General features: G+C 40.4%; 7 protein-coding genes across 8 annotated transcripts; 5 read left to right on the forward strand and 2 right to left on the reverse strand.

Moving 5' to 3' along the window:
- Positions 1-1,036: 1,036 nt before the first annotated feature.
- On the reverse strand, positions 1,037-9,396 carry LOC120801796 (carboxypeptidase O-like). 2 transcript variants are annotated; one of them, XM_040149046.1, is made up of 12 exons: positions 9,280-9,396; positions 4,940-5,166; positions 4,537-4,600; positions 4,210-4,311; positions 3,529-3,639; positions 3,313-3,429; positions 2,963-3,056; positions 2,554-2,646; positions 2,033-2,142; positions 1,860-1,944; positions 1,340-1,420; positions 1,037-1,260 (listed from the first exon to the last, which is right to left on the reverse strand). In XM_040149046.1, the coding sequence occupies exons 2-12, from the start codon at positions 5,011-5,013 to the stop codon at positions 1,037-1,039; spliced, it is 1,155 nt and encodes a 384-aa protein (XP_040004980.1). In that variant the 5' UTR covers positions 5,014-5,166; positions 9,280-9,396. The 2 variants fall into 2 exon arrangements, with proteins under 2 accessions (XP_040004980.1, XP_040004981.1); XM_040149047.1 differs by lacking the exon at positions 9,280-9,396 and adding an exon at positions 5,621-5,646.
- Positions 5,854-11,458, forward strand: LOC120801797 (melanoregulin-like). The gene is made up of 5 exons (XM_040149048.1): positions 5,854-5,930; positions 6,081-6,336; positions 10,655-10,745; positions 10,877-11,043; positions 11,387-11,458. The coding sequence occupies exons 1-5, from the start codon at positions 5,854-5,856 to the stop codon at positions 11,456-11,458; spliced, it is 663 nt and encodes a 220-aa protein (XP_040004982.1).
- Positions 11,459-39,227: 27,769 nt separating this feature from the next.
- Positions 39,228-73,329, forward strand: fn1a (fibronectin 1a). Its single transcript, XM_040149051.1, has 49 exons — positions 39,228-39,549; positions 40,600-40,725; positions 40,859-40,993; positions 41,303-41,434; positions 41,702-41,839; positions 42,570-42,728; positions 43,425-43,622; positions 43,874-44,056; positions 44,606-44,782; positions 48,991-49,146; positions 49,559-49,687; positions 50,013-50,156; positions 53,753-53,874; positions 54,044-54,212; positions 54,649-54,834; positions 55,044-55,172; positions 55,369-55,458; positions 55,560-55,754; positions 57,879-58,157; positions 58,366-58,629; positions 58,876-58,970; positions 59,376-59,544; positions 59,710-59,796; positions 59,929-60,120; positions 60,722-60,994; positions 61,859-61,973; positions 62,143-62,219; positions 62,310-62,399; positions 62,533-62,799; positions 62,909-63,025; positions 63,245-63,409; positions 63,539-63,694; positions 63,849-63,962; positions 64,107-64,376; positions 64,588-64,799; positions 65,079-65,166; positions 65,349-65,534; positions 65,688-65,777; positions 66,310-66,501; positions 66,625-66,714; positions 67,970-68,078; positions 68,276-68,495; positions 69,098-69,268; positions 69,353-69,491; positions 69,778-69,945; positions 71,109-71,234; positions 71,504-71,610; positions 71,780-71,899; positions 72,024-73,329. The coding sequence occupies exons 1-49, from the start codon at positions 39,420-39,422 to the stop codon at positions 72,090-72,092; spliced, it is 7,515 nt and encodes a 2,504-aa protein (XP_040004985.1). The 5' UTR covers positions 39,228-39,419; the 3' UTR covers positions 72,093-73,329.
- Positions 73,330-74,052: 723 nt separating this feature from the next.
- umps (uridine monophosphate synthetase) lies at positions 74,053-81,357 on the forward strand. Its single transcript, XM_040149052.1, has 10 exons — positions 74,053-74,290; positions 75,164-75,317; positions 75,901-76,025; positions 76,182-76,369; positions 76,503-76,600; positions 76,706-76,866; positions 76,950-77,067; positions 77,226-77,401; positions 77,509-77,623; positions 78,448-81,357. Exons 1-10 carry the CDS (start codon positions 74,141-74,143, stop codon positions 78,624-78,626), a joined length of 1,464 nt encoding a protein of 487 aa, XP_040004986.1. The 5' UTR covers positions 74,053-74,140; the 3' UTR covers positions 78,627-81,357.
- An 11,339-nt stretch (positions 81,358-92,696) lies between these two features.
- On the forward strand, positions 92,697-95,405 carry cryba2b (crystallin, beta A2b). Its single transcript, XM_040148722.1, has 4 exons — positions 92,697-92,854; positions 93,958-94,099; positions 94,484-94,626; positions 95,041-95,405. The coding sequence occupies exons 1-4, from the start codon at positions 92,697-92,699 to the stop codon at positions 95,186-95,188; spliced, it is 591 nt and encodes a 196-aa protein (XP_040004656.1). The 3' UTR covers positions 95,189-95,405.
- Positions 95,406-100,147: 4,742 nt separating this feature from the next.
- Positions 100,148-103,576, forward strand: fev (FEV transcription factor, ETS family member). Its single transcript, XM_040148967.1, has 3 exons — positions 100,148-100,196; positions 100,913-100,984; positions 102,204-103,576. The coding sequence occupies exons 1-3, from the start codon at positions 100,148-100,150 to the stop codon at positions 102,743-102,745; spliced, it is 663 nt and encodes a 220-aa protein (XP_040004901.1). The 3' UTR covers positions 102,746-103,576.
- A 9,354-nt stretch (positions 103,577-112,930) lies between these two features.
- On the reverse strand, positions 112,931-113,818 carry cdk5r2b (cyclin-dependent kinase 5, regulatory subunit 2b (p39)). Its single transcript, XM_040149074.1, has one exon. It carries the CDS (start codon positions 113,816-113,818, stop codon positions 112,931-112,933), a length of 888 nt encoding a protein of 295 aa, XP_040005008.1.
- Between the last annotated feature and the right edge of the window lie 30,361 nt (positions 113,819-144,179).

Raw genomic sequence — 144,179 nt, forward strand, 5'->3', positions numbered from 1 at the left:
ACAGAAAGAGAGGGAGCGAGAGGACACTGAGGGAAAAACAGTAAATCTAAAGTCCCAAACACAAACCTTCACAAAAAACATTCTTGCAAGTAAAATTAACCACGAAGAAAGGACTTTAGTTTTTTCCCAAATAGACCTAAAAAAAATTCAGATCCAGTGAAACTATGCCGGAGAAAAGCTAATGCCCTCCACTGTAGAAAATAAGAAATGTGGGAAATGTATGGAGACCCTAAACCTTGAGTGGAAGAAGCTCGGGTTCTAACAATGACATGAAGGTATTCAACTGTCTGAGCTGTGGCTGATTTCTGTGGGTTGCAGTGTAAACCTTACAACACTAGAGGACACTAACATGAAACAAATCTTTCTCAGACACGACTGGAATAGCGTTTTGAGGGCATGGACACGTTCTTTCTGCCACCCGAAATTGAATTTCAGACCACACTTGGAATAAAGAGGCTGCCTCCAAACATCCAGTCCTTTGCCAGAAAAAACTGGGTGATCAAGATTTTGAAATTCCAAGTGGACAACAAGTGAGGCATTTATACAAAAGAGGCATTTAGAAGTGTATGTCAACTTCATCAGCCACGTGACACAGCTAAAGAAAATGAAGTTAACCAAATAAAAGGTTTGGGGTTGAGAGAAGCTCCACGTGGATTAGGAACAGTGTGGCGTGTAAAATAAAGCGATGCTGCCCCCTGTTGTGCAAAGCATGTAGAACATCACCATCACTATTGTCAATTTTTTCCAGTCTGCTTCCTCTTATTAATATCAACATGTTATGAATAGTGTAATAATATAGTTGTCTTAGGATAAAGGATGTTAGGCTTTGATCATCAAGTTTATTTGCTATATACGTCATTAATAAACACTAATGATTATAAGATTGGGCACATGTCTTTGACAGAAAGACTATACAATGGATTAAAGACGGCATAAGTGCAATATTAAATATTTCCATTGAAAGCTCAGTCACAGCTTCTGGCCTTTTTGAGAGCCTACAGTCTCTCCCCTCTACCCACAAATCGGTGGCCAGACCTTACACAGAGACCCCTGCAGTGAACAACCCAGCCATGACAGAGCTCCAAATCGTCATAGCAACCCCAGAAACTGTGGTGAAGCCCATCACTGTGGTGACAGCAGCATTAGGGAGGTTGGTGAAAGTCTTATCATGAACAAATGTGATGATGGAGAGAGCTCCTGTGTACGCCTCCTCGCAGGCCGGCTGTATCTGCTCTTCTGGCAGCAAGTGGCTGAACTGACCTGGAGGACGATTAGGCCATGTCACAATATCACTTAGTTAAAGTCAGTGCTTTATGTTTGGCAGATGGCCGTACCTCACCTTTGTCTCTCAGCTCAAAGGTATATGAGAATGGGATACCGATGAGACGAGCCCAGTCACGACTTGAACCGGAGTTTGGATCTGATGGCGACGGAGGAAGATGCAGAGGAAGAGGAGGAGGTGGGATAGAAGCAAAAAGTGTGACCATTTTACAGTAAGAGACAGCAGTTCATTTCCCTTTATAGAAAATGCACGTAGGTATTTTACGTCAATTTGAACTGTATGCTGAATGAGAAGGGAGGACATTTAAAAAGCATTTGAGACAAACCCACAACATCTAAGGCAGATAATGCTGTATCCCACTCACTCAGTGATACAAAAGGCAAAATGAATTTCAAATTGTGGCCTAAGTTGCCTTACTGGTCATTCTTTTTATTTAGTGTGACTTATCAAAGTGAGTGCATATCAGACCATGTGCTAATAACAGCTATTTAGAACAAGCGAGGACATGAAAGAACAGCTCAGGTCAGTGTGTGTGTGTGTGTGTGTGTGTGTGTGTGTGTGTGTGTGTGAGTCTTACAAAGGACTTGGGGAGATGTTCCTACAGTGTACTTCATTCCATGTACCTTCTCCATTTCTGCTGCTGCTGCCTCGCCGACTGTAACCTGCACGGTTCACACACAATGCATGCATCTTTCACTTAAAGGTCTACTACTGGACTAAATATTCACGGGAGCACACACACACACTCACCAGTTCATTGTAGTTGGGTGCAGAGGCCTCGGGGTGGCCATATGGCAGGAGTATGAGTTGCCCAGCAGAGTGGATGGTGAGGAAGCACAGAGTCTGGTTGACCAGCCTACCTAGATACAGGTAGAACAAGAAAGGGATTAGTATCAACGTCTGTGAGGTACAACCCCTAAGGGACTGTAAACAAAAGCATAGCAGCATCTAAGACTTAGATGCTGCTATGCTTTTGACGTCATTACTTAGATTCTAAGTAATGACGTCAGTGATGTTTTTAAACAGGGGCCTTTATATTTCATGATTTGTATACATTTACGTTTTCATGACATTTTTTTTAATGAGCTCAGAGGCACATTCTGTCTATCATTTTTTATATTTAATCTGTAAGTAAAATTCTCCATTCATATACACAAACCTACTGTATCTGTACATGTAAGTTGTGACACATTAAAAAAGAAAACCCTACCATTCTCATTTTTGATAATGTATTGTTTGTAATGTAATTTTATCGATAGATAAGTAGTTACCAACGAAGTCCATCACAGCTTTAGCCTCTGGCTCTGACCCTGGTGATTTCCCACCGTAGGTGTCTGCACAATTGTCAAATGACACACCTACCGCTGAGGAAAGGAACAACAAAGTACATCAGCTCACTACTCAGAGTTCATCGATAATCTATGGCTCTTCTTTTCTGTTAAAATATGTTTGTTTTCTTATGTCAGAAATAATCATAAAATGTGAATCTATAGAGAAAGGCTATGGACCGACACTATAATATCTAATTATACTATTGTCCAAGTTAGAAATGTTTTAATCCTTTGAGCCTCCTTTCACTTTGACTACTGAATATGACGTCACGTTACACAAGAGGAATTGGTTTTTGTGGTATGTATTATTAGTCACAGTCAATTAGTGTAAGGAAAGTATGTAACTCACTCCCCCAGTTGGCATTAAAGTTTCTGTTGAGATCAACACCATAACAGTTGCTTCCTTGGGGAGGGAGGGAACGAGACTTTCTCCACCGACGCGTCTACATGAAAACAACACACAGACACAGGCACATAGGTCAGATAGTTTGCGAATTTGTACAGGATTAATGAATTCACGCATTTACAGTCACGTCTTTTACAGACTAACTGTGATGCTTTCGCTAAGAACCCACTGGATGGAGACAAGTCACTCATAAAACAATAAAGACCTAAGACATAAAGCATAAAACGGCAAATCAATATGTTCACAGTGGTGCCTCCTGAATTAACAATAATGAAATTTAAAAAGAAACTCACACTGTCATTGGCCCAGGTGAATATATATCCATCCACATTAATTACAGGAGTAACATAGATGTCAAGGTTCCGCAGCATCTGTTCCAGCTTCTTATTGGTTTTATATGAGTGGAGGATCTGAACAAAAGAGGAATTTCTAATACTCACATATCAGAGTGTACTTGTTTGAGTGTATATGCATACAGTATAACTGAAATTATGTCCGAGTGTACACACCTGTTTAACAAACCACTGGCAGAAGGCAGGAGCGATCCACTCTCGAGCGTGGATACCGCAGTCCACCCATATCACCTTCTTGTCACTGCCCTCTGAGTTTTCCAGTCCCAGCTGTGGTGAAAGAGTGTGATCGAGTGTCATTTTAGGAAATGCTGAAAACAACTAATTGATTAAGAAGCAGGTGAGGCGGGTGGAGTGAAAGTAAATATAAAAACATGTTTTAAAGTAATAGATAAATGAGACTATACAACATTGGTTTACCATCTCATGGGCCTAAGGGCTGACAGGGCCTGACTTAAGTGGTACTTTTTTGTTGCTGTAAATTTTGTCCCTGATTTACAGTAACTAGCAGTTTACAATTTGTCCTGTATTGTCTGTTGCAAAGAAAATATTCTATTTTATTGGAGCTATGTATGCATGGGTGGATCTTGTGCAGTATTTACTTCGATAATTAGCTGGCAGCAATTGGCTAAGCATACGCATAAATATTATTGACAACCGTTCACATGCAGTTGAACAAGTAGGACTACATCACGTGAAGAATTCAGCAGAGCTTCCACGTGTCCACTTCTGCATGCCACAGTGACTATAAGGAATTAACACTTGTCTTAAAATCAAAGTCTCACTTTTTCAAAGCGACAAAATAGGTAAAAGGAAGGTAAAAGGAAAGGTTTTGAATACCTTTAGCAATGTGATATTTCTTCCTTCGAAAGTGTGTCCATAGACAGCAGAGGAGACCAGCTCCGGGTTTCCTCGCTCCACATCTTCCATCCACCTGTATATCTGTATTGCAGGTTAATCAGTGTGATAATTCATTTTGGTAATACTATTTATAGTTTTCTCTGGGCAAGGTCCATCTGTAATCTACAAAGATTAAAGTTTAAATTTAAAAGGAAGGACAAGGGTTGTGAGCACGAAAAACAGACAGAACATAGAAAAATATAACTTTTCTAATAAAATTTCGCCTGAAGAAAAGTCCAGCTTGGAAACATTTAAGTATATCCTTACCTCATCCATGGGATGATATTTGGTGTAATCATAACTCCATGTTGATTGCGATCCCTCCACTAAACTGAAAATGTAAAAATGACTGGGATTACTGATACATGCTTTAATAGGATCATTAAAGAAACCTAACCTCTAATATGTTATCACTTTATTTTACCATGGATTAACAAATGTTAAAAGGAGTTAGACCTAAGGCCACAAAACAACTGCAATAAATGCAAAAAAATTAAAGCGAGATACAGTATAGAGGTATTGTTATTTTTGTCTCATAAAAGTCTCCGTACATGTGATTGGCAAACTCTTCAAGACAGGACAGAAATAAAATTGCCTGGACACTATTGTTAAGGTAGAACACTGACAATACTATAGCAAATGGATTAATAGTAAACTCGACAGAACTCACCTGTGAGAAGGCTCTGAGCCACTGTTTATCAGCAGGAACAAAGCCAGTATCCAACTTTTAAGGGTCATCTTCATTTGCCCGTTCTCACACAGACTTTTCCTATCAGTTAGATACCTTCCTCAGTCGTGTGACTGTATATTAACCTGTTGCATCTGCTCCTGCAGCACCAACGCTGCTGTCACTTCCAGTAGCAGCAGTAAATTTTGTTCAGATACGTCACCTTGGCGCTATATTGGCAGAAGAGCAGCTATCTTTACAATCCAACACGAGGGTAAATACATGTCAGCTATGAGGGATTATGAGAAAGACAACATGAATCAGTTATATATTAACATTTATGAAGTGTCAGTAAAATTATATAACTAGTTATATAACTAGGTACGCTAGTAGGCCTGCTGCTTTTTCTTTATGTGCGTTTATCTCACCCAAACACTGATGCTTCTCCTTCTACATGCATCAACACCGATCTAATTCGCAAGCAGGGAGGAGATGATAGTACCAACCCAGATTTAAAGTACAAACTGAGCAGTGAGCTTGTGTTTAGCAGCAATAGAGCTAGAGAGCTATGCCTCTGCCGCTGCATTCTGCACGATCAGGAGTTGCTGAATAGATGTGCCATTCATCCCTCAACTGTCCTGTGTGTTGTTGTTGTTGTTGTTGATGTCCCCTGTTTGGACTCACGTGGATAATGCAATTGACAGATGGCTCTCATTCAGGCCAGGACAGGCACAGGGAAAGGGGGATGGACATAACAAGTTAGGATGTCGCCTGGATTTGCACTCTTGGACATTTACAAATGAGGACTTGTTGGCCTGGAAATATTCAGCTTTCCTGAGGGTTGTGGAAGAAACCATCGGCAGGAGGTGTGACTGTAGCGGGATTATATCAGGAAGGATAGGTATCCATTGTTGAAAATGGGTGCTAAATTTACCATCTGCTGCTGCCGCTACTATCTGAAACACAGCAGAGAAGAGAAGAAGGCTATTTTGCGGTGAGTCAAACAACTGACTGCTATGATGACAGACCAACCTAGAATCCGGATTTTAATCCTAGAATCTAACACAACTTAATGAGTTTCAAGATAATCATATCCTGCTTTTGAACCGGTTATTTCCTCTCTCTCTTCTGTCTTTCTCTATAGTATGCGCACCACCACAGCTTCCAGACAACCAGATCTGTTATCCAGTGATTCCAGCGACAGTGACACAGAGGAGGAGAGCCTTTTTGGGCCACAGCCTTTGAAAAGGAGCCCATGGAGCAGCAGTCCGAGCCAAAAGAGCCCTGCTGATCTGCGGGCCAGCATAAACAGACCATGTGACTCTCCCATCAGGCGAGGATCTGACAGAGAGTTACAGGCTCTTATCAGCATGAGAGACCGGGCTGACAAGGCTACAGAGGTGAGCCAAAGTGTGTTGTTGCATATGATATGAAGTGCACAAAAGAGTTAAGTAAGAGGGAGTAAACACACATGCACATAGACAAAAACAGCAACATATTTGTTCATATCCTTTCCAAATTCCAAAAAGCAGGCATTTACATTTTTTTTAAACACTGAAAACTCCTTCTCCTTAGTCTGTAACCCATAGAATTAAATCTGGGCAGGACACAGGATACACTCTTTATAGTTTTACTCACCCCAGCTGAATGTTGAATGCTGTTGAGAATGCAGTGGCTTTATTGTGAATTTTAATTTGAATTGTGATTAAACTAACACAATGATTTACTAAAAGACTACCATTGTCACCTTCGAAGGCATTAGTTTCATTTGTTTGATGGCACATTATCTGACATGATCAGTCAGACCTGCTAATCCTATTTAGGGTTAATTTAAATGTATAAAGGTGGAGTTTTACAGTTAGTATAAATAATAGACACCACCTTATATCTATATACATACACAATGGTACCTGTACATGATATAATGACGGCATGCTGAAAATGCAGCAAAAGTCACAAATTTACACTTGAAAGTGTTTTTTTTTATATACTGAAATGCAATTTACTGTGAAAGTGCTTGAAGCTGTTCACTCTATGTAATTCATTTTTTTTACAAATTCAATTTTTACTTCAGCACATCATTCAATGACATACAGTTTTAAAGCTATTTCACACTTTAACATGTCATTTTTTTCTATATCCATGTTCAAGCTGACTGGATGTTTCTTAACTTTAAAAGAATTAGACAAAAGTCACTACACCGTCTGATGAAGTGAATCTATACATTTTGTATTATACAAATTAACCAAGAACAGAGCCGACTTTTATACTTGAACAAAGATTTACTGTATTTCGAAATGCGTACATGCTTTTAGAAAATCCACACACAGTCCATAACAGTTCCATAGCAGCTCTCTAACATATTTATCTAATAAGGGGAGAAGACACACAAACAGGTGGTTCTCAAATAGCCTTTGGCTCACTTTTATGTTGACTCACATCAGTAAATGAACTTGATCTAGATATCAGAACTATTATATTGGAAGAAATCAACTTGGTGTTGCCAGAATCGTGAAGGAAAGTGAGCCAGAAGTCAGTTTCTCTGCTTAAATTAATGATGTTTAAAGAGTGCCACAGATACACTGTGTTGTTTGTGTTCGTGCTTAATGCATCATTCAGACTAGCTCCAGGTGATGTCTGACATGTCTTCTCCATCTCATCATGACAAACACAATGTCATAGTAGGTTTGCTTAAATGTAAAAAAGGGTTTACAAGAGTCCATAGAATCGTTCACCAGCATTTACTGACAAAGGCCAGGGTAAGAGAGTTTTAAATGTCAATTTGAAAATTTAAAAAAAATTCAATTGTCTAAAAGCAGCTATTCAGCACTGATGTTAATTACCACAGGTCAGTGAAGCTTTTGTCTTGTTTGTGGTCTGTCCTCATTCTAAAAGACACACACACACACACACACACACACACACACACACACACACACACACACACACACACACACACACACACACACACACACACATATTTGTGAGGACACTCATTGAAATAGTGCATTCCCCAGACCCCAACCCTAACCCTAATCCTAACCTAAACCTAAACCTAAACCTAATTCTAACCTGAACCCTAAAACCAAGTCTTGACCCTCAAACAGCCCTTTGAAGTTATTTCAGAAAATGAGCACCGGCCAAAATGTCCTCACTCCAGTGGTGTAAAACTCAAACAGGTCCTCATAATGTATAACCATACAAGTACACACACACACACACACACACACACACACACACACACACACACACACACACACACTCACGCACACGCTGACCTCAAAAAGGCAACATACCTTATTTACTTACTCAATCAGTGAGTCAATACTTCTCACACAGTTGCTTATTAAAGAATGAGTTAGACATACTGCAGCTCCGTTGTGTATGTGTGCGTGTGCATGTGTGCCTCTTCAGTTGTCAAAGTTTTGTTTCAGGAAGTTTGTCCCGTCTCCACTCAGGATCTCTGGAGCTCAGCCAGAGGGACCATCGGATTTATGGTCACCTCTCTTACCAAGGCCACTCTCCCTTGAGTTTGGCCAGGCATCCAGCTATAGGAAGAGTCCTAGTTGTTCCAAACTTCTTCCATTGAAGAATTATGGAGGCCACTGTGCTTATGGGAACCTTCAATGCAGCAGAATTTTTTTTTTTGTAGCCTTCCCCAGATCTGTGCGTCAACACAATCGTGTTGTCTGCAGGCAGTTCCTTTGACCTCATGGCTCTGTTTTTGCTCTGATATGCATTGTCAGCTGTGTGACCTTATATATCATGTAGAATCAATTGAATTTACCACAGGTGGAGTCCAAACAAGGTGTAGAAACATCTCAAAGATCATCAAGAGAAATGGGAGGGACCTGAGCTAAATTTCAAGTGTCAAATATATATATATATATATGACACTTGAAATTTTTCAGACTTGTAGCTCAGTAAAACTCCACAGAAAAGCTGGATGATTAGATTCTCTCAGCAGAGAGTCTGAATTTGGTGAGCATGTGATAGACAGTCTTCATGTTGAGAATAGCTGGCTGCAGGACACAGTGAACACATTGTGTCAATAAATGAATTCCTTAACAGAGATGTAGGCCAACAGCCCGGCTGGAAATTCAAAGAAAATATTCACTGAACTATTCAAGTGGTGTTGTGAAAGTGTTTTTAATATTAGGCCAAACAAACTCAGAATAGGTCTGCTACATTAAAAGGCAATTAAGTACAAAAAACTAGCCCAGTGAACAAAGGATATGCCAGACTGTAAACTCTTGTAAAACTTGTATAGTTTACAGTTACAGTTCAGAGTGTCATTCTTGCTCAGTAAGAAAATCTATTCCAAACATTACCAGTTAGGTTACCTTGATTCAGTGTGAAGTTTTGAATGTCAAAGGCCTTTTTCACAGCAGATATTTTGACTTGTCATAGTAGGAAAAACAAAGGTGTTGTTAATGCCATCAACAATTGTCTCTGTTCTCCCTTAGAGTCCCACTAAGCCATGACAGTGTGACAGCACGCTCAATACCGGGACCCTGAAACTGCTGAATGAAATTCAAACATTGATTACTTTATTGTTTACACCTGTGCTTTTCCTACAGTGACATGAAAAATAATCTGCGGGAAAAAGACACAATGCTTAAGATAGTTTTCGATGTTTCATTTAGTTACAAAAGAAAGTGCCATGGTTTTTAAAGACCCTGTACGCCTATGCTGGTGTTCTCACTTATTCTAGCTGTTTAGACTGTTGCTCAGGCTGAAGTTGGGCCACATAACTAAGAGCAGGGTCATAGAGATGGTAATGATGCACGGTCTGTACACGCCCACACAGTCCTCAGAAGAGGTCTAATCATGCAAGATAAGTAAAAACCCCTGTGTGGGAGGACTGTGGGTTTTGAAGGTCTAAAAAACAGGTATATTTAACCAGTTGTTTAATTAGGTGAAATACATCAGTTGATTTCTGCCAGTTTTCTAGCCTTGCCAGTGGCGTGGCTCTAGTGATGGCAATGTCAGTCGTTCGGTCCATACTTTGTTCCAGACTGAAATATCTCAACACCTATTGGATGGATTGCCACGAAATTCCGTTCAGACATCCATGCTGCCCAGAGGATGTATCGCAACGACTGTGGTGATCCTTGACTTCTTCTTTAGCACCACCATGAGATTGACATATTAGGTTTTTAGTAAAATGTCTACACAGCTATTGAATGAATTGTCTTGAGAGTTGCGACACACATTCGCATGCTCAGTATGAAGTGTACTGATTTTGGTGAACCCACCAACTTTTCATCTAATGCCATCATCAGCAGAAAATTTTAATCATGTCCAGTTTGCCCAGTACTTTAATTTCTTTAAAAAATACCTGCAAAACTAATAGTGTAACATTTCTACCAGCATCAGTTGTACTTGTGTTTAATGATAATTAGCAAATGTTAGCATGCTAACACACTAAACTAAGATGGTGAACATGCTAAACACTACACCTGCTAAACATCAGCATGTAGCATCGTAATTACATGCTAATGTAGCATGCTGACATTAGCACTTTGTTGGAGAGAACCACTGCGTATAAGTACTGCCTCAACTGCAAGCATGGCTGTAGATGCTTAGTCTTGTGTTGCATGGTCACCCCTCCCCAAAGAAGCCTTGTCGCACACCACTATGTCCTCTAGTTTCCACATAAGTTAAAAAAGGCCTGTTGTGTATGATATATTTATATTCATGTGTTTGTGTGTATAGGAATGGGAGAAGCTGAATTATGACATACACGCTTTGCGCTATGCAAGACGAGAGGTCAGATCTCGATGGAAGAAAATCTTGTTGCACTTAGGTGAGATGCTTAGCTTCATCTCTGATTCATTCGATTTACTATACTCTGTTCAACTCTACTGTCCTTCTCTCATCTGAAATTTCTCTCAAAAGCCCCTGTTCTTTTGTCTCTCCATCTCTGTCTCTTTGCAGGTTATCAGTGTGAGGTGGATGCCTTGTTGTGTGTGAACAGACAGAGCCGGTTTGGTCGAGATCGGAAGCATCATGATAGAGCCACTGAACTGTTGAAAGAGCTGCTGGACCACACCTCTCTGTTCCCTCCTGGAGCAGGACCCCAGCACAGATACCTTGATGTCATGGTATACACACACACACACACACACACACACACACACACACACACACAAACACACATCCACTCGCTCCCACACACACACACACATCATAAGTTTATTTAGACTTCATGTTTGCTATGTATAGTGGAAATTTAATGCATCCCTTGTGTTGTGTGTTAAAACTACAGTATGTTTTCACATGTCCTCACCTTACTTTTTTAACTCTTTCTCTTCAATCTTGTCTTCTTCTATATCTCCCCTCACCACTGCTGTTATGTCTCTATTTCTCAAACTGCATTTTTCACCCTTCCGATCACAACTATTTCATTCTTTTCATGTTCCTCATCTGCCTCCATCTTCCTATCAGGACTGCCTGGTGTCATTGGACAGTGCTGAGGACTTTGTCAGACTGGCCAAAGAAAAATATCCCAAGAAATAAGGCTGTGGGACAGTGACAAGAAGAAGAAGAAGAAATAAAGGCTGAACAGGTTGAAGAAAAATGTATAAAATGTGAGAGACACTGCACTCATAAACACATAACTCATTTGACACATTCCTGCATACATTTAATTGTAAAGGCAAATTAAAATACCTGCTCTTTGATATTACAGTTGATTGAATTAATCTAATTACACCGCATATTCGTAAGTTGCACTTTGTTTAGACCATACAGTTTGTAATTCTGTGTAAAAATACTGTGTTTTTTTTATTTATTTGTTTTCTTTTAAGAGTAGAAATTCACTCTCATTTCTGTTGCACTAGCACACTGTTGTTCAACTGGCGAAATGCGGGTGTCCTTTGGAGAATTAATAAAATCAATAGACAACGTGGAGATACTGTTTTTTGTGTGCTTGTTTTAGGTGTTTTTTGTTTAGTTATTGTAGGTACATGGACAGACTCTTTGGTGTCTATATTAAATACTAGACAGTCCATTTAACACGATCGTTGTTAAATGATACTGATGATTACAAACTGTATGTTTTTCTCTGGGATATTGGGTTGTATTTTGCTCACCTTGTCACTAATAAAGTATATATCCTCAGTACAGCAAGTGGAGGTGCTCAGTCAGTTTCATTGACACTTTTTTTATTTGGCTCCTTTTTACACTCTTTTGGCAGTTTTGTCCAAAAGGTGGCAGCATATAGTCATGTTCTGGTGGCTTAAACTACAAGGGGAAAAAAAAGAAATACTGAAGCTTCTGTAACACAGATGGGTGAAACTTTTTCACTCTTTTACACTCATAAAGTCGTTTCCTCCCAAAATGTTGAAGGAAAGCAAATATTCAGCATATGCTCTTCAAACAATGATATGGAATGTTGAGTATCTCTGTAACATTTAGGATAGCTTGAAATGCGATTTTGTTTGTGGCAGAGTCAAAGTAGCTGTGCTAACAACATGTTTCAATAGGCATAAGAATGAGTTGCATAATGTAAGGAATGCAGTCTTTCATTGGGAGATTAATTTCCTTTTTGACATTTTCGGAGCAGAGATCCAGGATTTGTGCTGGATGCAGATGATAATGTGTAGTCTTGGCTTTCACTCAAAACCATTTTTTGAATAATTTTAGGGTTGTACAGTGTACACGCTGAGCAGCACACAACCATTTGTGCTACCTCAGGTCTAAAGAGTGTGAGATAGACTTCATACAGTTGATGACTGTGGTATGTCGTACGCACATTCATGCTTGCGCGCGCACATGCACACAGAAAGAGAGTTTACTCTGACCCAGATATTGTCCCAAGGCCCCTTCCCAAGTTTGGGAAACAGATGTGGACCTAAAGGAGGGGGAACGCTGGGGGAAGGGAGCAGTATAAGGAATGGGCCAGTGGTCTGGCAGCGCTGAACGGCATTGTGCTGCTTGCACCTTTTTCTCATTATACCACTGTGTGTGTATGCATGTGCATTTTAGATCGCCCAATGCTGACATCATTCTTCAGACTTCCAAGGAAGTATAATCCCACAGAGAGTGAGCAAGACAACGATCAGTGTTCTTACATTTATTGGATTTAAATGTGACCGATGAAAGAAAGGAATGATCAACAGGGTGATTCAGGGCTATTGTGTTTGACGCTGAAGTACAAATATTAGAGAAAAAAGACAAGACTGACACATTCTGCATACCTCTTACAGAACAGTGCCCCTCTACCATTGTGTGCGTGTGTGTGCGTGTGCATATGTGTGTGTGCACGTGCGCGCGCGTGTGTGTGTGTGTAAGACAAAAACTACCTAAGGCCAGTAGTGGTCAAGGCGTATAGTGCATTATGGTCACACACACTCCTGGATATGATGGTCATTCATACTGTAACTCCAGTTTATTGTCAAATATCTATATCCGGTGGGGTGTTGTCCACAGACACATAGACACACACACACACACACCCAGTGTAACTGGTAAGCGATGGTTGTAACAACTTTGGGTATTCACAGTCTGTCCATTTAGTCCGTATTCCATCTTTCCATCTTTAGTTTTTGCATATGTTTTATTATGAACTTAATCATTCTATTGTGTTTTCATTCAATTTAAAGGAATAGTTAGGAAATACGCTATTCACTTTCTTTTATACAGTATTAAATACAAAAGTGGAGCCAGGAAACGGTTAACTCAAAGATTAAAACCAGAGGGAAACAGCTACCATGGCTCTCTAAAGATAATTAATTAACAGGCTATATTTTGATTTGTTTATCCTTAAAAAGAGGTATATTATGCAAAACATGAAAGATAAGGAAATTAAGTAAGAATGTTATAAGAATCATCTGGCATGAATATGTATGAGGATTTCAAATTAGAATCAGTGATACAAGTGGAATCATTTATGGCCCTATTCTTTTTTTATGTTCGCAGACTCTTTTCCCGTGCATTTCTTTCTCAGCCTTCTTTAATCACCTCCTTTCCCTCAGGTCTCTTTGGTGTCGCTCTCTCTCCCTTGTGTGTGTGAAGACCAATAGAAACTGGTCCTAAGTGTGTGCTGTGTTTCACTGAAATCCTGCATCTCAGGCAGTTTAATGGTAACCTACTGCCCATGAGGTCAGGACTTGTATGTTTATGTCCAGATACAAAGCACTTTGCCGCATTTACAAATGTTTGACTCACAGCAGATAAATGTTAAAGTCTGTCATGATGAACTCTAGAGTGCTATCTGGATTATTCAGGCAACCAGGAGCACAAATCCACTGACTGGATTAACACACACTCAATAAACATGGGTAATAGGGACTTGATACTTATTCCTACTCATCCCTCTGTAAACATAGTTGTTATTGGTTGTATTTAAGGCTGTGTATTCCATCAACACTTCTCAACTTTGTACAAACAGGAACCTCTTGTCGTACACTGTCGAAAAACTGACACACTAGCCAGAAAATTAAGGTCCACCACTTTGGTTTCTGACTGAAATATCTTTAAAAATATTGCATAGATTTGAACAACATTTTTTAGAATCTCATGGTCATCAGACAATGATAGCTGTACTTTGTGTTTAGTGCTAATTAGCAAATGGTGGCAGGCTAACACACTGAACTAAGATTATAACTGCTAAAACCTGCTAATCATCAGAGTTTTAGAATTGTTACTGTGAGCATGTTCACATGCTATCATTAGCATCTCACTCAAAGTGCTGCGGTGCCTGGACTGAATACAGCCTCAAAGAGATGCCTGCATGGCTGGAGACTCTTCTTGTGTGTTCAGACAGAAGCTGTAAATTTTCAGCCTTAGGAGGTTTCGGCACATTAAAAAAGATTATAGATTGTCATTTTTGTTTTGTCATGGTTTGTGAGATGAGATGGGTTGTGATTTTTAGACAGTTTATTTTAGACATTTTCTGGTATGTTTAAAACGTTTTTTTAAACATACCAGAAAGATTCCATGGTAACATGATTTAAGTATAGTGTAAAGATACTTTGATATACCCATATTCAATTGGTTTGTCCATTTGGTTAGTAAAGGGATACTTGTGATAGCGTGATTGAATTTATTACCCTTAAACCAAAATGGAAATTTAAAGTTACAAATTTTTTTTAATTTTAGTTTTACTGAACCAGACAATATGCACTTACAAATTCTCAGTTTAACTCCTTTCAAACCCTGTACTGTTTATCTCAGCGTCATTTATGATAAGACAGCGTTGACAGCAGTGTTACACCCAAGCAAACTAACATTAACAGACATATACATACATACATACACACACAAACACACACACTTACACACAAACACACACAGACGCATACACACACAAGCACACACACACACACACACACACACACACACACACACACACACACACACACACACACACACTTAGTAATGTGCAACGGATGTTTAGAGAACTGAGCAAATAAACCAGTCTATGGTGTGCTGACCTCTGTGACTCCAAACATAAGGTCAGAAGTCAAGAATCTGTTCAGGAAAGGCAGCATTATTATGTTGCTTTCAAGTAAGCCGACCAACTGCAATTTTAATATTGTCTGTATGATAAAGCAGGTTTAGGTTTTTTGCCATCTATGCCATCTTAATGGCAATACCATGAGGCAAAATAAACTATATAACAAAATTTAGCAATGTATTTGCAATGGCAGATAATTTATGTTTAAATGTATAATAATAATAATAATATAATAATAATAATAAATTCTGCATTTGAATGGAAGACAAAGAAAAGACGCAAGGATGGGAGTGATATGGTCTCTTCTATTGGAGTTTATCAGCAGTCTGGCAGCTGGAGACAAGCTGGAGACAAGCGATAGATTTCATACTGAGCCCTGAGTAGAGGGAATTACAATCATCTAGATGAGAGAAATGTAGGCGTGGATAACTTTTTCAAGGGGTAACTGAGAAAGGTACATTTTAATTTTATTAATGTTCCTGAGCTTTAAAAAGACAAGACTGAACAATCTCAGTAATTTTTTTGTTTGAAGTGAAGCTTGTAGTTGAAAATGACACCCAGTTTCTCTGCGGATTGTCTAATGTTGTTCTTTAAGCACCTGAGATTTCTTTGTATGTGATTGGTCAGGTTGAGAGGGCCAAATAAAATGACCTCTGATTTGGAATAATTAAGTCACTTGAGATGTCATCATTTTTAACTGGGTCATAAAGCTGAGTATCATCAGCATAGCAGCAGAAATGAATACTGATGATCTGACCTAATAGGCACATGTAAATTGAAAACAGTAACGGATCCAGGATTGACCCCTATGGAGCACTAAATGAAAGAGGGGCTATAGATGAGGGGAATTCTCCCATTATGACAGATAAAAACCTGTCAGCAAGGTAAGAGCAGAACCAATCCAGAGAGGTTTACCTAATTCCCACCCAGTGGAAATATGAATTTAAGGTACATACCCTAAAATTAAGTATAAATGTAATTTAATAATCTATAATCTAATCTAAAACTCTTTTAAATTCTGAACTGCTTTTAGCTTTTTTGAGTTCAAATCCCAAAGAAAATTTTAAAAATGTTTTTACTAATTGTAATCAGATTACCATTTTTATTATGTTATTGCAATTTTGTGGTCAACAACCCCTGTAGACGCACTCCATTACTCACCAATTCATATTGTCTAGAAATAGATTTGAAAGATCAAAACATTACATGCAGACTAACAAATATAGATGAAGTGCTTCACTGACACCACAGTCATGGAAAGCATGTTGTTCTGGACATTACTGTCATTCTTAGTTTCTCAATTCAGGCAGAAAATAATGCATATGCACATACACTGTATACAAACACACACATAACATACACACACACCACAGATGGTCTAAGGAAGCATTTGGGCAGGGTAGGTTGTGTTCTCCAGCATGTCTGTGGTCATCAGTGATGGATCAGTCCACTGATGCTCTCAAAATATCCTGATTTATCCCCTCAAGCTGAACATGATTAAAAGAGATAAACATGATTCCCCTCAATTTAAGACCATGTATTGTTGCTGTAATTGTTATTCCTATAAGTGTATTGGTCCAAGGCCTCATGACTCTGAAGGTCACAGGAAGATCACTGCACAATGGGTCAGCATCTGATTATAGTACTTTGTAGGTACAGTATGTTTTAATAAGCCAAGAAGTGTTGTTTGAACTAACAATCAGCATTAACATGGGAGTTAAGGACATATCCAGATGCAACTGTGTGTACATGCAGTTCATGAATGCGTGTATGTGGGTTACAGCATTCACTGATGCGGTTTTGGATGTTCGAGTTGTCTCACACAGCTGTTGAGGCCATGCCCTACTCACTAACCTGCCAAAAACTCACTTCCACATGTGTGGATGTGTTCATCTTCATGTGTGTATATATTGTCCCTTGTGTCCACAGGTGCTATCACTAAATGAATAGCCCTCCCTGTTACAAAATCATTTAGAGTTAGCCGGTCTTATGGCCTCTAAAAAACATGGCAGTGTTTATGGGAACCATTTCACACATTCCTTTTTTTGATAAATTGCTCTAGCTACTCTCTTGAAGGCCCCACAGCAAAAATAAATGGTGCTCAAATCTCCAACAAAGAATTGTGGTGGACTGCGTTGATGAGGAGGTGATCACCTATACAATACTTGGTGTCCTATTGGGGTGGAGAATATAATCTATAAGAGATAAATGGGTAAAAGAAAGTAAGAAGAAGGGGAAAAAAACATCATATAGTGACTAAAGAGCTGTAACACAGATTCTTTTTGTAATGCTCATCTCCCTCTCTCTCCTCCTTCCAGGGCAAACTCAGACAATGAATCATCCCCCTTTTGGTCACCTGGCTGGGTTTTCTGTCAACACTCTTACGACGTTCACTCATACTAACCTGACTTGGAGCTGTAACCACAAAGCAGCCGAGCAGCTCATACCCACTCATGTTCATGATTCCTTTGACATGAATCAGAGGCTGGATCAGCACGTTTTACTGGTGGCATACAGACTGCATCCATACTGACAAAAGAAGAAACGAACCTCCTTTTATTTTAACAGACACTCTGACGGTGTATGAGGTCATGTAATGATGGTGCAGATGGAAGAGTGACTCTGCTTACAGGGATAGTAATGTACAAAGGCAAACAAACAGGAAACCATAGACATAAGGACACACACACATGTATACCCAATGTAGAGCTTAAACATATGGTGTTCATACCATAAAACATTCTGTCAGAGGCCAGTGTTTAAGACATCACCACCACACATGTGTGTGGGTAGAAACACTTCTGGAATACTAATAGAATTATAGTTCTGATTCCATGATTCTATCTACCACAGGACCAGTCAGACCAGAGCAGTGACATCATATTCTAAGTCTGTCTCTTTAGCTGAGTTTCCATCCTAGTATTTTTTTTCTAATTATGATCTTCTGAACTATACAACTTAAATGAACCTGAATAACGGAATAAGAATAGTAAAATATAAACAACTGGGTTCAGGCTGAACCTGCAATATTTGTCACATGTCACTGCTATCTCCGAAAGAGATTAACTATTGGCATAAAAGCTGAGCAAAATGACGATGTATGATGACTTAAATGAAAATGATGTACAGAAATGATAAAATTTAACAACGTTTCCTTAAAGGTGCTATTTGTAAGTTTTCTCTGCCTCTGAATGTGTTTTCTTGCCGGGATCAGACATCATTACGTTTACAAGAAAGGAGGTTGTGACGAGACGGGCCATCTGGGCCAGGGCTAGCTGGCTAGCATGCTAACTTCAGTAGAAGACAAGAAGTGATACAAATACAAGCAAAACAAGAGTTAACATAGGCGTTGCTTTCCACTGCTTGAGACAGCTCTTGGCCAGTAAAGGAACAAAGTTTGATGCTGAGCTCACAACTTTTCTTCTAGACTGGTAAGTAAACAGCTGTTAATGCTAACGTTGGCTATGTGGCAAAAGCAAAACTTACAAATAGCTCCTTTAAAGACTGGCATTATCCTATATTTTTCTTATTGTCAACAAATCCTATGAAAATATGTCAGGATATTGATTTTGAATATTTTGAATATTTTCTGACTGCCTTACCCTCTTTGGCACTTATGTTCATTCGTTCCTCCTGAAGTTGGAAAACTTTAAAAACAAATCACAAATACAGAGTTAAAGTTGTTTAAAGACTGAGCAATTTCCTGAAACAGCTGGGCACTGTAATTTTTATCAAACATTACTCAAACAGAAACTATTTTCAGCGGCTGATTGATACACATTTGGTGCCCTAGTGAGTATGTACTGCACCCCAAATAAGTATTTGTGGGATTGACTCAACATAAAGTCAGAATAAAGTCAGAACGGAAGAAGCCTCTTGGATGAGAGGTGAAATGTCTTCAAGTATGTACAACCAAGTCCAGTTGCCCTTGATTCAACTCTTCCTGGAAGACTCAAAATAAATTAAAGTGCTTGTGTTCATTGTAACATAGGAATATGTTGCACAGTGCAACACTGTGGCTCACTAATGGTTTTTTAATAATTGTTGAACAAGAAAGGAGGTATTAGCTAATGTATAATCAAGTCAAAAACACACACACACCTCCTTGTTCTTCTGTTTTGGCTCAGATGTTGGTCCTCATGACACACAAACACACACACAAACACACACACACACACACACACACACACACACACACACACACACACACACACACACACACACACACACACACACACACACACTTATATACACACCTAATGTCTGACATCTGGTACTGAGGTCAATCCTGGCCTGCGTCTGCGTGTGTGTGTATAGGTGGTGGGTGTGTTATTGCTCAGGGACACTGGGATATGTATCTGACTGAGTCTTCAGTCTCCAGTTTGGTAGGTCTAACCACACACACACACACACACACACACACACACACACACACACACACACACACACACACACACACACACACACACACACACACACACACACACATGCAGAATGACATGACAAATACTGGGCTTCCACCATGATGAGCTCATTGAAAAACAGCTCCCATTCACTCACAGAGGTCAAATGGGGGGGAGAGCCTTGTATATCTAACTGCCTGCCTGCCTCCTTATCTGAGTCTATACCTATATTTGTGTCCATACACCCTGTCTGCATCTGTATTTAATCAAGGAATAATTTTGTACACTTCTATCTCACTTTTGTAGCTGCAGCCATCATTTGCATTCTTTTTCTTGTTTTACAAGAAAACAATTACAAACACTCGCTTTGCCCGCATTGCTTTATATCTGGTTCAGTATTTGATTATTGTGGTGAATGTGCAAGATCAATATACTGAAATAAATCAAACTACGGTGCACATACTGCACACATATAGCTCAAGTGCCATGGCTGCCAGTAAGGAGTATAATGTTTAAATCTATAAAAAATGATTGTTGACATGCAACTTCAGCTGCTGAGTTGAATGTGGCAGCTAAATTTTCCGTTTTTCTTTTTTTTTGTTTGGGGGCTTGTGTGTGTACATGTGCTTGTATGTGTGCTTGCTTCTTTGCATGCATTTCAGTTGGCTTAGCATCCTATCTGACTCAAAAACTTTGCTCCTCCCTTCCCTCTGGGAGGAACACATTAGACACGCACACACACACACACACACACACACACACACACACACACACACACACACACACACACACACACACACACACACACACACACACACACACACTCACACATACACACACATACACACAGTAGAGCAGAGGTATACTAATCAAAAGGGAGTATTTTCCCCGTGTGGTATGGTTAAATGATAGAGCGTGAGTGCAGTAGTGATTAGGCAAAGAGGAAAGTAGAATCAGCTGCTTCACCATGTAGGCAGAGAGGGAGTCATACTAAAACCACACCTAGAAGCCCATGAGGAGAACAAGTGATGAATAGATATACATGGAAAAAAAATTCTAAAGGGCTCTTATGTAGTTCAGATTTTATTCTTTTTTTAACCAACATATCCGAAAATCCTAAGGGAACCAATGTGAAAACCTCATGACTGTGTATTTCAGTGCTCCAAATCTTCCTTGAGCTGAAAGTTCATGTCCATCCATTTTTGGAAAACTAAAAATTTTGCATGATTTCAAAATGACACATGCATTGATCTGTTTTTTAAATTTTTGTGTGCGCGTGTGCACATGCGCGTGTCTGTGTGTGGCTAGGGCAGTATAAACTGTTTGAGTCATACAAAATCCCCTTTTATCTCTCAAGTGTCTGCAAATCCTCCTTTTTTTTTCGATTACATCGCTTTCTCTCTCTCTCTCTCTCCCTTCCTCCCTTTCCTCATCTCTCTATACCTAACTCCTTCTCTCTACTTTGTGTGAACTCAAATCCATGCTGGTACAAGACTTATGTGTATGAAAACCCCCTCTAATGACCCACAGTGGGATCAGAGTTTTTAAGACAACACAGCGAGGGTTTGGTTTTGATATTTCTGGCTGTGATTCATAAAGCCTTTAGCAGCATAAATGAACCATGACTGGCTCCAGGTCCCTCAAAAGGTTCCCACATTCTCGCTGACATCATGTTGGACTGAATCTAAGAGGAGCTTTACTTTACATGTGTAACTGGAGGTAAGATTAACATACAAAATTGCTTCAAGGGTCTTGGATGCACAACTAAATGGTGAATCATTCCTCGTTCCTTGAATCTATATTATTAAAAAATGAACTGCCAACATGACAGTTCCAACAAATTTGTTTCCTTTCATCTTTCCTTTGCACCCTCTTTGATTTGTTACATGATCTAATTTGTTTGAACTCAGCCAGGATTACAGGTATCACAGGGGCCTTGAGATAGGGTTTGAAAAGAGACTTAGTTATGATTTTGCCCAGGGAGAACAGGATGTTGCCTTTCTCTTCTGGTATCCCCTAAGAAAACTCATCAGTGATAATAAAATCTTAATATTACACTCTGTGACAGAATATTCATGAATACAAGGAAAGTTGGCAGACCTTACGTAACTCCAGAATTCTGTCTGAAAGGCTGATATGGAGGAGGAGGAAGAGGAGGGGGAGAGATGGGGGCAGGCAGAAGATGAAATTAGAGAAAAGATAGAGGAGGAGGGAGAGGAGGTGAGAGGAGAGGAAGTGGCTAAGGATAAGATAAATGTCTGAAAAAGAGGGACAGAGAGGAGGAGGAGGTAAGGGATGTGAAAGATGGGTAATGGGGCAGAGGGAGGAGGAGGGAGTCTGATATACAGATTGTGGATAGAGGACTAGTCTGGCAAACTTCCTGCCCTGTGACAAGGGGAGAAAGCCAAACTTGGTCTCATGCTCTTTTCTCTTCTTTTGCCCTCTGCTTGCTTAGAAAACTCACCAGGTTCAGCTGTACTACAGAGCTCCCTCTCTATTCTTTTACTTGATAATCAGCTAGTTTCTCTTTTATATCTGTGTCATCTGAAAACGGAGTCTCAGGAGGGCTGCATGACGATTTTAGGTCCATGCAATTATGCTCATTAAGGGCAGTTACACTTCCCGAAACTGTCTGTGAATGTGTGTGCACATCTGCTTGGTTAAAACCTGGTCACTTCAATAGTAGAGTTACCTTTTTTTTTTTTTTTTACCCAAAAATAGCACTATATTACAGTAATATGACATTCAGAGACATGAAACACTGAAAATGTCTTGCAATGTGGATCCTCCGGCAACTGATAAAAGAAAAACATTGATTCTGGTTACATTAGATGACTCTTACATGCTAAGAATCATGCACCCTTTAGACATTTTCTATTCAGGTGGGAGTCCTGCAGCTCTCCTTATATAAACACAGCAAGATGTGTGCTACTTCTATACATGCTAGACTTTTTAAAGAAATTAAAAAATAAATCCTTTAATGTAATGCACTCATTAGTTTTGGTGTGATTGTATGACTGATTACAGTGGATATTACTTTCATATTAAATTTCAATTAACATAATGTCTGGCTTGCGGAAACAGTTTGTCTTTGTTTGTTTATAGATGAAAGGTTGAAGCCACAGAAAGAAGCAGGAGAGAGACAGAGAGAGAGACAGAGAGAGACAGAGAGAGAGAGAAATCAAGAGCAAAGGGGAGGAGACAAGTAGATTAAAAGGGAGAAAGAAGATAAAATGTGACAAATTAGGGCTGCATCTCTTTCTCTTTGATGTAAGGAATCTCTCAAAGGGGAAATCCGTTTTCTACCTAGCAACTCCAGTTGAAGGCTAATTAAGTGATTATCTTTACTGGCCAATGTCGAACTCGTGACGTGATGGCTTTCCTGTATGACACACACACACAAACACACACAGGCAAATAGCCAAATCATATTGTACACCGACAGAAAACTGACATGAAGAGAGTTACATAAATACATAGTAATTCACCCCAGAACACACAAACGTACACATACATACTTTCTGTCACTCCGCTAGGACGAGATCCCATCCCTCTGTTATCATGATATATTAAATGAGTGTGGCAAATCTACTTTCATACAAAGTTACAGCAGACACGTATACACAATACACAAAAGCAAACACCCAAACCCCCCTCTTTAAAAACACATATATAGACACACAGAGTATCTTTTTTTATAGTGACAGAGTGATGAGAGGTTTCAGCTAAAGGATGAATGAAAGCCCTGAGGCTCTCAGTTCAACTACGGTCATCCGGACGAGGACAAGGATGAAACTGATTAAAGACAAGAGGAGGAAGAGACAATGGTTGCGACAAAAAGAAGAATAGATAGAAAAAAGGGTGGGGGCAGTGGTTGAAAGAAGAAGAAGCGAGACAGTAAGAGGAAGTATGAAAGGGAGTAAAACTTGAAGTAACAAAAGAACAAGAAAAAGGAAAACAGATGCTTGAGAGGGTAGCAGAGAAAGAAAAACACATTTCCAGTACCTCAGTACCAGAAAGTCACAGCAATCTTCCTGTGTGGCTGCATGGCTGATCGTTGTTGGCAGTGGTGGCAGTTTCCATCAAAAACTGGACAAGTTTAAATACATGAACCAGATGCTAGATTTGCATCTCAGCTGTATCCAGACACAAAGTGAATATGTCTTTCACTATATACAGTATATTTAATAGAGGGCTAGGAAGTTTAACATTACATGTTTGTCTTGACCAAGTGAGAATAGGTTTGCCAGTTTTCCTAAAGAAGTGCATTCGGCTATAACCCTTGGCATTAAGGACTTCTAATAATACACCATGAGTATATTATACAGTTAGGTCCATAAGTATTTGGACAGTGACACAATTTTTCATAATTTTGCCTCTGTACGCTACAACAGTGGATTTGAAACAAAGCCATCAAGATGTGATTGAACTGTAGACTTTCAGCTTTAATTCAAGGGGTTTAATAAAAATATTGCATTAGCCGTTTAGGAATTACAGACATTTTTATACATAGTCCCTTATTTTCAGAGGTTCAAAAGTAATTGGACAATGGAAAATTGATGAGTTTCGTGGCCGGGTGTGGCCTTTATCCTCAATAATTAATGACATAAGCAGATAAAAGGTCCGGAGTTGGTTCCAAGGGTTGAATTTGCATTTGGTAGCTGTTCGTGGGAACTCACAATTTGCAGTCCAAATAGGTCTCCATGCAAATGAAGGGGGCCATCCTTAGGCTGAGAAAACAAAACAAACCTATCAGACAGATGGCAGAAAAGCCTTAATGAATGTAAATGCAGAGGGTTTACCACAAGGTGCAGACCACTGGTAACACTCAAGAACAGAAAGGCCAGATTAGACTTTGCCAGCTCTGGAACAAGATTCCTTAGACAGATGAAAACAAGATAAACTTGTACCTGAATGATGGGAAGAGAAGGGTATGGAGAAGGAAAGGAACGGCTCATGATCCAAAGCACCACATCATCTGTCAGACAATTTTGAGGCAGTGTCAGGCATGGCCATGTATGGCTGCCAATGGAACTGGGTCACTGGTGTTTATTGATGATGTGGGTGCTGATAAAAGTAGGAGGGGGAATTCTGAAGTGTATATGGCTATACTATCTGCTCAGATTAAGCTATATGCTGCCAAACTGATAGGATGGTGCTTCACAGTACAGTTGGATAATGACCCAAAACATACTGCGAAAGCAATTGAAGAGCTTCTCAAGGCAAAGAAATGGAATATTCTTCAATGGCCAATTCAGTCACCTGACCTCCACTAAATTGAGCATGCTTTTCACTTACTGAAAAAAATACTGAGGGCAGAAAGTTGCATAAGCAACCAACAACTGAAGGGCAGGTGCAATAAAGGCCTGGCAAAGCATCTCAAGGGAGGAAATCTAGCATTTGGTGATGTCCATGGGTTCCAGACTTCAGGCAGCCATTGGCCGCAAAGGATTTTCATGCAAGTATTAAAAATAATCCTAATATTTATAATTATGTTGGTTTACCAATTACTTTTTAGCCTCTAAAAATGGGGGACTATGTATAAAAATGGCTGTAATTCCTAAGCGGTTAATGCAATATTTTTATTAACAACTTGAATTAAAGCTGAAAGTTTACAATTCAATTCCCTATTGATGGCTTTACTTCAAATCCATTGTGGTGGTGTACAGAGGTAAAATTATGAAAAATTGTGTCACTGTCCAAATACTTATAGACCTACCTGTATATTTGCAGGCTACACTGGTTTTGGGAGTTAGAAAGTTATAAATCAATTTCAATACAAAAGCTGTGATAAAAATGATAATCATTATTTAAAAAACATGGAAAAATATTCTCTGTTTTTGTGTAAACAAGAAGGACTCATGATGTACACAGTGAATCAGATGGAGGGGATGTTTGCTAAAAAGTACATGAGCTGAAGAGGAAAAAGAAAAAAATGACAAAAAAAAAACCGTTCCTGTGAGAAAATGTATGAGGAAGCCTGGGAATATGGTCTGGAAAAGATGGAAGTGGGATGTGTGAGAGAAAGAACATTTTTTTTCCTGAAAATACCACTGAGCATTATATGATTGATAGTTGTTACAGCATGTGTTTGTCTAGTCTGAGTAAGTGTGTCTGCTGTAGTTGTTTCAGTCCTCTTGTCTTCAGCATGCACCTTCTAGTCAAAGAGGGTCTCACCCTTGTGTTTCACCTCTCGTGGTTCCCATTCCCTCCCCATGCAGGAGGGAAAAGCTAAGAGAGGACAGTCTCATTGTGAGCAGTATGTGCACTGATCTGCAGAGAGGGCTTCAACTCATGTTGTCCTCCTTTACTCTGCCACACATCAGCTATTAATGTTGTAATGTTCCAGTTGTATGACCCTTCCTGTAAGATTTAATATACTGTTTCTGTGATCGTAAGTACTTGCTGGAAAAAAGCTGCAGTTGAATTGGTGTGTTCAATTATAATGAGTAATAAACAGTCTCAGGTGTCATAAGGCAGAGTAATTTGAGGTTATGTAGGGCAACGTGGGTGATGTGATTCAGAGTAAAGCAGGCAGCAGCTCTTTGAGGTTGACTTGGTGTGTCTGGGCCTTTACCAAAATACTACATGATCTAGGGTGCCATCTGGGGCAGACCATTTCTCTCACTTGGGTCTTGGAAACTTAACAGACAGCCTGTGTGTAAATCTGTACTTGAATGATAAGCTAATGTAATCTTTATTACATATGTATGATCCTCTACAAAGATTTTCGACAGTAACTCAGTTGTAACAGCAATCTGTGTCAATACGGCAGAGAGCTCTCTGAGTTGCTTTCCCCTGTTTATAATTTTTCTTTCACTGCTGTTTTGGAAGCATTTCCAGTATCTCTGGAAAAAGAAAAGAAACCATGGGGCAGGTCACTGGGACTGTTTGTGCAGCCACTGTTGTGTTTTTATAGCCTATTTCAAGCCCATACAATTACACATTGAGGGAAATATTGTTTTGTTAGTCCCCCTAGTATTTCAAAGTTACTTGTGACAAAATAGATAGCAATGAAGTTTTGGACTATACCAATGACCAATGTGAAGCTTCTCAGTTTGTGTGGTTTTCTTTTTTTCTTGGTGAAATAATTTGAAAAAACCATAGTTGGTGGGCAAAGTCAGAGGTTTGTTTTGAATGTGTGTCTTTTTACAGTGGACATATGTTGTTTCAGAAAATAAAGCACTAATGTTGCAATGCCTAAGGCACACACACATGCCCACATACATACACACACGCGCACACATGCACACATACACACACACATCCATCCAGAGCAGCAGACTATGTCCATCTATGGTGGGGAAAGTATTCCAGAGTCTCCAGAATGTGATACCAATGTGAATCATTGTTTTTTTTCCCCCCCAGACACATAATGTAACAACTCAAGCTATTCTCTTTTTGTTGAATCCAGTCTTGTGTTGGTTGTTAAACTGCTCCAATAGTAACATACACACAGATAAAAAGAAACTATCTATATATTATATTATATGGGGTTAATCCCATATAGTCTGGAAGCTTATAAAAATCATTGATTCCCTCAATTTTAGAGTTTACAGTAAACCAACGTGGCTGAAATAAGATGCTGCGAAAAAACATACCAGGATCTGATTCAAACATAAGTTGATTGTGAACCGCCTGAAAATTCTTTTCTACATTTTACTTATTGATCTCATTATTTCTATTGTATCAATCACAGATGTGATACAGAAGGTTATGATTTTTTCATTGCATTGCATTTGGTAATTCATATATTTATATTTGGTAATTCACATATGTATTTTTAAAAATGTATAGGAAATAATGCACAAGTCAAACCAAGCCAAACGACCAAGACTGACAAGATGAGCAAATGCACAGGAAACGAACAGCAAAATGAATCAGTTTTTGTTGCTTAAGATGGGACTTTTGGGAGGTACAAAATGTCTGGAAAACAATGGCAAATATGTTTTTTTACTTTAGATTGGCTTTATATTTGAACTTGACTTAAAGTGCATGGTTACAACATACTGTATATGGATTTTAGGGAAGCACTGGGCTGCATTTTAATTCACACCCAGCGTGGGAGAATGATAAAGCTGGTTAAAACTTTTAAATGTTAAAAGCCCATGGTGGCCCCATCACTGTTGAGCCCTTTTCAGCCCAGTAGAGCATAATTTAGCAATAGACTGAAAGTGTGTATTCGCTTGTGAGGGCAAGTAAATTGCCCAAGTTGCTCAAATTTTTCCCATTTTCACCATTCATCAATAGCAAACCTTCTCGACAGTGCTGAGCAGTGTCTGAGGCAATACAAACAATAAAAATGAAACCAAAAGTGTAAAAAGGAGAGTCTTAGAATCTGTTTGAGTAATCTGAAACACAAATAGTTTTAGATGTAAATATCTTCCATTTGTATTCAGTTTGTTATACTTTTAACTTGGGCTGTCAAAGGTGGGCTGCTGCAGTGGCTCAAAATTACTATTTGTATCCGTACTTGATCCTCCCAATTGAGTCATCCATGCTGTGGCATTTGTCCCTTCTCATTTTCCTGTCTCTCTGCACCATATATCATCAGAGGGATTAATAAAGAGCTTCAGGAGAGTGAGCTGCCTGCCCTAAGTAAAACAGTCACTCTTCTGTTCTGATAGCCGAGCAGATATTTGGGGGCAGGTCACCGCACAACATCAAAAGAAAAGACCTGATTTGTCTGTCCTGGTTCAGTGGACATGTAGCTAAGGAACAGAGGCTCCTCCAATAATGAAGCCTGGCTAAAGACATGAAAGGAACCCAAACCTTCTCTTGATCTGTTCTATTTATTGTACACACATGCACATGTATATTACTTTCCTCGTGCTGTAGATTTAGATCCCCCTTCTCAAAATGGTCTAAGCATACAGGAATTCAAACTCTTAAATCCTGTTTAAGCACAACGAGGACAGGGCCTGTTATATTTGTATGCACAAATCATTGTCCATTTATTACTTGATTTATTCAGCATTTCCATCCTTCCATCACCATTTACCTCAATCCCCTTTCGTCACATTGCCATATTCATTCTTTCCATTTCTCTTTTTCAGCAAACAAAGACTTCATTAGAGTTTATGGCTTATCCAGATGTCTATTTAAGTACCTGAATACCTAACAGTTTTAACCCAATGATGTTTTTCCAAAGAGAATATGCTGTATGTGCTTTTGAACAGGTAAACATGCAAACATGTGATCACATAAATCATAGAGTAGATTCACCAAAAAGCCAAACACACCTGGATTAATACTTCAGCCTGAACACACAGCACCCCTCTCTCCCCATCATTCCCTCATTTGCTGGTGCCCCTGTCATAACAGCCCACTTGATGTATTTCCAATACTACCCGAGTGTCTAGTATAGTGCTATAGATCCATCTGGAAGTGTGTGTGTACGTGCATGTCCATGTGTATGCAATTCCCAGTCAATTTCCATTCACTGGTTTCCACTGAGACCAAACTGACTCATGCAGGTTATGATGTAACACTCAAATTCAGAAAGCAGTAGAAAGAAAACAAAGCTGCAATTTCATTTTAGACGCCCTTCACAGACAAACCTCACGGATGATATAAAGTAATGGACCAATACCATAATACCAGACCATGGGATACTGGTAACTACACTCATGTGTCCAACTTCAACATGATTAAAGGATCATTTCCCTCATAATCCTAAAATATATCCCATATCTTCTCACTTACCTCTAGTTGTGTTTATCCATGCAGACAGTTTAAACACATCCGTCTCTGAGATTTCTGCCCCTACCCAAATATAGTGAAGATGAATGAAATGAAAATGAGCTGAAAACTAGATGAAGATATAGTATATCAACAGAGAATATTTAGTTTTGATTTAAAAAGGCTGCTACATTGAGCTGTCAAACTAGTATGTCTCTAATTAAAAAATTGTGTCAAAGAATCAGTATTCACTCTCCTCACTCCATACCAAAACTGTGCAGTGTCAATTCTGTGTTCAATCCTGCTTCATTCATTCCCTCCAGCTACTCCACTGTGTATCCTCACCAGTTCTGTTGTATCATCTACTGACTGTTATAGCTCTGTTTTCCCTTGTGGCTGGAGGATGGAAAAAATGTTTTGTGAGAAAGGATACTATTCCTCAACCTTTGGTCCCACATCATAGGGTACTGAAGCACACAGCGCATCAATGATACTTAGCTCAGCTCCAGAGAATAAAAACGTACATGCAAGTATGTTCCCTGTTTCCACCATCCAGGATGCACACACACACACACACACACACACACACAGCTGTTCTCAAACATCTCCATCTGCACTTATATACCTCTAATTATAACATGACTGTGTGTGAGTCAGACGAGGGAAATCATCATTTCCCAGCTCTCCGACTTTCCATGCCCTCTGTGCTTAGTAACTGTTTTTTTAGGATTTCATAGTGACTCAACCAAACACATTTGTGCATGATGCTAATGGAGGAGACTTTCTTTCATTCTCCTCATGGCCTTTCTCTCATTCTTTCACTTTTTTCTTCCCATTCACCCATTCAGTCTGCTTCACCCCCCCTTTCCTCTTGGAGCTTTCTATTCTGCAATCAAATTATGACTCTGGAATTCCTCACAAGTGTTATGGGGTTACCATGGATAACCAAATCTGAATCTCCCTTGGTAACGAACATGAGATTTCTATCTTCGTATAGTCCTGAAAAAACCTTCAGTAGTGGCATCTGTGAAATCCCTGAATTTCACTTACTTACATTTTACAATTTTCTGTGTATCTTATTTTGATGGTCAGTAAGCATAAAAAATGTAAAAAACATATTTAAATAAATAAGTTATTTTAACGCAGGAAAGTGTCATTATTCTCTTGCTTTTTCTTATTTTCTTATTTCTTGCACAAGTCTTGTTTAGAAACTTACACGTACACATATGCAAATGAGGGTGATAAATATTTCCCGGTCAGACTGGGGACAGCAGGGTCAGACGGGCCATTGTCTGGGCTCATGTTTCTTTTAAGTTGTCCAAAGACTTTGTCCATTCAACCACAAGGTAACATTTTTCAATCTGCCAAGAAGTTCACAAACCAGTTTGTCCTTTATTTACCACAACAACAAAAGGCAGGAAAAGCATATTATTGACATCTAGTAAACACATATTTTGTGGATAAGGACACCTAGTCTGGGAACCAACGCAAAAAATAAACCAGAGGTTGATTTGTGTTCCCAGACCAGTACCCACATTTCAGACACAGGCCCCTGACTTATGAAAACAAGCTCTTTTGCCATATATAGTGATGACCCATTAGAGAAGGCTTTTAACTCCTTTTCAGCCTGTGCACATAAATTAAGACACTGTTTTTCCAGAGTCTGGGTCTGAACCAAGAACATGGTTAAGATTAAAACTGGACTCCAATTTACAGTATATCTAGGAAATGGTTTGCAGAATGGTATACGTCTTTTACCAGAGCACAGCAAGTGAAATACTTAAACATAGCTTCTTGCAGTTTCTGCAAACATATGATACTGCTCTAATGACATTGTTTGCCATGTGAAAATGTCATCAAAATGGTGTCATCTGGAATTACAACATAACTTTTCTCTGTACACATTAGCACCACCCTCAAGCAGCAGCAGAATAAAGATTGCAACATCTTTAAACTAACATTTACATTCTACTTATGCAATATATGATCATTATCTAGTCAGTGGGGTAACGTGCAGGGTGAAATGGAAAATGATTCATACTTAGCCAAACTAAACAATGTTTCACATGAATATCCAGAACATTAAAAATAATTTTAAAAATCCCTTATGTTTATAGTGCCTCATTTGGAATTTAATTTAGAGAGGAATTTTCTTCACCATTCTTAATTTACAAAAAGTTATGCAAAGCCAACAAATGTGAAACATACTGGAAAACACCACCCCGCCATTGCAATTATGCATCAGTTATGAAATTATATAGAAATGTTTGAAAAAAACAGAATTCTCCAAATGATTAAAAAAACAAAGAGACCCATGTATTATCCAATTTAATCATTTTATACCTATCAAAGTGTGTCATAGTGGTACCCCACTATATCCCAAGAGGACAAACTGTTGCTTTTAGAGGCAGTCCTGTAAATCAAGTATTTGATCACTGTAAGATACTATAGGTATGTTCAATGACCCATAGACGGCTGCTGGGAAAGTAGGGTGAAGACTATACTTTGATGGTGCTGTTAGGACACAGCACAATTCACATCTGTCTGTGAGATGGACTGGAAGTAACACACACACATACACACACACACACAGACACACACAGACACACACACACGCACACACCCACACACACGCACACACACACACAGTCCACCATATCCCCTTGTGTCATTACTAACTTCCTCCCTTCCAGTTTGCTTTCCCTGCAGGGGTTGACAGACCAGTGCATTATGTTTTGTCAGCAGGAGATAAACCAAATGCTGCATTGCTGACATCATCTGTGTGTTTGTTTATGGGGGGGGGGGGTATGTATGTGTGTGTGTGTGTGTGTGTGTGGGGGGGGGGGGTTGAAGAGATGGAATGAAGTAAGAGGTGGGGCATCAGGAACAAATGTGGAAAGTGGGGTGTTGAAAAAGATTTTGGAAAGAGAGAACAGACAGTCTGAAGCTGAGAAAGAGAGAAACAGGATGCATTCATAAACCCTGAATAAGCAAATTTAACCCACTTTGCCTGCTCAGTTTGTTTAGCCCACAGTATGTCCACTGAATAATCAAACACTCACAGTTTGTACTTACTGGTTGTTTGCTTTCTGAACACAGCTGCTTAGTCTATGGATGAGCTTTTCAATTAAGTGCAGTTTACATCTGTGTATTATTCTTTGAAGTTAACAGAAACAGACGAATCATCTTATGGTTTTTGTGTTTCACAATCGATGATTCGATTTGGGGCAACGGTCATGAAACATTTCTACATGTGGGAGACAATGTTCAACAGTAGTAAAACTGTAAGAATGAAGTTGCTATAGAAAAATCATATTTCAGTCACAGGCTGTGTATGTGTTGTTTGTCTACCAAGGGATTACAGGTACAGGGATTATAGGAACACTTTTTTAATTTGCATAATCAGAAAATGTGACATAGAAACACAACAGATAGGAGGAATATCTGACAAGCATTTAATGTAAGAATGTACAATTGAAGTTGAGGTCAAGATTGCCTTAACAGTATGTCACATGTATATTAAATATGCTCGAAACAAACTAGTTGTTGCACTTGTTTGCACATACAGAAAATGACCGTGTAGCCGTATGGAGAATGAGAAAAGAGAACTTGAGAGAGAAGCTCAAATCTTGCCTACGCTGACACCACCGTACACCTGGCCAATCCTTTCATGCATGGCGGTCAGACTGTCAGTTTCAGAAAGTTACAAAAATGGTCAGAAACAGAAGCAAATTCCCCACACTGACAGTTTTGAAACAACATGTGGCTTCTAATTTTACGAATAGAACAATTAATGAACTCTTATGTTGCCACATCAGATGAGACTCAGAAAGTTCATATGGTACCTTGACAAACAAAAGCCAAATGCTTAATGCTACACTTTCCACATATAAAAAGCACAAAACAGTGCTCATTCCCATGACAACAGCAGTGGAAGTGGTTCATGAGGTGTACATGACACACTTGGAAGTTTTCCATCTATCCATAATAAGTCAATGGTTAGAGATCTGAATCACTCATATCCGGGGTGTTCTGCAGCTAACGGTTGTGGAGGTGGTTAGTGGCCATGTTGCTCTCATGCTCATAAACAATTTTCCTGCACGTTGCCACAGCAAATGGCTGTGACTAAAGTCCCACAGAGGGGGCAGATATCAACCTAACATTTGTGATACAGAAAGACGACTGTCGACAGGAGCAGCTTCAGTGGTTACTGGATAAACGATTACGAGACGAGAATTTTGCCCCCTCTGTTGCACATTGATTTATGTTACACTTTGGTATGTGAAGATACCTAGAGCTAATCCACCCAAGAAGAGTGTGGAGCCTGAACTCCTAATCACTTCATCTGTTCTCAGACTGTGACCTCGTCTCCCTTGAGGAGAGGGAGGCTGGAGGAGGAGCAAGAAGAGAGGAAGGCAGGGGGAAGGGAAGTTAGAAATGTTTTTGTTTCATTTAGTGTAATTTAAGTTTTTTTTAATAAGACGCATGTAAGAAATCCTTTTTGTATATTGATTGCACATAGTTTAGAATGATAACAAGATCTGTGGATAAATAAGTCAAGTAAAAGCAGACTCAGGGACACAACTATCATGAAAAAAAGTGAACATCAGACTAAACATACAAAAACTTTGGGAGAATTAGGTGGGGCGCAGGTGATGTCGCATACACAGAAACTCCATTTCAAGGGCTTCCACCACCCTACAAAAGTGTAAGCATTTCAGAACTGAATGTTTAACCAGTTCCATAGCATGTGTTGATGAGTGGTGACTGAACAACTGGCAAACTGGAGCAGGTTAATTGTAAATACATTTTGGTTTAAAAAAAAAAGATATATGTGCACAAATGATGATGCTAGAAAACAAGAACAAAAAGTGTTTATGCTTGGGTTCAATTTTCCCATCATCCAGTCTGGACTTTTGCATGTCTTGATTTAATGGGATAAACTGTATGACTGTGACCAATGACCTCCCAAAGTCCTTTTATAAGATAATTATTTTTATCGGACTGTGGACTATGACAGAAAGACCACAAAATTCCAGATAACAAGGCTCAATGCTCAGATAATCTTAACAATTCCTGAAATGTAGACTTCGAATGGGGCGGCCCCTGAAATGGGACCAAGAAATACAGATCAATTGTGGTAAAGTGGCACTGTAGACTTGGTCCCTGTGTGCATTGTCAATCACTGTATGATACAAAACAATGGGAATTATTAGTTTGAGTGGACACAAAGATAAAGAAAAGCACAGACCCGAACATTAAAGGTGCATGCGGGGTTCAGACAGAGGATCACAAGACATTTTAAACATGGAAAATACTGTATTAAAAAAAGGTTTGGAAGAATAATGTTATATAATATTACTAATATAAAATAACAATGTAAGAGGAGAAGAGCAAATCAAGGGGAGACTCCTCTGGGTTGTTACAGTAATTTGTGAGGAATGGCAAATTATTCAGTGCAGGGACAAGACACACTTCATGGTGTTAAACCACAGCACGAGAGAAGAAAGAAAGGCAGAGGGTAAGACCACACAGCTCCTGAAGAAAAACCAAAAGAGTGAGGAGAAAAAAAATATGAGAGTAAAATTTTTAAAAGATTTGGGGAAGGTCTTAGACAGAAAAGGTTGGGTGAAAATGTGCAGCAGCTGTACAGAGACTTTGTAGCTGTGACCTCTTTCCCCATTCTTGTGCTCTTTCTCGGGATGATCATTCTGAGTGCGTTGTGTAAAGTTACAGTATGATTTCCACATGTCAGCATAAAACTTCCCCAACTGCCAAAATTTCTCAACTCTCCATTCACCCTCATGATCTTTCCTCACTCTCACATACTTCTCCCACTATCTGTTAGGATTATTCCTACTTCCTACAACTCCTACACTTTTCTTTTTCTTTCCACTTTCAGCTTCACGACTTTTTTTCTCTCTTCTTGCTTTCTTTAATGCACCTTGTCTGTCCGCTCACATTTGTTTCTCTTGGCTTTGCTTCTCCATTTAGGATCTTTCGAAACATCCAAAAAAAGACTGCAAGATTTTCATTAATAATCTGGGTAATCAGTAAGCAGTCTCCCTGCTAAATCCTGGTGGAAAGATTTACATGAGGGAAACATACAAATTCTTACCTTATTTCATGCAACATACACTGTGTATGCCGTACAACAAGAAGCTTTTAAAAGGCCTTTTGTTTCTGTGACTATCCTTCCTATGGTTTGGGATGTTATTGTCTATATCTGACACCCAAGTTGCTGGAAGTAACTGCTGCAATTCTCAGGGTGCCCCCAGCGTGATATGCTTTTAATGGGCAATCACCACTTAAAACCCCTCAATTTATCCATAAGAATGTTTATATAGTTATGTGTGAAGCCACAGCAGGCAGTTAGCTTGCACAATAACCAGATAATGGCTTTAAACTGCGATTTCCAGCTTCGTCATCAGTCATCAAATCACTGCAGCAACAGAAGTGGTTTAGGCATGGTAGCCACAGGGAAATGACTCCAGTTTGGGGCAATCACGAACTTTACCATGTTTTTGGACATAGTTAGATTCATAAAGTATGAAATTCTTGTAGATGAAAGAATCAAAGAGCACAGTAGGTTAGCGCTTTCAGTTAGCTTCAGTTCAGTGGATAACTGCATTTCAGTGTAACATAAGTATCTCACTACAGCACACATACAGATTGACAGGACTACAATTACCTCATTATTACAACATGAAGCCTGTTTTTTCCCTCTCCTCTGCTACAAGGCCTGAAGTTGATTGTCCCTCTGCTGTACAAACTTTGCAATTATCTGCTGTCAGGAGCTCTAACACAAAACATAACACTGTCAAGTGCCTCCATGGATAATGAGAAATGCACCCAAGGTGTAAAATTGCTCTCAGGCATATATCTGATACCCCTCTCACCTCCTCACCTCTTTGAGACATCAACATTCAACAAATATGTCCATATACAGATGTGTTCTGAAGGCGTAGGGGGAGATAAATGGATAGAAAAGACAAAAGGAAAGAAAGAAAGAAATCAAGAAAGAAAGAAAGAAAAAGAATGAAAGAAAAACCTCAAAGTGAGGATAACTATCACAGAAAGATCTGTTGTATATGCAGACAGATAGACAAGCAGATGTGTTTACACTGTAGGTCTGTAACAAGAAACATGTGTGGAGCTTCTCTGCTCAGAAACGGCCTTTCTTCAGTTATCGAGCTGGGTCCTGTTTGTAAAACACAGTCTCATAAAAGGTGAATGCAGTGCTTCATATACATCCTTTTACATATTGTAACATGACCCATACCATATAACAGGAATATAGTTGCTGAGTCTTTTGAGTTTTATCTCAGACTCCTGGCCAGTCTGTGTTACATTATGTCTGCGTGCCATCCAACACCAAGCATTGGGACAAAATGTAACAGATGAGTCCTCATGCCGGAGGGCATCAATGAAAAGATCATTGTCTACTTGTGTGGACTAAATCTGCAGTAAAATAAACTGTTCAAGCCGATGTCATGGTAGAGCCAAATGATGCCAACATAAAATCTCTCTAACACCTTGGAAAATTCGTCTACACGCCATCGATTTCCTGACACACATAGTCAATCCACTTGGGCATAGTTAGAAAGCCTGCCCTCACATTTAACCACCGTTTGACTGACTTGATTCAGCTGACTGACGATTAATCATTTTTACTACTGTGACAGATGAGTTCATGACATTGCAGAGGAAAGCATTTTTTTATTTTTCACAGATCTGAATCACTTTGTCAAGTGGCTTTAGAATGTGAACTACAGGGTCAGTGACAATCCATGCAGACGATCTCTGGTCTCTTTCTCATAGGCATTTATGCTTTGAGTTTGTCTATCTCTTCTGTCTCTCAAAAACCTTGTTTAGGCATACCCACTGATGGCATTTTCTTATGTTTAATGTTATCTTCTCATGGACAAAAAGACAAGTTGTCACAAGCTGGAACTTCAGGTGACGTCAAATGAGTTTCACTTCTCAGTCTAACTGCTCTGTAGGGCTAAGAGAGTTCGTCTTGAATTTTTTATTGTTAAAATCAATTATCCTCGAACTGTATAGAAGATTTTGTTTTTACTTTTGTTTGACTGTATTGCAGTGTCTGCATCACTATTATGGGGGACATTTATTGTAAAAGCTGATGTATCCATTGATTTAAAGATGGACTCGAGAGAGAGTACCAAGATCAATGTTTCTGTTATTGAAAAGAGACAAGGACAGGGGACTCATCATGCATGACTGTTTCAACCCCAAAATTGTCTAGTGGTGACTGAAGGTGTGGAAGGATGTTTACAACTCCTGGAGAGCAGAAACAAATGTGTTATTTGGCAAAACAGAAACATTGCTGTAGGTTTCCATCTACAAAATGGTCACTATTTATAACATTTACAGCAGAAAATGCAACCAAACTGGAGGAAAAAGGACGAAGAGACTGTGCTTAAAAAACTCACCCTAGCTACTCCAGTTGCCAAACTGAACCAAACACAAATACCTAATTGACTTTAAAGGGCTTTTCTAAAAATATATAAACCTTAAATGTATCCCAAAGCTTTTCCCACTACAGAACAGTATGAAGCACAGAAAAGGTTGCCACCAAGAGAAATAAGCAAACTCACAGATAGAGAGCACTCCTCTTTTTTTATATGGTGTTGAAGACTTAAACTGGACAGCCAGAAGACTGAAAAAAATTGACTTCTTGACTTGAAGATGACAGAAATCAGCTTGTATTACAGATGAATCATTTCAATAACCCCCCTGGACATATAAACACTTTCCAGACACTGAAACGTTAGGCTACTGGAGACTTTCCAGACACTGACGCCATTTGACCTAATTCCTGCAGATCACTACCCAAACTTCTGAACACCTATAGGCCAGTATACTGCATAGCATCAATGTCCTGTAGCAAGACTGCTGCTTAACTGCTTAACTGAACATGAACCACTAATAAGGCCACTGATGTCAAAATCACTTGGAAATAAAGACGAAGACCCCTAGATTGACGGCAGGTATGAATTTGTGCAAACATGATGTAGGAAAGGCTTGACTTCTAGTGAAAGAAACTATTTTTACACTGTATTGCACAACTGGTGAGTTGTCATGTGTGGGATATCAGGGACATCTCCCCTTATTAAAAGGATAAACAAGAATCACATTTGGCTCTACAAGCGCAAAATAATCACAACATTGATTTAGAATCAACTATCAAGTACACTTGGAACACTTCACACTCAATTTGGGTAAACTGTAAAGAAAACAGTAAAATCATAGGAGGTTTGAATTGTTTACTGATGGTGGATATTCTTGTCTCCCTGGATCAAATTTCAAGGGGGAGCAGCTGAAAACAGGGCTGCAACTCTGTGGCCACCATGGTCCTAAATCCCAAACATTTAGGCGGATGGGCTGTGGACAGGTCCCCACATTTTTAACCAAGTGGGGGAATTCCAATCTGCTAGTGGAGCTTTGCCTCAGCTTCCTGACTTTAAACTTTTTTTATTTTTTATTTGTTTGTCTCAGTGCTGCAGCCATGGCATTTTTAAGTTACCTATTTGTATTACCACATTCTAAGAAAAAGAGTTCATGACCTGAAATGTGCGTAACCATCTTCATTTCGTAAAAGTTTGTCTGCCTCACTTCTGCGTGTTGCGTGGGTAGTCTGTCTTTGTTGGACCTCCCACCTCCGGCGGAGAGCCATGCCCAGATAAATCGCTCCCCCAGACTGGTAACCTGAACACTGGGGCCGCAGACCGGAGAGGAGCGGACTAACAGGGGAGGTAGGAGCGCGGCATTGAAACAAGAGTTGCACTGGAACCGAATTCTCTCCGTCCCTGGAGACAATAAAAAAAAAGTTAAAAAAAAAAAAAAAAAAAACTTGCATAGGGAGCACCTGCAACCACATTCTGCAGTAATCGAGTGGCTCGAATTATACAGTATGTCCGGCAGCACCATAGCCAGGGTGCTTGTTGCGCTCTGTATCGGGAGCGCAGTGAACTGCATGCCCAAAGGGACGCACAGGAATCGGAGACAGGCGCAGCAGCATCAAGTCTCCTCAGTGTCTCAGGGTAAGTTTTTTGTTGTTTTTTTTGCCTCCGAGTTATTAGTCACACGAGCGATTTAATGTAGCAGTGAACGGCTCCCAAACCGCGGTCCAGAGACCACCAGAGGTCACCTGGAAAACCTCTGAGGGTATAAGCTAAATGAGAGAATTTTATCTGAACAGTTAGCGTCGATCATGTTTGACATTTTTAGGTGTTGAGATATGGAAAGCAAACAGGACACATCTTGAGTCCCTGTGGTCTCTCTTGTGTAATGTGAATCAGTCCTTGCAATTAAAACGATTGGGAATCCAATAAATTAGGTAAGGCCTCGTGTAATGGGTTGAAAAACGCCACAAAAATTAAAAAAACTTCTTAATCCCCAACAACTTTTCTAATCTCCCTGATTGTGTGGATGCTACAATGATCAAAGCTTTAGAGAAGGAAAAATAAAACAATAAAAACTCCTGTCTTCCATTTGAAAACTTGAAAAAAATTAAATAAAACAAGTTATAAGAAAGATGTTTGTGGTGTATGAAGTCATGAGATTTGAACAAAGAACATGCCTGGCGGGGGAGAGAGAGAGTAAAAGTGAATATTATCCTCCAGTCTGTGCAGCTGATTTATTACTTAGCCTAGGGGCCCTTTGAAGTCAAGTTAACACATCCACAGTCAGTTTCACAGACATGGGTGAAGTCTTATCCTACAATGAAATGTGTATTCCAAGTCAGGGATTGCTTATTTTGGTATACATTTTTCTTTTACCCATGACACTGACCATTGTGCTTTGAAAATTTGGTTATGGCTAGAGCAATTTCCAGTGGCTGCATTTGTCTTTCCATTTCGAAAAAATGGGCATGGTAAGCAGGTACAGTTTTTGTGGGTGTGTGCGGGTGGAGTGTGTGTTTTTTTTTTTCCTCTCTCTCTCACATTTTCCCTGTACTGTAAGTGTTTTGGAGTAAGAGCAAAAGAAGGGGGGGGGGGGCTTTTTTTATTAAACCTCCTGCTGCCAGAATCTAGCTTATACTAAAGTATCATCAGCTGTATTTTTTCTTTCATCTCCTTCTCTCCTGTCAGATGGTTGTATAGAGAATGGCAACTTCTATGGCATTAATGACCAGTGGGAACGGCCATATTTGGGCAGCACTCTTGTCTGTACCTGCCATGGAGTGGCTGGCATCAAGTGTAAAAGCAAACCTGAAGGTTAGTTTGTTTCTGATGCTTTTAGCAAGTCTTTTGCATCATTTCCCACATCAGTTAGTCTTCAGATCCCTCTTCCTTTAATAAAACACACATGCAGCACAAACCTTTTCCATTTGCTTTTTTTCTGTACCAGAGGAAAGGTGCTATGATAAAATCAACCAGCAGTACTACACTGTGGGAGAAACCTACGAGAGACCCAAGGATGGCATGATCTGGGACTGTACCTGCATCGGATCTGGGAGGGGCAAGATCAGCTGCACCATTGCCAGTAAGTGTGTTTCTGCCATTAACTGTGCTTACCCCAGACCACACACACAATAGCTCATGTGTTCCATGTGTATATCTTGGTCTTGCCAGACTGATGCCAGTAAAGTGGTTAATCTCCATATTCTCTACAGCTGATTAACAGCTGGTGCCAAGCAGCTGTTTGCAGTTAGCCCGGTGGTTGGATAATGGGAGAAGTGTCTGAGTCTGTGTTTCTTTTACTTTGCGTTCTTGTTGTGTAAACAGACATAAGTAGTTGTCACTCTCCCCCCCTCTCTTTCTAACATCATCTTTCTTCCTTTTGTCTACCCAGATCGCTGTCATGAGGGCGGGGCTTCATATAAGATCGGTGACACCTGGAGGAGACCCCATGAAACAGGAGGCTACATGTTGGAGTGTGTCTGTCTGGGTAATGGCAAGGGAGAGTGGACTTGCAAACCTGTCGGTGAGTCATATATTCAGTCACTGACTAACAGATGACTGTATTTACCTGGCAGATTACCGGCTGATTTACTTACTAATTTGACAGAAAATTTAGGATGATGGAATCTCATTATTATGTGTTATTCATTCTCTATGTTTTACACTCTGATAATGAATAAACATTATTTTTAGGGTATATTTTGGGTGATTTGTACACAAGAGTTAAATAGTGAAATAATAAGTTGGTTTTTAATTGATTAAGTAGTTTACGAGTGTGTGTTTCCTGCAGCTGAGCGTTGCTACGACAACTCGGCGGGAACATCCTATGTTGTTGGGGAGACGTGGGAGAAGCCGTACCAGGGGTGGATGGTGGTGGACTGCACCTGTCTGGGAGAGGGAAGTGGACGCATCACATGTACCTCCAGAAGTAAGAAACCCTTTATTTCTTCCTTTGTATCAAATCATCACCTCCCCATTTTTAATACATTTCCCTTTTCTTCATTAATCTTATCTGTCTTTTACAATTTCTTTTCTTGCTACGTTGCTTTCATTCATTTGTGTTCCAGATTACTCTTTTTGTCTATCTTGTGTACGTACACAAATGTAATCCTACTTTTCAAAAACAGACAGGGAAAACCGGGTCACTGAGAGCTACAAAAGTGGAACATTTAATTTACTGCTGCTAAATGCTGCTGTTTTTGAACAAGTCACATGTGTCCACACACATACAGCTTAATCCTTATCAAATGTCACACAAAGCTCCACTTTGTGTTTAGCTTTACTGGCAGGACTAAACACAAAGTGCAGCTTGTGATTGTGATTTGTGCTTCCAATTAGAACTGTTCCTTGCAGCTTCAATGATATTGGCTGATGCAACAGACGATAATGAATCTTACCCCCCTGTTGGCTTGTTGTTGCATGCACGACTTCGGGGTGGTCATCAAAAAATTGCTATCAGGCATGTGTTATCATGCAAGTTATCAACAGTGTCACCAAAGCACAAACATGGAAACAGCTGGTGGCCAGGAGGAATCATTCCCCACAGGACCACTGCTGACTTTTACATCCCTCTGAAGACTTCTATCAAAAAAGCCACAGCGCTGTCTCCACGTCTGTATGTCTTTCTAATTAATTCCAGTAATTCTCGCCTCTCCTAGATCGCTGTAATGACCAGGATACACTGTCCTCCTACCGTATCGGAGATACCTGGACCAAGACAGATGCCCGTGGCCACCTGCTCCAGTGTCTGTGCACAGGAAATGGCCGAGGGGAGTGGAAGTGTGAGCGACATGCCTCACTTCACACCACTGGCCTAGGTGAGAACTGATAACATCCCTGTCTCTTTTTTTCCTCTCTCGCACTCTGTGTGGAGAGAAGAACGTACACCAGAGACAGATGCTGTGAGGAGGGGATGATAAGAAGTGCCAAGTGTCCAAGTGTTGAAGTGAGAACGACGTGTCTTGTAACTCGTGATCATGACCTCATGAAAAAGAGAGACAGAAATGTCATGAGGGAACAGAGGAATGTAGAGGCAGGAATGAAGCATAGGAAAGTTAATGGGAAAAATGTGTTTGAAGTGACTTGAAGCGATTAAGGGATGTGAGATAGAAACATATGCTCATCACGTCTCAGGGAGAGTAAAAAACTTAAACTGAAAGCATCTTTTTTTGTATTTTATTGTGTGTGGTATACAGTACAAGTCACCAATTGGTGATTTTAGCTGACTTTTACCAACCTGTCTTAATAGCTAATTCCAATGTTTAAAAGTTAGGTAGGTTTTTTGTTAGTTGTAGGTAACTAACTTTTCAGGTACATGTCATAATGTCATAATAGCCGTAATTAGCTTTTTTGTTGCAGCAGTTTGAATTACTTCCTCTCAGATCACCTTTATTAAATGGAACCGACTGTGTTTGAGTCATCACTTAAAATGTTTTAATACACTCAACAAGTTAATCTTTATATGGTTTTGATATTGTTGCTATATCTGACTTAACTCCCATGTTACGTTTTAGGCACTGGCTCTCGTGTGATCACTAACATCCAGCCTGCGGTCTACCAGCCGGCCACTGTGCCTGAGACTCCACAGGAGGGGCCCTGTCGGACAGATACAGGACTGACGTACTTCGTCGGCCAGCGCTGGATTAAGAACCAGGGAACCAAGCAGATGATCTGTACCTGTCTTGGTAATGGAATCAGCTGTGAACAGTGGGGTAAGAGGTGTTCTTTTGCCTTTAAATATTCAGTGAAAGTAATTATGGGCACAGTCACCTACAACAATGAACATCATTTTAACTGAAATGCAACAAATTACCTATGGAGTTGTATGATTAGGCTGAAATAACAATAAACATACAACTCAGCGGGTGGATGCAACAGTTTCAAGTGATGAGCTCCTGCTGTCATATGCTGTCACATGATTAGTGATATTAACATATTTGTGTGTTTTCCTGTCTTCATCCAGATGGACCGGCTCCAGTATACGGTGGCAACTCTGGAGGTCTGCCCTGCGTGTTCCCTTTTGTCTACAAGGGAAAGACCTACCACTCCTGTACCTCTGATGGACGCAATGACGGACAGCTATGGTGTTCCACCTCCTCTGACTTTGAGACAGACCAGAAATATTCCTTCTGCACAGAGATGAATGGTGAGCAGATATATTTAATATTACTAAAGGCAGGAAATCTGTAGGAATTTTTGAAGTAACATTGTTAGTTAACAAGTAATGAACAATTGTTTTTATCTAAAATCCGTGATTTGGAAGGGAGCCAGGAAATTAACGCAGCTGTAATCCCAGCTAATCCGTGTTACCTCTGTGAAGTGAACGTTCAGGCATACTGTATGTAACATTATCATCAGACTGTGTTTTTTTTGCTATTCAGAAAGACAGACAATGGCATTTTTCTGAATATTATTCAGCAAAGTATATAATTAATGTGATATCAGTGTGTAAGCTAAATTAGTCAAAATCTCTATTATAAGCTAGCTAAGTTTACTGACTAGTCTGACTGACCAGTTTAAAGCAAAACCCTGGCAGTGCATCAACAAACAGCTACATCATGTCTGAAGTTTGTGATCGTGCTTGGTTTAAACCTCTCTTGTTTAATACTATGCACATAGAGCATAAATACAGGAGCTGTAATGAGGATTGGATATTGATAAGTCAAAGTGATAGCAAGATTTTTTCTTTCCACAGCGATTGTGGTAACAAGAGGTGGTAATTCTAATGGTGCTCTGTGCCAGTTCCCCTACCTCTACAATGGCCGAAACTACACCGACTGCACTGCAGATGGGCGTAGAGATGGCATGAAATGGTGTGGCACCACAACAGACTATGATGCAGAACAACATTTTGGGTTCTGTCCCATGGCTGGTAAGTAAGTGTGTGTGTGTGTGTGTGTGTGTGTGTGTGTGTGTGTGTGTGTGTGTGTGTGTGTGTGTGTGTGTGTGTGTGTGTGTATTTTGTTTGTGTGTGTGAGATGGAAAGAGAGGGATGGAGGGGGAGAGAGAGACTCCAGACGTTGGGGCTGGAGGTGTTGGTGTAATGTTGTATGTTACTGAACACAATTTTAGGCCACACTACTGAAAATGTTCTTCAAACTTCAAATTTATATATTTACAAAGGAACTTTTAATTCTCTTTTTTGGGCACATCAGTTTCAAAATATTTGTTTGCAAGCCAGTAAACTTTCTTGACAATGAGACACCTGAGGTCATACAACAATCAAATGTCACCATTGTTGAAGTGTTTCATTTTCCAATTTTTAGTGTTCACAAAATGGTACATTTTCATAGGTTAAAAATGACAATTTAACATGGATATATGGCCAAAAATATAGGGAAAACATGCCTTTAAATGCATGGGCATTACTGTTGACATGGTCTTACAGGCCTGGCAAACTGACCAACTGCAGATCAGCCCAACAGTTTGCTAGCCATAGGGTTAACTAATGTGATTAGCCCAGCTAACTGCAATGTCTCTCCCGGTCTTAAGTAAAATGTATCTCTGCCCTGTCTGATCAAGGCGTTAATATGGCCTTTGTACTCTTTGTATTCTTTCCTTCGACAATGGAAAATATTTGATCGGCAATTTTATTTAATTTGCATAAAAGCTATTGTCAGAGTGATGTAAAAAAGGAAAGGAGCTGATGGCACAGACACAATCTCATTTACAGTTCTTACACCTTTATTTTTAGCATAGCCAAATTCACACTGAAGTCATTGTTGCCTTCTAAGAAATTTGTTGTTGTGCTGTATAGGTGTTAATTAGGTCTCCATGGGTAACAAAAGAGCCTGAAGTCAGTGAAACACTAGGGGGTCATTGACACAGCACTCATGTCTGTGAAGGAGTAATGAAATGGTAATGATGATACCAACATGCTGTAAAAAGAGTATAAACCATGAAAATCTATAGGACTTCTTTAGATATTGAAGCTTATTCATGTTGATGTCTAAATATGCCTAATAGTCTAATTTAGAAACCAAATAATTATGTTCTGCTATTTACAGTAAGTCAGAGTTCATAGTAAATCCTAAAGCCACTAAATACAAACACAGCTGAGTGGTCACAACAAATATGAGTCTTTGTCACTGCTTTGAATAGCCCCTTTTAATCAGAGATCCCGCTATATCGCCGTTAAGAAGACCTCTCATTATGACAGTGTTGCTTGTTTACACTGAACCAAACAAAGCCGGTATATTGCTGTCTCCATGTGTGCTTTTACATAGCATGCTGGCACTCCGGACACACAGCAGCCATGCTGGCTCTCCCTTTTGCACGGGAACCGATCCGGCTCTGTGACTTAAAGGTGGAACAACAACACCCCCCCCCATTTTGTGTTGGTACATTTTTATACAGAACAGTGAGGCCGAATAAAGGTGCAAGATTCCTGCCTTGAACAAACTATGTAAAAGGGGTTAATGTCTTCCATGGGGGATCCAAGCTCGCAAAGGTCTTGAAACATAATTCCAGAGGAACACTCGGGTTTATCCAGGCAGTGCGTCAGTTTAGTTAATGGATGGTGTGTACACAATCACAGTGCAGTTTGATGTTGCCACACTATGAAACAATATCCATAAATAGAAGGAAGGGTTGCTCTGATGTAAAACGAAAAACGACAGAATAGTGTTCTTGGCAGCAGGCTGAAAAATGTCGATGGTACACAGTGAAAACATCTACAGGACTTATCGAGATAAAGTAGTCTTTGAATTCTAGGAAAAAAGGGAGGACTGAATTTATTATCTTATAAGACCATATCTTTTGAAGATTTTTTGCATTGTGACAAGACAGATAGGCAATCCTTTTAAGAGGTGCAAATATTTTGCACCTGTTTATCTCTGCTCCGAGGTCAGGGGACCCTGGTGTGTACAAAATTTGACACATGCAAATGTAGAGGGCATATAGAATAATAATCTTTGTGCTTTTTTTATTCACAAACTAAGCTTTAAGGTCATTTTTCTTCAGTCTTGGGATACAGATTTTAGCCACCATCCTGTCGTTAAAAACTTTTTGTCAAGATTTAACATGGACAAAAACAGCGTTCTTGCCCTTTACCCTGTCTGAGCAAGATGTCTGTGGTGAACTCAGTCCAGCAATCAAAGCAACAGGTTGTCTTTGATTTAATTGACTTTGCATGGGTTGTCAAAACAAACATTGCAGTTGAGATGTTAATGGGGAAGTTTAAATCTGGTGTCTTCCATGTGCTGTTGGGATGGTTGGGCAATGATCTCCGGCTTTAAGCCAACACCCAGGGTACTCCTCCATTATGCAAACTGAACCATTTACATGATTAGATCCCCTATTTTCTCTCTACCTCAAACACTCAAAAACCATAATCATTTGTATATCAGAATCCCTCTTCAACACTAGGAGTGGGGTACATGTTTTGCACTGAGAAAACCTTTTCTAAAATTCAACCCTATGTGTTAGCATCAGATCTTTTGGTTTCTCCCCTTCATCTTAGTTAGAGTCTCCCAACATACTATCAGGCAGTTAGAAAACAGTTTTGCCTGGGTTTAGTTTCCTTAGCTACCATAATTGTTGGACGCAAGTTTTAAATGGTTACTTTCAGAGTCATTAAACCAGTGGGTAAATTACCCTTAGAAAGTGTTGGTTCTAAAGAAATTAATGTATATTGATTGTGGGTTCTTAAAACAAAGTTGTTTTTAAACCAAATATATTCAGGTCCAAGATTCACCTTTTTAACTGGAACAGATTAAAACAAGTCTGAAAATTTTCCATGTCCAGAGAACAGAATGATTTCAAATGTTTGAAAAGGACCAGTATGCCCACCAGCTATAGACAGAGTAGCCTCCAATTAATTTAATCACAATTGGTAAAGACCATTGAACACAAGCCATACATGACACAAGAGAAGCACTGTGTCAAATCACAGGGATTACATGTAGCTCAGCAGCCGTCACTCAGATCATTCAAATTTCTAAAGTAGGTATAACCCCGGACTTCGCAACTGCATATCTCAAACCATTTCCAAGGAACCCGACTTTCCTACACAATGTCTAAACATTAGCAGCTACTGTATTTCTGCCCCAGATACAGCCTTGGTGCAAAGTCACCAAACCAAGTCTTTACTTCCAGGAACTAGATATCTGGCTCTGCTCTGGATTCTTCCTGGCATAGAAAATCCCTGGCTGGGCTCCAAGACAGCAGATCTGCCATCTATCTCCTTCTCCAACTCCCTTCCCTTTATGGGATGTTAAACAGATTTGTTCATGGGCATACATGCATATCAGTTTCCCTGCTTTTCCGCCTGCTCTACTGCTACATGACTAAGGCAATGTCAGTCCTTTAATCTGAATCTGATTCATTTCATTTTTGCTAACATTTTAAACTCGAGGACTGTAAGCTCTGCTTCAGCACTCACAGATGAAGTTAAAATCAGCACATTGTTAGTATTATTATTTTTCAAACTAGAGGTCCAGTGACAATAGATGGAGTCCTGCATATAGAAGTTGTAGAACCACATTCTTTTCCTCACACACTAACACAAGGGCAGGTCTCTGCTTGTCCCATCCACCTTTGCAAACGGACTATCTTTACCGATAAAAACTACCCACTCTTTTATAACGGGAGAACATATGGTGACCACACACATTCATTCATACACACAAGGACACTTAACAGCTGTTTCTGACTTTTAATCAAATCTTCATTCCTATGGACACAGGTGTTCCGTGATGGTTGTGTCCTCTGCAGCCCTGTGTACTAATTATAGGGTATTGATCAGTAATCTTCAAGGGCAGTCAGTCATTATGATGTGTTTATTTGTGTTTAATTTGACGCCGGTATGCACTGCTTGTGTTGCCAATGAGGTGATATGTTCAGATGTGTTGGATGCAAGCCCATGCATCTGATTATTTTGAATGGGGTATTTTGGTTTGTGTTTTCCACTAAAGTTGTGCATTAGTTTGTTCCAGTTTTCACCAAAAGTCCAAACTTTTCTGGAAAATGTATCTAGTATTTCAGGTGCATTAATAACAGAAAAAAGAGTGAAAGACTAAATCAGTGGCCTGGCCTATTACTGTGTGCTTTTCTAACTGGTTTTTGTTTTGGGTGTTCTAGCCCATGAAGAGGTGTGTACGACAAATGAAGGGGTGATGTACCGCGTGGGAGACCAGTGGGACAAACGGCACGATGTTCTAGGTCACATGATGCGGTGTACCTGTGTTGGCAATGGCCGAGGAGAATGGAGCTGCGTTGCTTACTCCCAGCTCAAAGGTGTGTATCTGTGTGTACGTAACAGCGAGAGACAAAATAGGTTACCCAGAAGAAGAATAAGTGACTGAGTCAGCTGTCGTGGCAGTGTTTCTGTCCATGTGTGTAGCGTAATAATTACAGAGTAATATTAAAATTCTCTGAGTGAAGAGGTGAAAGGTCATGTGTCATATAATCACTCACCCGCCAAAAGGTCAAAAGTGAGCCTGCACACCTGCACTTTATGGGGCTTCAGTTGCACCTGCAACGCACGCATTCAGACACACACACACAAAAACATACACACACACACACAGTGTTCAGAGGAGCAGATGAGCAAAAGCAGTTAGGTATTTAGAAAAGAAGTTTCTTTTTTCATATGCTCTGCCATGTCTTTGCATGTCTTGCTATATCTGTGTTTGTGTGTCTGTTGCAGACCAGTGTATTGTTGATGGTCTGACCTACGAGGTGAACCAGACCTTCACCAAACAACATGAAGAGGGATACATGATGAACTGCACTTGCTTTGGACAGGGGCGTGGCCGCTGGAAGTGTGACGCTATTGGTGGGTTTTCCACATCACAGGTTTAAATCCTAAGGGCAGCAAAGCATTAATTTGATTTAATGGTCTAAACTGTACTCCTAAACCTTTCAGTGGTCTAAACTCTTAATCCTAAACTTCTACCTTTTTTTTCTATCTACTTGGCCCTTACTTTATGTATAGAAGGTTATGGAATGGAAATTCCTCTCTGTAAGCTGCACAATTGCTAATTGGACTGAAATTTCTGTGTTTGTTTTACTTCCGCACATATAAGAATGATACTTTAAGGGAACAGCATTTCTGCCAGCTCCCCGTTGCATTACCTGGTTTCATGTGACTCTGCCCTCAGACCAGTGTCAGGAGCCAGAGACGAGAGCTTTCTATCAGATTGGAGAGTCTTGGGATAAAGTCATCCATGGAATCATGTACAAGTGCTATTGCTATGGCAATGGCGTTGGAGAGCTTAGCTGCGAGCCTCAGCAGTCATACCCTGGTAAGATTTTAAATTTACATTCAGAGTGGGAATACTGTAAGACAGATCAGTCTTTCTACCCGTCTGTCACAGTCTTGAGTTTGTTCCTCTTTTTCCTGCATGCCACCCTTTTTCAGCAAATCTTTTCCCGTCCTGGTCTTGTGACTGTGACACTCGATCCTGTTTCAGTCCCTGGTAATATTGTATTATGCTTACTGCTGTTTGACTGTTAGGTAGTCATTCAATTTTAGTGATAGTAAGCTGTTGAAAGATTTGCGTCTTTGTAAAGCCAGGTAGATGACTGGTGTTTTACATGATAAAAAAATGATTAGATGTTCATAGTAGCTGTGAAATAGACATTCAGATCTCAGCAAGAATGTGTTCACAACTACTGATACTACTGATGGTAAAATGAGTTAACTTTACAAATTGTGCGTCATTCTTGCAGTGAAAAATGTTTGCTTAAGTCACCTCAAAAATGAGGCCCTTAACTTTGATGTGGAACAGACAGAGATGGGAGGGGGTGTGATTTCCTCTGTTACAAATACACCCCCCACTCTGAGCCTTTGTTCTTGCCAGCATGTGGTACACCCCCTGTGCTGTTGCCACAGCTGTACAAAACACAATAGTGCATGTGTGTGTGTACCTCTCCCCAACACACACACCTACTACCTTTTAACACTCATTGAGCAACAGTTTTCAGTTTTTTGGATTTTAGCATCACTTTAAATTTAACCTAAGCCTTAAAGTTTAAGGCTTTAGCCCTATCATTCAGAACAGGGCCATGTTTCATGCACAACATGATGTAGCCATGATGATTAATTTACCCCCTTCCTAATGCACTTGAAACCAAGCTTGGCTAGATCGCATCACTAAGCACCAACAACATTCCCTCCTGATACGTCTGTGTTCCTTTGTTGTTCCTCTGTTGTTTACTTGTCAGCATTCTTCCGACATTGTCATTACAACTGACCATGTTGTGCTACTCACTGTGAAATTTGTTCAAATTTTCAGGCTTTTCTCTCAATGGACTTTTCCATTGGTTCGGGGTAGATACCCCTATTAAGATTTTGCTTTCCTTGGTCTCTTGTGTTGTATTGTGTTCTAATGGCATCCCTGACTAAAATAGCACGTAATGTTGTTCCCATTCCTTTTCCCCTTCCCATTTCCCCTAATTCATGGTAAAAATACTGATGTGAATGTATGATGTGTGTTTGCGGTATACATTTGCTATTTTGAGGAATTCAACATACCCCACAGCATACAAAAATATGTCAGTAAAGCTAGAAGAGAGGCTGTGATGTGATGGAACATTTTAACTGTTACTTGTTTGCTCTGTGTCTGAAGCAGGTTGACAATACAAAATGATACAAAATGTAGGGCATTGTTCTGCTGTAAGTGGCCATAATGGCAACCAGCTGTGAACTTGCCGTGTGTGTGTGTGTGTGTGTGTGTGTGTGTGTGTGAGTGTGTTTGTGTGTGCCTAGGCACACAAAATACAGCATACTAAGATTTAAGGGCAGCAAGGAGCAGATCCAGACTCAAAGTCAGTTGGCTTACAGGGTAAAACACCATAAAAGGTAAAAATGGCAACCCAAAGTAAAGGATTTTTTTTAAAGCTTTTCACAAGTCTCACATTTAGCACTACATTGATAAGATCTCCTAAAAAAATGTTTACTTTTCTGCCTCCACTCGTCTGCGGTGTAATTTAATCTTTTGTGGCATTTCTAATTGTTTGGATGACTCTCAATATTACTTCCCTTTACTGTGGTCCTTATCACCGTCTTGCCATGCATCTGCCTGTATCAAGAATGAATGTTGTGTCTATGTTTGCAAAGTCAAAGGGGATGTGTGCATGCATGTGTGTGCTTGTAAGTTACGCAGATGTGTATATGTGCATATAATGCTGGGAGAATGTGTGTGTGTGTGTGTGTGTGTACATGCATCCACTGCAAGCTTGCATCCGTTTCCATACACGTCCCACATCTGATTCTATGTAGCCCTTACCCTTGCCTGTGGCCTGTGGGTCTGTAATAGACAGTAATTGGTCCCAGATTGTTTTTGAGGTTCGTGTATCTGCTAGCAACTTCTGGTTAACCGAGCCACTTGCTCAGAAACTTTGATTACAGGTCTGCTATTTGGAAAATTGGTCAGAAAACCTCAGTTCTTTATGGAAGCTACCAGTTTCTATCAGCACAGCTTATGTCCAGATTCTGCTCGCCACATGACTTCTGTTTGCATTACAGATGATTTGTGATACAATTGTGAGCTAGTGCTGATATCATTTTTCATCACCATTGTATCTACTAACCTGCTAAGACGTATTTGTTCAAATTGTATGCTCTGTGTACTGTCTGGTAAATTGATACACTTTTGCCTGGACCCTGCCACTTTTTGCAATACAGAACCCAAGCCTGTATTAGTGCTGTCAGATGCAGTATGACAAATTACACATGCTTGAGCTCCCATCAGCTACAAAACTCACCACTGGTTTTCCAAGAAATCCTCTAACAGACATGCCCAAATGTTAAGGACAGCTGTTAAATGTTGTTTGGCAGTCTATAGCGAGGCCTTGAGGGGCTTAATTAAGCATCAAAACCTGCATTTCTAGGAACGAAAAGAGTTAATCCAGCACAATAAATCCCATGATTTTCTGTTATATTGGTTTTCTCACACTTTTATTGCTGTCAACAATTCTTGTTTCGACATTCTTCTTCCTCTCTGTTGTTTGTTGGCTCTAACTTCGTCATATTTTTTGCGTGATGCTCCTGCAAGTTTTTTATCAAACCTATCCATGTTTATTGCATGAGGCCATATAAATATTTCCATGGTGTTTCTCGGTTTATTTGACAATATGTCATACAGTATTATTCGATCCAGCATTTTTACCGTTGTCTGTCAGAGTCCAATGATGAAACTACATTTCTTTATGATAAGACTGCTAAAACTGTTTTGATAATGAACTCTATTGAGTTCCATGTTTGCAGTGCTATCAAAAGTAGAGGAATCCTAACAGAGGTTAGAGACATGAGTTTAAAGGAAAGAGAATTGAGAACATTATATGAGGAGCTTAAAGAAAACTTAGTTTATAATTTAATTTTAACTGTGCAATCAGCCTACTATATTCATACATACTACTTGTAAAGTGACCACTAAATGCTGCTCTACTAAACACAAACTATTAATTCAGCAAAATAATACTTCCAAGAGAACAGGGAAGGTTAGAAAACATGGTGAAATAGAGAGAGGTTATAGAGTAGAAAAAGTAGAGCTGTTGAGATCTGTGCTGGAATCTCACAGGGACATGCTATTTTTTCCTGACTCTTTCTATGTTCTGTTCAGGCAAATACTGGTGCACATTCATGATACTCACCCACTGTTAAGTCAGGTTAAAGTAAAAGTACAGGTTTTTGAAATTTCTCAGATTGTAGGACAGCAAGTGATTTGCCATTATATTAAAATTTGTATGTTTGCGCTTATCACAGTTATAATTTAAAATAAGATATTGTTAAAAGCACTGATAATGCATCATTCTTTCAGTCCATCCTTAATATCGCACCATTATCATGTCAAACTGGTCTGTTTACCCCTCTGTCTGTGTTATCCCTCTTTCCCAGGTGGTCACCGTCCTGTTCAGGTGATCATAACAGAATCTGGAAACCAACCCAACTCCCACCCCATTCAGTGGAACGCCCCAGCATCAGCTCACATCACCCAGTACATCCTCAAATGGAGAGTGGTGAGTTTTCTGATCGAGCATCACAGTTAACAAAGACATGACTTCTCTTCTTACCCATCTCTCCCTAAGACTTGACTTGATTATCTGACATTCAACTTCTGGTTCTACGTGCTAAGCCTCAAAACCTACTTACATCTGCTTTTCCAAAACCTATCATCACATTTCACAGAAAAACACCAACAGCCCATGGAGGGAGGTGATGATCCCTGGTCATCTTAACTCATACACCATCTCTGGTCTGAAGCCGGGCATCACCTACGAGGGTCAGCTGATTAGCATTCTGCGGTTTGGACGCCGAGAGGTCACGCGCTTTGACTTCACCACTACTTACGGATCATGTGAGTTGATGAAGTTGACAGATCTCAGTGTTGGTTGAGCTGCAACACACTGTTTGTCTGACAGTGTTAAACTGTCTCCAGTTTATCTTGGCTACTTTTTCCATGTAAGCCTTTTAGGCGGGGATTTCTTTCCACTGGATGTTACTGCATAATGTTTGTCTAATCCTATCCACTCTCGCCTGTTTACAAAATGTGGAAGATGATATTGAAGACAAGGGTCTGGGAAAGGGCTTGCAACATCATCAAATCCTAATATTTTCTGCCCTTTTTTATTTGTTCTGTTTGGTTCTTTAAATTTCATCTTTACTTAACCAGGAAGTCCTCATTGAGTTTTAAAATCTCCTTCGCCAGAGTGTTCTAGTCAGTGTTGCCAGTGCTGATCTCAGAGGCAGCAAGTAGCCAACTCCCTTATTTTCCATCTCTGTTTCTCCTGTAGTGGCTACATCCCAAGGCGAGACCACCCAGCTTCCGCCTGTGGTTGACATCTCAGAGTCGGTGACCGAAATTACCTCCAGCAGCTTTGTTGTCTCCTGGGTTTCCGCCTCCGACACGGTTTCTGGTTTCAGAGTAGAATATGAGCTCAGTGAGCAGGGGCAGAGCACTGGACAACCTGTGGTGCTAGGTAACTGCAGATACATACATACTGTATACATGAATACATTTGCATAGTTACAGTCCGGTTTTATATTACAGTTACATCAAAAATGATTTGCATTGTAATTTGGACTGATTTCTAAAGAATGGGAATTTTACTAAGACAGCCCTTTGTCAGAGATTTTGCCTTTATTTAGCTGCTGATGTATGATACATACAATTTTTTTTTTCTGTCAGAACTTCCCCGTACAGCTACTTCAGTGAACATTAATGAGCTTCTGCCTGGGAGGAAGTACACTGTCAACGTCTATGAGGTTACAGATAGTGGAGAGGACAACCTCATTCTTACTACTTCACAAACCACTGGTGAGTAGAAGCATGCACACACTTTTCTCTTATTTCATACTCCCATCTAAAAAAAATGACTGCTGCTAGACTGAAATATAGTTTTGCATCTGCAAGCAATCTAATAAACATGTGCCAAGGACTACAAACGATCCAGTAAGAAAAAAGCAGTGGTTACAATTTTCCCTCTAATACTTACACCTCATTTGTTCCATAGCACCTGATGCTCCCACTGAGCATGAAGTGGAGGAGGTGGAAGAAACTTCCATTGTGATCAGCTGGGAAAAACCACTAGCTCCTATCACTGGTATGTTATGACAAAATTGTCAGTCACAGCCAAAACCTTACCTTAATTTGCCCATTCATTTGCCCTCTACAATGAATTGTATGGCCTCTTCGTCCATGCAGGCTATCGTGTTGTTTACACACCATCAGTGGAAGGTGAAAGCACGGAGCTGACTCTCCCTGACACAGCAACGTCTGTGACCCTGAGTGACCTTCGACCTGGGAAGCTGTACAACATCAGTATCTATGCCGTGGAGGACAGCCTGGAGAGTGAGCCTATCTTTGTACAGGTCAACACTCCTGGAGATCCACTGCCAGGTAAATGACTGTGATGTGTGCAACAAAGGGGACCTAATCTGCATTTGAAATAGTTAAACTCTGCAAGCCTGAATCTTTACGGTTATGGTTGCTTTTTCTGTGTGTGTGTTTGTGATTGTGTGAGAAAGAGCGAGAAAGAAAGAGATTGTTGAGCAAAGTCTTTAGACCGAGTTTAGGGGATTTCTGGAGGAGAAATCTTTTTATATTTAGGTCTTTCTTCTTCTTTTAAATCCACACTTGCTTCCATATCTGTATACCTACTAATGTGTGAGTGCTATTGGCTAATATTTACCAAAATAACTGTCTTGGTGAGAAGAATAAATACAGAATAAAATACATCACTTAGGAGAGAAAGGATTAATAAGCTATGGGAACCCTTTCTCTTTTTTTCTCTTAGCACCAGTTGGTGTGCAGCGACCAAAAATCTGCCCATTTGGTGATTTTGATCTTTAAATGTAATCTTTACATCCTGTGCCCCCATGCTCTACTGTATGCACATATGAATTTTACTTACTGCTCTTGTCATAAGTGCAACCTCCAAAGTCGATCTGCAAGTCATCTTGTGGCCTATTTAGTGATTTATGTAGAAGTTTCAACTCTCTTTTCAAATGGAAAGTGAAGTCATTGAGTTCACAGCTGTTGTGCTCTTATTCTGTTCAACTGGAGTTATGTAAAACTTCTCAGTCTGCCAGGTCGAACATGCTGTTGGGTCAGTCAAGCAGATGCTGGAGAAGTATGTGTGTGTGTGTGTGTGTGTGTGTGTGTGTGTGTGTGTGTGTGTGTGTGTGTGTGTGTGTGCACGTGTGTGTGTGCGCGTGTGCACAGTCTATGACATTGAATAAAGATACATAACCTAGTTGAGAGTTTGTGCTGCCAATCTAGGCTCCTGTTAACATACAAGTTGTCTGAGCTGCAATCGCCACTTGGTTGGGTGCTAAGTGCTCACCCCAGCCACTGTCATATGACAGTTATCATGTAATTTATACTGTTATAATTTATACTGTTAAACTCAGAGAAGCTTTAAGCCTATAGATCAGCTGCATCAGATTGGATTTTATAGGTCAGCAGCGAACAGGTTCAAAATTCAAATGATCTAAACTCTTGAGTACAGCGGTGACTTGTAAAATTAGACCGATGTGAAATGCCCAAGGAAGCACTGTCACGACGTTCGGGTTCATGGCTCTTCCCAAAGGACAGCAATGGCTAAACCCAGAGCAAAGCACAGTGTTGTAGTTCAATTACTTTGAACTTTTCACTTAAGTGAATCTAGGTTTGGAATCACGAAAGGCTAATTGGTCCACACATCTCCATGTAATAGTCTTGACCTTTCTCTCTTTGCACTCTGTCCAACATATCTTTACTGCTCTTTACTATTAAAGATGTTTGTTTGCGTCTTGCCATCCTGTCTGTCCAGAATATGAAGCAGCGTAATGATTTAGAAATTCTGTCATACACCTGATATGATTATGTATATAGAAACCAGAGTTTGCTTTGATGATATGCAACATAAAAGCAAATACATTCAATGACATATAAAAGAGTTATTTTATATCATGTTTTTTTTTTAGTTTTTTTTTTTTAAATCATGTTTTGGGTCAATATGGCCCAATGAGTTCTCCATTTTATTGTCAGCTTAAAATGGTAAGAGGCATCAACTTTTCTTTTACGTAGTAAGGGACATAAATGTAGCAATAAATTTGAACTTAGGCTGGTCCGTAGAGTATCCAAACATTATGCTCTCATTTAAACTTTCATTTTGTGTTGTGGTAAGTTATGGGCCCTTCTCTCAGGAATGACATGTTTCTCCAAACAAACACCAACTTTATTTCTAACAGCTGCAAGAAATTTATTCTGGCTATTCAGTGAGAGACCAGTCATCATTAACAGTTGGGATTTACACACATGCATTATGGCTAGCCATGCACACTCAATGAGCAAAGTTCTTTGGAACTAATGGTTTGGACACACTATATGTTGATAAATACATGAATGCTTTTGCTTCTCAGTTCTGCCAATGTGAAGTGTAGGACGGTTGTGCCATGATTTTCCAATATCATGAGAATAATCTAAATGGAAGTTAAAGAATGAAAATTTTAATGCAGTTTTTTTTTTCCCTGTCCACAGATGAAGTGGCTTCTCCTACAGACCTGCAGTTCTTTGAGGTGTCAGATAAAAAAATTGTTTTTACCTGGTCTGGCCCAGGCAGCGACGTCTCAGGTTACCGCGTCACCGTCGTCCCCGTTGATGAGTCTGGTTCTCCCCAAAGGGAGATGACTGTGCCTGTCAGTCAGAACTCGAAGATTGAAGTGACACACTTACAGCCTGGAACACTGTACCGATTCAACGTCTACACCATTCACAATGGAGAGGAAAGTTTACCACTTATTGGGGAGCAAACTACCAGTGAGTATGACAGATGCTCACAAGCCAGGAAATGAGAATACATGTTGAAATTAGCATCTGTGTGGAAGGCTGGAAAACAATCTAGAAACGTATGGTGTGCTTTGGAAAAAGGTTGTCTGTAACATAATATATGTGATTTTTTTAAAATGTGTTTTTAAAAAATCAAACTTCGATATCTAACAGTGTTTACTGATGTCTCTCTTTGTAGAGCCTGATGCTCCCACAGATATCCATTTTACCAACGTGACTGAAGATAGTGCTGTGATAATGTGGTATGCCCCCCGTGCCAAAATCACTGGCTACCGTCTAATCATGACCGTTGAGGGCTCTAATCCCAAGCAGCTCCGCCTGCCTGCTCGCCTTTCTCAGTACACCCTCCTCAACCTGAAACCTGACACAGAGTACACCGTCACGCTACATGCAGAGCAAGACAATACACTGAGTGAAGGAGAGACTGCAGTCTTTACCACTAGTGAGTGTCTGATGGATATATACAAATGAGTATAAAGCACTGTGGTCACTTTTTATAAGCTCAAAAGGCATTTGTGTTTTGGAACTTGGTCCAGATTTATGGTTGGAATGATACCATATTTGTTTGACAAATATAGAAACAGTTGAGTGAAAAGATAGGAGCAATCTTCTGAATATGCCTGCACTAGTAGGTAAATGTGTACACTGGGTGATTTTACACCAAAGCTGATCTCTTTGTGTTTTATAGACCTGCCAATGGGTAACGCTCCTCACTTCAGCACTGATGTGACTGACACCTCCATTATAATATCCTGGACTCCAGTTCACCACATTGGATACAAGGTACATTCACTGATAATACAAAACTTATAAAGTTTTTTTTTTGTTAATATCCTACGACCCACTTCTTCATAAATCTGACCATGTTTTCTATTCTTTCTCTTATTATCAACAATTGCATTGTGTCATTGTCTTTATATGCCAATTATCTCCCTCTATTTGCTGTCCAAAGCACATTCCAGTTATCCTTGGTTCAGTGTAGGACCTTTTGGAGTTAACCAACAGGGGAACTACGGACCTCAAGCATGAATGGGACTGGTCAAAATATGTCACACCAGAGATGAGAATGCTCTGCTGGCTTCCATGTTCTTGGGAAAACATTGATCTCTGACCCTTACCTCCTGTATCCCCAATCCATGTCTCTCACTCCTCTTGTCTCTCTGACTTTATGTTCTGTGTGTTTCTCAGTTGACAGTACGTCCCAGTCAGGGCGGAGAAGCCCCCAGAGACGTGACCTCTGACTCAGGAAGTATCTACATTTCTGGTCTGACACCCGGTGTGGAGTACACTTACAGCGTCCAGCCAGTCATAAACGGCCATGAGCAGGGAACCCCAATCACACGCCGTGTTGTCACACGTAAATATAAACCAATAAATTTAGACACTGTCACCTTTTATTCTTGTCTTGGGCTCATATTGCCTCCTGTTTATGCTGTTCCTCCACTGTCGCTTTTTAAATTAGTGTTTTACTTCTGTTCCTCTCCTCCTCCTCTGACTCATTTTTTCTCCTCTTCCTCTCCAGCTCTGTCTCCTCCTACTGATCTCAACCTGGAGTCTAACCCCACAAACGGAGAGCTCACTGTGCAATGGAATGGAGCCAGTACACCAGGTACACACACACCTGCATACCAAAATGTGCATAAAAACAAATGATTACATCAGACTCAGCATATTACAAATAATCAGACTAACAGCTAAATGGCTCTCTTATGTCACTTGCTCCAATGCTCTCCCCCTCAAGACATCACTGGCTATAGAGTGACATGCACTCCTACCAAAGGACAGCAAGGAAACAGTCTGGAGGAGTTTGTGGAGGCAGGGCAGAACTCATGCACCTTGGAGAACCTCAGTCCTGGAGTGGAGTACAACATCAGCGTTGTTACTGTTAAGGATGATATGGAGAGCACCCCTATATCAACAATCATTACACCAGGTGAGTTTAAGGGAGAAATCAAAGAGTTTTAAATGGGTTTTTCAACATCAGAGAAGAATTGACCCCTGTGTTTGCAACTATTTATACAATTTTGTTTGGGAAATTTATATGTGAACAGGTAAGAGCAAACTGTCATTTACGAAAGCAACATCTTTCAACAGATAATAGCTCTGTTAACATTGCTGCTCTAACTTATCACCAGCAGCTGGTGGACTATGCGAAACAGTACTAGGACTATTTAGCAGCACTAGTGCTTTATTTCTTTGGTATATATTACACATTTTCAATGGAGAAACTTCATTGAACAACAGCTAAATTCTCACTAGATGGTAATATATACCAAGAAAAGCATCCCCTGCCATTAGCTCTTCCATTGGTGTGATATATTGAATATCTCAACTCACTGGAAGGGGACAGTTTTCGTTGCTCGTCTTAACCACTGCTTCTACATGTCTGTCTGTCTTTTTTTCTGTTGGTTTCCTCTTTCTGGCACATGCCTCCAACCCCTTCCTTTTCCTTCCGCCTCTCCCTTTGGTTTGGTGTTTCTGCTGTCTTCTCTCTTTCTTTCCTCTCCCCACAAATCCTCTCTCCACCTACCCAGAAGTCCCACAGCTGACGGACCTTAGCTTCGAGGATGTGAGCGACACCACTATCAGTCTCCGCTGGTCACCGCTCAACACCACAGCCATCACCGGTTACAAGATCACGGTGGTGGCAGCCGGCGAGAGCGTGCCCATCTTTGAAGACATGGTGAACCCGATGACTGGTCATTATACTGTGTATGGACTGGAACCTGGTATCGACTATGACATTAGTGTGATCACTGTGACGGAGAATGGCGAGAGTGAACCCACCACGCTCACTCAACACACCTGTAAGATCCATGTTTCCACTGAAAAAAAAAAAGATTTAATCTGCGGTTAATTTTAATCGCGTGCACGCGTGCGTGCGTGCGTGTGTGTGTGTGCGCGCATCATCTGGTTTTAGTTGAGGGGATTTATCATACTGAGACTCATTTTGCCCCCCAATGCAATAACAAAAACAATACATGTAATTTTATAAACAGTACATGTATTGTTTTTGTTAAAGAGCAGCTAAGATATGAATAACAAAACCAGAATGTCCAAAGTGTTTATTTTTTAGGTTGTGTGATTTGTGTTGTCTGTGAGGGATTCATAAATCACACTGTGGCTGTTGTGATTATATAATGTAATACGGTTCTTGTTAGCCCTAAGACGTGGCTCTTTAAAGCAAACCTTTTAAGTAGCTGATGTAATTGCTCTGCATGCTACGTTGTCAGTTTAATAATCCTGTGTGTGTGTGTGTGTGTGTGTGTGTGTGTGTGTGCGTGCGTGCGTGCGTGCGTGTGTGTGTGCGCGCATCATCTGGTTTTAGTTGAGACTCATTTTGCCCCCCAATGCAAACACTGCTTGTTCTCTCACTTTAAAGATGTCATAAAACTTCAGACACGGATTTAAACTGACACATAAAACAGGCTCCTCCCTTTTCAAAGATGCTAGTGTGAATACTTTTCTCTTTGAGTCGTTACATTATTTTCTTGTTTCCCTTTCTTCATATCTATTTCCCCTTATTTGCTTTTTTCTTATCTTCTGACTTTTTTTTTATAGAATTGTAAAAAATCACTGACTACCTTTTAGTTGAGCAAAAAACAAATCTGATTAATCCATCACGACCTTTTGTATACATTTTTAATCATGCCGCTCTCTCTTTTAAATAGCTGTACCAGCCCCCACTGATTTAAGTTTTGGCCAGGTTGGCCCTGACAGTTTGGAAGTCACCTGGGTCTCTCCCCACCTCCCAAACAATGCTGACATCAACAGCTTCTTCATCAGGTACAACAAGAAACGTACTCAACATTTTTAATTTCTGATTCAGATGTCACCTTGAATGTAAAAAAAATACAATAAACTAAAGCAGTAAAAAGACCACCCTCACGTAAAACATGTAAAACAACAGAAATGACAACATCAGCTCTTTGTTGTTGGTTTCCTAATTATTCAGGTATCACCCTATTGACAATGAAGATGATAATACAGAAACCACTGCAGACGGCAGGAGTAACAACGTGGTTCTAAGGAGTAAGTTATAGCACAAACAAAGAATGAATTGACAACAGTGCACAGACACACAGACGACTACATTTGTGTTTATGTCTCCACTGTCCACAGACTTGTTGCCTAACACAGAGTATCTGGTCAGCGTGGTGACAGTGTATGAGCAGAGAGAGAGCTCGCCCGTTATCGGCACCCAGAAAACCGGTGAGTCTTACTGATCTGATTTGACAACAGGAAAATATCAGTCCAGAAATATGCAGTGGTATCCGAAAGCAAATGAGATCCTTTGTCGTGGCACAAGCTTGAAGATTTTTCTGTATCTCCCAATTTTCCTCAGCTCTGGATTCACCAGTGGGTCTGCGTTTCTCTGAGATCTTCACCAACTCCTTCACCATACACTGGCTTGCTCCCCAGAGCAGAATCACCGGTTACCGAATCCGTTACCAGATGGTCACCGGTGGGAGGGCTAAGGACGAGAGGCTGCCCCCCTCCAGGAACCACTTCACCCTGACAGGACTCACTCCAGACACAGAGTACCTGGTCAACATTTACGCAGTGAGCGGGACCCAGGAGAGCCTGCCACTCACCGGGAAACAGAAGACGAGTAAGAAATCCTAATTTAATACATGATTAATGCCATTTACTCATTTTATCATCATTATGTTGTTTATGTACTTTTTTTTTGTGTCCGACTTCTCTCTCTCTCTGTCCAGTCTCTGATGCTCCTACAGACCTGGAAGTGCTTGACTCCACTCCCACCAGTATCACCGTCCGCTGGGACACCCCTCCTGTCACTGTGCGCTACTATAGGATCACTCATGGAGAGACAGGTGAGCTATTTATAATGGCTAAAGATACTGATATGATGTTTTGGGGTTTTTTTGTGGAAAAAAAAATTCTGAAAGTATTTTTCCCTTTTTTTTAATTCTGCTTTTTGTAGTTCAGAGAGCTTTCATTGATTCTGTAACTTTTGTAAGACTCTTTTCTGATTTTTAAAACACAATATTGGTTTCTTTAACATATATATCACTTTGCCAATCTTCATCCAGGAGGTCACAGTAATCCCAAGGAGTTCACAGTGCCTGGCTCTCAGTCCACTGCCACAATCTCTAACCTGAAGCCTGGTACCGACTACACTATCACTGTCTATGCTGTGACTGGTAGAGGAGACAGCCCCGCATCCAGTACTCCAATCTATGTCACGCACAAAACAGGTAAACACAAACATACATTTTACTCTTTCAGTTGCGAAACACATTTCACCCATTTCTAGTGATTATCCTGCTTCCCTGTGTTTCCACTCACAGCTTTCTCCTCTTCATCTCTCCAATCTCCTCTGCTAGGCGTCAACTCTCCCTCTGAAATGGAGGTGACAGAAGTGAATGACAACAGTGTGACAGTGAGGTGGAGCCCCGCCCAGGGCCCAATCAAGGGATACAGGGTGACTGGGGTCCCCAGAAATGGGCAGGGGGCGTCTTTTACTGAGGTGGTGGCTCCAGGTATGTTCTTTGACCAAAATTCCAAGTTGGTTTTGTCAGTATTTTAAAGCTTGATTAGCTAGAAAACTTTTAGCTTGAATCTGGTTTCTCAGTTCTATGATCTATGTTGTCTTTTCTTACCCCTTTTCCGAATCCTTTTCCTTCTCTTTTCCAGACCAGACAGAGATTACTTTCTCAGGCCTAATGCCTACAGTAGAGTACATTTTGAGTGTGTACGCTCTTGGACAAGATGGAGAGAGCTCTCCAATGGTGGTGAACGCTTTAACAAGTGAGGGTTTACGCTTTCTAGAGAGATATTTATGAAATATTGTTTGCCAAACTTTCACAAATGGAAAAACAACCTCCTGACTCCTCCCCCTACCCCCCAACTCCTCTGCCTTGCCACCCTTCTCTCCACTGTCCTCACCTTTAGCTGTAGACCGCCCCAAAGACCTGACCTTCTCAGACATTGACTCTGATTCACTGCGGATTACCTGGGACAGTCCTGAGGGAATTGTTACGTCTTACCGGGTCTTGTATTCGAGTCCGGAGGAGGGTGAGAGAGAGTTGCGTCCTGCTCCCCGAGGTGATGCCGAGTCCACTGTTATCTATGGTCTGCAACCTGGCACTGAATACACTGTGAAGGTCATCGCCCTGCATGATGACACAGCCAGCACACCACTGGTTGGGAGACAAGCTACAGGTATGGGAGGAAATTAGTCCTAGATGTTTTATATTTTGGGTAAATAACATGTCTAGAGAAGAAAAAGTGAAAAATAAAATTCAGAAACCACTGGGAGGTATTGTATAAATGTGTAAAATCCTTTATTGGTACTTAACAGTTTTCATCAAGTGTGTCCCTCTGTTGAAACTGTCTCCCTCTAACCCTCGTTTCTTTTCCTTTCTCCCCTCAGCCATCTCATCCCCCACCAACCTCCAGTTCTCCCAGGTTGGTCCTACCTCTTTCACAATGCACTGGGCTGTGCCGGGTCTGGAAAACCGACTTAACGGCGTTTCAGGTCTCACAGGCTACCGTGTGGTGGTAAATCCTAAGAACAAGAGCGGACCAACCAAAGAGATCAACCTGGCCCCAGACACAACTCAGGCCCACATCTCTGGACTCATGGTGAGTGTTGGTCTGTGAGCGAGAATGAAGGACTCTTGTTCTTTCTTGTCTCTTGAAAAGAAATTATAAATTAGTGTCAGTGCAGTGTCACTATGGACTATGAAAGTCAACTTGCAGAGATGTCCATTGAAGTGAATGTTATCCCTTCATGAGTCTCCATTACCTGGTATTAATAGCAAAACTAAGAAAAAATGTGCCATGTTCACTGATGGATTATATTATATTCACTGGGGCATAAATGTATTATGTATATTTATATGTTTCCCTTATCTCCCTTAGGTTGCAACTACCTATGAGGTTCACGTGTATGCCTTGAAGAACTCTCTGACCAGCAGGCCAGTCCAAGGAGAGGTCACCACTTTGGAGAGTGAGTCTGTAACTCATACACTTTGACATTATGACAAATTTGCACTTTTCAAATAGTTTCGGAGGCAATGAGATGGCATTGTTGTCACGCTAACTTTGCTCTATTAAGTTCCCATTGTTAAAGCCTGGTTGTGTTCATCACCTACCCCTTCTCACCCGTTCTCTCTCCCCATCTACTTCAAGATATCAGCCCACCTCGTCGTGTACGTATCTCTGACATTAACGACTCTTCCATCACTCTGACCTGGCGCTCAAAGACAGAAACCATCTCCGGCTTCCTGGTTGAGGCCACACCCACCTCCTCCTCAACAGGCTACATACCCATTCATAGGACCATTGGCCCTGACTCACGGTCATACACTATTACAGGTACACAGATATGGCAATGTAAATACACAAAATATAAACTGGCAGCTGTCAAGAGTCGTTGAAAATTGCATATAATATAGTACAATGATCACCTCAGTTTCTTAACATTGCTACAAACAGTCCCTCATGTAGTTGCCTCTGTCTTTACTTCAGGTCTGGAGCCTGACACTAATTATAAGATCAACATCTATACATTGAAAGGGAATGGACGCAGCCCACCTCTCACACTCACCGGCAGCACAGGTAACCATTAAACTCTGTCCTGTAGTTTCAGTCAAGAATAGAACATTACTTTGAATGTGACATGTTACACCATTGCAGAGATGGTAAAAAAAATGATAGATTTGTATATATACTGTAGATTGAGTAGTTGAATTCATCAATGTGGAATATTCAAATACCTTTCAGTAATTATTCAGATAAATAAAGATAATAGCAACTTGATCTTATTACAACTTAACAAAGTCTTCTTCATAATTAAGTATTAAACTATAAAAAAACTAGCATTACTAGATTTTCACATATGCTATTATTTGTAAATATAAACGTTTCCCCCCCTCAGTTGTCAGGTTGTATGCCTTTTCATAATGGCAAACAGCAGAAATTAAATATACATAGAAACCAATGTTCTGGTAAGTGGCAGATATTATTTTATGCTTGAGTATCAAGTGTACTTAGCCTGGAGTGTAGTGTCTGCTGTTTATTCAAAACTGCTGCCCAAACATGTTTTTAATGAGTTGTTATGAGTACTTACTTTCATGTCTATCAATTCCAGCTAAATCGGTGGTCACACCGCCCACCAATATCCGCTTCACCTCCCTGAACCCTAACAGCATCTCTTTCACTTGGGAGCCATCGCGCAGCCCCAGGGTCACTGGGTATTATGTCACCTATGAGGAGGCCGGGGGTCTGCCCCGAGAAGTCACCCCGAGACCCCACGCAGGCCAGAGCTATGCCATCATCAGTGGTGAGTGCGGAGCAAGGGATTTACTGTACACAGATGTACAGGAAATACATGCAAATACATTGATTAAAAATGTGACAAATAACAAACAAACCATTTTGATATGTATTTATTGTTTGTTCATAGGTCTAAAACCAGGAACAGAATATGTCATTAAGATTGTTGCACTACAAAATGCTTTGAGAAGCACACCTCTAGTCGGCAAAGCCAGAACACGTAAGTACTCCTATCAATCACCTGGTAGCATTGATTATGCGTGCACAATTTAGATCTTTGAGTTATTTTATTCTATTTAAGGGAGCATTGCTCATAGGTTAAAAATATTTAAGACATTGTTGAATGCCAAAAGGCAGTTTTTTCCTCTGTCTCCTTATGTCATTTTGGAGAAAGAGGGTGTTGTATGAACATACTCTTGCAAAAACAAAAAGTATACCTATCACCCTTTTAGCTGAAGGTATTACATGCTACTAGTGCTGTGGAAAAAAAAAACAAGCTACTATGAAGACTTCCCAAAAATTTTTTTCAATAAAACCATGAAATACAACATTATGGGCTTTTTTTGTATGTTACCCTCTTTTAGGAATTGTGCTGAGAATTTCAAATTTGTAATTAATTATGTGAAGTTTTCCCATCTCTCCATTGGATATAATCATCTGTTTTAATGGATCATTTCTCTTACAGACATAGCACTTTTTTTTTTCTTTTTTTTTAGCTTTCATGTTTAAATACATCATAACAATAAAATAGCGACGATTATTTCTGTTAGCAAAAACATTCTAAGAGTAACAAGTGATAACACTTGCTACACCTCCTGCAGTTTGAGAGCTATGCTATGCTGTCCCCTGCTGGCTTTATTCTCTACTAATGTAGAATTACAGAATTCTGCCCTCGGAATTGATTGATATTCATTTGTGTTCTTCAGTGGTACATACATACATACACTAATGTTAGCTCTCCTGGGGAAATTGACCCTTGTGCTTAAGTTCTCAGGCAGAGGGTCAGTGCTCCAAAATGGGCTGCAGCTAAACAGCTGGAAGTGTCATTTTTCATTATAGTGTTATCATAGCCAGGTAACACTTTTCAGATTATAAAGAGCAAAGCATCAAAATTTGAGTTAACTCACCTAACAGTAAATCGGCTTTTCCATCCCAGGTGCTAACTATAACTTCTAGTGGGATAAAATACAAATCTTAATATACATCAGTCTGGGTCCATGGGGTACCGCAGCTTGTATGGATTCACCAGATGCATTATTAACCTTAGATTTCTGTAATTTGGTTTTTCTTTAGAACTGTTGCGTTAAGAGTAATACAACAAAACAGATGGGCATGTTTCATTGCTTTCCTGTTTTATATGTGAAACAGTCATTTTGTGTATTTCCCCTGCCGAAAATTCAGCTAGTGGATCTGTGCATTTGCTTTGCCTTGCTTGCTCCTAACAGCCAGTGTACGTATGTCTGTTTCCCAATCAGAGCCAGCTACAGATCATCAGCTATTGGTCCCTGAGCTGCCTCAGCTTCCTGTTCCTCACCGACCCAGCACTGACATCTTGGATGTTCCAGAGTCCTTCAATGACAAGATGTAAGAACCTGTATTAAATATATGCTGATATCTGAAATTATTAACTAAGCTTAAGAATGCAAAATCAAAAAAACCTTCAATTTCGATGCAGTCTGACAACACTTTTGAACCTAAGAATGCTTTTTTTAAAATCATGCTTTCTCCCCTGTTTGCATTTCTCATCTTCTCTCTTCGTCTTTGTCTTCTTCTGTGTCTAGCTTCGACTCCAACCATGTGCTCTTTCCTGGTACTGGTGGCCAGAACCAACCAGGCCAGCAAGGCCAGCACATTTACACAGAGTACCAGAGCCTAGGCCCTAATAATGGACTTCATGGCCCCTACAGCGGACCCAAAGAAGGCCAGAGACCCACTCTCAGAGAACCCCTAGTCTATATTCCTGTACCTGGCCCTGATGGAAACAGAGTTCCCTTGGTCAAGGTGTGTGAGGCTGAAATTATCTGTTGTAAATCTGATATGGTTTTATCACTGGTCTGAAATAATTTTATTTGGCCACTATGATTTAAATTCGCCCAAATCTTCTCTGGAGTGACTGATAAAAATCTGTATCTGTAAAAATGTGTGTTATTTGCAGTTACCATAACCATTTAAAGAAAAAGTAATCTATGTAGTAGGATGTTCATGTTGAAAGATTATAAAATGTTCAAGTATCTCAAAGTTCAGGATTGCAGCTCATAATCACAACCAGCTACAAGAAACTGTGGTTTAAATCAAAACTTCTCAGCTAAACTGAAATCACTTTAGTATAATGCATTGCTTCCCCTGTCTGTGTTCATACCAAAGAGAAAAAGGTGGATGGTAAAAAAAATGTAGTTTTAATCAATGATCATTATATATTCCCAAATTCAGAAATATAAAACTTGAACAGGGTGGCTAACCCATTAGCGGTCGATCCCTTAATATTAAACATAGATTATTAGTATTAGTATAAGTATTTTACAATGTCTCTGACTTTTGCTTAGTGATATTATGATCTCACTCTGTTTGTACACTGTGTGTTTGATGTTTTTTTGACCTTGTAGGTGAGCGAGGGTCCTCTGCCAGGTCTTGCATTTAGTTTCCCTGACAATGAGACGGAGTTGCCCCAAGAAGCACAGACAATCACAACCATCTCCTGGCAACCCATTCCTCAGACTTCAGGGTATGAGGTGTCCTGTAATCCCATCACACACCTGGAGGAAAAGGGCTTCCAGGTATACAAACGCACAGTCACTCACATGCATATTTACTGCTGGAGATGTAAACGGCACTTACTAGCTTTGTCCTCCTCCATATAGATGCGTCTTCCTGGCACATCAAACAGCGCCAAACTGATTGGGCTGACATCTGGAGCATCCTATAATGTCATAGTGGAGGCCATGAGGGGCGGGGTTAAAGAGAAAGTTCTGGAGGAAGTCGTAACCGTTGGCAATGCTGGTACAGTAGTCCAAACTAGGAGAAATTTTTTTCCAACACAATATGATTGAGTTTAATATAAATTGATATGTAGCACATATGTACCCAGATACACAAAGATAAGTTACTTATCTTTGGTAATCACAGAGATACCATAAATAATAAACAATGGTTTAGTATGAATAATTTGATAAATCAAAAATATTAAATAACATTAAATGAATAAATATTAAATGATAAAGTTAGAGTAAGTTAAACCACATCTTCTGGTCCTATTCTAAACTTTTTTTTTTCTTCCAACCCTTAGTTCCAGGTGACATCCCCATTACCACCAACCGGGATGTGTGTTATGACACATTCACACAAACCTATCACGAGGTGGGCTCCGAGTGGGAGCGCATGTCTGAGACGGGCTTCAAGCTTTGGTGCCGCTGCCTTGGCTTGGGCAGTGGTCATTTTAGATGTGATTCATCCAGTGAGTGGCTTAATAACCCCATCCCAGCATGCTTTGCAAACACCCAACAACACACCATGGAATTAGAAGTCAAATAATTCTATGTGATTTACTCAAAAGGAATTTATGAGAGGGAATTATAAAATGAACAGATTTAATTGCAAACTCAAAAGACTTGTTGGAGTTGTGCGGAAGACAAAAGAGTGACGCAATGATGTTTTTACATACCGAAACATTTCAGCGTCTGAATCCTGTCAGAGGCACTGCATGTGCGTAATGTTTTAAGGTGGACCTGGACAGCCAAATTGGCTTCAAATCAGAATGACATTATATCAATTAGATTAATCAAGGACATTTTTAATGAATATATTTTAGATTATACATGTTATAAATTCCTTAGCTATTACTGTTCAAAAGCCATAGAATTGTACAGGTCATGTTCTATGTGCCACAGCAAGCAGTAATAAGATCCCAGCATGGGCAGCCTTTTCCAAATTTCTGATGCTATTTTCTGCATAAATACACTGTATAGATAATGATTTCTGTACAATGCATTACATGTTACAACCAGATTTCTGCATGTTTAATGAAACAGTTCGGCCCACAGTTTGCCCATGCTGGACTCTGCTCTGTCTCTGTACACTGTGAAAACTTCACAGTAAGAGGACAGAAGTCTACGCTAAGCCAAGCTAACTAGCCAGCATCAGTCTCAGTTGTTTGTATTGTCTATAAAGCTAACATGGCAATACCAAAAACTGAGATCATCATCCATCAGCATAGGTTTTAGGTCATCACACTCTCTACGTCTCTGTCTCCCCACTGGGACAATGTGTATATTCAACTGGAATCCAGTGAAATTCAGACTTGGTCTGTTCTAAAGGTTGTCATGTGTTGTTTGAACTACAAATGTATTTTGCACAATGAAGATGAATGCGTACTTTTTTCAAAACTCTTGAGATTGTGTTTTATAGACACTGATATTTACACTGTGTGGAAATCACTACATGTGGATGCTGTGAATCTTTCACTGCAGTGTGAAGGGGAAAGGTTCAAACTTTTCGGGTGTTATCTGTCTGGTCTTGATCTAAACTGATGAACTTCACTCTTTTCACCCTCTCCAAACTTCATTCTGTTCATCCTTTGCGCTCTCTCTTCTTTCCCTCTCTCCGCTTCTCCTCCTCCAGAGTGGTGTCATGACAATGGCAACAACTACCGCATCGGTGAAAAGTGGGATCGCCACGCTGAAAATGGTCACATGATGAGCTGCACCTGCATGGGAAATGGCAAGGGAGAATTCAAATGTGAACCCCGTAAGTTCACACACTATACACACAAACATGAACTATGCATAAAAACTGTTTCTAAATATCCCTGCTGGCTCTCACTCCTTGAATTCTCCCGGCTTCAGACAGTCTGAACAAACACTATAGTGTACATGAACTTACTCTTCTCTTACTCTAAGGATTTATTTTCAACATCACCTAGAGTGTTAGACCTTCAACGGGGGTTTTAAACATGAGTCATTTAATCATTACACTCAAGTACTGTTGATCTTTAATATGTAACTATAATCCTCCAGATGACTCGACATGTTATGACGATGGGAAAATGTACCAGGTGGGGAACCAGTGGCAGAAAGAATATCTGGGCGCCATCTGTACCTGTACCTGCTACGGGGGACAACAGGTAGGTAACACTCTGTGTATGTGTGAGTTTGTTCGTTTGTGTCTGTGTCTCTGTTTTGAATGTGTGTATATGTGCATTCAGGTGTGTACTACCCCCAGAACTGGATGATGGAAACCTTGTGGCCCGAATGTTTGTGTGTGTACAATAATCTTTCCCTCTCATTCTTTAGGGCTGGCGTTGCGAGAACTGCAAAAGGCCGGGGGGACAGACTGATGTGGACGCTGACCTCCTGCAGCCTATTAGCTCAGCTGTCTTTGACCGGTACCGAGAAAACGCTCTACGCAAACTGGTCAGTTTCTCATTGGATTTTTTTGGTGAACTGTGAATTCTCATTGAATTTGTCGATCTTGCTATAATTCCAGTCAATACTAATACTTCTCTCCTTTTCCTTCCCCGCTTGTCCTGCTCTCCAGAACATCCAGTGTCCGATTGAGTGTTTGAGGCCAGAGCTGCTTGCAGATGCTCACAGCCCCACAGAGTAGAGAAGAAGGGAATGTGAGTAAATAAGGAAGAAGTGAGACCCCTTACAAGAAGGAAGCCTCCTCCCGCTTTCATGAAAAGAAGACCTTTCCATTAGATTTGTGCCTCAAAGGTTTTCCCCACACCAAATATTAGTGCCTTTAAGAAAGACTTTTCTACACCAGCGTCTGCGCCTATTCAAAGATCGGTCCAGCTTTTCATGTTGGTTTTGATCCTCTCTTCTTCAACAGAAACAAGGATTTCTTCATCAGATGAATTTTTGACACAAATCTATCAGAGCACAAATCCTGCTGCTTTATCACCTCAAACCTGCATACCCCAAACATACACACACACACACACACACACACGCCAGATGCAGTGTTGTTGAGTATTTTTACTGTTGCATTCGGACTTTTTTAAATTTTTGAACATTCCATTACAGTTCTTTTCCTTTGAACAAGACAACACAAAACACACCTCTACAAATGTCCCTGATAGTACTTGTAGCCACATTTCTTGTATCTCCCACAATTTTGAGTCTCACTGTGACTAATATACTGTATGTTCAGAAGACATTTAGGCAATGATGGAATGCATTTTCTGTGTCCTTATACATTTCCAAATCAGGAGGGAGAGTTGTTTTGCAAAAGAATTTCAAAGCCATACATTTCATATATTTACCTTTTTGCCCAAAACAACTTTTACAGCTCCTGTCTCAGCTTGACTGACCTAGAGAAACATGCAGAACAACTGGTCACTAAGATTTCTCTTTGAATCACAAGAGTTTCAAAACTACAAACTTTCCTTAAAAAGATAAGCACTGTTACTTTTGAGTTTGTATTAAAAACATTGCGTTGCTATTATTATAGTATAGGCTGTTGAAGTCAACATGTAGATGTGATTCTGTGATCTGTAATGTGGGTTTTTGAAAAGTAGAGAAAGTAGCCTATAGCACGTCTAAAATCTATAAAGCCAAAGCTGACTGACCAAAAGTTTAACTCGGATATCAAAAATGAATGGAATAATTCACCGTTCTTTCCAAGTGAAATGCATTTTAATTACATAAATGTTTGTATTTTTTTTTTTTTAAAGTTCATTGCTTTTATTTATCCCTTTTTATTTAGGCATTTTGTTCAATGCTATTTTGGGGTGTACACTTTATTTTTGATTATGATTTGATTATGTTTTTTATATTGTTGGTGCCAAACTCTGAACTACTGTGGACTGAATCTTTTTAATAAACTAAAAAAAGTCTAAGCCAATTGTTGTCAGTTTTTTTGTTGGGGGAAGGATGAGTATTTTCCAGTCGTGTTTTATGTAAAGTTGCACAGACTTTAATTCTTGTTCCGAGATTCCAGGAACCAAAGGGTTGCAGTTTAGCATCTCGTTTGACAGTGGAAAATATAATAACCTGTAGCCTGTTTATTACATAATCTCAAATAATAAACCAGACACAGATTTTGTGTATACAGTGAAGGGTTGGAGTTGACGAGCCGTAGATATATGGAAGGTCCCCTTATAGCCTAAGGCTTCTTTCCTTCAGAATAAAATTGAGAAAAATTGTTGATGATCGTACACTGTATATGTTAACGAGGAATCAGTTGGTTTTTAGTTTTTATTATTTTATGACATTGTATTCACTGAAAAATCGATAATTTTTTCTTAAAGGTTGTCGATCATGAAAAAAAAGTTTGTTCCAGCCTTACAGTTCTCCTGTGATATGGCCTCGCCCAGCGTTTTCTGTTTGTTACTTGACACACGTATTTCAGTGTTGCGAATTTGTTAGAAATTTGCAACACTGAAATAAGAAAATCAAGTTATGTAATCCCAAATGATATATGGAAAACGTAGGGCTTCGGGGCCCCCTGGGTAGTTTTGTGTATTAGTACTCCGGCCTTGGTTAATGCACAAAATATACAGTATGTCGACAATGCTCTCAAAATCATGACGCATTTATTCTGAAGAAATCCGAGCGGAAGTGTTGTGACTGTCGCTTCCGCTGACGAAGCACAGAGTGGGAGAGGAGTCAGCGCGAGCGCCCTGCGGAATCCCCTGAACATACGAGAAGATGGACAACGTTTGCATCGACAGTTTAATCCTGAAGCTCCACGATGCGAACGCGGTGAAGTTCGGCGAGTACAAGCTGAAGAGCGGCCTGCTGACACCCATTTATATCGACCTGAGAGTCCTCGTGTCCTACCCCGCGCTCATGAACCAGGTAAACACGTGCTGTCGCGTCCTGTCGCGTGGCTGACTCTTAAAACGACTTTCCATGATGCGGGACGGCCTGTGAAACAGAGCAGAAATGTTAACAAGGTCACACTCGCGACGAGGTGTCCGTCCCGCCGCACTGGAAGTGACGCTTGGTGCGAACGTGGGTGCACATCGACATGTAGAAGTCCAGCGGTCACACCAGTGGATTTCCAGTCAACTTTCGTCGCTGAAATCCCCGATCCCTCGAATGGGCCAGTCTCATTAAGCTGTGTGTATGGCAGGGCTGCCCTGCTCCTCTATGTAACGGGGAGCAAACCGTAGAAACACCAGTCGGTGCGGTGCACTTTAATACACAACCGTATGCGCAGGCCTCCAAAAATGATTGTTGTTTGTTGAAGCCACATCTCTTTGACAGTGTCAGCAGCAGCAGTGAGCATTGTTACCTTCGTGAATTATTTATATTACACCGCAGTGAATGAGATTGTACAGCCAGTTCACTAGGTAAACTGGTAACTCTTTGTATACCCTCTGAATGTGAAATGTTGTTATTACACATGTCCAGTTCATTTAGGATGAGGTCCAGCCTGCCATAATGAGATAGTATTCGAAGAACCTAAAAGCCACCACAACTGAGACGCATTTGTCTGAAAGTTGTAGACTTTATCACCCCGGGAGGCACGAGGAATTAATAACCATGTTATGGAGTTAAAACATCATCAGCAACATAAAATGTGTCGGGCCTCATGAATGGTGGGAAAATGGCCGCCTTCTTGCAATGCATGCAAAGGTACATTGGATGTCCATGTCCCCTGCAACACTGCCACTTTAAAAAAAAGAGTTTGGCTGCTGCAAACCTTCACTCTTGTTTGACTTACAGGTGTCAAGTCTCATCTACCAGCGAGCGCAAGATGAGGGGCTGCAGTTTGACTCAGTGTGTGGGGTTCCATACACAGCCCTGCCTTTGGCCACAATTATCTGCTCTAGACATGAACTGCCCATGCTCATCAGGCGAAAGGAGGCCAAGGACTATGGTGGGTGCTGAGAGGGAAGGATGGTCAGGCTGATTTTTTTTTAAATCTAGTTTATATTTAAGAGTGCTGACTTTGCATTTGTCAGTAAAGCCTCAGAAAGCACAAGAATGGCATTTGTTAGGGTGGAAAGCAGTTAGGAGTTGAACTGTTTTGTAACACTTGATCTTGAATCTGGGTAGTGATATGTTTTCAGAACTCAAGTTCATTTAAAAGGAAAAAGACAATCTGTTCTTCAAATATGACACAATCCTCATGCATTACGACTTTAGCCCATTATGAAATCTTGATATCTTACGAAGCTGCTGCTGCACTGCTCTCTGTGGTTGAAATGTTCGCTTACGGCACAGTCTTGGCCACACCGCTAGCAGTGATGTTATAGTAGAGATGTTGAATTCGGAGTTCCTCATCTCCACGAAGACCATCCAGCTATATGTAGACGATTGAAGCAAACACGGGAATCGGCTGTTTCAGAAAATTTTGCTCCCCTGGAAGCTGATTTTGCCCAGGCCGTCGACAAGTGGCAAAGTATCTGTAGGTTGGTTTAGAACAAGGACTGATGAGCTTCCTCATGTAACCCTGCCAGGAACCAAGCGTCTGGTGGAGGGGTCGTTTCATGATGGGGATACGTGTCTGATCATTGAGGACACTGTGACCAGCGGCACCAGCATCCTGGAGACTGCTGAGGTGCTCTACAAAGAGGGCCTGAAGGTTCAGTATTCAGTATTATGGTGCAGATGATAATGTTACAGCGGTCCTCTATTAAAAGTGATTGACCACTGTAAAGGTTATTGAAGCTCAAATTCAAAATAATAATGGCCCTGGAGGGTGTCGTTGGCTGACGAAATGTCTGTTTATTTGGTAAAGGTGACAGATGCCATTGTACTAATGGACAGAGAGCAAGGCGGCGTGGAGATGTTAGCTTCTCAGGGAATCAGGCTCCATCCCATCATCTCCATGTTCAAGCTGCTCAATGTGCTGCTGGCAGCCGAACGCGTCGATGCCCAAACCGCCCAGAGCGTCCGCAAGTTCATCCTGGACAATAACACCTTCAGGTACAGTAGTGTCGCTTTTTCCCTTAAATGTAGTACGATGGCAGGTAGGGTTAGAGTGTTTGTGTGTGTGTTTTTTAATGCTTACTCTCCATGCGCAAGTTCCAAAGTAACATTTACGACTTGCCTCTTTCAGCCCCAGGGAGGAGAACGGCAATGAAGTTCCTGCCACCAAGAAGCCATGTGTGGACAAGAACCTGGAGCTTAGCTATGCAGACAGAGCCAAACTTCCGAGTATGTAGTCTTGCAACTCAGTCAAATCCCTACGTGTACGGCAAGCTAAATATAATTGACAATATGTCCTGCATTTTCATCTGCGCTCTCCCCGTTTGTCTGCAGATGTTCACCCTCTGGCATCAAAGCTGCTGATGATCATGGAGGAGAAGCAGTCTAACCTCTGTGTGTCCGCTGATGTGACCAGCAGCGAGGAGCTTCTCCAGCTGGCGGACTCTCTAGGTCCCACGATCTGCGTGCTGAAGACACACGTAGACATTCTCAAGGTTGGAGGGGAACCAGTCCATTTGTTACGAGGAGAACTTCGTGGGGACAAGTGAACTGATTTTATTGTCATGTCTGCTAACAGGACTACACAGTGGCCTTCAGCCAGAAACTGCAGGCTTTGGCCGAGAAACACAACTTCCTCATCTTTGAAGATCGCAAGTTTGCTGACATTGGGAACACAGTCAAGCATCAGTATGAAGGTGAGGAAGACTGAAGGCATTCTATTTATTTTTTTTGACATGTTTATTCCAGATTTGTACATATATATAAAATACATCTGCCTCCAAAATGACTTGAAAACTGCAACTCGTTAGTATTTAAAGTAGACTAACAGTGTGCTCATGTATTTGTTCTCCAGGTGGTTTGTACCAGATCTCATCTTGGTCCCACATAGTGAATGCTCATGCGGTGCCGGGGCCCGGGGTGGTGAAGGGTCTGAGTGCTGTAGGGAAGGCTCTGGGCCGAGGCTGTTTGCTCATTGCGCAGATGAGCTCCCAGGGGTCGTTGGCCACTGGTGAATACACAAAGGCTGCGGTACGCATGTCTCTACTTAGGTCTTTCTCTAGGTTTGCTCAAACGTGTCGTCCATCATTAATGGCTACCAGTGTACAGCTGTTTATCTCCGTTGTCTGTCCTTACAGCTGAAGATGGCAGAGGAGCAGTCAGACTTTGTGATGGGCTTTATCTGTGGTTCAAATATCAGCAAGAGGCCAGAGTTCATCCACATGACCCCTGGGGTACAGATGCAGGCTGGAGGTAAACTGAATGCCTTTTGATCAGACTTCCAGTTTTGTTTTGTTTTTTTTACCTTTTTGGTTTAATTTTACGTAACTTACTATCTAAATATTTGAAAGGAAGCAGTGAAATCATGAATTTTTATGGGAACATTCCACCACACACACACAAATGCACATGTACACACTCCAACTTTTATATTATTAATCTGTGATGTTCAGGAGTTTCAGGCGTTCATCTGTGATGTGTTGTAATGTACTTCCAAAACGCTGGCGACCTACAAATCAGACTTTCAGCTTTAAAGGTGTTTTTATGTTCACGTGCTTGTTGGGTCAGAAACGAAAAAGCAACCAAGGCGATTTTTATTGCAGAAGACTAACCTCAGTCCAACTGAGTTTTTCCACGAGTAAGTCCATGTGTTGTTTTATCTTGTGGACAAGGATGCATGTGCATGCACAAAAATCAGAACTTTAACCACAGTCATCTTTTCATTTCGAAGCCAGTGTGCCGGAACACAGAGGCAGCACAAATATAAAATGTCCAATGTCTCTGTCCAAATACAACATTCTGATGTAAATGTTGTAGGATCTCTCTTCATTTGACTGAATTCTCTGATGCCTTAAACATAAACCACTTCAGCAAAATTGTACAAATAACTTGAAGACTTTTCACTCTTTGCTCTCTTTGGGTGTCATGACTCACTGTGAACACAGGGTGGTGCTCTGGTACCAGAAATAACATCTGGCTCTGCTTTTAGGAGGCTGACAGTCACCAACAACCTCCCCCGTTCTCTACCCCTCCTCAGCCCATGTGTCCCATCTCTCGCCATCTCTTTCCCTTTGCAGGTGATGTGTTGGGCCAGCAGTACACCACCCCAGAGGAGGTTATCCACAACAAAGGCTCTGATGTCATCATCGTGGGACGGGGTGTTTTGGAGGCCCCTGATAGGCTGAAAGCTGCTGAGTCATATAGAAAGTCTGGCTGGGATGCTTACACAAAGAGACTGGGCCAGAGTGGCCAATAAGAGATCTGGAGTAGCATTTGCATCGTTACATCTAATTTAAACTACGACTCTAATAATAATGACCTAGAAGTATTTCAATTTACATTGTCCAGGAACAACAGTGTGCACATAATTGTATTGAAACGTGTGTATATATGTGCATCTGTATACCACACTGCCACATCAAAATGCACACCTGTTCCTACACATGCACACAGTTTATTAACATTTGCGAGGCACAACTGGCAGCTGTGGGGAATCAGAAACTTTTCTGTTGAACTTACGTGTTCTTTTGATTCTGTCCTATGAATAACCTGCTTTAATTGTGTTCTTGATTCCTTCCTATTAATAAGCTGCACAGCCTGACCTGACAACTGATCTGATGAGATACTTCTGACCAGGTTTAAAGCAGATTCGGGGGAAAATGTTTCAATTTGAGGATAAAATGGGGGTCACCTAGAATAGCTATTTTTTTAAAATTAGTTTTTTAATAATGTATTTTTCTCTGGTCTACTAATATCAAATATATCAAAATATCAATCAAATATCATCAGGGTGTCATTCCCTGGACAAATCCTACCACTTTCTTTGTTACAAACCCATCATTCCTTTGTATGCTTTTGTATAATTGCTGAAAGACTAGACCAAGATTTATAGTACATATAAGGGTGGGTATAGCTAATACTTTTTAATTATATACAATTTACAATATTTCTGTTGAGATTCAGGGCATTTTTCAGCACACGGTCAGGCATCTTTTGTATTTTGATTTTTTTCCTTTCTGCATTTTATGCTTCACTTTTACAAGATCACAGACATACAGTACTAATTACTGCAGGACAGTCTCTTTTAACTCCTCAAAACCAAATCCAAAACAAATCTCTGCTAGGAACAGTTTTCAATTTTGCATTCCAGATTCACAAAGTTCAGTATCAATTTGATTAAACAGCTCGGTTAGTCATAGTTCAGTAATTGATGATGGGGTTCAAATAATAATGACTAACTGTGGTCTTTACTTTTTTTTTTTTTTAAAGGGTAAGACCTTATGTTATGAATTCAAAATGATGGCTTTTGATTTGCCTGATTGATTAGAATGCCCTAAAGAGAACATGACAGAACAGCCTGCCTGATTTGATTTCAACCTTTTTCAGCAGCTGAAATTATTAGCTGTGTTATCAGTCTCGCCTCTCCAAATACTGTGAATTGCAAAATAAGGGAATGCTGATTGGAGCCAGATTAGATATCATAACTGTCATGATTTTGTCCATTGCCGTCCATATTGCTTAACTTAAAATAACAAACATTTAGTTGAGGCAGTATTTTTTTTTTTTTTCTAAAGAGATATAAATTCAGTTATAATCTGACATGAAAAATGAGCTCACAGAACAAGTCTAGAGGTTGTTACCCACTCTCTATACAAAAAGAGAGTTGATCAACGAGTTTTGTTTACACAGGAGAGAACTGCCTTCAGTTTGACACCTCCATTTAAAAGTAGACAAATGGGATTTCATGAACTGTCCTGGAGCCAAAACAGCTGTGCAGTTCCTACTACACCTACATTGAGTGAAAAGGCTTTGTGGCCCTCTTGGTAGTATCCTCCTGGATTTAATGGAGAAATGTGAGGGTTTTTTTCTCTTGCAGTGACCTTGTTTGGGTTTTCCCTCCATCTAGTTTCCATTTATGACTAAAAGAGGAAATGCAGTGTCTTTTGACAGATAGTTTCATGTGTAATACAAAATAATGCTCACGCAATGTATATGTTGATGCTTAATGTAATTCTACTAGTGTTAAGAGATGGGAGATGTCATCTGAAATTATGCCTGTGGTCTACCAGTTGTAAATTGTTTTCACACTCAAAATTCGATATTGCTATCAAATAAAATGATTCTTGAATTCAAATGAAATGCTGATAATCAACTTCCAATCAGGTGTTGTAGTCTGCCTATACAGTATATATTTAAATATGACAACATTTTTTGTCAGCAGACATTTGAACATACCGTAAGGGCTGGATTATCGAGGATTGTCTCTGCTGCACTGCTGTGCTATTTAGCAAGGCCCTAATAGTTTATTTGAGTATTTATTTGAGAATAATTTATGAAAAAAAAACTCTACCTCTATACCAATGAGCCTGTAAATAATGTACCATTTTCTTAAGGCACCATGAAATAAAGTATTATTGGACCCCCCCCACCCCTTATTTTAGGCTGTGATTATAGTTGGTAGTTTTCCTTTTACCTTGTTTTATTTTAGTATTGTAAATTGAAAGTGCTGTTTTTTGACTTACTCAACTCCATCTAAGTCCAGAAATAAGACAAATGAGCTGTGAATTATGAGTGAGCAATCTCTTGACCTCGTCATTTGAAAGGCACTTGGCAATATTCCAGTCTGACACAATCACTTATAAAATATCAAATAACTGCACTAATACTGTCCATTTAAATGTTGAGCCTCACAAAAACTTACGTTTCTGCAGTTTTCCATGATCTTTTAGTTTTTTCTGAAGAGCATTTAACTAACACAGGGCAATACGGATGAACTGAAAATTGCAATATTCACAAGGACATTTAGTTGGTTTCGATTTATATGTTATGAAATACAACAAAACTATGCAAAGTTGTATGTAAAGTTATCATAAAGGTGTTCAATGCAATGATGTGTAGACTAAAGTACTTTCAGTATCTTTGTTGTTATTATTATAACTTATTTCATTCAATAAAACTTGGTAATTTTTTTTAAAGAAATAACTACTAAAATGTGCAGATTAATTCTTTATAATTATTTTTCTTTAAATAAATTTGAAATGGCTTAATAAAAATGTAAATTTCTTGCTATTCGGTCGACTGTCTTTTCATATTCTAGCCCACAATGTATTTCCTCTTTTAAGCTTTCCCCTACCTTTATGTATATTGCCCTTTTGTAAAGCTGGGAGACTTGCTATAGATAGATTTTTTTCTTTAAATGGTCAAAACTGAAGCAGCAGAGGTTAAAATATACTAACTTTCAGACCTTTGTATTAGTCATGCTTCAAAATCTGGATCCTACACTTCCCATAATGCAGCTCAGTGTCTGATCTTTCTTTAGATCTCCCCTGCCACTTTCACAATCCATGCGTTCAGTTTTTTTAATGCCAGTCTCGCTTAAAAATAACCCTGAAAACATCATCGGTTATTTTTCCAGACATGACAAACTTTCTCCACAGCCACAAAAGACATTGTACAACTGTTTCCAGAAGCTGAGTGGCACCAACCGTGACTGGTAAACTGACCTTATTGTGTCAAATTGGAGGAGTGACCCTTTAATTTAAAGACATAAAAGTAAAGGACGTTTGCAAACAAAGAGGTCCCACCCACAGAGCAGTAACGAGATCTCTGACTGGCCTGCCGTCATTGTGGATGCTGTATAGAACAGCCTTTGTTGTCAGGTGGGTAATTACAGCGCATTTTACAGTCAATTAAAAACATTTTCCAATAATTGTTCCCTGTAAATTCACGCATAATTGACCGATTCATAAAACACTCAAAAATACCTAGATTCCATGATCTTCTTATCCAGAATCCAGTCAGTCTAAAATAGTTTGCTTTAATAGCAAAAAAAACCAAACCAAACAAAAAAAAACAAAACGTGCAACAATAGTGTCACTGGGCCACCTCCATAAACGGTCACCTGCTAAAGTCATTAAGTCATTAATTCAAATCTTGATAATCTGATTTCCTGATTAGGGAAATGTGTGTGAGCTACTCTAGACTAGACTAGATCAGTGTGTCCTAGTGTCTCTGCGGATTTTCCCTGCAGTAACAGGGAAAATCTAATTCGAACCTCAAACTCTTTTTCAGTCCAAAACTTCGGGGGGACTCCACTGCGAGCTCCCCCCCCCCCAAAAAAAAACCTGCTGGGCAAGGGAAGCCGCCCTGCAGCAGAAGGTCATTTGCAAGGGATATGACATGGAAATGATGCCGAGAGCGGGCGCTGAGCGGGACGCACTGAGCAAGTCGGCAGGCAGCTACGTTACAATGAGCCTTTTTTCAGGCACAAAGGTCAGACACGTTGCCTGGCATAGAGGAGGAGGAGGGATGGAGGAAAAGGGTTGGTAAGAATAATTCAAATCATGTGTGTGTGTGTGTGTGTCTTTGTGAACGCCTCCCCAACACACACACGCACCCTTCCCCCCTTTATGTCAATATTGGATCAGAGCAAAGCACCGTGCGACAGGTGTCTGTGCGCGCCCTGAGGATCCTCTCTCCCGTTTTCACCCAGGAGGGGTGGGGGAGAGAGAGAGAGAGGGGGAGACCATGTAGAGGTATAAAAGGTGTGTACCTGTCACACACGGCACATACTCAGTGCGCGTAAAAGGTGAGCCGAACCTGACCAAGGTTGTGCATGTTGACCTTTATCTCTTTTCTCCTTCTGAAGGTAGGCGAACGGCTTCTCACTCATTTCTTTATTTCCTTCATCGTGTCCGTTCTTACAAGGCTTTGCTTTTGCTTGGTGTTCTAACTTCTGCAAATCTCCCTCCAAAAGGTTGCCCGACAGCAGAGGAGCCAGCTGTTACGCACACTCGGCACATCCCTCTCTGGACCACCGTCACACTCTGATCGTTTTTGTGACTTTTTCATGTCCGTATTTGCTTCACGTTGAGCCTCACGCACAATACCTGAAGATGCAGTTTTGTTCGTTCGGCTCGCGTTATGCAGGTACGGGTTGGCAACTGGAAAAGGCACAAAGTTTTTTTTGTTTTGTTTTTGTTAGCACGGTCAAACATTAATTCATACATATGATGGAAATGTGTTTGAAGGGGTATGTTCTCACAAGCTTTCATTGTATTTTAATCAAAGGCAACAGATAATTAAGGCCAGATGTTGCTGCCCGACGCAGCACAAGTGAGCCACATTCTTGCAATGAAAAACAAAGGTGAACTAAAATCCAGAGATGGATATCTGAGAAAATACATCAGCAGTGAAGTCAGGGCCATTGCTCCATCTAAGATGACTTAATAACAACAAAGTCTCTGTAACTGAAGCACCAGGTGATTATTTCACTGAATAGGTGACCTTATTTGCATACAGGTGGCAACAGGCAATGCTCTAAAAGAAAGCAATTGCAGCTTTGGACCGACATGTTGCCTGACTGATTGCCTGACTGGTGGAGTCACAATCATTTACCCACAGGTAAACACAAAAAGACAAAGCAAAACAAAACCCCATGGAAAAGTAACTGCTTGACTCATTGGAGTAGATTCCGCTTACATGTGTGTCTGTGTTTGTGCTGAGCAAATTAAGAAAAGCAAAGAAAGGGTTACAGAAGGTGAATTCAGCGGCATCGCTGATGATATCAAGGCAGGAAGTTCAAGTTAAAATCCAACATGCATTTTCTTGTTTTGACTGAAAGGTACAATATCTCAAAGTAGGACTATGAATAGCAGTCTCACATCGATCAATATGTTCATGTAAAAACCGGCTGGGTTTGAACCTGTCTGTTCAGGTCAGTAGAGATACTATCACCACTGATAACCCTACTAACTGATGTTGGGAAAGTGTCCAAGTGGTGGTCTGTTTAGTTTTTGCTCGGTGGCTGTGCTCATCGTTATGTGCCTCTGTGAATTGCCCCCGGGCGATATCATATCGTATATACTGAAAAGGTTGACATTTACAATGGTAGGGTTGATAATCACTCTATCTCCCTGTAAAGCTTTTTTGATAATCATTATCCCGTTGGCACATTCATGATGACAGCATGTATTTTCCACTGGGGGCCTATTCATTACTGTCCATCTCCTACGTCATGAACTGAGGCTGCAGGCAAGCTCCAGGGAGCAGAGAGATGGGCTAAATGGGAGGTTATGTTAATCATTAACTAAACATTAACCACACACACACACACACACACACACACAGCAGACATCTGATATGGGCCATCTGTCATTTGGATGCTATGATGTAGTATTCAGCCATCACACTTTCCCCATTCATTATTTTTATTGTTTCTTATGTTAAAGATCATAAATGTCTTTTAGTGTTTTGTTTCTAATTTAAATGTAGACTGGTGTTTTTTTTTAAAAATCTAGTTCTCTAATAAGGCCGTGTATTTTAATGGTTTAACAATAAATTGATGATTACAGTGCAATTATACCATTCTACCTTCTTAAGAAACACTCCCTTTTGAATTTCTACGTTCAAACTGACTGACTGATTGTCCAAAAATGGAGTTGAATCCACACCCTTACCATCTGGTAGAAACGTGGCAATGACGTCCAGCGTAACAGTGCCAAGACACAGTAAATGCATCATATGTTTTAACAGAATTGTTTTCATGTCCCTTTAACCAATTCAAAGGAAAAAATGAAATCTTCACCAAAGACTTAGGTTCAAGCTCCCTTCCTTTTAAGTCCTTTAAAGTTGACATGTTGCCTTTTATTTGATCTACATATATGCCCACGGTGACATACAAGTAAAACACGACCATGTTCAATTTTCTGTGCTTGAAAATGACTGAGTTTACAATCATTATTGCTGAAAATCAAACACATTATGTAATACAATTGAAAGTAATTTTGAGCGGCGCCTCTGTGGCAATTGGATCTTTCTGTGACTCCCAAATACTGAATATGTTGTCCCACAGTATAGCATGTCGACCTTCTCCAGTGAGATCACTAATCCTCAAGCTGAAACTTGATGCACATATCTTTTTTTACTTCTGGTCTTCTATGCAGATTATTGCCTTCACATTCCCACCAATCTTCATGATCTCAAAAAAAAGAAAAAAAAAAATCCAAAAATCAAAAAATCTCATGTTGGTATCATCACCTCACAAGAGACATTATGACAAAGCCAGTCGTACATGTCATTCTTTACCTGAGAGCCTATTTGCTTCTGCTTGAAGCTCTAGTCAATATTTGTTTAAAGCCAGAGGAAGGGAAAACTCACACTCCTCAGTATCCTGGTTACCTAGCCCCGATTTAAACTGACTGTCCCAACTGCTGCTGCTACACCCTTCCTACCAGCTCCAGGAGCAGTATTAGCTCGCAGGTAATTTGTTTAGGATTCAAAGTGGAGGCTTAGCCACCTGTTTTTTCTCTGTATCTGTGAAAGGATCTGAATGGCGTAATGTGAGGAAATTTGGTTCCAGCGCAGCAAACAGTTTGAATCATTGAATCACACTTGAAACACTATGGAACCATTGGAAAATATTAAATTGACTGTTATGCAGTCATATTAGTCAACACTTTTCAAAGCAACATGACGCAACTGACAAAGCTTCAAGGAGACCAAATCATCTTTTTCAAAATTGCAGGAACACTAGTGTATAGCAGTGCGTACAAAGGTAATTCAGTCCTTTTTCTGAACATGACAAGTTTATTGCAGAAACAAATGATTTTAATACATCGATCAGCTTTATTGTTGCTCTCAATACCTGATAACAAACTAATGGAAAGACCACTGTAGCCCAGATGGGATGGCAAGAGGTTGAATCCAGGAACTTGCAATATAAATGCATTTCACAAGTATCTATAATATACCTTTATAAATGTGTTTAAATGAAATTCTACATGAACTTACCTGGAAACTAACTCACCATGCAAACATAGGTCATTTTTTTTGCCTGTTTGAAGTATTGGTCAGCGAGATATGAAGTTTTTCAACTAAATCAAAGAAGCAATGACAGAGGTTATTGTATTTCTAAGACACCAATGTATAAAAAAAAACCTAACACAATTTAATCATTGTTTACTATATAAATAAAATCGAGTCCACTTGACCACCAGGAAACCCCAACACTTGCCTTTTCCTATTTCAAGAATCCTGCTGCCCCAGCTGTGACCCTATGAACTCTGCTCTGCAGGGCCATACTGCGTCTGTATCATTATGACTACTGTTTGTATCTGTACAGCAGGGACATTATTACATTTGTGGTGCCTGCCAAACTGTTTGCTGTAAATGGTGTCTCCACAGTGGGTGTCTGTGCTGCCTGTAGGCTGTGTGCTGTTTCCCCTGACAGTTACTGATAATGAAGAGTCATGCAAATGCCTGAGGCCTGTTCCCACTCCTGGTTGGCTGATCTTTCCCTTCACTCTCTGACTTTCTGTTGGTAGAGTGAATGTTCCTGGATGTAGGTTGATGATAACATTTAAGATCTCAGAAAAGGTAGCCCTATTAGTTTTAAGTTGTGTTTTTAAGCACCTAAAGATACATTTTTGTTAATATCCTGCAATTCAGAACATTCCCTGCCAACTGCAGTATGTGTGTGTCATCACGATTCATGTGTATGAGCACAGAAAATATCATATCTACATTTTCTCTCTCTTTGTTTCCTGAACGTAAATCCAGCTGCTTGTGTGTCAGCGCAGAGATCAGTGAGGGCAAATGGAGGTGGTACGAGCAGATGTCCCGCTCGCATCATCCTTACCTGGATTAGTTGCCATGGTAACCTTCCATGTGAAGGAGGGCATTTATTCAGTGCAATCTGTGTGTCAGTGTATGTGTATGTATGTTAGCATGCACATACACAAACAGTTGTGTGTGTGTGTGTGTGTGTGTGTGTGTGTGTGTGTGTGTGTATGTGTGTGTGTGTGTGTGTGTGTGTGTGTGTGTGTGTGTGTGCAGATGTATTCACTGACTATTCAAATAGTTCAGATGCACACTGACCCAGAAAACAGGATCTCTTTCAGCAGTGTTAACACACTTCCTGCACCGCAACCTCTTTATACAAGTACAAAATATTAATATATGATATTACCACATACTTAATCTTTGTCATCCATTATTTGCGATGAGAAATAAGGTTAAGGACTATGTTTATCTTTTATAAATTTTCTGCATTTTAAATAAACTCCTTACAAATCTGAAAAATTAAAGACTTTATGTTTGTGTGTGTGCCAATGAAAAGCTTTCTAAAAATATGGACGGTCAGCTTGTGAAGGAACAGGCACACTGCATTTCATTATGATTATATTAAAATGTATCAGTGGCAAAAAGTTTTGTTGAATATTAAGCTATATAATCTAAGGGATCAACTTTTTAATGGGAGTATATAGACAATGAAACCTTTTTTTATAAAGAATTCCTGGGAAATGAGACAACAGTTGGCCAGCTACTATAGTTACAGTTCAGCCAAGTTCAGCACCACAGTTGGTGCGGTGGATGGAGCGGTACCAACTAGATATAGTTGAGCTCACCTCCATGCACAGCACTAGCTCTGAAACCAAACTCCTCGAGAGGGGCTTGACTCTAGCCTTTTGATGAGCTGCCCAGGGTAAGAGGCGCCAAGCAGGTGTGGGGATACTCACAAGCCCCTTGCTGAGCGGATCTGGGTTGGTCTTCTCCCCAGAGAGTGAGAGGGTTGCCTCAGTGCAACTGCAAGTTGCAAAGAGGAAGGCTCTGACTGTTGTTTGTGCTCATGCACCTAACAGAAATTTGGAGTATCCAGCCCCTGTTCGTGAGATCTTGATCTCCCACCTCCAGAAGAACTTTGCAGGCATTCCCTGGGGAGGTTGGGGACATGGAATCTGAGTGGGCCGTGTTCAAAGCCTCCTTAGTGGCTGTTAGGGGTTGTGATTGGAAGGTTCTTGGTGCCTGTTGCGGCGGAAACCCAAGAACCCGCTGGTGGGCAATGGTGGTGAGGGAAGCTGTCAAGCTAAAGAAAGAGGCCTTTCGGGCCCGGCTGGCCCAGGAGTCTTCTGAAGCAGCAGACAGGTGCCGGCGCCAGAAGGGCTGCAGCTGTGGTGGTTGCAGATGCAAAAACCTGGGTGTGCCCTGAGATGCCGAAGGCCCTGGACATAGTTTGGCTGTCTTGGCTGACACGCCTCTTCAATGTTGCATGGAAGTCAGGGACAGTGCCTGTGGACTGGCAGACCCATTGGATAGTCCCATTTTTAAAAAGGGGGACCAGAGGGTGTGCTCAAATTATCGCATTATTACACTGCTCACCCTCGCTGGTAAAGACTCTTTATCCTTGCAAGGCTACTTGAGGCATAATGGTCGTTTGCCCATCCAGCCTACATGTGTTTTGTTGACTTGGAAGTGGCCTGTCTTCAGATAAGTGGCAGAAAATGGATGGATGGGTGTAAAAGTGTCCAAATCAGCTGCTGCAGCTCATAGATCATTAGACAAACTAATAACTACTTCTAATGCCTGAGTAGAGGTAGAAGATTATGTTGTTGTTTCCTCCGGTGCTTAAAGCTAACAGAAGGACTTGATAGCCATATGTACTGTATTTGAAGATGGAGAACAAGCAGAGCTGTCAGTGAGAAGAAGTGAATGGATTTATTGATACAGCCAGATAAGGAGTCAAAGTAGAACTGTACTAGCTTTTTACTGGGCTACACTGTCCCTGACACATGCAAATTCCCCCCTTTGGCTGTATTTTATTTAACAGGGAAATAGGTTGTGTAATGTGTGCGTCTGTGTGTGTGTGTGTGTGTGTGTGTGTGTTTGTGTGTGTGTGTGTGTGTTTGTGTGTGTGTGTGTGTGTGTGTGTGTGTGTGTGTGTGTGTGTGTGTGTGTGTGTGTGTGTGTGTGTGTGTGTTACCACAGCTATACTTGTCAGGACATTGCATTGACTTATATTCACTGTGGACAGCCTACCCCAAACCCAAAAAATAACCTTAACCATAACCAATTCATGCCCAACCCTTCCCTTTACCCATCTTATCTCCGACCTGAACCAGGACGTTTTGCCTCATTAGGACCAGACTTTTGTCCCCATGAGGACTACTGGTCTGGACAAAGCTGTTGTTTATACCAGAAAAGAACCCAAAGAGGTAACAAAAATGCATAATTACACACACACACACACACGCACACACACGCACACACACACACACACACACACACACACACACACACACACACACACACACACACACACACACACACACACACGCACATACGTATACACACACCTGTTTGTACTTACTGTATGTATACACATTGAGCAGTTAAGGTAGTGGAACACATACACGCACCCACAACATCTGTGTCTATATAAGCCTGTTGTTTCACCTGCCCATCACCTGCTCTGGGGACAAGCAGGGTGACTGATAGACAGACACGTGTAAAGAGAAGGACAATGAATGGGTTAACAGGAGAGAATGACAAAGCTGTTCATAAAAGTAAACAGCTAACACATCCTCACAAATTGAACCCCCCCCACACACACACACACCACATACAGAGAGTCAGAACCAAACTAGCTTTTATTACTAACTAAGACAATTCCTCTCCAACATATTGTATTTGTTGCTGTTATAGAGATTTCTGGCATTAGATACTTCTTTCTAAATGATATCTCAGTCCTCTGTAAGTTCTGCTTTGTCATTCCTGTGCTGCAAGTCAGAGCAACATGTTGAATGTAAAATCACTTCTATGTTAATACAGTAAATTGAGCAGCTCTGTTTTACAAGCCTCTGCCACCCTGTGTGTAATAAATATATTCGCCACTAGATGTCACCAATGATGAAGGAAAATATATTACTAAAAATTCAGTGTTTCTTGCCTGGCACAACACTATGCATATTGTTGAAACACTGGCATATTGAAAAATCACAAAACATGGAAGACAAAATAACAGGAAGATCCTAAAGAAATAACAGTTCAGTTAGCCGTGGGGTTACAGCATGTTGTCAGAGCTCACTTAACATCACGTGTATGAGTACATTTTTTTGCCTCCTGAATCGATCTATATATTTTATTTATAATAGAAATGAAAATATGTGTCATCATTTTTATAAGCCGGACGTTGGCGTCACACAAAGACAACGAAACAATGTCATTAACAGAAACCGAATAAGCACACAAATGAACAACAACATACAAATTGTAAGAGGGGTTTCATTCATGATATAAAACATGTCAGCGTACTCTTTCACAGTCATTGTTTGATAAAATGTAATGACAAAGGTGAATCTATTATCAAATGTGGAACTGATAGCCCCAGTAATAAGATTCAAAACACAGTGCTGGAGCCTAGTATGGATCCCATAATTATAGGTCTATTAATTTAGTGACTAACACTGTGCTACATTGAACTTATTAATGTTATTTGTGTTTTGTGAAGCTTCAAAGGCTATAACTTTTTGTAAATACATTGGTTGAGAAACATCTGTAATATTCCTATAATTTATATGATTAAAAAATTGCATTGGACATTGCAAATTGGAATAAGCAGATCATTTGAAACGTTCTTTTTCATAAAAGATGGGTTTCATCTGTGATTTCCCATATCAAAAATGTACAATACTCCAAAAAATTACATGTTTTCTGTCACTCAGTCCTTATATTTAAATCTAACGGTTATTCTGGCTGAAAGCCTATTATTTCTTGCTTCTTGCAATAAACTACTTTTATTCTTTACATTCATCCAATATAATACCAGAGCATTGGTGTAGTTTTAAGCGTGGGTTACCAAAGCTACAGAGCACAAGGATGCCTTTCTCTGGAGCATGCACTATATATATGAAAGCCAGAGATATGGGGATGCAAAGGAATATAGACCAGGTTTCCTAGATGGTCCTCGTCAGAAAGGATATTTTCACTGTAGCTTTCTACTGTAGCACTTCAACCTACTAACTCTTTCCAGACCAACCATTGGAAAAGAAGGAAATAAAGATACCCTGTAGATGAAACTGCCACGTCCTAATACTTACTGTGTTACGGGATGCCTTGGGCCCTTTTCCCACCTCTGGTTTTGGATCCATTTTACCTACAGCAGAGAGAGCGGGAGAGAGAGGGGATCAGCTCCCAGAATGTGTCTATTATCCTACCACCCCAATCAAACTGTTGTGTCAGTGCGTTACCATTGTATAGTCCTGGGTCAGGTTGCCACTGAGCATGGCTGCCATATTGATGACTAAGTCAGTTTGGGGCTCTGAGGACAATGGTGCTCTGGAGCTTCCACAAAGCACGAGGCTAATGCTCCCCTTTCAGCCGGCCGTTCAGCTGCTGAGTTTGCAAGGCTGCTGGGCAAATGGAGTGGCGTAGGTCCAGTGGGCCCGGCCCTATAAAAACGGAGGCGAGGGTCTCTTTCCCGACATTCATTATACTGGATCTGTCCCACCTCAGTACCGTCTGTAAGTATACCAACACACTGCCTCAGACTCTGCTAAGAAACTGCAATCAGAGGACAGCCCTGTGTACTGGGGTGGAGCCCGACGGCCACCAAGATGCTGCTCAAAACTGTGTATTTGATAGATAGATTGCTATGGATTCACTTTAAATGAGGCTTGATTTGCTAGGAGTAAAAACATGGAAGCCACGTCATACTTCTGCTTTTAGGGTAAAATGGTTTATACCAGCCATCTTTACAGGGAAAGCTTGCAAGATGATGCCTTACTGGTGTGCTTGTGTTTGGCCTGTAAACACCATACAAACATTTTTTTACTTAAAAAACAAAGAAACCAGGCTAAGGTTAGTCAGAAACTCTTGTGAGAAATGAAGAACTCTGGAAGTAAGAGACTTCAGATCGTACCAGAGACAGCATTATGCTTTTAGGCTATCGCTTACAGATATGTGGTTTGCTGTTGTGGCATTTGCTTTCTGTAGAACTGCTACTGGTCAGTTACAGGGTACAATTTACAGGCAGTTTGCTAATGATAGAATCTCCTCGACTGAAACTGAGACAAATCTGTACTGTGGGGAAATAGAATGATGAACGAGTAGAATTTTTCAGGTTTTTTATGGACACATTTGGAGAGAGATCTTGACAGAAATTTCTTTCCAGAGTAAAGGTACAATAATATAGTTTTAACAGAAATGCTGTGGTGCAATACCTTTTCTTTTATCTTATTAACTAGTACTTCAAGCTAGAATACAAATATTGTAGTTGTAAAATCATTTATATAAACACTACCATCAGCTTGTTGGGTTAAAAGTCTGATCTCTCATATCTGTTTTAATCAAGATGGTTGTACTCAGGAAGTTTGCTCTCTGAAAATATTTCTTATTTATATACTTTCCCTGGCATTTTTGGTACTGTACCTACTCATGACATGCCGGTCTTATGGTTACTTTGATTTGATATTCCATCCATTTAACATTGAACTTTTCTGAAACCCTCTACGTTCCTCACAGAATAACCCCCAAGGAAGAAGCAGCAGTCATGAACACTCAGCAGATGGAGCAGATGGGCCAGTTCAAGATCACAGTCTGGGAGGAGGAGAACTTCCAGGGAAAGCGCTGTGAGTTCATGCTGGAGTGCCAGAACATCATGGAGAGGGGCTTCAACAAGATCCGCTCCATCAAGGTTGAGAATGGACCGTAAGTTGACATTTTTCCTCTTGTTCTTCCTCTGGATCTCCTTCTGCTTATTTCTCCACTTCTGGTCTCTCCATCCATCTATTCTACTAAGTTCTGCATTTTCCACGTATCGTGAAAATCACTTCGCTTTCGTCTCTTGATCTATTTTGGGCCTTGGTTTAGATCATGATCACTAAATTTGCTATTTTTGTTACCGCCTCAAAATGAGATTGATTTTCCCACGTTTGTACTTATTTCAGTTTATGATAAGGAGAGATTTGAGAGAATCTGGTTAGAATTTATTCGTGAATGTTTAAGTCAACCCCATAAAGATTTTGTATATTTGTCTTTAAGAAGAATGTCCTAACTGCATGAATAGTATTAGACTAATATTGATAGTGATTTTAATTTTTACAGTATGTTGGTCTGTAGCCCCCTCATATTTCTTATCATATACACTTCGCTGCCTAAAAAACAGTGGATGACTAAGAGCCAGACAACAACATCTAATAAAACTACATTATTTACTTATCTTGCGATCCTTATTTTGTCTGCTTGAAAAAGTCAGAGTAAAGCAGATAGGACTCAAAAACCCACTTTAATCAACAAGTAGAAAAAGCAAAATACGAAAAGCCATAAATTACAGCCTACTTTGTTATTACATTGCTAGTTGGCATGTATCGCTTGCATGTGTATGTGCACGCATCCAAGTGTGACCCTGTTGTGATATGAGTTGGCTGTGTGCAGCTGCTGGCTCTGAGCCAGAATGTCTGACTGGTGATCAGATAAAAAGCCGGGTGCAGCAGCAGCAGCAGCACTGGGAGCAGGAGCAGCAGTATCTAATGTTTGCTTTGTGCTCCCGGTGACAAAAGAAGCTGCATGCTGTTTTCACTCGAGGCCATTCTGTGGGCGTTGGACTCTATTGTTCAAAGAAAATGACAGTTTCAATGTTACTGAACTAAAACCACTTTGTATTTAATGGTTCATTATAAGTTAGTGTGTGGATTTGAGAGTTTCTCTCGTTTTGGTCCCCTTTTTTTTTCTTTTCTAATTTTTTTTCTAGCATTTTACTTACTGTTGGCACACTTAAACACAACCTTTCTATCCTCGTCTTTATCCTCCAGTTGGGTGGGTTATGAGTACCCAGAGTTCCAGGGACAGCAGTTTATCCTGGAGAAGGGAGACTACCCTCGCTACGAGGCCTGGAGCGGAAACAGCAGCTACAGAACCGAGCACATGCTCTCCTTCAGACCCATCAAGTGCGCTGTAAGTTCCGCCATCCTCCCACTCATCCTTTGCTTTTACTGGTCAGCCTCTGTCAACTGCTATACAGTAAACGGCTTACTTCCCTACCCCACTCTCCTTCACATGACCCATCACCTATCCCTCTTGAAACCAGCTGCACGATTTGAACCCAAACATTACAGAGTCTTTAGAATTTTATAGCCATAATTTAGGCTCAATATATTTAGTTATATTTGAAGTACAAGCAGGATTTCCAACATTTAACCACGGCTTTTGCAATGTCCCCCATCTCCCAAATTCTCCATCTAATTATATCTAAATCTGTATATCAGTTTCCACGCCAACCCCTTGGCCGACCGCAGCAGCGCCCTCACACCTTTGCTCTGTCTGCCTCTTTCTCCGCAGAACCACAGTGACAGCAAGGTGACCCTTTATGAGTGTGAGGACTTCCAGGGCCGTAAGTTTGAGATGTGCGATGACTACCCTTCCCTACAGGCCATGGGCTGGTGCAGCAAGGAGGTACCCTCTATCAAAGTCAACTCTGGAGCGTAAGTTCTACACCTTCCTCCCTGTTTATTGGTTTCAATTCTTTCTCCTGTTTTCTATTTTCTCCCTTTGCAGTCTTCAGTCTCATCTCCAGTCTTTTCAAACATTCTCCTATAAAATATAGTTTGAGGCAATAAATCAGTGCCAAACAAGTTCAGTCTATCCTGACTGGGTGTACTATGGAGAGGACAATAAAATATATATATATATAAAATAAAAAATCATAAAATGTGTTTGCACCGTATAAACTTTTACCAGCACACTGATATTGTCTTCGTCCTACACTTATGAACAGCCTAGTAGTTTCATTAAATCTACTTAAATCATTTTAAATCAATGATATGACTTTTGTAATGACTGTTTAAATTCTCTACTGACCTTGACTCACCCCCCCACCCCTCTCTCTCTCTCTGCAGCTGGGTGGCCTACCAGTTCCCTGGTTACCGTGGCTACCAGTACATCCTGGAGAGAGACAGACACCAAGGCGAATACAGAAACTACAATGAGTACAGCACCCAGGCTCACACCAACCAGGTGCAGTCCATTCGTAGGATTCAGCACTAAGCCTTCATTCCGCAAGCCTGACCCAACCTGAAAAAAAAAAAAAAAAAACTCTCCCAGAACCCCTTCCTCAACTTGAACCCCGGACAGACCACTGTCACAGAACAGTAGATGGACAAACGCAGTACCTACTTCTACTACCATGCTAAAGCATGTTCTTGAAATAGGAAATAAAGGCTTTTCTTCAAAACTAGTGGCTGTTTGTTGGTATTCTTTTTTTTTTAACAGTAAAGTGTATCTATCCAATTAAATAAATAAAAATCAAAAGCTCTGAGAAACTGGCTGCAATATTTGGCTATATTGAACTGTCAATCATTTTGTACCTTTGGTTATGAGGTACAAGGAAATCATACTACAGGTGCACAAGCACTGCAAAATTAGAGCCCTTATTCTCTTTTAGCTTTACGAACTAGGCTGTTAACAGAGATAGGCTTTGCTTTGTATTTATTTGAAGGAAATATTTAGCCCTTTAGTAAACATGCATTGAAAGATCAGATTCTGTCGGGCTATAGGATGTGTAATATTGTTTTTGTCAGACTGTATTCTTATTTCCAATAAACAAGAGCACGAGATCACGTTTGTTTCTATTATTTGTTCTTTGACTGTTCCAGGCACAGTTTGCCAAAATGGAAAATAGTGTGAAGCTGTATGAAAAGCAACGGATAACCTAGGGTATTTGGCGATTCTGAAACCATGCAATTTGGATTATTGACGTGAAGTACTCAACAGAGACATATAAATCTGAATAAAACTATCAATCATCTTCTAAAAACAGTATTCATTCAAACTGAAGTTCTCTTGCTTGCTTTGTCTATCTGATGCAGCAAAAGTTCTGTGTAGCGTTGACAACCCAAACAAAGCCAGGCACAAAGGTGGACTAGTTTTACCGTAAAGCTCTGAGTGGGTTGACAAAGATGCAGGCCCATGGTGTCAGCCCTAACGCAGCTCGCCTTATTTAAAGAGTTTCATTATTCCTCCAACAGTTTAAAAGAGGCCAGCAGAGGTCCTCTGAGAGACAAAAAGTCATCCATGTAAAGTTTCAAGTTATTGATGAAAGGTAGGGATATACACACTGTTCAGGGTCCCGAACCCTGTTTGAACAGCTGGCCTGTCGGACAGCCCACTATAAAGGCATATTACCCCAAATAAATACATACAAGTTCACAGAAACGTTTGCAAGGTGCACAATGCAACCACCGACCTGAACAATTTACTGTATGTCCCCAGGCCTTATACTGTATATGCTGTTCTACTATTATACTACTTACTTTTGTTACCGGCCTGTGATAAACATCTCCAAGACGGCAGCTTTCCATGTGTTACTAAAAACAGGTCTGCTTTCACCTTTCTTCACAGGGCATTTCTCAGATAATTCACTGGGTTTTTAGATTTTGTTTTTATTTAATCTAAAATGTATAAAAATCGTCAAACCTATAAAGGAAAACTTGATCCTTCGGTTTATCTAAAAAAAAAAATCTACCTCACCGAATTTGGTTTTGACTGGACAGTGACTCAGGGATAGAGTTAATGTCTCTAATATTACTATAATATTATTACTATGCAGTTCATTGATTAGTTTAACCCAGCTGAAAGCCATTGATCCTAACAAATCGCAAATGCATTCACAAAGGTGGAGATGCAGATGTAATAAAGAGAAGCAGATTAGTCAGGTAGGGAGTTTTAAGCTGCAACTACCCAAAATCATAAAGAGGCCCTCAGCATTCTGAACAGTGTGTACGAGATTTGAGTAATTTCTGACATAAACTCTGCTTTACAAATTAAAAACTGGTTTATTTATTTTGATAATTTGATTTTCACCACCACAACCTTTCACATAACAACAATAATTCATATGAAAGGTCTAGTAACTTAACATTTGTTTGTTTATTCAAATGTGAAACCATCACGTTTATCTTACGGTCGTGCGCTGGGATCCTGGAGTGTGTTTACCTCTTTACACACTCCTCCTGTTGGTCCAGGACGTGGGATTCCGTGTTACACACCCACAAGTCTGCACGGGATCACAGTCCCACACCCAAAAAACCAGGATCTTTTAATAAATGTGTAACTATGCACACACACCTTTCTCAAATATACATTCCTCTGCAGACTGATTAAAGAGGCTGCACTCGGGCTGTTAGAGGAGTAACACTTGAGTGGTGTAGTAAGTTGAAAGCTGGGGTGCTTTGGCTACGCAGTTCAGGTAAGTGTGAGACTTTACAGAGGAATTTTGGTATGCTTCTCGGTGAAAGCTTTTTTCTTTTTTTTCCTGTTAGGATTGATTACTATATCGATATGAATTACAGTTGATTTTGAAATAGAGAAATGAGTTTAAAATTTAATATAATTTAGCTTGAATATTTACATTTATCAAGTGACAAAATGACCACAGAGGTCACGGGCTTAATTTGACTAATTAGTTCATAACTAGGAAAAGTATCTGAATGACACAGTCTTGAATTATGGTTTAAATTAATGGATACATGCAAGACTAACATGCTTTCAACAGATACCATTAGGTGCCGACTTAACTGTTTTTTGATATAAATTCTAAACTATAGCCCAGGTCCCTAAATTGAAATGATAACAGAGTTTTTTATGGAAATTAAACAAATCAATGCTTTTCTGAAAACAAGTATTTTTGTTCTTTTTCTGCCGGTGGATTTCTGGCCTCATGCTGATCACTGACCAGAGGTCGCTCATACACATATCGTCATCTATCTACCACCCCATCAATGGATACAGTCTAGCTTTCGAGGCTTGTTTTAAGTTGCCTGCGACTTGTACGTGGACACAGGCAGCTAAAGCAAGTCTGGGACGCCAGAGACAGACCTGCAAGCCCGGCCCTGAGGAATTGCTTCCACGTGAAGGATGGAAAGTCCTGTTGTTGTTTTTTTTTTTTTCCAGGATAAAGGGACATGGGAAATATACAGATTTCAGATGAAATCTGCATTTACCAGTTACAGAAGATTCTGTCCCCTTTGACTGAGCGGAAAAGCCAAATAGGACAATCCTTACATAGTCTGATGCAATTAGCTTTTACAAAGTCTGATTATGTGAAATGGGAATAATATGTGCAAACCTTCCTGTGTTAACTGACTATGTAGTTAAATAAATAAAAAATAACCTGACGTATTCAGTTATGTAGGCTGCATTTTTTTCTAAAGTGTGCACTTGTGAATGTTTGAGCTCAGTCAGGTGACACATTATAGAGGAAACACCTAAATGAATGATGAATGATTAGCAGACCATTCAGTTAAGTCAAAGCAGAGGTCTGGAATGTGCAAAGTATGATTTGGATTTAAGGGTAAAGTTGAGATTGTAAGATTTTCTGTGGGGTAATGTAATGTTGTAATTCCATTTCAAGATATTCATATTTCTGGTTTTAAAAATTTTTTATTTAGTGTTGGCTGATTAGCCAACACCAAATCGTAGTACTGATTACTCTGTGTCTCTTAATGTCATGATGCATATACTGCATTTTACAGCAGGAGAAACAAGATGTCAAACCACTGCAGATCCCTGCAGGGACACACACATATCAGTGTCGGGCTCTTTATTCTCTTTGTGTGGCTTTTTAAAGATTCATTTGGGGAGAGACAGAAATGTGACATACAACAAATTTCCAAGAACCAAACCGGGGAAATTGGAGCTGGATGAGGGACACATCCCAAAACTACCAAGCCACCAGGACATCCTCTCTTCTTAGGTGTCCGCTGTCATCCAGGGGTTTTTCACATGATCATAAATCCTGGACATAATTAAAATGATCTTTTTAACCCTGTATTTGTTGCTTTTCATCAATCAAAGGTGAAATAGTTTTTCCTAACTGCAGGTGATATAATAAAAGGCTTTTAAAATGCAACAACACGGGTGTGCGTGATCACACGGAATACCGCTAGAGATCCGGTGTTGAAATCATGGGTGATATTAATTGATTCGTAAAAAAAAAAAAAAAAAAGAGCATTTAAATGAAATATAATCACTGTTGTGTTGTGTTGTTGATCATCAGCCAGCGTTGTGTGCCTGTGCTGCCCACATTATTTGCACCTGGATAAAATGTGTGAAATGTAATAACGGCGTGAACGGGGGAAAGACCGACGGACGGCTGACAGCACGCCTGTGTGCGGTGTCTCATCCGCCGCCCCCGAAGGAGGCCTGCCAGAATATATCGACTTTTAATGCCAACGCTAATCGCAAATGGCGCGTAAACGGCAGTAACAAATCATAAGACAGAGGCAAAAATGCCGCCATGTCTCATGCTGAACGCCCAGGCCAAAGCGGACTTTATGGTACCTGGGCCATAAAAGCCCACGGGGCTCCGCACAGTCCGCTGCCTCGAAAACAAACAGGAGAGGAGGAAGCAAAAAAATATGACCACGTCAGCGGGCATCAGAAGCCATGGTTTTGAAGTTACAAGCTCATTACGCTCAGATTGAGGCTATATAACCTTAAACCCACAAACAGACGGCTCGGGGGATGAAATGTTCTTGTTTTCCCATGTGCGCCGGAGCGTGCTCCTCAAGGTAAATGTTCTTTTTCCAACATGAAATAGGCCTTTGCTGTTTGCCGAGAGGCAAAGAGGCGGAAAAGTGAGGAGGATCTGAACTGGTTTCCATGTCAAACACTTCAATTCACCATAGAAACTCAGATCTTAACGTGGAAACTTTATTAAACTGTGATGGCGGATTGATAAGGGCCGAATTTCTATCGGCCTCTTTTTATTGTGGGCACCAGGCGGGCTGACAGAGGTAAATTGCTCTTTTAATTAAAGCAATGCACCGCGGGAAATTGCTGTCTGAATATTGTCTCAGAGATGGGGGCCAGTGACAGTTGCCTGGAAACTTCAATCTGTCCACCCGCATTTATTCCAGATCACAGTTATGAGATAAAGTTTAATAAAAATCGTTTCCTCCGCCACCAATGAAATGAAATCCAACCCTTTCTGAACAACTGAACACAATGAGACAGGACTGCGGAGGAAACCTCATGTTCAACATGTATCTCTCAGGTTGGTCATTCTGTCCTGGGAAGAGTTACAGAAATAACCTCTTATGAAATATAGATAGTTTTCTCCAATCCTGCCGGGTGTCGGTGTCCCGAGGCGGCGATGCTCCGTCTCCGGGGCAGAGCATTGTTTGAGCCTTTTCAATCGGAAAGCCCGTCTGCTCTTTTGTCGGAAATCGGAAATCCTTTTTCCTGGACGCGTTTCCTGGCTTCTCGCGGAGGAGACCGCAGAGACGAGGCGCTTTCGTGCAATAGACTGCGACTGGAGCGGGACACTATTAGGGGTTTTTTGATCTCTTGAAATGTTTGGTGAAATCTGGGGATGTTGAACATTTCATTTGAATTTGAGTCGTGTGCAGCGGGCTGGGTCAATTCTGTAGCAAGTCAAAAGCCGATCTCTGCTGAGAGATTTTTCTCATTTATTGATCTGAAAACTGATTGAAAGAAATCCATCTTCAGATCCTAATTTATTTCATCCACCCAAGTCCTTGATATTTGAGGGTGGTCTTGCTTATCAGAGGATGTGACAGTCACTTCTAGAAAACTGTGGACCAGAGCGGATTGTTTTTTTTTTTTTTCTTGAGTTATATTTTTCAAGCAGGCCCGCGCCTGTTCCAGAAAAGCCTCTTGTAATAATTTATAAACAGGGTGGCCAGGCAGCTGATGATGGTGATGATGATGATGATGATGATGATGACGGTGTGTCTGTTTTGATTTCAGATCCAACAGAAAATCTGTTGAAAGAAAGCAAAGGGACATCATGGGGTCCGATAAATACAGGAGTGCAAAAAGGTAAGAGAATGAACTCGGTGGCTCTGTCGGGGCGGCCGGTGCATATCACAGTCCACTCTTCATTCCTATTAATTATGCTTTTGATGTGGAAGAAGCCTTCCAGTGCTCCAGCACACTATCAGAAAATATTAATAATGAAATAAAATAATAATAATGATAAAACAGCTGTTAGGTAGTGGTCCTTTAACTATGTAGGAAAAGCGTGTGGCCATGGGAACGAAACTGACTTGAAAAAAAATAATAATTCGAGGAATCAATAACGTTTATCACATTACTACTTACAAAAAAAACAAAACTATTTATTAGCCTATAGCAGGATTAAAGTGCGTTAGAGGCTCCTCTCATCTCATGTGTGTTTCTGTTACTTCTCTTACTGGGAGGCAATCGATAAAAACAGTAGCCCACTTTCTGAATTCGTAGTCTGAGTTTGCAGCTGGTCACAGAAAGAAACAAAAAACAAAAACCAAAAAAAAAAAAATTAGGTCAATTGATCAATAGATCGGGGAAAGAGTAACTAATAATTATAAAATAGATTTAGTACGTTGCATAATTTAAAAACCGCCACAAAGGCAGAGTCCATCCGCCAGTCGTCCACAGCTGATTGTCACTGATTGAATTACACAGAGCTGATGTTAGACGGGCACTGGCACCTCTGAAAGCCAGGTGCGATGGGGGAAATGAAAGAGGTCGACAGGATTTCAAATCAAAAATATACATTCAAATATGAAAAATACTGTGTTTGAAACTGCCGGCTAACACCTGGAAGAGCACCCAAATGAGATTTTAAACGGGCGCTGAAGAATTTGAAGAACACCATGATTTGTACGAATCGGGTGATGTGGGATGCATTTGAAAAAAAAAAAGGGCTATCCGAGAAAAACAAACGATTTGGACGCATTAAAAAAAAATGAAGTTGTATAAATCTAAAGAAAGGGGAAGGTTTTCATTCGAAGCGTGTGAACTACAGTGTCTCTAAATGTAGCCTCTCTTTGTCCGAATAGTCTGCAATTCGCCTCCAAAAAATTCTTCTGTATCGATCAAAATAACTGACGGATGATAATATAGGATTTAAGTGATACAAGGCAAAATGTTAAAGCCCCCCAAAATGTCTATCAGTGATAGCGAATATGACTCAGATGTTCTTATCAAATGGTTTCACGTAGGATTTCTTTTTCTTATCATGCGCGCTGGGCCGCTGGTCTTGACTTTCTCCACCCAGGCAGTGGGCAGATCCAGCTCTGGCAGTTCCTGCTGGAGCTCCTCTCCGACAGCACCAACATGTCGTGCATCGCCTGGGAGGGCACCAACGGCGAGTTCAAGCTCATCGACCCGGACGAGGTGGCCCGGCGCTGGGGGGAGCGCAAAAGCAAGCCCAACATGAACTACGACAAGCTGAGCCGGGCGCTGCGCTACTACTACGACAAAAACATCATGACCAAAGTCCACGGCAAGAGATACGCCTATAAGTTCGATTTCCACGGCTTGGCGCAGGTGTGCCAGCCGTCCACCACGGAGCAGGCCATCTACAAGTTTCAGAGTAACTTCTCCCCGATTCCCTTCTCCGGGATCTCCAAACTGAACCTCGTGGCCCCCGGCGTGGGGCCGTCGGGTTTCTCCTACTGGCCTGGCTCCCCGCCGGCGGCTCTGTACCACAGCCACAACCTCCAGCCTCCGGGGCCCTTCGGTACCGTGTCCCCGTCCCACATCAGCTGCGTCAACAACATCAACAGCCTGAATAACATCAACAACCATTACAACTGACTTTCAACGCGCCCCGTAGACAGACTGGAAGAACATTAACAGCCCGAGTGATGCGTCAGTGAACGAGAGGGGGGATGTCGAAGAGGACAGGAGGGTCGCTTTTGGTAGTCTGCTGGTGAGAATATGGTCTAGGCTAACACGGACTCGATTTGGTTAAAAATGAACGTTTTTAAACGACACGCAAGAATTGTTTTAAGAGCATACTGCTGTTTTCAAAGGCGTCATTGTGGCCTGCAGTCATAGGTGATGCTGAAACGACAGTTATGCGTAAGCAAGACGTCTAAAAACGTATTATTTGCCACGAAAAAAAAAAAAGAGGAAGAAAATGATTTTTGCCCAGTTTCAACCGATTGGAAACCAATAAATCCATCAAATCCACTGATGTACAGCGGTGTGACCTATTAGGCGCCGCACTTCACTACTTGAGTAATGACATTAGTTCAGTTCCAACCCATAAACAGCCCAGATGTGGAGTTTCCTAATTCCAGCCTCGATCTGTGAAATTAAATCGTAGATCAATAAAAGTGTCCGCGTTGGTGACCGGATTTCCAAATGAACAAATTATAGGATATTATTCAAAAGGATAATGAAAGACATATTGTCTGTGTTACAACGATCAGTTATCATCCCTTTTCGCCTCCTTTGCTGTTTTCTCATCCCTTCTTCCTTGAGTTCTGGGTTTGTTTGTTTTTTACGTACAGATGCGTGTGTTTGTACCAACTCGGGAGCCAGTTGCCATCTATTACTGGACTATGGGCGCCATCTCGTGGTATCATGAAACAGCTCACGGCCCGCTGGACCGCATCATTTCCACTTTTACTAAATACCCCCCCCCCCCCCCCACCACCACTATATCACCTGAAAAGATCAGTCACCCTAGATATATATATTGTTACTTTACTCCAGGAATCAGATCACAAGGTTACACCATGTCCTTTATGGAAATTCTCATAAAAGGAAAATCCGGCTAGACTCACTTGCAATAAACATGGAACTACTTCAGAGGTATAGAGTTGTAATTTGTGTGGCATAGGATCTACCGTGAATAGTAAGAGAGACTGTGACCCCTTGACCTACTCTGTAAATACTGTAGGGTACAGACAGGCTCAGGCTATTGCTGCTTTTTAGTGATTTTGAAGTCAACTGCAGTGCATTCATCCACAAACGCTCATACTAGCTAAACCAACTGTACCAATGGAAAAGAAATGTAAGTGAATAAAAACAGACTCTTATGATCAACCCTCTTTGTCAGGATGTCTTTGAATGTGTTGATGCCCTTTTGCTTCATCCTTCAAAACGCCGACGGTGCCGCAAAACACCGGGGGACTTTTTGGGTCACATTTTTAACAGGGTACCATCCATGCTCACATGATGTGTTGTCCTGGTTCTTGTTGATGTCAAGCGTTTTCTTACAATGTGCTGATGACGACAAGGCAAAAATGGACGCCACAGAAATGTCCACTCATGGTGGACAGTATTGTACAGTCGTGGCATGTGACCCCGCCAGCAGTTGAGGCAAAACACTTATGATTTGCCGGCAGAAGCTGCCTCATTTAGAGAGTTTCAGTGACTCATTCTGTTTGTCTATACAGAGAAAAATGTAATAATGAGCCAGCCATCCATCCAGCATCTCGCAGACTTAATATGAAATTTCCATCGACAACTGTGACCCAATGGTGACGAAAAGGATACTAATGGATATATATTGCAGTGGCAGTGCTGGGGAGAGCAATAGGTTACAGCTGGAGGCGGTTAATGTAACAGGAAAAAATCAAAAGAGCTCTAGTATTTTTGCTTAAAAATAAAATATAATCGGCTGCTTGTGCATTTTGATATTTTAGCGCAAGTGAGCACACTGCTAAGAAGTCTACAAAAGGTATTGGTTTCACCTCCAAATGACTGTAGCAACACTTCACCAATAAGACCGACTCCTGGAAAAAACAAATCTACGGTGGCACAAGTAGCAACCTCATGTTTGCCTCTCTACGCGGGGATTTCATCCGTAGTCATCACCTGTTATCATGTATATTGTACTTTTTTATGGAGTTATCTGCTGCTGCTTCAGCTGATGTAGCATAGAGCTGTGCCATGACCTGACACTCAGTCCTGTCAGCCACACGGGGGCGCCATAACTCTTCCGACATCCGAACACCGTTTACATAACTAGGTGATAAGAGAGTTTGCTCAAATGCAGAACATACAGGCATCTGCCAATAGCGGATGAACCCCAAACCTCATTTGGGTTGCAAGTCTACAGAGATTCAAGCAGGTCTGGACTGAGAGTGATCAGATAACGGAATGGACGTGGGAGTTGCATCTAAAGCATCTAAAGATATAGAGACAGGAAGTGTGTGTTTGTGTATGACAGAGTCAGAGAGAGAGAGAGAGAGAGAGAGAGAGGGTCACTCATTCACAACAACAGTGTGTGTGCCCCGCATACCAAGACATGGGGTCGCTGTTGACAACTGAATCCCCCCCGCCCCCTCACTCCTCCCACTCTGTCTCTCTCTCTCTCTCATACACACACAGGGAGAGAGAGAGAAAGAGAGACAGGTGTGTATCCTGATATGTTGTTCACTAGGTACTTACAATACTTATAATAACATAGTGGAACCTCTACGGGGATTGAGTCACTTCCGCAACATTGCAACCGTCCCTTGTCTTCTCTACCAGCTACACTGCCACTAATCTGCTGTGCCTATTGTTGCTGCTAAGCAGCACTCATCCCCTCTCTTCTTATTGCATAACACACTAGGTGGGTGTTTTTCCCTTCAAGCTACAGGATTAACAGTGTGAACGTAGAAGACTGAGGAGAGAGAAGAAAAACACGAGAAGGAGGAGAAGGGGGAAAGAAGAGAAGAATATCTTTGTACTTATGCTACTTAGCGGCACTTCTGTTACAGATGAAAATTCTGTATAAGTTAAACGAAAGAAAAATGAAGGGTCTTTGTGACTCTGCTTCAACATAGCAATTCACTGATGTCAGATCTGAGTTTCACAACTGTTCGGACAGCCTCTTTGTTCGGATTGATACCGAGACAGTCTGTCTGTGGGCAGAAAGTCAGTCGCCAACCTGTCCGCAGGACTTTAAGGACCACACCAAGGTTTTTACATGTCGTGACCTAGTTCTTACAGAACACATTTTACATTGCACAACACATTACACTTATTTAACATCACCATTTTGCCAAGCGAGCAATACATTCAGAAATTTTCTGAATGTTTTTTTTTTGCCTCCTTGGCAACCAGTAGAGGCCAGCCAGGTGCAAACATCACCTTAAACACACCCAAAACTGCCTAAAGTAATCCATTACAGTGAACAAGCAGCAATCCTTACTTTTTGTCAAACTAATATTGTCATTATGCGATTCTTTTTCAGAAGCTTTCTTGGGAGGAGTGTTCAGGTGACGGTGGGAAGCTCCGATATCTGAGAGCTGAGAGTAGGTTGTTGCGCTGTGTTGCATTCACAAGCTATGAGCTGTGTTGTTGGAAAATCAAACTCGGAAGAAATGAAGACAAAATGGATATCACGGAAAAGAAAATGTGAATCTTGTTATTTCTAACTTTGAAATATTTGCTGTTTGGCCTCAATCGTTAGAGCACTTCAGCATGAGTGTTTGTAGGAGCAGGGGACTTGCATTTATTTGGCTGAATTTCTACCACGAGCAAAATAAAAATATTTATGGAACAAAACTACATTTTAAAGATTACATTTACTGAATCACATATTCTTTGAAAAAAATAAGGTCCCTCAGTGCACATTATTATTAGGACACAAGGGTAAGGCAGTCAGTGGGTTTTGTGTGGCTCTGTGTGAAGTGTTGCAGTCAGTGAGTCATTTTTCCAGCTGGAGAGAGTGGTAATGAAGGCTCGGCTAAATTAGAACGCTACACCTACGTGGTGCTGAAATAGACTGGAGAATAAGCGACGGAGCGAAAGAGACGTGGGGAGAGGAGAGAGACTCAAAGAGGTAAGGTGAGAGGTAAAAGAAAACAGAGCAGAACAATTTACTCAACACCCGTGTGTCTGGACATAGACCTACATTCTGTCGGCTAAAAACACAAAAACAACTCCAGATCACACTGTAATCATGGTTATAATTAATCTCCCACCTATATTTATTCGTCCTCCATGTGTCTGATATGAAAAAAGTTCAATAGGCTACTGACGTCGAGGTAAAAACTCAGGGAGGACAGTTAACCTGTCAAGACATTGTGAATACACCCTTACTGGCAAAGTGACATGTTATTTCGAGGGGTTTTAGCCATTGTTTAACACTGGACTAATGATTAAAATTAAATGTAAATCTAAAGAAGCTAAAATTGAGCTTCTGCATGAATTGTAATTCTTAAAAATAGAGTTAGTGAAAGTCAATTTGTGACTAGTAAAAGCAACCACCACCTAACCTCCCTACTATGACTACTATGAAAGATATAACTTGGTGCAATATGAGGTAAAATTTAGCAAGTGGAAAATATTAAAGCTTGAAGACAGAAAACCAGTAATGGTTTGCTCGATATGTTAATTCGTCAATTCTGATAATGGTCTGGGATTGGAGCACCTCTATACCTCAAAATCCTGGGTCGGTTTATTTTTACTGTTACATAAAATGAAATGGATGAATAATCATGCAGATTCATGCAGTGTGGAATCATTCACTGGCAAATAAAGAAGAGAAAATAACAATGAACGCTGTGTAGGTGTGTGGTGAACGAAGGAATTAGGATACTGCTCTGGATTAGTTACACAATGTATGGCAACTTAAATTTAAATATCAAAAGCGTCATATAGATGTGACAGTATATAGTTATATAACATATACAGCATGTAACATAACAGTAGAAGAACCATCTCACTGTTCAAAAACTGCAGCATGAAATGAATAATGATTCTTTGGTCGAGTGTCCGGGCTAAACCTGACTTCACCTCACTGTGCCTCTCACTGTAAACTGACACTAAAGTAATCTAGTTAAAGAGATTAACAGGGTGGTTATGTAGCAAGAGGACAGCAAAATAGACATAATCCCTCTAGGCTGACCCCTCAGTTGGTCCAGATTTGGTCCTTTTTCCACACGGATGAAGCTGACAAGGATCAAGTCGAAGAGAACTCCTTTCCAAGAGAGTGGAAAATAAACAAAAGTAATTAAGATACGGACTGTGTACACACTGGTAAAGATGTTATCTGGATTAAGTTACAAGACATTATATGCTTTTTTTTTTTTTCTAAATTTACATTGTCCTGGTCTGTTCAGATCCTTTACTTGAGTAAAAGTACCAATACATTAATGTAAAAAAGTCAATTACAAGTAAAAGTTCTGCAATTAAAATCCTACTCAAGGAAAAGTAAAGATATTATCAGTTAAATATACTATACCTGGTTCTGCAGTAAAATGTCCTCTTTGACTCATATATTGTTCTATGGGACATTATTAGATTGTTAATACTGATGTATCAATGCGTAAACAGCGTTTTACTGTTGTTGCTAGTCGAGGTGGAGCCAGTGTACTACTTTATATAGAGTTTGGTAGTGTAGTCCAAGGGTCACAAGATAAATCTGAGGAGACATAAGATGATTGATGGGACAGGAATTTAAAAAAAAAGAAAGGTTGCAACACAAATGTCTGTTTATTTTTTAGACTTTTCTCTAATCTTTGCTTTTCCATGCACTACCATTTTTACCTCTTTGAGTCTCGAACAGTTATCTAAATAAAACCATGTGAGACCTTTGAAAGGGGAATCTTTCTTTGCCGCGTGACGAGGGACTCCAGTTGCTATGTGAGGGATCACAAGACAAAAATATTTAACGATGCATTCTATTTCAATTACGTATCGTGTTTTTTTTTAAATATAATATCTCAATGGGAAAAGTAACAAATCAATAAAGCTGTGAGATTAACCTACTGGCGTGATCTTGCAAACAATGCAATCAAGACACTTGCAATCACAACCCAGAGAGACCAAGAGAAGGATGAACTGTGGGACTATACAATCTTAAGTTACTTCACAGGATTATGTAATAGAAAATAAAATCTAATCAGAAACTTGGATGGGTCATCTTATCCTGGATTTAAGAAACCTGAATATGAAGGAATATTGTTCCACTGATCTCGTCTTTCATTAATGCCGATCAAACAGGGAAGACAAATCTGGGAGAGTGGTAAGCGGCACCAAAGCAGAGGTAACTCAGAGATGACAGAGTGGCTGGATGTGGACACATGCTTGCACTGACAGATGTTCACAAACACTGTGTGCATGTGTTCTATTGATCACCGCAGTGTGTGTGTACCAGTGTGTATGTGTTGTGCAGCGTTTCAGCCCACGCTCAGCCCCACACAGCTCACTTTGTCCTGCTCTCATTCACTTACCTACCCGTTACTATAGAGACAAGCGGAGAAGAATGTGGAAGGCAGGCTGGCAGACAGATATGCAGGAGACCTGGGTTGAATCTTAATAACGAGGAGAAGGCTCACAACACTGCACCGGGAGGCTGTTACATAACGCTGCTGCAGGACGCTGCCATGAAGCCAGGCTGGAAAGGCTTGGGGTAAAAGACAGAACTAAACCAAGATACAACAAGAAAGCTGTTTTGACCCTCATGACGTGACGTTTTCCCATGATTCCCTGAACTGTGTGACCTGACGGATCAGAATGTGTGATTCTTCCGTTCACAAGAAAGTTGAAGCTGTGTGGATGTCATGCCAGACATATATAAAAACATATGGCAGTGACTACAGCTGGGAAAACAGATCAAGAGTCTTAAATTCAAAGAGAAATTAATGACATACTGTTTGATGCACCTAGGAAAATTAAGAAAAAGATCAATCCAGTGACAACACAGCATGCCATGTTTTACAGAAGCAATAGTAGTAATATGTAACAAACTGGAAGACTGTAAATTAATGAATATATGACGATTTGCAGTCACAATAAACTTTTTTTAAAAATAGGTCAGAATAATGAAATGAATGATGGATGGCAGTAAATGAAATAAATGGGAACCTGTCTGTATGTCCTCTCTCTATCCCTCTGTGTTCCCATTTGTCTAACTTCATTTCATTTCTCTGTGTCCCCGTTCCACTTTCTCTCCAATCTCTCTGCCTCTACCGACTTCTCAGAGTACTTCGCTCCTGTTCCCTTTCTGTCATGATTTTTGTCAGTTCTCCCTGCTTTCCTCCATTTTTGCTCTGTAAATAGAAACTGTATGTCCCTATAAGACAGAGAGAGAGAGAGCGAGAGAGTCACAGACAGTTCTGAGACTGCAGCAGATTCTAACCAATCACATGAAGGAACCCTCCAGCCCATGTGGCTTATTCATAAAACCAGGGGAAACCCTTATCAATCCAGCTCCATTCTGTCAGACAGTAAATCACCAACATACCCATGCTCTAAACTAGGGAAGCTTCCCAAACTTCATAATCTGCTTTTTAATGCAACCCAATTACGGAATAATTTTCTATCCTTTATTTTTGGCACATCTCTGAGAATCATCATCAGAAATGTAGCACGTGAGAGCAGTTTGGCGGAGAAGTACGTGCTGATTCCTCCTTAAATTGTGACGGTTTTTACAATTGACTTTCTTACTGTTTAGTTGTCTGTGTTCCCATTTCAGTATGTGGCCCCAATTGGAATACCCAGGACGCACAGAAAGGATACCAAAAATATCCTTTATATGTGTCAGCATGCTTCACTGTCCTCAGTGTACACCCCAGCTAATCTAACCGCAACATATTCTGGGATGTAATGTAGCTGTTTTTACAGATATACAATATACCTTTAACCATTTCCTTATCCATCTCTAAACCTCCAAAAATTGTATCTTTGCGTTAGTATTTAGAATTTGCCTCAGTAAACTTTTCCATGTAATAATAACCCTATCTGATGAGTTTTGGTTTCACGGCAACCATTAAATCTCACGAGTTTCAGTCTCATGGCAACCTCATGGCAAGCATATTTGTCGCAGACTTATTTCTATTGCATAACCATGTCTCAAGGGCTTCCTTCAAATCAAGGATTAGTGGGTTGTATGAGTGGATAAGACGCTGTCCCCGTCGATTACTGCTTCAGCAAAACTGCAAGGTTTGTACAAGCATGGGCCACGAGCATGTGTGCGCACACATTGAGCTATCTATGGAATAGTGGACACACACATATACATTAAGACAGTATTAAATGATCAAAGCAATGCGAGTGAGACCAGGGATCCTACATAAGTTTGGATTTATTTCATCATGGTCACCATAAACAATTACTCTATTGACCTTTTATTAACATGTAGAGAGAGTGAATGCCACCGTGGTACAACACCACAGACAACATACACACATCTAAATATTACTTTCCATAGCTGACATATAGGAAAAATGAACTGTACAAAAGATCTGATTCACAAATGATCATCCTAGAGCGAGACTGGGTGAGTGTAACTGCAAACTTACTGACAAACACTCCAGCGCCTGAAAGCAAACACTGGTACATGACCATTATGTTATACCACTGTGCAAAACATCAAAGGTTTGTTCACAGCTGTGCAAAATAGCAGCATTATATTCCACTTTCCAGACAAAGAGTTCACAACACAACATCACAATGATCACTTAGAAGGAGCATAATACTGAATACTAACTGTCAGGTTTGCCCCACAAGTTTGGTTTCAGAGTTGGAGTCAAATCACTTTTAGCTTATAGGAACTGCAATGACACACGTGTGCAAATGATAGTCTTCTTATTTCTGAGATGTTCACACTCAATATGTACATTATGAGGAAACATCCTTCCTGAATTGACTGAACTGAAAAGGAATCGAACCCAGCAAACTGAGGCTCACAGCACACTTAAAGAACAGGGCTAAAACACAATTTGACCATTAAACTCTAGTTGTTTTCCTAATGCTTGAACTACATCATATGCAGCCACCTTCAAAACAGGCAGAGGAGAATAAAATAAAGGGCAAGTTTAACGCGTGGGATATGTACATGTAAACCACATAGTTTCAGGCTATTCAATTTTATAGTTGGCACGCATGAAATTTTAAAGAATCTCTTAAAAAGCTTTACATTCCATTCAGTCTCTAGTTGACCCCTGCAATATGTTGCGAAGCAACACATCGCAGAGGCCAACACGTATTGAAAAGCAATACACAGCAGAGGCCCCTGGTTGATAATGTTGCTGTATGGCAATCTGTGGGCCCATTTAGTGCAGATTATCACATTGCAGGGGGACGATACCCCCCTCCACTAATTCTACGTTTCTGCCCCCTTCCCTCATTTTCAAGTTGAACCAATGGTCCACCTGCGGGTACATTACTACAGCAACACATTGGAAGGCAAAAACAAGTTGTTTTCAATTCAAAATGACAGTGTTGTGACAAATTTGGTTTTTATTATCACACAAGAGGAGATGAAAACATTAAAATTGCCATACATACAGCTTGGTGCTTTTCTGCAGGAGGTTTGCAGGTGGAACGGAGCGTTTAAACCACGTTACCCACAGAGGAATACTTACAGTTCTACCAAGTAATGTGTTTTGTCCCCTTAAAGAAACATGCTTCTGATATCTGTTGCATGTTTAACAGCTTAACTATCAGCTGTGGAGACTGTAAAAAGCACAACACACTGGCGGCTATACCTCTGCTCGCAAGGCTCAGGTTTACGTGCTGAAAGTGCCCCGGGCTGACTCTGGTCGTCTTAAGCCGCGCGCGGCTCTGTCGTGGGAGAGTAACTCAAATAGCAAAAAAGGGGGGGGCGGCGGGGGAAGGGCTGCGCAGGTCAGCACCTCGGACAGCTCCGCCTCTCGACTCCCGCACGAACACCGATCTTATCCCGGTCCTGCCTGGAGCCCCCAACTCGCCGCGCCAGCCACTCGGTCACCCGGAAAGTGGGCGAATCGTGAACTAAAACGGGGATTTGAGGGGGTCACTCGGAAATGTGGTTTGTGCCACTAAGTCAGCCCCCGCGCCACTCAAGGGGCGAGACGAAAAGGGGACAATGTACCGTTGGCATGCATTGATGAAATCTCCTACACTGTAGCCTAAACACCCTACTGCTGTTATTGATCACGAGAGAGACATTCAACCCACAGGTGAGAAGCCTTCAGCGCCGGCCCTTTCATTCAAAACCACCGTTACGTGATTTTGCAAAACATGCGTCTTTAAAAAAAACAAAACACCACTGTCTCGCTCGTCTCCGCGTCAGCGATCCAGGTTGGACTCGCTGGTATCTCGCTGATTTTTGAGGTCCTGGAAGACCTGGGTGAAAAAGTGCGGGTCCGCGTTCAGCTGCAGCATTTTGGCACTCATCCTGGTGATGATGCGGAGCGAGGTCTCCCAGAAAACGTCCTTGTTCGACTCGATCATGAAGGGCTTGAGTGGGTAGGAGATCTCGTTGCCCATGTAGGAGTAGGCGAGGTAGAGGCAAGTCTGAAAGGTGCCCTGCAGCTCGGCCGGGCTGTCGACGCAGTCCGCTATCGTGTCTTCGCACAGCAGGTACACGAACACCACGTTAGCCGGCGTGATGAAGCCTTGGTCCTGCCAGCCCTGGAGCAAAAGAGTCCGGTCGATGTTTCGGAACCAGAGGATCACCTCTGCGCAGTTTAACTCTTTCAGTTTGTAACACCTGCGGCACACGAAGTCCCCCAAGCAGCGCAGCAGCTCTCCCGTGGACGCCTGGATGACTATCCGCCTCGGTGACACCAGAGACAGGCTGCTGGGTTGCTTCTGGACCGAGGAGACCCTCCCGTTTTGGACGGCGGCCTCGCTGTTTTGCTTGGGCACCGTGGGCACCGGGACTGGGATGGGCGCTTTGGGTTTCTTCTCCTCGGTTTGGTGCGTTTTCCTGACGTTCTCGCTGTTGAGCTGAGCCACCTGGCTGGACGGCTGCTCGCGGCCGGGCAGCGGGTTCGGGGTGACTTTCTTGGCGCTCTTCTTGGCCGAATTGGCCACCAGCTTCTTCCAGGAGAGAGAGACGAACATCGAATGCCGCTTAAGGCTCTTGTCGTTTTTCAGTCCGTCTCCTGCGACTTCGCTGTCCATAATAGATGCCTTCTTTGTCGCGGGAGATATAGAGAGGACGGTTCCCATGTCTGCCAAGGAGCGAGCCGCGGTGCTATGGATGCTGCTGCAACTTCAACGCAGAATCTTCTGCAGGGTGAGAGGCGGCGAAGGGCAGTCACAACGACGGCTGACACTCCATTTACGCGTCGGTTTGCTCCGTGTGATCGCTCCTCGGCGCTGGTGGACGAGGCTGGAGCTGCTCTTCAGAGTGGAGTCGTGGGCTGTTCCGACAGATGCTCCGTCGGCGCCTCGGGGGGACGCTGCGCCACAATCCTGCTGCTGTGGACCGAGCGAAGATTGGTCGCTCTGCCCAATTCGTGGGTTTGAGCGAACCAGCAAGTGCAGCACCTGACTGACAGCCGAGCCAGCCAATGGAAAAGCCAATCAATGATCCAATCACTTAGGGTGTTGTTTTTAGCTCTAAATTGCCATTAAGAGCAGGTAACAAGCACTTGAGAGGTTCATGTGCTATTCTTCTCCATTAGTCCACTTACTTCGGAAAATCAGTGCCATCCGACCATTTTCCCGCCGTCAGAAAAAGTGGTTTCATACACCTACCAGCATTTATGGAGGATCCCAGGACCACGGCCTAGTCACTGACCTTGTATTTCACCTTATTATTCTGAAGTTACTATCCCTTAATTCTACTTTGTTAATTAATGAATGGCTGAGAGATCCTTCCTTGTATTGGAAGTCTATCCAAAATAGTCTCTATCCTACTTTACACATCAGAATCAAGCATACACACCATAAGCTGATAACGGCCACAGCCAGTGACAACATTTGGAAATTTACACAGATTCTAGCCACCTAACATCGTTTTGCAAGCCTTTGCAATTTTGATCTGTCTTGTATCATGTTATTTGGCTCTGACATCAACTTGAGTTTAACCCCCCCCCCCATAATGCCACGGGGGCGTAAGGAATATCCTCCCCGGGGAGATCAGCCTGTAGACCAGGAAATCTGACAACATACTCTCGACATATTCTATATATCTAGAAGTGGAGTAGAAAAAGGGTCACCGAACTGCTCTTCGAGACTGATTACAAAACGTTTGAAACCACATGGGCACTTCATTCTTCCCCCAGTAGTTCATGCAAGAATGTTCCCTGAAGCGTTGTTGGGTTGTTGGAAAGAAATCTGTACAAAGTGTTTGTGCCAACTCTGGGCAAACTGAATTTAAAATGCTTTCTAGAATTTGAGCTATGCATAGAATGCTTTTTGCCAGGCAGTCCCTTCAGTAACGCTTAAAAGATAAAACATCACCTGCACTTGTTTTATTTGAAATACACTGACTAGTTGTCCATTCCTTCACTTGTAATCTTTGACTTCTCTTGATCTTTAAACTGTGAAAGTACTGCCATATGATCACTGGACGGGTTGAAAAAACTTCACGTTAAAAAGGAGACAGGAGTTTTCAGATCAGCTCTTTTAAGTTATTTCATGCCTCATTGATTGCACACTTAAATTTCAGCAAAGCTTTTATTATTATTATTATTATTATTATTATTATTATTATTATTATTACTATTACTGAAGCCATATCAAAGTATTTTGATCTACTTTCCTGCACTAGGACATGGTTTTAATTCCGCGGCCGCCTACTGAAGAAGTGCATAACACGTCTCAGGAAACTCTACGGGTGATCCAATTACCCGAAGAAGAACTGGCACCCCTCCACTAAGTTACATGACTACTGTCTGATCTTTCCATTCAGCTCGAAATGGAAACAGATACAAATAGTACTGAATATCTAATGCCATGGTGTCTGCAGCGTGGCCTTTGCCACACAGCTGAACTGTAAAGGATTAAGTGATAAATAAATACACAAGGTTGACTGAATTCCTTGATCTTGTGTCAGTTTGGATAGTGAATAGTGAGAAACTGTGAAGCCAGTATGAATGTATTTAGTTCAGCACAAAACAACTAACATATCGGTAAATGTAAAATAAAAATCCTGCAACAGTTGATCCACAAAGTCTTGTTAAAAGGTAAGAAAGGATCCAGCAAACTTTTCAAAACTTTTATTGCTAAAAACACTATATTCCAATGAGTATCTTACAATACAAACATATTATCAGGTACAATATGTTTAGGTGCACAGAGGACAAATATGGATATTACAGTGAAGTTTATTCATGTTTTGTTCTTTACTGGTTTGTTGTAAAGAGGTCAGAAGTGATGATCTGTCACAGCTCTTGAAAATTCATTCCATATTCATTCATTCTATGTTACAAGTAACACAGGATAAAATCACGTCCAGTAATTTGCATATTCCTCCACATTTGCAGCTTTCCCTCCGCCCATCATTGTCATCATCTTCACATATCATCATCATCATCATCATCATTATCACGGTTATCACAACAGACACCAACAGCCTAATCTAATTATCATCACCACCATCATTGCTGTATTCGGATTATGGCGATCAAACTCAATTTAGCACATTAGTCATCATCAATAAAATGTCAGATACACCTGCTGAAACTGTCAACCAAAACAACTGTGTTGAGATAAGAAGCTTAATTCAAGCTAATCTTAGCAAATTCAGATGAAAGACGATAATACCCCAAAACTGTAAAGTGCTCTGCATTTCACACAAACTCTTTTGATCACGCCAGCGTTTGATCCAACACATCACAAAGCAGATGGTGGTCAAAAGAAACTCTTTCATCACAAATCAAACAAAACGCAACAGGATGTGACAGGGGAATAATCTCAATGTATTAAGCATGAAGCATAAAGCTTTTCATGCTATATTATATATCAGTATGTAAATACTGAAGGAAAAAAAGTGTTTAAAACTCACAGGATTGGGGGAGGAGGGGGTTGGAGGAAGTGAACGATTAAGTGTGGGAAGTTTTTTTTGTTTTTCCTTAATTCTTTGTCATTTGTGTTGCACTTTTCAACACATTTCATTATATAGTATAATTATACAATTTTGCGAACAGGAAGTTAAGTAATTGAGCACCTCATATAGATTATGTTTGAATATGAAATAAAAAAAAATCGAGTTAAAGCAACTTAGAATCATATAGGTTCTGTACAATCAAAGTTGCCCTGGCTGATTTTTTTTTTTTGGGCCACTAGGGGGCAGCAGGTGTAAATGTAAAACTGGCCTATTATCACGGGGGGGCGGGCAGCAGAGTTGGGTGGTATTCTCTGTGGTTACCTCACAGTGTCTTACCACTGTCACACTACACACAGCCCTTTGATTCCTGGACCGTGGTTTAGACAAAAACATTGATTAGTGCAGCTTTAAGTGATACCAAACTAAAATTAAAACACAGCATCAGTATGATATTGGGTGAAATCTTTATGAAAGTGGACACGTAATTTTATCATGTAAGACAGAAGGACAACTTGCAAAAGGAATGTATAGTATGTTCACAGAATGCAATTTGCTGCTAAAAGCAATTAAACCCCACCTGTTAACTTTCATTTTTATACAGTGATTGTGAGTAACCTCAGTCATTTTGCCTGATAAAGATATAAAATGTAGGTGGAATATATTAATAAGGCAAAATAACCAGAATTAAATGCGGTGTTCCTGAAAGTGCTGCAAATTTTTCTATTAATATTACTGAAGAGTTATGATACACAGGTAAGAGAGAAAATACAATTAAAAAACATAGATAATAAACAATAAACAAGGTATGCTGCACTATACCTATAGATTTTCAACCTACAATATATATATATGTAATGTCTCTAACCAAGGATGACCTATGCACGTTGCATTACAGCAAAATATCACCCCAAGATATATGGTATGTTGCCTTACCTATCAACTGCTGACTGAGCTGAAAGGAAAAGGAGCAAAACATCCTCAAAGATTTCAGACTTGGTTGGCATATTCTGGATTAAGCAATACTTTTTTTTTCGAGAACGGACATGCAGATGTTTCTCTGCATTTCCTGGGGTAAGTTTGCCTCCTGCTGGTGTTTTGCTGCAACTGTAGCAGCTTCAACAACTTCCATTGTCTACTGCATTTCCTATATTCCAAGTGTTTTAACCTGATTTGACCATAACACACTCATTCTCAACTCACTGGACTTTCTCTCAGTGTGTCACAATGTTGGAGCACATTGTTAGAACCCTAAATTAAAAATTCTGTACCAGCACAACATCATAATGGCATGTTTTAATTCCTTGTTTAATTCCATGTTTTAATTTTATAAACATTTTATATGAATATTTTAAAGCTTCTGTTTTGGTTGTCTAACCAGAGACAGAAAAAAATGCAACAGAGATCACAGTTATTTATCTATTTATTTTATTTTCAGAAAAACAGATATCACATCTGTAAGAAGGATCATACTTTGTCCACACACTCTTTCTACTTGCTTGTGACCATCAGCCATGCAGTGTAACTGTGTTTTTTTCTTTTTCAAAAGTGGATTTTGAAAGCTTGATTAAAACATTTTATTTTGAACACATACAATACTTGCAGTCAAACTTGACCCTAGGAATTAGACTGTTTCAGAATCTGTTTTTTTTTTTCTTTCATGATTTATCAGGCCAGGAAGCAGAGCAATGTCTTTTTCCAACAGCCAACCAATCTAAAATGCGGTCAATCTGTAAATTTGGGGTGGACAAGTAACAAGTTGACCACTGGAGGGCGGTCACATCCAGTTGACTGCAAATCAACCCAGACTGTTTGGAAATATTTGTCATGATGGGCTTCCTGGTGACATTTCCTGTCAGCAGGCGTCTTCGCCACTTCGTCCTAACATTTAATTACTTTTAGGGAAGTTTTGGAACAACATATCAGGCAGAATGACTGAGGAGAGGAGGAGTGAGAGGTTTCTGAGACCTCTGACTAATATTAGCTGTAGTGACAGAATTCTCCCGTCAACTAGCTGAGGGTCTGCCAACAGGACAGTGGGAGTGAGCAGGGAGACAGAGGGTGGTGGGGAGAGCTCACAGCACTGGCAGGGGAAAGATACCGCAATGCTTTAATATCGGCCGGTATTTTAATGTTAGCCCACAGGGGTTCGGACAGACATTTTACAAATATGGTAAAATTGTCAACCAATATTGAGCCAGTGCTTATTGAGTTATCATAGTCGTTTATCATAAAGTTTCTATGTCATTCTCTGTATCCCCTGTATTTGCAGACATACACATAACACTGTAAAGACAAATATCTACTTTATTACATGAAAAGACAGAGTGGTGATTCATCTTTGGCTCAGACAAAATAATAAAAATGTCTTCATGGCCTGTATGTTAAAGATAATGAATAAAAATAACCCACGCTCTGTTTTGGCCTGACGTTTGAAAGTATTCAGAGGGGGACCTGCCTCTCTCTCTCTCTCTCTGTGTTGTGCAGATCAAACAGCAGTAAAGGGATCGGGTGTCTTGTCTTATCGAAGACGTGTCTGTCAAAGCCATTGGGAGGGATTAGCACGGCTGACACGGGCAGGTGGTGACAAAATACGATCTAGAGAGAGCAGAGTGAGAGAGAGGCAGGTGGGATCGTACAAACACACACACACACAGACAGACACGCACATATAGCCACACACTCAGACACACACACAAACAGGTGGGTCACTGTGAATGTCACAGACTTGTGAAAGAGCTGCCTCTCCTCCTCTTGTCTGCAGCTGCATGGCCATGGAGTTGCTGATAATGGCACACACACGCACACATTTACACACACTTGGCAGACATTCGCATATTTTCCCATCCATGACAAAGCAGGATTGTTAACACCACTGAATGGGGCAGTTCATATATCATAAAGAGCCATCCTCTCATTGAGAAATGTGCAACTAGTCTGTGCAGCTCTGTCAAGCTGCTTTTAGCGAGTCTCTCTCTCATAAACATACATTTTAGTTTGAGAGGATACGTTTGTGTATGTATACTTCCGCCCCGCTGAGTTGTATAGCTGAAGTTCATGGAATCTGCTGCATCTCCATGTCATCAAAACATTCGAGTGCAGCAGAGGAAAGTAACTTAGTATTGTACTCAGGTACAGATTTATTTGTTTTTATTTACTATAAAACGGTGTATTACAAAGTTAAGATTAGCTTCACTTCCGCCCAGCTACATTTATTCTGCTTAAACAGTAATGCATCAATAGTAATAACCTGATGATAATTTATTCAATTCTGCATAATGAATCCATATACGTTTTTATACTCAAGTACATTTTACACTCTGAAATACTTTTGTACTTTTACTTAAATTTAAAGTTAAATGTAAATTAAAGTACAGTCCTGGTTGAAATTATTGGCACCCCCGAATTTTGATGACGCAACAAACTTGCATAATAATGAAATAATACAAACACAAAATGTACCACAGACATAATTATTGGCACCCTTCAGTCATATTTGGATGTAGAACCTTCGGCAACAGCCTCTAAACATTTCTTGTAGCCATCTAGAAGCTTCTTGGACCTGTCTACTGGTAGTTTCTGCTGCTCTTCCACTGCTGTGTACTCAAGCTCTTTTACTTTCCAGGAGTCCTTTTTGCAATGGCAGATTTCAGCCGTCTCGAAAGGTTTTCAATGGGATTTAGGTCAGGACTCATTGCTGGCCAGTTGAAAACAGTCCATCTTTTCCTTTTCAACCATTCTGAATCAACCATTATTTGTTGGTTAACACTCAAAATTAAGCAAAGGTGAGTCTCATTTGTCTTTTAATTTAAATTCATTGAAAAGGTGCCAATAATTTTGTCAAGTGTACATTTTATGTCTTTATTTTTTATCTCAATATTTGAATACATAGTGAAATAGCTATATATTTTTTTTGTTGTTGTTTTTCAGCAACTTTGGACATTTTATTAAAAATTCTGATTATAGAAAATTCCTGAAGATATTCTGAATTCTGCACTTAAGATTCAGGGAAGCCAATAATTTCAACCAGGACTGTACATTTTTGAATCCAAGACATATTCCTATTGAGTATTTTTACAGCAGAGTAATGTTTTACTACTTACGTAGATGATCTAAATACTCATTCTACTCTACCATTGGAGAAGAGAAATGGTTTGATGTAAAATCTTGCAATTGTCACATTCTGCAGCCCCAAGAGATCTGCTAGGCTGATGCTTGATTTTGTTGGGACAAAGAGGACGTGCTCTTCTTTGAAAAGACTTTCATTGTTTGTGCCAACGAGGACAAATGCAACCCAACAAACCACGATAAGCTGATAAATATTTCTTGATAAAATACAGTATTATGGTGAGTGTCTATTACAGTTGGATATATTAACAATTTGTCCATAAAAAAAAACAAAAAAACATTACGGATGGCAACTTTGAAGCAATTACTGACAAGGCTGATGTGGCCACCCTGCTCAGGCACAAAAGCAGCATCTGGTGTTAAACAACCCCACCTGCCGCTTCCTATTGAATTATGTAACAAAAGACAAAAACAGCAATATCAAAACCAGGCTTTAGTGCTGTAGCAATTCAATCAAACACAGCAAGGTGATCAAAGGGCTATGATCTCTCTCACATACACACACATCTACGGGTGGATGTAGGTCTTTCCTCTCATATAAAGCCAGCCTGCAGTCCTATCCTGTACTGTTGTGGCTCACTGCTATAATTACAACAAGGGACGATAAGCATTCAAATGCTTTGATGTTCTTATCTGGGGCAGCCAAAAGGCAGATGGGGACATGCACACAGTCAGGGCTCAATCTCTCAAGCATTCTCGAGCATGGTGTAAACCCAGAGAAATTGATTTTAAGTTCTAGCCATCTCTTAGGTTCACTAAAGAGTTGCAACAAAGAGACAAAGGATATCCTGCAAATACTGCCATACAAGGTGCAAAAACATAGTAGGGTGATTATGTAAACAAAACAAAACAAATGAACAAAAAAAATGATTGGGTGTATGTTGTTGTCAGCCCTAGTTCACGAAGTACAGATGCTGTGATCCATTCAAATACAGATTAGGTGACACTACCCTACATACCCACCAGGCTGCGCCCTTGTCTGGATGTTTAGCAATAATTCATTATTAGGACAATCAGCTGTGGGAGTGTGCCTATAGATGCGTGTGTATGCCTATGCACATAAGTGTGTGCATGAATTAATGTGCATTCGCAGACAGGGTTTATCTTCAATGCCCAATCCTCGCCAGACAATGCACACGCATTGTAATAGGGCTCAAGTACTGTTGATAAAACCAAGACAGACACACACACACACACACACACACACACACACACACACACACACACACGCTCTCTGCTTGTCATCAACCCCTGCCTTTGATGGCATGCTGTCTTGTCCTACCAACCCCTCTCTGTTCTTCCAAAATAAACCCATCCCGCTTCCTGTTCTCATCTTATCCTCTCCTGTCTGGAAGACCCTGTCACAAAATGAAGTAAAAAAATCACACCAACAAGTGGAAGTGATTTACAGATCATTAAATAAATATATCTTTCTGGTGTGATCCATCCAAAAAGCATTTATCAATAATGAACTGTATATATCAGTCCCGCACGACTATGCCAATATATTAAATTTCTGAGAGCGATACTACACATCTTGTCTTAAAAACTGCTGTTAAATCTTCATAAATGTTTTCCTTTTGCTTATGAAGGAAAATTCGACCCAAAACAAGATAAACCTCTTTCCGCCCACACCCTAATTTCCATTTGGCTGAAGGGTACAGTATAGATGTTGAGGTTCACACAGAGGTTCAAGTCCAATCTGTTTCTCAGTTGGATAGGACTGGAGCGCTGTTTACACAGTAGGGAGATTCCTGCTCCATAGGAACAGAGTCTGGAGGCTTTGATGCTCAATAGGAGCTACTGAAAAAGAGCAGGAGGAGGACAGAGAAAGAGAGTATGGTTGGAGAGAGACAGAGATTAAAGTGGTGATGACCTTCTTGGAGTAACCTCAGATTGCTCCTCTTGGAAGGATCACAAAATATGGGTAACAGATGTTTTATGTTTTTGTCTGTGGGCTTATCATGCCCACAGGGCAGAGGCACTGTGGTCTGCACTGGTTTCTGCAGAATTTCTGTGCAAATGTTTGTATCAAACAGATCGAAACAGATAATTTGTACTATATGTGTTTATGAAAAGGTCATTGACGTAGATTTTATTGAACATCAAAGATTCATTAAGAGCTCACCACACGAAGGAACATGTTTGCAAAGTTGCAGGTGCGATTCCAGCTCACGAACCAGCAAACTATTTTCTCGTCCATTGTAAGGTGTCAAAATACAGACAAAGAAAATACTCTAAATATCGATTGTAACTGCAACTAAACACTACTGCCAAGAAAGCTTCAATGCAAATAGACCCTTTCAGCCCCCCTCTAGCCTCTGGCTGTTGTATTTTCTCTGAGCCAGAGATCAGGGAGAGCTCCAAAGTTGAGCCAAAGCTGCAGGCCAGCTGGCTGATACATTTCAATCAACTGGTGGCTATCTGGCTCCCCTTCTCTCCCACATCCTCCTCCTCCACCTTTCTCTCCATCCCACTGTTGCGCACCAACTCACCAAGAGATACACACACACACACACATACATAGACAAACACCGTGTGCCTGTGCATGTGAATTAGGGGGAAATTACGGGAAACCCCCCTAGCCGAAGTAATAAGGTAACTTTATTGTGAAAAGGATCATCCTTTTTTTTTTTTTCCACACAAAATTGTGTTGTAGACTCTCATGATAGGGATCAGTTGTGGAGAAATGCATGGTTTTCAATGCACGAGCGAATAAAAATATTGACGTCTTGCATTTGAGTGTTATTTCTACAAATTACACTTGTTTTGAGAGAAAGACATAAAACAAATTAAAATATGGCACATGGAGGTTGGCTCCATAACTCATGACTCTTGGAGACCGCAGACAGACACAAGATCCAGAGCACACTCGAGGGACTCCATCTCCCAGGTGCCCGGGGAATGCCGGGGATGTTCCAGGAAGAGTCGAAGAGACTCGCTCACTCACGCCTGTGGCTCCGCTTCCATGGAGGACAGGCCGTTGACCACAGTCTGCCAGAGGAGGAGCCTGTCTCTCTGTGGTCTGCGTTCCTGCAGCAAAGCTAGGTTTTTCCCGGGTGGGGTTGCACGGTGGGGAAGCGAGCCCTACGCCCTCGTCCCTTCTCACCCGAGCTTGGGACCAGCCGTGGCGGAGTCGGTGGAAGCACGACAGTGAGCAAGAGGGACAACTGCTGCTTAACTCATTCTGCTGCCAATTAAGCAAATTAAGTGGCATGAAAATGAAGAACATGAACCGCTAGTGTAACTAGGTACCCTTACTCAAGTCCTTGAGTACTTTACCATACTTCTACTTAAGTACAGTTCTGAGAATTTATTTCTGCTACTTTATTCTTTTAGTCCTCTACAGTTTAGGGGCACATACTGGACTTTTTACTTTGCTGCATTAACCTGACAGCTAAAATGATTACTTAGTTACTTTGCAGATTAATATTTTCATATCTGATGCACTGTTGTAGAACTACTTAACTTCAGGTAGTAAAGGTAAAATGGGCTTCAACTTGGTCAACTACAAAATTAAAATGCTACTGACAAATTAATGAATAAGTATTGACAATCCAATACAGACTACTACAGCACTCAAGGTTATTTTCCTTCATATCGAGTAGGATACTGTAGGTACATTTAGCTCATAACTCTTCAGTTATTTTATTCCAGTGAGATACGACTTTTACTTGCGGTGGAGTATTTTTACTTTGAAGTATTGCTATTTTTACTTAAGTAAAGGATCTGAATACCTCCTCCATTTTTGAAATTAAGTATCATGAAATCAAATCCTTCACCAGGAAAGTTACTCAAAAAAAACACTGTAAGCCATCAACCAGTCATCAATTAATAAGCCATGAAGTACAGTGTTACTTCAAACAAATGCTAAACATTTTGGTTTTATAAAAGCAAGCATGCTCTTTACTAAAAGACATAGCACTCTTTGAAGACTGTATAATGAGCAATAAAACAATCCCACTTTTTTTTTTTTTTTTACAGATTTTCGGCTGAAACGTCTGAGAAATTATATGAATGTCCAGTAAGTAGAGTCTGGGTTACTTCTGAGATAAGATATCTAAGGTGAGACAGAGGGTAGAGTATGTATGGCCAAGTATGACTTCATCAAGTTGTGTTTTGGCACTCAAGGCAAAACCTGTAAAATGGCCGTTCTAGTTTTGAAAAACATCATTTCTCTGTCCATATCGATCCATACATGTTAGATATTGTCCTCGTCTTACCAAACGACAGAGGGCAGCATTGCATCTTTGTATTCCCTTCTCTTTCTCCCGCTCTTAAAGCTGGAACACATGACATCAACCTCTGCATTCTCCCCTGTGAATTACCAGAGTCCTCACCCAAGGGTTAGGAGTCATCCAAGGAAAACAAACCAAAGCAACCAAAAGGCTCTATTACTGGAATGTGGGTTTGTTACACCCACAGTGATTTGCCATCTCTTCAACAGGTGCTGGAAATATGTGGAGGACAGTTTTCATTACTTTGATTATACTCGTAAAGTTTTTAATGTAGCTCTGTAGATTTGTTTTAAATTTGCTTTCACCACATACATAAAGATGGGAGGAAAAAGTGAACGCTTAAATAGTAAAATTCACACCAGAATATCAGGTCTTAAAGCTCCTGTGTGGTCAAGTATTTGGCCTGCTTAAATATCCTTTCCATGTCTCTGGCAGCAGGCAGGCAAACAGAGAAGCCCCCCAATACCAGCAACAATTTTATTATTCCTTTCAGATATCAAAGACATCACAAAGATGAGAACAAATTACAGTTCATCTGGAGAAGCTACAATAAACAAACTACAGCTGAAAATCTTTTCTCAAATCATTTTTGATTTGTTGTTTTTTTTGAAGGTGCATCACATATCACACGGTAGGCAGCAACACTGCCTAGCCTAGCAGACAGATCACACGGCTACTGCTAATGTGGATCTTGTTATTGGAAGGGCACCCAGAGGAGCATTTTAGCCCCACAGTAGGCCTCCCTCGCTGGGCCGCTATCGTCCTACATCAGCCCTGGGCTCCTTGATGTGGTTTGGGAGGACATGACGGGGCCGAGCGGGGCCCAAAGTGATCAGTCGGGCAGTAACATCTGAAACCCATTTCCCCACAATTAAAGAGAGAGAGAAACTATCAGGACCAAACATCGCCTGTTTCCACGGCATCGAGTCAAACATTTGCATGTGTGTGTGTGAGCTGTACCTCCCCACCACAATCACTCACAGACACATACACACTCCCTTCCCACCATAAACAGTGACAGAGCATTTCCAAATGTGTTTACTTAGAGAGAAAACCACTTGCCACCAAAAACTGAGAAATATCAAGACTGATACAGTCAGACAAATAAATAGGGAGAACGACATATAAAGCGAAGAAAGAGATTATAAATGGGGGAGTCAGTAAGGATGTTGCTAGCAAATGGTGTCAGGTTAGTTTTTCCTCACTGACCTGTGCTGCTAGCGTCACATACAAAGTTTTGACACCACAAAGAGAAAACATGAGAACTCACTCAGAATACGTCAGAGATTTCTCTCCACCGTGTGGGTGTGCGTGTGTGCGTGTCTGCGTGTGCATTTGCAGGCTATGCGTGTTGAGTTGCTCCGTCTGGACGCTCATCGGACATCAAACACAATAAAGCAGCGGGTGGAATGGAGCTGATTGCTATCTCCAAATGTAATCAAACCAATTCAACCCACTACAACGCAGACACATAGTCTCTCACTGCTCTCCCTTACACACACATGCACACATGTCCACACATCTTCTCCCACTCCAAACCCAGAGTAAAGGCCACACTCTTCCACTCTTTTCTCAGTTCCTCCTCTCTGGTTCAGATCATTGGTCATGATGTGCTCGCCATGTCCTTGGCCCAGGATGTACGGCACAGTCACCGAGAGCTGCTCTTTACTGTGGTATCAGTGGTCGGCCATTTCACAAACATCCTCCAAGAGAACCTGTCAGTGAAGTTCCTATCCAGTTGAGCCAAGAACTGCAGCTTCCCATGACCCACAGCTTTCATGGGCTGGGTTGACCTACAGTGAACCCAAAGATGACCTTTTGGAAAAGCTGAAGGTTTTTGATCAGATTGTCTGTTATGAATGAGGCATGAATATGATAATACCAGGCCATGCTACTTATCGTGCTCTTTGGGTTTTTTTAGGTTAAGTTGCTTTGCGCTCTCTGATCGTCTTTGGCTCAGTGGGTTTCCATAATGACCTTGGTTCTCTGCGAGTGTATATGTGGATAAGAGAGATGGATGCAGAAAGGGAGAGACAGAAGCAGCAACAGAAACTGAAACAGTAACAGAGATGAGCTTTGGGATAACTTAAAGTGCTTGATCAGTGAAATGCGAATGATATCTGACACCAAGTAGGGAGTAAATGTCATTTTGTGTGCAGAGAAAAGCTGCCAAAGATCATTTTTGTTTCAGGGACCTTGGATGTTATAGGTTTGGTTGACAGTTTTGGGTTTTTTTTGTCCGTTTACAAAAAAAAAACTATCTGTGAGAACAACAGACCTTGTCAAGTTTTCTTTGGCTCTCTATTTTAATTAGAAAGTATAACTTACCTTGCTGTGTGCAGTGTGAGTATGTGTGTGTCTGGTCATACATGCTCCTGGACAAGTAATGTTTTGTTGGCTGTCACATGGTAGTAGACTACTTCAGACAGACCAATCTGTTACAGCAGTAAATGAACCACTGAAATGTGAGGTGGTTAAAAAGATGAAGAGAAAGACTGACAGAGAAGAAAGTGAAGACAGAGACACAGAGATAAAGCCAGAGGGAGACAGAGACAAACCAGAGCTAGAATTGAAGAAGCAGAGACAATTTAGAGAGCACTGAGATAAAAGCTTGAGAGAGGGAGAGACAGCGCAGACTGAGAGACAAGAGTCTAACAGAGACAGAGCCAAATCATCATTGTTTGACTTTTCACTAAGACAAGCATATTCTAAGTATCCAGGAGTGAGCGGTACTTTCACTGGCCTTTCTCTGAAAACACCATCACAGGGAGAGGCATTCCTTAACCCTTCACCTTTTGTAACTTGGCAACAACCAGCTATCATCTCCCATTGCCTTCCTCAGGAAACGGGAGAGGAGCTGATGAGCATGACATCAATTTGTGGCTAAGGAAAATCAAAGCTCTAACAACAGTGAATCTAAACTAATCTGTCATGGGTTTGGATTATGAGGTTTTCTTGCTGTATACAGGTCTGACGTTTTAGGGATAATTGAGATATTATATAACCGGGAATATTGTATAAAGGATCTAGTAACACATCCATATATACACACTGCAAACACATGTGCATACAGTATGCTCAAACACACACAAATGCTCCAAAACACTTATTGACTATGACTTTTACAGGTTTAAAGGAATAGTTTGATGTTTTTGGAAATAAGCTTCTTTACTTTCTTGACAAGAGTTAGATGAAAAGACTCCAATGTCTGTATGTTAAATATGAAGCTACAGCCAGCAGCTGGTTAGCTTAGCTTAGCACAAAGACTGGAAGAAGCGGGAAACAGCTACCTTTATTTTGTCCTAAGATAACAAAATTCCCCAACCAGCACCTCTTTTTTATTCAATCCGTGCGATAACCTGAAGTGTAGCTTTTACATTTTGGTTAGCTTGTGTGTAACATGTTAATGTAAGGTTACCAGACGTCCCCATTTTCCGGGGATAGTCCCCGTTTTGGGTGGCCTGTCCCTGGCTGGAGCTGTCCATGGAAATGTCCCTGCTTTTAACTGTCGATTAAAAACAGACCGGAAAGAAAGACCAGGCAGCAGATGAGATGGGCAGATGTGTCGTGTTTTGCTTGTTTTGGCCAACAGAGGGGGCTGGTTGCTCGCTATAGCAGCTTCATACCACTCTTCTTCTACTACTAACCACTTGCTCGGTAGTTTTAGAGAAAACTCCTGTGTAAAACTCGACCAGAGACTAGTAAGTGAAACCACAACATCACCACAAACGTCTTTTCAAGCCAGGAGGTAACCCAGGGTTAGAAGGGGTGGTGTTACGGGATTTAGGAATCGTACTACCAGGTGATAGGTACCTGATTTGTAGGTATACAATCTATTTGGATGTAGGCTACCATGCAATCTACAAATATATGCATCAATTTTAATTTAAAATATTTAACCTGTTATTTGTTTAGCAGGCATCGAGGGCTAATATGGGCTGCCTCTTTAACTTGTTTTACAAATTAGGTGGGGAATACCACTTGGCCTGAAAAAAAAAATTCAATCAGAAGCTTTTCTTTTCCTTTAATTCCTGTAGGGAAGGTGGCGAGGGAGGGGAGGAAGACTGGATAGGAAGAGTAGTGAAGGAGAAAGCGGGGAAAAGGTTAAAAAAAATGAATACAGAGCCTGCCAATTTATTATTCTGAACAATAAAATACAAAAATGAGGCAAGCGACGGGAATCTGTTAACCAAAGTACCGTATTTAATAGTGTACTATTTATCAATAAAGATAATTTTCTTTATTAAGTGTTCCGTAGTTTACCATAGCTTCACTCACTATGGTGGGCTACTGGATGATTTTCTGACAGTTTTTACAAAGTTATTTGGTCAGTACCCAGTTTTATCAGTCGACCCTCACCATAGTTTATTACGTTACAACAGTAACCATGGTCAAAATACCTGAAACCAGAACTGTCCCCCTATTTTATTTCATAGTTAAAATTTGGACGTTGGATATTTTAATTATATATTGAACGTCCAACTGGAAATGTTTCCATTTCAGAAATCTGTTCACCTTATGTTAATGTTGTTGCCTTTGGACAAAGGCAGGTCAGCAGCTTCTCCCTATTTCCAGTGTTTATACCAAACTATCTTACACCTGCTGCCTGTAGCTTCCTATTTACTGTACAGACATAAGAGTAATGTTGATCTTCTCATCTAACTGGTGGGAACAGAGCACATACGTGTATTTCCAAAAATGTAGTATTATGTATTGATAAAAAAAAGAAATGTCAAATTTAGCTTGGATAAGTGAGTCAAATGCAGAAGTAAGATAGTAAGGTAAGGTAAGGTAGTAAGATCGACTGCCACCCAACAGGTATAAATAAATATTCTGTTTTAGATTATGTGTTTATGTTACATTATCTTGCATAGCTGTGTTGTTTTTGATTCAGCCTAGATCCGCTATGAATCAGTTGGTAGAAGCTATTAATTTTCTGTGTGCATGGTGCACACCTTTGGTGTTAACCTCTGCAGAGGGCCTCTTTTGCACAGTCATATGAAACAGATTCACGTGGCCAGAGCAGGGAGCGTAGAACTGCCGAGAGAGGAACAGAGAGAACAACACAGAGCAATAACGAAGGTAGAGGGAGGGAGAGGGTAAGAGACAGGGTGAGAGAAGATCCTCTGAGGGCAGCAGCTCTGGTTTCATCCAACCACTGATGCTGACTGGCAGCCATGTCAAAAGCTAAGAAGTCAAACGACGCTGATTCTCAAGTTCATCTTTGGGGCACGTCAAACTAAAGCTTATTATACATGGTTGTAGAGGGCCAGGAATGTGCAAACACACCTATTCACGTACACAAACACACGTATGGAGGCACACACACACACACACACACACACACACACACACACACACACACACACACACAGAACCATAAATGTGCAGTCACGCAAAATATATATGTTTTTGTACTTATGCTTGTGATATATGTATGCATGTACAGATGCATGGACACACGCACTGTACTTTGTCATAACATCTTGACCATCAGTGTTTAATGAGCAGTAAAAACATTCAGGGTTATTATCCACACGTACTTAAGAGTGGATTAAGTATAATTACTGCAAAAACATCTTCATCTGGAGATTACCTCTGTTCCGTAAAGTGCAAAATTCAGGCTTATTCCTTTTTTAGGACACATGGCTCATATAATACTGATCATAACACAGGAAGAATAATCACATGTCCTTATTTTTTTTTCTGCATGGGAGGTCCTTTACGACTATTACAGGTCAAAAATCTTTGTAATGTTAGTTGTTTCTATCTTTCCTTTGTAAGATGATGATTCACTTCAGCGGCTGAATGAACACTGTGGTCAGTAACAGAGATGTTCTCCATCTTCTGTAAAACTGTTTTCTTTCTTTGTACTGTAAATATCCATATTCAATCACTGACAAAACAAAAGGCTAAATGTTTGGCTGGTGTTTCTTGGCGAAAACAGACAACACAAACCGGTTAATAAATGGAATAACTGAGTGACTCAATTTGACTGTTTTGTCTGTGGGACTACATGAGCATACATAACTACCAACGAAACAGTAAAACTGAATTTTTTAATGTGACATTTTGTATGCTTCTCTCCCCGAAAGTTTAATTAAATGCTTTTTATTTAACAAATGTTGAAATTCAAAGTCCAAAAGACTTTCTCACAATGTTTAGACTTGATCAGTGCCTAACAGAGCATTTAATGCCCTCATTTATCTGTTACATTTTCTGATTTGGCTGTGGTAATTTTGTGGTGATATGATAAAATACTTCCTACCACTCAAAACATTCCCTATTTCCCTTAAAAGAAAAGAAATTGACGACATTTTAGTAGCTGTGACCTCAGCATTTGGCTTATTAGGTAAATCATTTGTCAGCCTGAGCCAACGTATTGTCCAAAGCAAGAATGAGGCTTGTTTTGTGAAGCTTTCCTTCTCTGGGTGGCAGGCTGTGGTACATTGGTGTCATCCATCTCTTCCTTACTTCTTTTCCTCCTGAACAACACAGGGGCTCAGGGTCAGGAGGAACCTGGCCTTGAGAGCTGTAAACCTCATTTATGAGGACAAAAGTAGCCTCTTCATTCGGTTAATGTTTTAAAATGTAAAAATAACAAAGTCAGTAATAGAACATAAATACTGAAGTAAATTCTTATTCCATGATATGTCAGGTTTTTGTGTGTACACATTTCAGTGGTTCATTTCAGAAGTTTCGATATACTGTGTCTTTTCAGTACTGAGGTGTCAATCAGAGTACAGGTTTGTTGTAAATTTCGCACCATGAAAAGCAACATAATACTATTATGTTACTTTGTATAATTTATACAATAATAAGTATTTTTTCACCAATTTTATTCGATTTCTACAATATAGCTATGTCTGTTACAATACATATGCACATATATCTGTATTTAGTACTATATGCACAGCTGTAGCAAAATACTGCAGGACGTACAGTCTACAGTGCATTCAGAAAGTATTCAGACCCCTTCACTTTTGTCACATTTTTTTATCTTTCCACCTCATGTTAAAATCATTACATTCATTTTCCCTCCTACAATCTACAATATCCCATAATAACAAAGCCAAAACAGAAGTTTAGAAATGTTTGCAAATATTATTTGAAAAGCCATTAAAATGCTCCATTGTGTTTTTACAACATTGCACTCCATTTTATGTTCATTTTTCCTCTGGTGGGACATATAACGTTGACATTAGATCACTTACAGAGACTGGCAGATCTGCCCAGTAGCATAGCAAGCTAAAGCAAGCTAAAACACACGGAATCTGAGGAATCACAGTTTTACTACACTGGTGTTACACTCTCCATAAGGCACTGGAACTAGGTACCTAGTAGACCTTTAAAAGTTAAATGCCAGTTGGTGTTAGTGTTAGTTGATTTGCTCTATTTTAACCTCATTTCATGTTTTAATTCAGGTCTGAAAAGACACGTCAGTCTGTGACCCAGTGGGGGGCAATCAGTCCCTGGGTTGAATGGTCCTTGCCTGGGCATGTCTTAACCTATCCCTGTCCTCACCACTGAGGTGTAATGCTTCTCAATGACCTGTAGAGGGAGCAGTACCCTACGCTCTTGCACCGTCAACTCTTTCTTCACAGCTGGCTGTAACACCTGCTCTCCAGATGTCTTATTCCGCAAGAGAGGAAAATGAGCTTGACTTTCAAACTTTGTGGTGCGTTTTTCAGTAAGCATCTCTCTCTCTCTCTCTCTCTCTCACTCACTATCCCAAAAAGAAGTGCCCTCACAAATGCAGCCTTCTTCATGAACTCTCCTTACCTTTCTCTTCTCACCTATTACCTTTGTTTACACAAGTCTTTATTATACCCAAGCTACTGGAAGCGAAGGTGAAGTGAAGGAACTGAAACATCCCCTGGTGATAGAGTGCAAGAGACAAGGGAATCTTTTCACATCACTCCATTACGCCACTTCCTCCCATATGCCTTCTCCATGCTCAATATAGCCCCTTTAAACCGACAATGATGAAGTATTTGTTTTTAACTCCTCTTTTACACACTTCAGCACCTAAGTGCACTGCGGCTGGGTTGTGTAATTAGTATATTTTTCTTTGGGGATAAAAAGAAGGAGGGGAGTTGCCACACGCAAATGTTTTATGAGTCACATAATGATTCAGAGAGAAAATTAGTCTTAACTTGAACAATGGATAAAGTGCTACATGTGGGATTTTGTCAAGGTGGCAAAATGCGATAATGTATTTTAGCGGCAGTCAGTGAAGTGTCCTGAGATTCTAGGATGTAGGGGTGTAAATCCTTTTCTAACGCTGTGTTTGTAGTAAATCTACACGCATATGGCCCTGCCTTTGAAGACACAGTTACTAATCCTGTAGCCCTGTCAGAGAAAATAGAGGGAGGGAGGGAGAGGGACCTAAACAAGGGATAGGAGAGTGCTCACTTGTAGCTAATGTTGGAAAACTCTGCCATGCTTTCTCTAAAAGCCTTTCAGAAAAATGCATTCTCATATTTTGACAGACCTAACAAGAATAAATAACAAAAAGTGAGCCACTGAAACTGTTTCAACAGATGTTGATGCTTTGGTGTCTCTGTTTTTGTTGTATTTTTGGATTTCACTAGATTCTTAGATATTACACATATTACACAAATAATGGAGTGCAAGATTATATTGATTTTTTTTTTCTTTTATTTACACCACCACAAAATGGCACACATATAAAGGAAAGCAGAAATGGCCAGAGGGGAAGGCCAGGTCTTTAATATTTGTCAGGAGAGGGAAGCCACAGGGAGGGTGTTTCCCTCTGGCCCAGGGGCCGCTGCTGTGGTGACCGCTGCCTGCCTGCCGGGGCCGCCTGTTAGCAGCAATGTTTGATCCCGAGAGCCTGAAATCTCTGGAAAAGCTGAACTCCATTTGCCTGGGTTGGTTGACTTCTGGAAGCAGAACAGTCAAGTCAGCAGCGGACTGGCCCCAATTCTGTGCAGCTGCTTGGAGAGTGAACACCACGAGAACCGCTCAAGGAACCGCTTGGGGAACCGCCACAGTACCGCGTGGAGAACCTCGACATGTGTCATAGCCACAATTTACAGAGTTGTGTGTTGTGAAACTGATATATGATACCACGACACTTAACAAAGTTATTTTGGAAATGGTATATAAGTCCTACCAACTATGAGCTTGGCTGAAGCAATGTGGAGTTTCTCCTTAAAGTGTGCTCTCTGCTTTCGTTCACATGCAGTTGCAATAATTTCAGTTTATTTTCTGGACTTTGCACTGTCATGCCTTAAGGTTTTTCTAAACAGTGCAGAAACTTGTATACCCAGACATGCATGGGACTGCTCTGTGCTAGTCTCCCGCACTGTAAAATATGCATTGTATCAACACACACAGGGATGCTATTGCTCACTGAAGAGCAGGACGCAGTCCAATGCTAAACTGAAAGTCATGTTTTACTATGTTACATTCTGAATGTGACTGTTATTTGGTTTTTATCCACTAATGATGACTAATACTCCTCAGTATCAGTCAGTCCCGCTGTTCTGTGGGAATGTGTATTTTTTACAACACAGAGTCAACGGCTCTCGGCCCAAAAACAGAACATTTCTATTAGTTATTAAACCATTTATTCTCCATTTCTGTGGTTTGTGAGTGTATTTACATATATACAGTTACAAGTATTGTATGTGAGTGTTGCACTTGTATATTTCTGTTCCTCAATGATACATTTGTGTTACAAAGAGCAAGGCAAGTGTGTGTGTGTTTGCTCAGTAATTTACAGAGTCAAAACATCTGAAACTTAAAAAAAAACAAAACAGGAAACAAGTCAATCTAATAATACAGACAGTGTGTCCAAAAGCAGTCATCCAGGGATTCTAACATGGGAAATCATACCCATCTCTGCCACAATGAACACAAGCTGTACTTGAGTCATTCTGTTGCTACATGAGAAAACGCAAAACAGCCAAACAAAAGAAAGGCAAAACAACGGAATGAATTCTAAAACCAAACCTAAAATCAAATCAGAAGTTTTGTAAGACATTACTATGCTGCTTCCTTATAGGACCCAGACAAGCTGCTGCTGAGCATATGTCCTGGTTACACAAGCAGTGTTATGTAACATATATAAAGCAAAATTATTATATTAATCACACAAGCAGAGACCCATATGCATATAGTGAAAGAGAGATATATTCTCAGAATGATTGTTAGTGATGGTGGTGTACCATTCAGGGTTAGCAGGGCAGCTGTTCCTACTATCTGGAGCAAATGTTCCCAAGAAATCGTCTCGACACACAAATACATAATGATCAGTATGGCCACATCAGCCCATCAAAAATCCTGCTGTACACACACAGAGATGCATATATACACATTTGCGCACACACACACAGACAGTTCCCAGACTTTCGTGGTGATGCGTGGAGCCTCATGATCCAGTCGCCATGTGTTGAAGTAGTGCAGAGGCAACCACATCAGGGTCTTTGGCCCCACCCTGCTCACCCACAGCATCCAACACACATACAAACACAAACACAAACACAAACACGCGCACACACACACACACACACACACACACACACACAAACACAAACACACACACACACACACACTCGCCTTTTCTTAAACAAATGTAACATGAATGAACACAAATATGCAAGTACAACACACACAGACCAGACTCTTATTTACACTCTTCCTGTATGTATGCAAATACACTCACAGACCACATAAACACACACACACACACAAACAGATGCACTCTCAGCCTGGCCATAGAAATATGGAACCATGCAGGGGTTCAAACCAATAATGTTTTTTCAACTAAGAAATTTCTCGGTTGAATCAAGTTGATGTTACTGTGGTTTCGGTTGGTTTTAGAAACTCTTGGAAATCTAAAAAAATGCCATGGGAAAGGAATGCAGCTAGTATTTGAATGATAATCAAAGGCAAGCATTGAATACCATTTTTTCAATGTTTAATGAATGTTTTTTTTGTATATTCTGTGCCTGTTGGCACTACTGTATTGTAGTTCTGTTTCTTGACTCAGTGACAGAAGCTCTGTAATGCAGGATGCTCCAGATTTAAATGCCTTTATAAACAATAATAGTTTCTACAAGGTCGTCCAAGCATCTTCATCTTCCTTTAGGTCCCAGTAATTTGGAATAATTTATTATTTAGATATAGAAGAGCGTAATTAGCCAGTATCACAGTTAGCTTCTGAAGATGTTTTAAGACCATCAAACTCAAAACTCTGAAGTCTTGCATCCGCTTCAGATTCCCAGGCCCTGAACTCCTTTTATGAAGAGTGATGGTGACCCTCTTTGACCCTGCAGAAGACCTGCAGGGGTCATACCTATTAGAGTGGTTATAAACTCTTTCTGCTTTTCTTTCTGTCTGTAATTAAAGCAATAATTTACCCGATGATGGTAGCAGGGTGTTAATGGTGGCTTTGTGGGGCCAAAAACATGCAGTTGCTGGATTTGGGCAGATGTAGATGTCTTATTGACAGTGGTATTCATACACATTATGAACTTATTTTGTATATTGTTTATCTTTAAATATGGAGTGGGTGGATTCTTTATTTACGGCCTGCACATGCATGTGTCCAGTTCACATGGAAGTGAAAGAAGCTACATATAAATGAATATACAGTACACATTTTAAGATATGCTTTATTTTTGATTTAATTAATATCCCTACACATAATCGTAATAATTTTCATTTTTTTTAAGGAATTAATATTCCTTAAAAAAAATATTGTCATTGTGATCTCGAGACTTCTGCTTTATTACACAACGTGTAGTGCAGAGTGCAGGAAAGGAAGAAGAGAAAGATAGAGAAGTGATGAGCTGAATTGACATCCACAACTTCAAAGTGCAAGTAAAAAGTGGTTGTTGATTGTTTATAAGGAAAAAGAAATGTGGAAATGGTTTGATGATGATTTTTTGGCATTAACATGAACAGATAAAGCCGACATTCTTGGTTCAAAACATTAATTTCTTGCATGTTTTTATGGACAGCAATGACACATATATTGTGTAATTAGTATGCATGTTTATGTTGTATATAGTTGTAATAATTGAGTTGTAGTTATTACATTTTCTTAAATATATTTAGGCATCTGTTAGCTGGCAGCTCTCCAGGAACAAAGCCACACTACACTGATGGTAGCTAAATGTCAGGCCAGTGTGGAGTGAAGTAACCGTTGACTTAATGGAAATATTGACCAAGTTGTCAACGTCTCACCCCTCAGTCTGGACCTCTTGTCCGCTCGATAAAACCTTCCCATGATCCAACATGTGCACACACTCACACACACAAACACACACACAGCCATGATCACATTTTCATCAGCGTCTCTGTCTTGTATGGTTGCTATGGCTATGAATGGCCCTGATTTCAACCGTAACCAACCCTCACACAGATCCAAGACCAAAAAACATCATGATAACCAGTGACTGTATATTTCAGAGGCAGTCAGCTCTGCTCTTCTTTCCAGTGCGGTGATTTAAAGTTCAAAATAACACGAGAAAATGATAAAAGATGGCTAGATGGCTGGCACACAGCTGGCATGTTTTACTCCAGCTTAATGCAAAATTTCTTCTCTTTTCAATAGAAGGCCTAAACAAGATGTTACGATTCTCTCAGTCCTACAGTGTCAGAATAAATTGTGAAATGAAACTGAAACTGAAAATATCCATTCCATGTATTATATGTCAACAATAGGAATTGAAAAGGCCATTTTCAACTCTTCATTATGTGTAACAGCCACATTTAGCCAATTAAACCAGATCTGCTTAAAGATATGACTACGTTAGGAACCTTAGACCACTCAGGGTTAGAGTCAGCTGAAATCTCTCACGGCAACAGCAACTTGACTCACAAGAAAGTTGTGGAAACTGAAAGCAAATGTAAACACCAATCCATCACTGTGACTTTACAGCCTTAATTTTCTTTTTCTGTAAGGTTTCCACATATTTCTTTTGCGATTGATGAATCTTCTTCCTTCACTTTATGTACATTGAACAAATGATTTGCCTTTCAATACAACGTTCTCACATCATATCAGCAGTTAGCTGCAGGGGAATGGTAGTTCTTATGAGAAGTTTCAGGAATGAAACTTAGTTCAACAATGATTAAAAAGATATACAGGGGCAATGTTGGTCACAAGGACACCCTGAGTGTTCACTGTGTTTGGTCAGCAGATGATGAAAGCACTGCTTAATTGATTTTTATCTATATGATTGTTATCTCAATCAGAAGCTCTCAGCCAGTTTGTCAGGTCGACGTGTGCATTTGTAAAAGCAAGTAAAAACTTTCCTGTGAGAAAAAACTTTAAAGAGATCCTCCCCTCTATCACTATCATCTGGATACAATTGTGTCATTACAGCCGACTCCTGTCTGTGAATGAGGGGACGTTAAATACCCTGACGATAAGGCCTTCAAAATGAACTTTTATTTTCTCAATCCAATCCCTGCCTGACTCCCTCTCTCTCCTCTGCATCCAATCTCAGGAGCCACACAAGAAGCTTGTGACTGCAGGAAATAAGGTTGCTCCTGTCAAGGCAAGCAGGACCTCATTTGACCTTTGACCTCACTTTGTGACTGGCTCACGAACGGTGACTCAACACAGACACACACAACCACTTACCGTAACTCAAGGCTCTTGTTCCCGAAATATTTTCAAATAAATGAGACAGCTTGCAACTGTATAGCTGCTAGAAGTGTTGGATGTCATTGAGCAGCTGCTGGAGGTTTACTGGAAAGGCTAATGACAATCACCTGGTTTCAAATATCTATATATCAAGAACAGTTTTTTTTTTTCACTTTTATTTTATTATAACATAACATGATCTTTCCTAGATTGCAGCTCTTGAAAACAGTTTACAGCCTCTCAACAAAATGGCTGTAATTTTCCCTGCAGTGAAAAGAGTAAGGGTGTTATCTATTCTTACCAGATTAGTAATCTTAGCAGAGAAAATGATTCAATCAACATAACTATAGAGATTTTTCTCATTTTCCGTTGGCATGTTATGACTGTTCATTTGAAGTGTTGATTTCATGCAAATGTGTCTATCCATGTAAGTGGCCATGCATGTGTCTGTGAGCACGTGTACATGTGAGTGTGGCTCATTTCACAAATCATTTTCTCTTGATCCTCATAAGTGACGACTACTCATTCACCTGATATGGGAGTCAACCCTACCCTGTTATTTTGCTACAGCAGATAGCCTCCCCCCTCAGCTCGGGTCAGTACTAACCTCTTCATCTAATGACTCCCATGTTATTACTTAGTCTGCCCCTAGAATCAAAGACTTCATCCCACATGCAGAGCAATTTATGGTCATTTTAGACATCTTAAAGGCCAGAAAGATTTATGCGATACAGCGTACATTTTATTGCGAAAACAGCAGTGATAGGTCAGTAAATCAGTTTTGTAAATAAAACAGATGGGCAGAGTGAAGAAGATTTGTTTTTCACAAGGTTTCTTTAAGTTTCTCAATCTAGCTCTTATATTAGGGAAATACAGTCTCATCGTGGGACACAGGCTTATTGAATCATAGAGTGCATGTGGCGACCCACCAGACACAAGCCTGTGACTCATTTTGGATCTTGGGTAGTGGCTTAACAACCAGTGGAGTAGCGGCTTGCTCTTTTTTCTTTGCTTTCAATCAACAATATTTAAAATGTATATAGTGTGACTTAAATGAATGAATCCATGTGTCTTTAAGCATATGTCTTCCTTGTGTGATGGAAATCAATGTAGTTTTAAGCAACAGAAAAATTTGACACATTAATTTAGGTGAATATAGGGTTCTGGATGAAATAGCTGATGGGTTACTTGGATCTTGTAAGTAAGCTTTTATTTTTAATTTTAAAAATCATTAACTCATTATGTATTATAATTTTAAAACCTTCACATTCTAATGGTTGCTCTTACATCCAGAACCACTACACTTCATAGGAGTACTTACAAAAGTATCAGACAGCTAAGCTCACTGGGCTATGAACATTGTCATTAAAATATAAATTCAATGATTACAAACTGTTCTTAGTGTGATAAATCTAACGTTATTTCAATGTATATTTGTTCAAGTTATTATATCAGTATAATTCAAAGTCACTAATACTGTAAATACGAGGTGATGGTGGTAAAATTGGTATTAATTCAACAAAGCCAAACCTAAGCACAATAACAGCTGTGAACATTAACAAACCTCACTCTGGTCACTGTTGAAAAATGTCTATATTTAAGTGTATAGGAAATACTTATCGGAAAACAAGTCAGTGATGATTTGTCAAAACTCACATAAAGTGGATCCATTGTCCAAATAAATTGTTTGTTGGAGTCTCACTATACAGATGAGCAGGTCGAATCTGGTTCTACAAAGAACGAACTGCAGATTATATGGTTTTTTTTGGTTGTTGTTTTTATGACAGTTGGGTCATTTTAAACTTTATTTTTAAATGTTTCATGTTTATTTTATATTTAAATGTTTTATAACTCAAGTTTCACACATTGCTCTTAAACGTAAAAATGATGTGTTTCAGACTTGTCTTTGAGTTCACTTTAATTGAACAAAAATAATGCACGATTTTTAAAATCCTGCTTCTTTTCCTACACATTTGCCATAAATGAACATCCCTACCATTTGGTAGAGGCTTGTAGTTGGAATTGGAAAAGATCTTTTTTTTAAAGAAATTTTTAAAAAAATCCATGTTTTTTTTCTGGTTGAGATAATTAAAGTGGTAATTCGAAAGTATAAATTACATTTGTAATTCACAAATTTGTGCACACAAGGTAAAAGAAATTCCTCCCTTCATAAAACAGCCATGAGAACATCTCATGAAAAAAAAAGATTACTCCTATAGATCTCTTTCCTTTCCCTTCCCAGTAGCTCCTGTTGCTACTGATTAACAACATCCTGAATCCTCTGAGTGTGTGTGTGTGTGATCAGTTCTGGTGTGGGGTGACAAGATGACTGCTTTGATCTCACCATCACCTCCCATGAACAGACACAGCTGGCCACGGTGCTCTAAGTGTGTGTGTGTGTGTGTGTGTGTGTGTGTGTGTGTGTATTGCATATGCTCGACTTGAATGAAACGTGAATGAAAGTCTAATACTTGGCTTGAACCTGTATGATTACAGTTGAGGTTTTTATCTGGAAATGCTCATCCCATTCACCCTTCACGATATCAAGTTTTCAACTGCTAGAACGGATGAGGTGAGCTCAGGTAACAAATGTATGATTCAACAAGACTTTTTCAAAACATTATGGTGCCTCTTTCATGGCATTCAATTCAAAAACCACAAAAGCCTCAAAATAAAGCATATTTCAAGCAACTCATGGGATCAAAGAATCCGGACTACAAAAAATGTACAACCGTTTCTCTGCTTCATTTGCCTATGACTGGTGAGTTGTTTTGTTAGTCTTATCAAGTATTTTCATGGCTCCATATGTTCAGCTCGCATTTGACCCATGTGATTTAGCAGTTACGAACCTACACATTGTTCTACTCTCAATCTTGTGTAACCACATACTGTACAAAGGTCTCTGTTGTATTGTAAATGCTGTCCTCAATGTAGCATGATGCTGTTGGAATGTGGAATACTCTGCTCAGCACAGACGCACTGCTGCTCATGGGGTTTAACACTATACACACGGTTCTGATGTCTAGATTTTATACCGTCTCGTCAAGAAAATATATATAAGACAAACATTGATTCAGTTCCTACTCAATTAATGAAGCTTAACTTGGTGCTATACTCATGAAGTCGCTTGAGTCTAAGGTCGTGTTTACACTTGTCACTTCAAGTTTTTCATATCCAGATAAAATCTACATGTTATTTAATGCAGTTTTGCTTACACATTGGTCCCCTCTTCCAAGACTAGAGGGTGGTGGTAATTTACCTGAAGCTGTTTGGTAACTGCTAAAAATTCTCCAAGAATTATTTGTGCACCTTAGCAATTTCGATACAACCATGGATGTATTAAGGAGAACTGGATAACGTGTTCAAAGATAGCGTCCCATTAATTACTATGAAAGTTGCTCAATGTTCCATACGTTGAAAAAGCGTCCGCGGGCTTCCTCATGCCTCCAGTCATTCTCCAGCCAAGCTGATTGAGAGCATTTGCATCCATGGCTTCCTATTACCTCCCCGCACAAATGACTGGGACAGAATAATTTAATAATGCAGCTCTAATAGACTTTCCGAATGTTATTAGACTGAATAATTGAGTCATTTCAGAACAGCTGAGACACACGTCCATTGTTGACTTAATCGAACACTCTATCAAAGACTCAGAGAATGGAGCTTTTTGCTATTCCAGGTCTCGCTTACCAGGGTCTGCAACCTACCCTGTCAGACTAACCAACCCAGTATCTCGGTTTATGCAAGTGCGGTCCCTGCAGTACCTTTGTCGCTTTGTCATTAGGCAGTACACAAGAATAGACCTGATCCAGAAACTGCCCTTACCTAACAAGATGAAAGATTATCTGCTCCTTTTCTAATGATTGTGTATGGGAAAAATGCTTTTCTGGGTCAGAGTGCATCACCTGATGCTGCCAGAAGTTGCAATAGAGAGCGTGGCCATGCTTCACAGCCCAGTGATATTCCTGAAGGCTTGGTTAAAGCAATAACAGTTTAGTTAGCTAGCTAACAATTATTGATCAACTAGAATAAAAACTTGGGTCACTCATATGGACACGGAAAAGACAAAAGTTTTCCTCACAGGCTCTCATGAATGCTGCGCCCTCGGTAAGTAGCCATTTCGGATACTTTCGCTATCACAGAAGAGAAGAGAGGAGAAGTTTAATAAAAAAATACTGTTATATTTCACCTAGTGGAAGTTTACAGTGCAGTGCCACCAATCAGTAAGTAGTCCTCACAGTTCATTCATAATGGGATTTTAGGCCTCTGTTAAAAACCTTTTGTTGCCACTGCCAACCCATGGAGACGTAGACCATATGAGAGATATTACCCCACTTTCTTTATATAGACATAACCCTGCCTAGCCCTGCCCAAATCTTTCCTCCTGGCCTTAAACCCGAGAAGCAAAAAAGAGGGAAGAGAAGAGAGATAGAAATATATTAGGAAATGGAGTAATTAATAAACAAAATGTTTCTGAGAATGACATAGTAGCTAAAGATGGCAAGCGGGAAGATAACTAAAGGAGAGATCAGAGAAGGGGAGAGAGACAGGCAGAGTGAGTCTGGATCTGGGCTCTATGGAGGAGGAAACCACAGAGAAAACCTCTGTGGCCAAAGCATCCATCATCCTCATGTTACTGCGATGGGAAGAGATTGCTGACCTCACCAGCAGATGTGCAGCCTGCAAGCTGGGCTGGGCTGGCCAAAGTTGGGCAGAGAAGAGTTGGACTGTTGAATTAACATGGATATTCCCATCCAAGTTCTTGCATTGGTCATTTCGCTTGTATGATTATTATGCTTATAACCGAGTGGTCATTTTACTAGTACACTAATGTTTTAATGGTCCTTTAGCCTTTATGCGTTTAACTGAATGGCTAGCCAGTACACTGATGGAGGACCTGAATATTTTCTTGGTTGGGGTGGCTTAGGAAAGCTAATGTACAGGCGTGTCAGAAGCATGGCTAGTTGAGGCCAATTAAGCCAACTCCCTGAAAATTACATAGGATGTGTAATATGGGCTGGATTGCATTTTATGTCAACATAACCATGAGAGTTATATTGAACATATCAGCAAATTGTTCACTGTCAGCGCATTTAATTTTTTACTGCAATATCCAATTTTGGCAACTAATGTTTTTATGGTTATCTTCAGTGCGGTCAAATCACTTTAATCTCATGTTGATGTTAGGGAAAGATGTTTTGTTTAAATATTTGAAAAGATCAACACTGACTTGAAGCATAAGACAAGTTGACTTATTCAGTATTTGACCAAAACCAGCACCTTAGTCTAACCTTAGCTACGTGTTTGAGTAGCCCAGACCTAACCACATGTGGGGCACAGGACTCAAACTCCTGTCAAGTCAAGCCAGTTTTATTTATATAGCCCAATATCACAAGTCACAAGTTTGCTTCAAGAGTCTTCACAAACTGTACAGCATACAAGACCCACTATCCTTAGACCCTTGAATTAGACAAGGAAAAATTCCCCCAAAAATCCCCTTTAATGGGGAAAAAATAGAAGAAATCTCAGGAAGAGGAGCAAAGG

This window comes from Xiphias gladius, chromosome 16, assembly GCF_016859285.1.
Source record: "Xiphias gladius isolate SHS-SW01 ecotype Sanya breed wild chromosome 16, ASM1685928v1, whole genome shotgun sequence".
NCBI classification, from domain to species: domain Eukaryota; kingdom Metazoa; phylum Chordata; class Actinopteri; order Istiophoriformes; family Xiphiidae; genus Xiphias; species Xiphias gladius.

Excerpts from the sequence above, each read along its gene's own strand:
- fev (XM_040148967.1), top strand. The coding sequence starts at position 100,148 with ATGAGACAGGACTGCGGAGGAAACCTCATGTTCAACATGTATCTCTCA. Across the intron at positions 100,197-100,912 it reads GTTCAACATGTATCTCTCAG|ATCCAACAGAAAATCTGTTG; the intron begins GTTGGTCATTCT and ends TTTTGATTTCAG. Across the intron at positions 100,985-102,203 it reads AAATACAGGAGTGCAAAAAG|GCAGTGGGCAGATCCAGCTC; the intron begins GTAAGAGAATGA and ends TTCTCCACCCAG.
- umps (XM_040149052.1), top strand. The coding sequence starts at position 74,141 with ATGGACAACGTTTGCATCGACAGTTTAATCCTGAAGCTCCACGATGCG. Across the intron at positions 76,026-76,181 it reads TCTACAAAGAGGGCCTGAAG|GTGACAGATGCCATTGTACT; the intron begins GTTCAGTATTCA and ends TATTTGGTAAAG. Across the intron at positions 76,867-76,949 it reads CACACGTAGACATTCTCAAG|GACTACACAGTGGCCTTCAG; the intron begins GTTGGAGGGGAA and ends GTCTGCTAACAG.
- LOC120801796 (XM_040149046.1), bottom strand. The coding sequence starts at position 5,013 with ATGAAGATGACCCTTAAAAGTTGGATACTGGCTTTGTTCCTGCTGATA. Across the intron at positions 3,640-4,209 it reads GAAATATCACATTGCTAAAG|CTGGGACTGGAAAACTCAGA; the intron begins GTATTCAAAACC and ends CTTTCACCACAG. Across the intron at positions 1,421-1,859 it reads AACATCTCCCCAAGTCCTTT|ATCCAAACTCCGGTTCAAGT; the intron begins GTAAGACTCACA and ends CGTCGCCATCAG.
- LOC120801797 (XM_040149048.1), top strand. The coding sequence starts at position 5,854 with ATGGGTGCTAAATTTACCATCTGCTGCTGCCGCTACTATCTGAAACAC. Across the intron at positions 5,931-6,080 it reads GAGAAGAAGGCTATTTTGCG|TATGCGCACCACCACAGCTT; the intron begins GTGAGTCAAACA and ends CTTTCTCTATAG. Across the intron at positions 10,746-10,876 it reads GAAAATCTTGTTGCACTTAG|GTTATCAGTGTGAGGTGGAT; the intron begins GTGAGATGCTTA and ends GTCTCTTTGCAG.
- cdk5r2b (XM_040149074.1), bottom strand. The coding sequence starts at position 113,818 with ATGGGAACCGTCCTCTCTATATCTCCCGCGACAAAGAAGGCATCTATT.
- cryba2b (XM_040148722.1), top strand. The coding sequence starts at position 92,697 with ATGAACACTCAGCAGATGGAGCAGATGGGCCAGTTCAAGATCACAGTC. Across the intron at positions 92,855-93,957 it reads ATCAAGGTTGAGAATGGACC|TTGGGTGGGTTATGAGTACC; the intron begins GTAAGTTGACAT and ends TTTATCCTCCAG. Across the intron at positions 94,627-95,040 it reads ATCAAAGTCAACTCTGGAGC|CTGGGTGGCCTACCAGTTCC; the intron begins GTAAGTTCTACA and ends CTCTCTCTGCAG.
- fn1a (XM_040149051.1), top strand. The coding sequence starts at position 39,420 with ATGTCCGGCAGCACCATAGCCAGGGTGCTTGTTGCGCTCTGTATCGGG. Across the intron at positions 58,158-58,365 it reads TATTGGGGAGCAAACTACCA|AGCCTGATGCTCCCACAGAT; the intron begins GTGAGTATGACA and ends CTCTCTTTGTAG. Across the intron at positions 59,797-59,928 it reads GAATGGAGCCAGTACACCAG|ACATCACTGGCTATAGAGTG; the intron begins GTACACACACAC and ends CTCCCCCTCAAG.